The sequence below is a fragment of the Lonchura striata genome, chromosome 30 (assembly GCF_046129695.1).
Source record: "Lonchura striata isolate bLonStr1 chromosome 30, bLonStr1.mat, whole genome shotgun sequence".
NCBI classification, from domain to species: domain Eukaryota; kingdom Metazoa; phylum Chordata; class Aves; order Passeriformes; family Estrildidae; genus Lonchura; species Lonchura striata.
Window position 1 is genome coordinate 3,841,839 of NC_134632.1, and position 135,700 is coordinate 3,977,538.

The 135,700-nt window shown below is 53.6% G+C and overlaps 5 protein-coding genes across 14 annotated transcripts in view; 2 read left to right on the forward strand and 3 right to left on the reverse strand.

The window, feature by feature from the left end:
- The first annotated feature begins 77,037 nt into the window (after positions 1-77,037).
- Positions 77,038-81,430, forward strand: LOC110477148 (triggering receptor expressed on myeloid cells 2). 2 transcript variants are annotated; one of them, XM_077789032.1, is made up of 5 exons: positions 77,038-77,144; positions 77,177-77,244; positions 79,082-79,423; positions 80,487-80,544; positions 80,666-81,430. In XM_077789032.1, exons 1-5 carry the CDS (start codon positions 77,038-77,040, stop codon positions 80,877-80,879), a joined length of 789 nt encoding a protein of 262 aa, XP_077645158.1. In that variant the 3' UTR covers positions 80,880-81,430. The 2 variants fall into 2 exon arrangements, with proteins under 2 accessions (XP_077645158.1, XP_021398291.2); XM_021542616.2 differs by having other exon boundaries at positions 77,099-77,244; positions 80,490-80,544.
- A 2,122-nt stretch (positions 81,431-83,552) lies between these two features.
- NFYA (nuclear transcription factor Y subunit alpha) lies at positions 83,553-98,984 on the reverse strand. 9 transcript variants are annotated; one of them, XM_021542636.2, is made up of 10 exons: positions 98,875-98,984; positions 96,331-96,418; positions 94,199-94,282; positions 92,005-92,151; positions 90,062-90,193; positions 89,285-89,390; positions 88,679-88,845; positions 87,505-87,678; positions 86,919-87,020; positions 83,553-86,163 (listed from the first exon to the last, which is right to left on the reverse strand). In XM_021542636.2, the coding sequence occupies exons 2-10, from the start codon at positions 96,403-96,405 to the stop codon at positions 86,110-86,112; spliced, it is 1,041 nt and encodes a 346-aa protein (XP_021398311.1). In that variant the 5' UTR covers positions 96,406-96,418; positions 98,875-98,984; the 3' UTR covers positions 83,553-86,109. The 9 variants fall into 9 exon arrangements, with proteins under 9 accessions (XP_021398311.1, XP_021398312.1, XP_021398314.1 ...); XM_021542637.2 differs by having other exon boundaries at positions 94,202-94,285; XM_021542639.2 differs by having other exon boundaries at positions 88,679-88,827; positions 94,199-94,285.
- Positions 98,985-99,390: 406 nt separating this feature from the next.
- On the forward strand, positions 99,391-102,556 carry OARD1 (O-acyl-ADP-ribose deacylase 1). Its single transcript, XM_021542646.3, has 6 exons — positions 99,391-99,494; positions 99,784-99,851; positions 100,533-100,677; positions 100,786-100,844; positions 101,546-101,658; positions 101,947-102,556. Exons 1-6 carry the CDS (start codon positions 99,419-99,421, stop codon positions 102,047-102,049), a joined length of 564 nt encoding a protein of 187 aa, XP_021398321.1. The 5' UTR covers positions 99,391-99,418; the 3' UTR covers positions 102,050-102,556.
- A 960-nt stretch (positions 102,557-103,516) lies between these two features.
- On the reverse strand, positions 103,517-120,790 carry APOBEC2 (apolipoprotein B mRNA editing enzyme catalytic subunit 2). The gene is made up of 6 exons (XM_021542645.3): positions 120,732-120,790; positions 119,305-119,514; positions 118,229-118,367; positions 108,184-108,341; positions 104,439-104,986; positions 103,517-104,050 (listed from the first exon to the last, which is right to left on the reverse strand). Exons 2-5 carry the CDS (start codon positions 119,475-119,477, stop codon positions 104,446-104,448), a joined length of 1,011 nt encoding a protein of 336 aa, XP_021398320.2. The 5' UTR covers positions 119,478-119,514; positions 120,732-120,790; the 3' UTR covers positions 103,517-104,050; positions 104,439-104,445.
- Positions 120,791-131,406: 10,616 nt separating this feature from the next.
- BAK1 (BCL2 antagonist/killer 1) overlaps positions 131,407-135,700 on the reverse strand; it is an 8,000-nt gene continuing 3,706 nt past the window's right edge. The window contains exons 2-5 of the mRNA XM_077789033.1: positions 135,028-135,163; positions 134,815-134,958; positions 132,139-132,319; positions 131,407-131,508 (exon numbers count right to left, since the gene is read on the reverse strand). Coding sequence (XP_077645159.1) covers positions 131,407-131,508; positions 132,139-132,319; positions 134,815-134,958; positions 135,028-135,163 — 563 coding nt within the window. The remainder of the gene's footprint in view (positions 131,509-132,138; positions 132,320-134,814; positions 134,959-135,027; positions 135,164-135,700) is intronic.

Sequence of the window (135,700 nt, forward strand, 5' to 3'; positions counted from 1 at the left end):
CCCCATGTCATGAAATATTGGAATTAATATAATAACACACCTTAATAATATTATCCCTGGTCGAGTCCATAAAAGTCCCCTCTTGCATTACGGCATTTGAGAGACTATTAAGTTTTAAGGCCACGAGACCTCCGTGAAGGAGAGGAGTCATTTCCATTTTCCCTCTCTTCCGAGGGCACTGGGGTTTATGGGGCAGTCAGGAACTGGGATTGATGAGCCCCGTGGCCACCACGTCCACTGGGAGGGCAGGCCCAGGACAGGGGGTCACTGAGGTCCCAGCGTGTCCCCAGGGACGATGCTCCCAATAAAATGATCTTTTGGAGTGGCTGATGCTGTTTCCTGGCACTTGGCTCTTCCCAAATCCCAAGTTTTCCTGCAGAAAGAGGAATTGAGGGAGAAATGAGGCGGTGACTTTGACATGGAACAGGTGACAGGGCTGAAACTCTCCCGGGCAGCTGAATCCCTGCACATCACAGAAGGAGCGTGGCTGAGGGTGGAAAATCCCTAATTTTGCATCAAAATGGGGACAGAGCCAGCAGCCAGCAGAGCATGGGGACTGTCCTGTGAAATACAGCGCGGCTGTGGATCCTCCTTTTCCTTTCTTGTCACTTGGGAGGAAAAACCCACCAGGACTGAAATGCTGGGAGCTGATCCTTGTGGGGCCAGGAGGAGCTGTGGGTGACAGTGGTGGTGGCACAGAGGTGGTGGTGGCACAGAGGTGGCACCAGTTCACCGAGAGATGGAAATGGAGATTGTGGGCAGGGAGAGAAGGGTGCAGAGCTCACAGCTGAGGGTCTGGGCGCTCCCCTCCTGACTTGTGAGAGCTGCAGGAATCTCAGGGATTGTCCCCAAGGGCTCACAGCCTGAACCTGATGTCACAAGGAGGGGACAGGAGGGGTTTCTGTGAAAAAAGGGAAGTGAGAGGCTCACATGGATGGGAGCAACCCTCAGCGAGCCAAAGCAAGAGGGAAATCCCAGGGAATGAGGACAGGAAAGGGGAATGTAAGAATTCCTTGCCTTTATCAGGAATATTGCCCTGGTTTGGGGCAGCTGGGTCGATTCAGATTCACACATTTCTGCCTCGATGAAGGCAGCAGAATTGTTTGTGATTTACCCTGAGTTCAGAGCTCTAATTCCCCATATTTAAACCCATCCCACCCCAATCCATGCAGGAGCTCAGCACCAGCTCTGGGATCTGAGTGTTCCAGCTCCTCACCTCTCTATTCTATTGCCAAAAAAGGGACTATTTTTTCTTTTTTTTTTTCTTTTTCCAGTCTCTTTTTTTTCCTAAAGCACAATTTCTCAAAGCAAAACCAAACCAATTCCACCCACACCAAATAAAATCCTTCCACTGGCCAAGACAACTTTGGAAATGGAACCACTGCGGGCTCAGAAAACCAGCAGGACAATTAAAAGGCAAAACCCCTTTCCCATTTATTATTATGTAAAATCTCCTGCTCTTTAGGGCAATCTCATGATTATGAAGGGGTCAGGGGAGCTGATTTATGATTAGAGAGCTCTTGGCATTGGCAATATTGTATATGTTTTAATTTTGAACCTTAATAATCCATCCAACGTGCAGCACTTGATCGTGACACTCATTTCTCACGTAGCTTTTTGCCAGGCTCCACACAGCCACCTTCACCTCCTTCCCAAACCTCTTCCCTGTGCCAAAGTCAGACACAACCCAACTTTTCCCTCTGGAATCAACCTCCCAAAAACCCCCAGGGTGGGTCCCTTGTCACCAGCTGAAGTGACAAAGCTTCCTGCTCACACCAAGGGGAGCCTCCCACTCAGAGGAAGGGAAAATCTGGTGCTTTACTGGAATTTTTTTAGGTGAATTCACCCTCTGGAAGGGAGAAAGAATTCCTGGCTTCTTTTCTGAACTCTTCTGTGTAAAGACACCTCGGTTTTGCTCCTTGGTGTGGTTGCAGTTTCTGCTGAGCCACCGCCTTGGTTCATTGTGCCTGACTTGATTTGTGTCCCAGCTTGTGTCCAACGGGGTGAAAAAAGGGGAAATCAGGGCTGGTGGGTGAATTCCAGCCTGGGAATCTTCTCCAGGGAGGCTCCAGGTGCAAATCTGGTTCAGAGGGCTTGTCCCACTCTGATTTCACAACATTCCCACCCAAACCACCCCGAGTTTCCTGCCCAGAAGCACCAAAAATTAATTTCTGCTGAGCCCAACACGTCTTGAGTCACAACCTGTGTCCAGCAGGGTGATGAGTGGGGAAATCAGGGCTGGTGGGTGAATTCTGAGCTGGGGAACCTCCTCAGGGAGATCACAAGGTGTAAATCCACACTGGAGGCAGCTCGGGCTGTGTCCCGCTCTGGTTTCACAGCACTCTGACCCCAGCGCCGTGCCCCGACACCCTCCTTGCCCCCAGGGCTGTGTCCCCTGTCCCTCTGCCATCCCGAGGTGTTTATTGAATTGTTTTCCCTGCTCCTGGTGGCGGCGTTTCCCTGCCATTAAACCCTGCCAGCCGCGCTCTGACTGGGTAATTTAAAGCTATAGTTAAATTATGACTTCTCTGAACCTGTTGTGGCACTGACGCATAACCCTAATTAAATGATCGCATCCATTCCAAAGCCAGTCTTTTCTCCCCTCAAACGTTAATTACAACATAAGAGGCTTTAATGGCTCGCCTCACCTCCAGCTCCTCGAAAGAAAGGTCATGCGATTAATTTTCGTCATTAATCTTTTCCCAATGTGGACATTGTGCTGTCACTGGAGCCTATTAAACCCCCTTTGTCCCCCTCCCCTTCTTCTGCCTTCTCCCCCCTTCGTTTCTCCCCCCACCCCCAAGTGAATGAAAGAACAAAAATATTTAAGCTCCACTTTGGCTCTGGTGCCTTCTCGGGGCTCGGGACGAGCTCGGGACACGTCCCATGTCCCAGTGTTCACCTGAGAGCAGTGGGGACGCTGCTCTGCAGCGCAGGGGATGATTTGGGGGTGGTTGGGATGATTTGGGGGTGGTGGGGACAATTTGAGGGTGGTGGAACCCCTTGAGATCTTCGCAGGGCACTGGGGTGGTGACACGAGGGCACCTCCTTGGTGGTGGGTGTTGCAGAGGCTTTGGTGGGGACAGCTGGATGGAGCCAAAGGTGGGGATGGCTGGAGATGGGGACATGGGACAGCAGGAGGGGTGCAGAGGGCCTGGCCATGCCCAGCCAGGGTGGGCAGAGCTCTGGGAGCAGAGCCCAGACCCTCCCCATGCCCAGCGGAGCTGCAGCCACCACTGCTGGGAGCCCTGTTCCAAAGCTCCTTTTGGCCTTTTTCCTCCTGCTTTCCAAAGGAAATGGGCATTTTCTAACCTCCACAAAACCTCCCTGAGTGCCTTAACCCCCTGAACTCGGGAGCAGCTCTGGCTGCTGCCCGGATTTGGGAGCCGGGCGGGCAGGGGGGCTCGGAGCACACCCACACCCACAGCCACCCACCCTCAGTTAATTCGCTGTATTGTTTCAGCCGAAACCAGGGCCTGAATAATTCCCTTTTATCCAGGCTGACGTAATCGGGGAGCAAGTTGCTGCTGGGTGGGGGCTGGCAGAGCTCTGGCACCGTTTGGAGCAGCAGCTCTGGGCACGGAGCACGCCGGGACCCAGGGATGCTGCCGGCGGTGCCGCGTCCCCAGGCTGGCGGCGCGCCCCAGTTGGAGGGGCTGCGGGCGCTCCTGAAGGGCATGACCCACTTCCCAGCCCTCCCTCCAGCTCGCTGACATCCTTTTCTCGCCGTTCCCAAGGGCAGCGGCTCGTGGGGGGAAAATCCTGGAGTGTTTTAATAAAGAGGAGACAGATGGCAGTCACCTCCTGGCCGGGTAAATACGGGATGGGAACGGGAAAAGAGAGCAGCAGAGATGGGATGAGACTGTTCTGACTGGGTCCTGTCCCTCAAGGCACAGCGAAGTGGCTCCTCAAGGATCTCCCTGGGTTTAGACATTTGAGGATGTGGATCCCCGTCCCTGTCCCTGCAGGTGCTGGCAGCTCCTGGCCCCTCCGGCGGGATTTGGGCTCTTTCCACGCTCCCGTGGCTCATCCCCGACTCTCGCAGGCAAGGAATCCTGGCTGTGTTTCTGCCAGAGGATTTGCTGGCAGCAAGGGCAGGGTGAGGAGCTCGGGATGGGGCTGGAATTCCATCGGAATTTGGGAATTGCAGTGAACACGGGCCGAGCCTGGCTGGGGTGTCTGCAGCGACAGCCACACAAAAAACCTCTCTGCTCTGCAGGAGCCCTCGGGGCCTCTTCCCACGGGCACCAGGGATGTGAAATTCCCAGGAATGGTGGTGGATGGGCAGGAATGGCAATATTCCTTGCCAGGATGGGAGCCCTGTCCCGTGGAAGCCCTGGTGAGTTGGGCCAAGCTGAGCAAAGCGGTGCCTCCCTCGTGGTGGGAGCTAAAATCAGCTCCAGGAGCTGCCAGGGAATCCTTCCCACCCAAACAGGCCTGGAAAAAGCCGATGGACAGAAATGGACAAACGGGCAGAAACCAGGGAAGCATCAGGAATCACGGCCTGGGGCTTTGCTGGTGTCTCTGGGGTGGAATTACAGGAGAAAAGGGGATGGGGCAGCGTGACAGCAGCACCCTGAGCTGGGGGAAACCACTCCAGACCTGCTGGGATCAGCAGACCTGGGCTGATTTCACTCCCTGGGCCCTTCTCACCTTGAATGATGCTAAAAGCACCTGAGAAGAGAACAGCAGCCAAAATATGAATCCTGCAGGAGCTTCAGACACTACAACCCTAATTAATACATCCCTGACTGCCACTTTATTGCTGGAAAATAAACAGCTGATGGATAAAGCCTTCCCAGAGACTCCTGTGCCCTGGAGCACGGGAACGCTGCAGCGAGTGACTGCTCACCACCGTTAAGTTTCAGACCTAGTACAGAATATAATTGGGATATCCTGTAAAGAGGGGAAAAAAGGGATTGGGGATGCATTTCTTGTGCTCCCCACGACCTTTATGCCCCCAAAACGACAGCCTGGGGACTCGTGCCCCGCTGCTGCTGCACAGGCAGGTTTGCCAGGATAAAATCCACATCAGGATTTCTGAGGCCCCAGGTGCCGAGGGAGCACTGGGAGCGCTGGGAGCTGTACTCAGGTCTGGGACTGGCTGTACTGGGAGTACTGGGAGCACTGGGAGCTGTAATTGGGTCTGGGACCCAGCTGTACTGGGAGCACTGGGAGCACTGGGAGCTGTACTCGGGTCTGGGACTGGCTGTACTGGGAGCACTGGGAGCACTGGGAGCTGTACTTAGGTCTGGGACTGGCTGTACTGGGAGCACTGGGAGCACTGGGAGCTGTAATTGGGTCTGGGACCCGGCTGTACTGGGAGCACTGGGAGCACTGGGAGCTGTACTCGGGTCTGGGACCCAGCTTTACTGGGAGCACTGGGAGCACTGGGAGCTGTACTCGGGTCTGGGACCCGGCTGTACTGGGAGCACTGGGAGCACTGGGAGCTGTACTCGGGTCTGGGACCCAGCTTTACTGGGAGCACTGGGAGCTGTACTCAGGTCTGGGACCCGGCTGTACTGGGAGCACTGGGAGCACTGGGAGCTGTAATTGGGTCTGGGACCCGGCTGTACTGGGAGCACTGGGAGCTGTTCTTGGGTCTGGGTCTCTCTGGACATCAAGGAACAGTGATTTGGCTTCATCTTCCTTGATTCATTCTGGTCTCTTCAGCCCAGGATATTCCATCATCCTGCCAGTCTCTGCTTGGGCTCCAAACCTCCCCTGAGGTTTGGGGAGAAAGGCAGCAGGGCCAGTTTAACTTTAAATCTGAGTTTTCTCCCCAGATAACCCCGTGCCCCAGGCGTGGGCAGCGGTGGCAGCGCTGGAGGCACCTCGGGATCAAAGCCAGCGGATCCCGGCTGGCAGAGGATCCTGGCTGGCAGCAGATCCCTGCCAGGGCTCCTGCCAAAACCCCGGGCAACGGAGACAATGGCAAACCCCTCTGGCTTCCCCCGCCGGAGCCGCCCCGGCTCGGACACCCGCCGCTTTTTTTTCTCTTTGTCCCAAGGACATTGGGGACATCACGTCCGCAGTGCTCCGTGTAGCAGGATAATAATAATTAATAACCATTAGCAACAATAAGGATAATACCAGTGCCAGGCCGGACTGACTGTGCAGAAGAGACACTTTTTTTTTTTTTTCTCCCCCTCACTTTAATGAAAACAATGATTTGACTTTGAAGAAAGTGACTTTTTTTTTTAAGTGAAAGCGGAATCGGCTCCCCTGCCCCCCCGCACACTCCTTCTTCGCCCCCTCCCTCCTTTTTTTTTTTTTTTTTTTTTAACTCTCCTTTTTTCTTTTTCTTTTAATACTCTGCGTTCTATCATGCAAATCCCCTTTCAAATTATGAGAGTATTAGAGCCATCAGCGGTAATGTCACCGCCACAAAATGAGAGCAGGGACTTAAGCACCTAACGAACAATGAAATGTGCGAGCCCTGGGACAGGACAATTAAGAACTGGGCTTAGCCAGCCAGGGAAATTTATTGCTATCAAATCCATATTTCTATTTTCCCCCTGAACAGTAACCTATTTGAATATGATTAAAGGGTTTCATTAGAGCTGAGAGAAAGGCCCGTGTCCCGCCGTTCCCTGTGAGCTCACAAACACGCGCGCTTCGGGGAGAGGAGGAGGAGGAGGACGGGGAGCCAGGGGAGGAAGGAAGGGAACGGGACCTGCATGGGATGGGTGGCCAGGGTCACCAATCCAGGACAGGACAGGGCTCTTCCTGCACCACGAGGGAGCTGCAGTGCTGCTGGAGAAGCTGGGGAAGAGGAGCCAGCACCCACCGAGGAGCATCCCGGGGTGCTGTGGGAAACTGGGAATGCAGGGCTTGATCCTGGTGTGCCTTCCTGCCTCACCCGCACACAGGACCTGTCTGAACAGGGAGGGGAAGAGGCCAAGGTTCGGCACTGAGGAACACCTGAACTCCAAAAAGGTTTCCCAGGTGTTCCCTGTCGCTCAGCTCGTGTCCCGGACGAGCCCCCGTCCCCACAATCACACGAGCTCTGCGGTCCCAACCTGCTTTTACCCAGAGCCCACCACCGGTCTCCCACCATTTCTGAGCTCTCACATCCCCAGCATTCCCTATTTTGGTGGTGAGAGGGATCTCAGCCTCTTCTCCGCTGTTTATTTACTTGCTATTCCCACCCCACAGTCCATCCATCACAGGAGCTGAGTCTGTTGCCTTCAGGGGAAGGCAGGTGACCTGGTTTTGAGGAACAGCACGGCAGCCCGGCCTCGCCCGGCCACTCGGGCCACCGACACGCACAGACACCAACGTGGTGGACGGTCAAATGGTGTTTATTATCTTATCTCATGGGGTTAAATAGTCTAGGGGGACTTTGCTATGTCAAAGGAAGAAGGTAGGGTCTCTAGGGTTAGTAAGGAGTGGATAATTACTGAGTTAGGAGGGGTTACGTGTCTCAGGGGTGATGGATTATATACCAAAGGATGAGGGGGGAAGGGTCTTGCTTTCCGTCGCATCCCAAAATCTTCCGTTCGCCTGTCCCTATCTGCCACACGAGTCCCAGCTCCCGGGTCCCCCACAGAACAGCATTTTCTGGCATTTGCAAGCTCGATTGAGCCGTTCCTTTTCCGCACCTCAGCTCCTGGTCACGCTGCAGAGCCCACGTCACCAGGGCTGGGATGGATGGAGGGAGGCACAGGGAGCGGAGGGGAAGGGCCGCTGCCTTCTGCAGCTTGGCGGGCTTGGGGAAACGGAACACAAAACTTTTGGAGGGGAAGAAAGAAAGGGAGAGAGCGGATCTGCTCCCTGTGAGCGGCTTGAATCAGTCAGCACAGGCGCTCCTTGCCATTGATAATGGGTCCAGAAGGGAATAAGAGCACAGGGATTTGTGACGCTGGTTCCCTGCTGGTGTTTCTGGAGGAGTCTGGGATGCATTTCCCACCTCTCCAGAGCAGGAAAAGCTCATTTCCCACCTTCCCAAGGCAGCGAGGGCACATTTTCCAACGCTCCAAAGCAGTTCATTCCTAAATTCCACCATGGCACCCCAAAATCCTTGGCTGTCTCCTTCCCCCTGCCCTCAGAGTGTCCATTTAACCCATTTGGCAGCCAGGTATTCCATCTGTCGAGGCACCTGCCCTCCCACCATCGCTTCCCAGGGCTTTTTTTGGCGAAACATCAGGGGTTTTGGGGAAAATATAAGGGTTTTGGGGAAAACATCAGGGGTTTTTGGGGAAATGTCAGGGATTTTTGCAGAAACATCAGGTTTTCTGGGGAAACATCAGGGGTTTTTGGGGAAAACATCAGAGGATTTTGGGGAAAACATTAGGGTTTTTTGGGGAAATATCAGGGTTTTTTGCAGAAACATCAGGGTTTTTTGGGGAAACGCCAGGGTTTTTTGGGGAAATGTCAGGGGTTTTGGGAAAACATCTGGGGTTTTTGGAGAAACATCAGGGATTTTTTGGGAAAGCATCAGTATTCCGGGCAGCATTTGGGAACGCCTTTAAGCCCCAATAGAGTCAACGGGACTTAGGGATACACTTAAATGAAACAAGGGCTGGACCACTTGCCCGAGCGGCTAATTACAACAATTAGCGCTTCCCGGTGATTGCAGAGCGCCGGGTTTGAGGTGGCGATGGGTGAAACCCAACCAACCTCACTCTCCCGGGTGCCACCTCGGGGATGCAGCCCAGGGTTCCCAGGATGCAGCCCAGAATTCCCGGGATACAGCACAAAATTCCCGGGATGCAGCCCAGCGTTCCCGGGATGCAGCCCAGGATTCCCGACAGGAACCAGGCGGGTTCTGCCTCCATCCCTCGTTAATTGGAGCTCCCTGACGAGCTGGCCCGGCTGTGGGCAGAGCTGGAGCCCCACAGTGTGGGGACATGCTGGTGGCACCTCCGTGTCCCCATGGCACCTCCGTGTCCCTGCTGGCACCTCCGTGTCCCCTCTGGCACCTCCGTGTCCCTGTTGGCACCTCCGTGTCCCCATGGCACCTCCATGTCCCTGTTGGCACCTCCGTGTCCCCTCTGGCACATCCGTGTCCCCATGGCACCTCCGTGTCCCTGTTGGCACCTCCGTGTCCCCATGGCACCTCCATGTCCCTGTTGGCACCTCCGTGTCCCCCCTGGCACCTCCGTGTCCCCTTGGCACCTCCGTGTCCCCACTGGCACCTCCGTGTCCCCATGGCACCTCCATGTCCCTGTTGGCACCTCCGTGTCCCCTCTGGCACATCCGTGTCCCCTCTGGCACCTCCGTGTCTCTGTTGGCACATCCGTGTCCCCATGGCACCTCCGTGTCCCCATGGCACCTCCGTGTCCCCTCTGGCACATCCGTGTCCCCTTGGCACCTCCATGTCCCCTTGGCACCTCCGTGTCCCCACCAGGTCGCCCCGAGCCGGGGCTGCCTCCCCTGCCCACCCCCACCCCGGCGAGGCATCACAGCTCCTAACGAAACGGAACTGCTGCCAGATGAAATATATTACTATTAAATACTTAATTCTTCTAGTGAGCGGAGAGCAGCCAGTATGAATACGATTATTAAAGAAAATTACTTTGGCTGATCAGATATTTCTGCATACTAATTTCTGACCCTTCTTTCCTCTCTGCTTGCTTCTCATCCCTTAGAGACCAGGACAGATAAAATTCCATCACAAATAGCTGATTACTGGGGCTTGCATTAAAATCAAATTTTTTTTTTTTCCTCCCGGCGCTAATGTCCTTGCCTAAAGTAGAGGCAGCAGCTGTCAAAAAAAAAAAAAAAAAAAGAAAAAAAAAAGAAAAAAAAAGAAAAAAAAGCCTCAAGATTGGTCTAGATCTGAATATCCTGAACTTTGAGGCTTCTGCTGTTATCTGCTGGATCCAAATGCTCTGGAAGCAGCTGGGCTGGAAGGTTTGGAGCGGGAGAAGAGAGGGAGGGATGCCATGGCTCAGGGCAGTGATGGGCAGGAGGCTCTGCCCTGTAACATTTCTGCTCCAGTCCCTGCCCCATTCCTGCCCCAGGCCCTGTCCTGCCCTATTCCTACCCCAGGCCCTGCCCCATTTCTCCCCCAGGCCCTGTTCCTGCCCCATTCCTGCCCCAGGCCCTGTTCCTGTCCCATTGCTTCTCCATCCCTGTCCCTGCTTCAGGTCATGTCCCAGTTCTGCACCAGGTCCCTATTCCTGTCCCATTTCTCCTCCAGCTCCTCTCCCTGCCCCATTCCTGCCCCAGCCCCTGTTCCTGTCCCATTGCTTCTCCTGTCCTTGTCCCTGCCCCATTTCTGCTCCAGACCCTGCCCCATTTCTCCTCCAGGCCCTATTCATGCCCCATTTCTCCTCCTGTCCTTGTCCCTGCCCCATTCCTCCTCCTGTCCTTGTCCCTGCCCCATTTCTGCTCCAGACCCTGCCCCATTTCTCTTCCAGCTCCTCTCCCTGCCCCAGCCCCTATTCATGCCCCATTTCTCCTCCTGTCCTTGTCCCTGCCCCATTTCTCCTCCAGCCCCTGTCCCTGCCCCATTTCTGCTCCAGACCCTGCCCCATTTCTCTTCCAGCTCCTCTCCCTGCCCCAGCCCCTGTCCCTGCCCCGGGACCTCTCTGGGGGCCCTTTCCCAGCAGGATCTCCCACTCTGGTTCCTGGTAAGGAAGGCAGAGTCCAAACTGCTGCTGGGGCAGGTGGATGGGATGGGATGAGCACAATGTGGGGCTCAGAGCCACGGGCTTCACCCCCTTTCAGTCTGAGGGATAAATGTGGGAGTTACACAAACACCCCTTCGAGTCCTGTCATGGAAACATGGAATTGTTTGGGTTGGAAAGGACCTAAAATCTCATCTCGTTCCAAACCATATCATGGGCAATGGCACCTCCCACTAGACCAGAAAATTCCTTCAAGTTCTGCATCGCCCAGGCCACGATCCCCCTGTCACAGAAAGAATCCACTAAAAATAATTCCCTCCTGCCTGATCCCTTCCCCAGCAACGTCACCTCCCCCCCAGCCTGGAAGGCTCCAATTTACCTGCTCTGAAATAAAGACACTTGTGCAGGTGTCAGGGTGCTGAAGCCCTAATTACAGCCTGAGCACGTTCATTCCCAGCTCCAGCAGCGCCCGTCGGATTGGGGGATCCTCTCTGCCCTCTCCCCCTCCTCGGGAAGCTCCTGCAGGAGCAGGAAAGGAGCAAAGAGGGGATTCAAACTCAACTCTGCAACCCTCAGAGCTTGGCTGGGGTTGGGAGGTGAAGGACTGAGTTGGAATTTCAGGTTTGTTCCTGGGGAAACATCCTGGTGCTGGGGAAGGGGAAAGGGGAAAGGGGAAAGGGGAATGGGGAAAGGGGAAAGGGGAAAGGGGAAAGGGGAATTGGGAAAGGGGAATGGGAAATGGGAAAGGGGAAAAGGGAAAGGGGAAAGGGGAAAGGGGAATGGGGAAAGGGGAATGGGAAATGAGAAAAGGGGAAAGGGGAAAGGGGAAAGGGGAAAGGGGAAAGGGGAAAGGGGAAAGGGGAAAGGGGAAAGGGGAAAGGGGAAAGGGGAAAGGGGAAAGGGGAAAGGGGAATGGGAGGAAGGGGAAAAGGGAAGGGGAAAAGGGGAAAGGGGAAAAGGGAAAGAGGAAAGGGGAAAGGGGAAAGGGGAAAGGGGAAAGGGGAAAGGGGAAAGGGGAAACACGAAAGGGGAAACACGAAAGGGGAAAGGCAAATGGGAAAAAGGAAAAATGAAAAGGGAAATGGGGAATGGGGAAAGGGAAATGGGAAAGGCAAAAGGGAAAAGGAAAAAGGAAAAAGGGAAAAGGGGGAAAAGGGAAAAGGGAAAAGGGAGAAGGAAAAAGGGAAATGAAAAGGGAAAAAGGGAAAGGGAAAAGGAAAATGAAAAAGGGAAAAAAGGAAAAGGAGAAAGGCAAAAGGTAGAAGGGAAAAGGGAGAAGGGGAAAAGGAAATGAAAAGGGGAAAAGGGAAAGGGAAAATCCCTTTGCAGTGGTTTTTGTGTCTTTCCCCCAGGCAGGCTCAGGCTGTGCCCGCCGGCCCCAGCCCCGGGCACCATCTGGGAGCCCCCGGTCTGCCAGGCACAGCCGGCCAGCCGGGGCCGTGTGTGCACAAGGACGAGGAATGTTTGTTTTTCCTTATTGACTCTCTCGGAATAAACGCGGGGCAGGCAGGAGAGGGGCTCCGGCGGCAGCTGTTTGCCGAGTGTTTGTGATAAAAACCCTTCTCCATAGGAACAGGTGGCACGGCACCGGCCCCGCGCCTCCAGGGCCGCCGTGGGCAGGCGGAGCAGCAAAATCCCATTTTTACCTGGCTGGGAGAAAGCCGCGGGGCCCCTCGGGGGTGTGGCACAGGTTTGGGGCTGTCACCTGTGTCCCCGGCGGGCAGCGGAGCTGTCCTCCCGTGCTGGCCCCTCCCCGTCCTCGATAACTCACGGCAGCAACACTTGCACAAATCTTTAATTGTTTAGTTTAAAGAATTGTGTTTTGACCGCAAGGGGATTTTGGCTGGAGCTCAAGAACTGATAATGATATTTTGCTGCCAAGACGTCGTCTTGGCTCTGCCTGTGTTAATGTTCACTTACAAGGAGCTCCAATTAACTGCATCAGCTCTCGCCGAGAGTGAGGGGAGGGGAGAAATGGTGTCTTTTGGGGAAGAAAGAGAGAGAGAAAAGGGGAAAGAGAGAGAAAGGAAAAAAAGGGAAGGTGGAAGAGAGAGAAGGGAAAAAAGGGGGGAAAGGGGGAAGAGAGGGAAAGGGGAAAAAAGGGGAAGGGGAAAGAGAGAGAAAGGAAAAAAAGAGGAAAGGGGAAAGAGAGGGAAAGGAAAAAAAAGGGGGAAGAGGGAAAGAGAGAGAAAGGAAAAAAGGGGAAAGGGGAAAGAGAGGGAAAGGAAAAAAAAGGGGGAAAGGGGAAAGAGAGGGAAAGGAAAAAAAAGTGGGAAAGGGGAAAGAGAGAGAAAGGAAAAAAGAGGAAGGGGGAAAGAGAGAGAAAGGAAAAAAGGGGAAGGGGGAAAGAGAGGGAAAGGAAAAAAGGGCAGGAAAAGCCCTCCGAGATCACTGAGTCCAACCCGTGAGCTGTCCTCCTGAGCAGCACTCGGCAGGAGATGATTTCCCAGCTCTGGCCCATCCAGAGCCATCCCCAGCCCAGCTCCCACCCGCTCCCGAGCTGTGCCAACGCTGAGAACGGCCCAGGAGGGCAGAGGGGACGGTGCCGTGTCACCCTCCGGGAGCACCCCCTGAGTCTGGGGGTGTCTGACCAGCTGGGTGCTCACCCACCCTTTCCCAGTCCCATTTTGGGGGGTGACAGGAGCAAGGAGACGAAACTGAGACGTGCTTGGACTGCTCCTGCCAGCCCTGGGCTGGGCTGGTCCCCCGTGGAGCCAGGATGGATCCGCCAGGATGGACACCCACCTCCAGCTTCACCCATTTCTTCCCCAAACCCAACATTAAGGCCCAAATATTTGGGAATCCAGGCTCTGTGTGAGCACAGACGGAGCACTCAAGGTACAGCAGAGCCAGGAGGGTCTGGGAGAGGGTGGGAGAATCCCCACACAGGCTGGAAAATGGGGCAGCTTGGGGCTGTTCCTGTGCCCTGCAGGTGCCAGGAGCTGAACCCCGGTGCAGCAGAGTTTTTGGGAGCGGGAGCTGCAGCCGTGCCCTGCAGCAGCCGCGTCCCCCCGGAGGGCACATTCCGCCTGTCCCGGCCATCCGAGGGGGGATTTCTGCGAGGAGCCGGGGCTGTGCCCCGCGAGGGTCAGATCCTGCCCCCGGCTCACGTTACACAAACCCGAGGACAGGAAGATTTAGGAGTGGAGATGCCACACAGTGCCGGGTGTTGTTTGTGCGCCTTTGAAATCGGAGTGAGCGGAGGGGAGGGAGGGCTGGAGGGAGGGGAAGGGGGGCAGGGGCCGCTCCCCTCCCCGCGGTTCCTCTCTGGCATTGAGGGGAGCTGCCTGCGCTCTCTCTGCCTCTGTTGCTTCAGGTGCAGCTCTGTTTTCTTACATGTTAATTTTTTCCTGTTTTATTATCCCGTCCCCGAGCCGCTACCAGAAACCCCGGGCCGGCTCGGGGAGCGTTTCCTTGGGCCACAGCTGGGACGCATTTGGGCAGGGACAGCTCTGCCACCGCTGCCAGGGGGTGGCTGCTCCCCGGGGGCAGCGCTGGGTGGCCAGACCCTTCCCGGAGGCGATGGGAGATCCCACGGGATGGCCCCAAAGCCTCTCGCAGCTTTTCCTGGCGAGTCCCCTCTGCCCGGGGGAGCCGCGGCAGCACCCCGAGCCCCAGGAGGGGTTTGGGGGCACCGTCCCCCCTCGGGGCTGTGTCCCACCAGCTGCTCTCCGCGGCTTGGGGCAGAGCGGAGGAGTCGGGAGCTGCTCTGTCCCGGCTGTCCCCGCACCCAGCTGGAATGGCTGAGCCACCCTGACACCCCTCTCCTACTCCCTTGGGTGCTCTGCTCTTTTTCCCCTTTGGAAAAAAATTCATCGAGGACAGGAGGAGCATCGGGAGATGAAGGCTGAGTGCTCCAAATGCTCCCCCAGCAGGGAGGTCCCCGTGTGCCCTCCCGGGAAGCAGGAGCACCCCATGCCCAGCAACTCCCCGGGAATGATCTCTCCCTCCCGGAGAGCCCGCGGGGATGCGCTGGCACCTGCAGTGGGGACAAGGCAGGATCAGGGCCATTCCCAGCCCTGGAGCCCGAGGGATCTCGGGTGGAGCCGGGATTCCCACCTGCTCCCAGACACTGCAGGACGCAGCTGCGGGCGGGGACGGAGTGCGAGACATCTTCCCTTTACATTTGAATTTCAATAAAATCGCTTTATTTTGTGTTTTATTGCAGTGCTGGGACAATAAAAGCCTCCTTTAGCCCCAGGGAGCATTTCCCTGCAGGAGGTTTCCCGATTGGAACTGGGCAGGAGGTGGGCTACTGCTCCGTCCCAAACCTGTTCCATCCCAAACCTGTTCCATCCCAAACCTGCTCCGTCCCAAACCTGTTCCATCCCAAACCTGCTCCATCCCAAACCTGCTCCATCCCAAACCTGCTCCATCCCAAACCTGCTCCATCCCTGCTCCATCCCAAACCTGCTCCATCCCAAACCTGCTCCATCCCAAACCTGCTCCGTCCCAAACCTGCTCTATCCCAAACCTGCTCCATCCCTCCTCCATCCCAAACCTGCTCCGTCCCAAACCTGCTCCATCCCAAACCTGCTCCGTCCCAAACCTGTTCCATGCCAAACCTGCTCCATCCCAAACCTGCTCCATCCCATCCCTGCCCCATCCCAAACCTGCTCAATCCCAATCCCAAACCTGCTCCATCCCAATCCCAAACCTGCTCCATCCCAAACCTGTTCCATCCCAAACCTGCCCCGTCCCAAACCTGCCCCGTCCCAAACCTGCCCCACAGGGAGCTCTCCTTGATGTACACCCAGGTGTGAGGGCTGCTGCAAGCCCTGAAATGCAATTTTTATTCCAATAAAGCACAAGGATAAAGCTCCTGCAGGTGAGGGCTGGGTGTTCCCTGCCCCTCGCAGCCCCAAATCCTCCCTTCAGCATTTCAGACCCCGAGTCACATCCAGCCCCAGCCCAGGGACTGACTCAAAAAATGAGGAAAAGTTTTTTAAGTATAAGAGTTTTGAAATGTTAAGGTTTCTAAAGTACAGTTTTTAAAGTTTTTACAGTTTTTAAAGTGCAATTTTTAGTTTCTGTGAGGTTTTTCTTTTTTGTCTCTGCTCCCTTTCCAAATGCAAAACTTCTGGGTGCATTTTTCAAGCCTCTCCTCTTTATTTCCACGGAAGATTCTCTCCTTTCCCAGTCAATAAAGACACCCAGGACACAGATTAGCATTTGGCCCTCTGCTCGTCTGCTGGATTAATTTCCACTAAATTATAAGTAAAGAATGATTGATTATTGTGATGATTAGGAATTTATCCTCATAAAACACCTTTCATCTGCAGAGGCACGGCAGGATCTCGGAGCCAGAGGTGCAAGGGGGGAGTTCTGTGTTGGTTTGAATCCCAAAGAATTGGAATTGTTGGTTTGATTCCCTGATCCTGCTCCAAACAGGACAGAGAACTCCATGGTGGGACTGACATGGAGGCAGGAATGAGGTCCCACAGTCAAAACCGAGTGTTTAAATTTGTTTTGATGATGTGAAGGTGTAAAAAGCCCCAGCTGGATGCTGCTTAGAGCTCCAGGCAGAGATTCCTCCTCTGCCCCGTCCACCCTGGGAGCCCAGCAGGGAATCGGGGTGGGGTTAAATCCAGGAGTGGGGATACAGGAGAAATTCCTGCTGGTTTGGGGCTGGACGGCTCGGGAAGAGGCACAGAGCAGATGGATGGGTCAGTTCCCACTGCAGCCTCCTGACCTGACCACGGACACCCTGCTCAGGCAATTTTGTGTTTCCAGCAGCTCAAACACCCAGCCCAGCGCAGGGAAAAGGGGCTTTTGTGAGGGGCTTTTGTCAGGGGCTCCCACAGGACCCAGGCTCCTTTTTTGGGAACCCCTCAGGCAGGACGGGCTGGGCTGAGGCTCCTCAGGGAAGCTCTGCTCCTTCCCTTCTTCCGTGGGAAGGAGCCCAGATGTGGAGAGCCCTGAGGGGTGGTGGACAGCCCTGATGGATCCTGGAACATTTCAATTCCTCCTCAGCATCTCTGCCGCCCACCTGGGCTCTGGCACAGCAGGGCTGGGGGGAGATCCCAGCTTCTCCTCCTGGCACAGGGGGTGGCTGGGGGGAGATCCCAGCTTCTCCTGGCCAGGCTGGTGGATTCATTCCCTGAGCAGAAAGGACTGCTGGGGGGAGATCCCAGCTTCTCAAGGCTGGTGGATTCATTCCCTGGGCACAGAGGGTGGCTGGGATATCCCAGCTTCTCCTCCTGGCCAGGCTGATGGATTCATTCCCTGGGCAGAGAGGCTGGGGGGAGATCCCAGCTTCTCCTCTTGGCCAGGCTGATGGATTCATTCCCTGGGCACAGAGGCTGGGGGGACATCCCAGCTTCTCCTGGCCAGGCTGGTGGATTCATTCCCTGAGGAGAAAGGAGTGCTGGGGGGATATCTCAGTTTCTCCTCTTCTCAAGGCTGGTGGATTCATTCCCTGGGCACAGAGGATGGGGGGATATCTCATCTTCTCCTCCTCTCCAGGCTGGTGAATTCACTCCCTGGGCACAGAGGGTGGCTGGGGGGAGATCCCAGCTTCTCCTCCAGGCACAGAGGACTGCTGGGGGGATATCCCAGCTTCTCCTCCAGGCACAGAGGACTGCTGGGGGGATATCCCAGCTTCTCCTCCAGGCACAGAGGACTGCTGGGGTGATATCCCAGCTTCTCCATCTGGCCAGGCTGATGGATTCATTCCCTGGGCAGAGAGGCTGGGGGGATATCCCAGCTTCTCCTCCTGGCACAGGGGGTGGCTGGGGGGATATCCCAGCTTCTCCTCCTCTCCAGGCTGGTGGATTCACTCCCTGGGCGCAGAGCAGGGCCGGGTTCCAGCCTCGCTGTGCCAGCGGCCAGCACGGGCAGATCCCACCCGCGGGGCCACGCAGCCCCCGAGCCGCCCCCGTCCCACGCTGCCCCTTCCCCGGCCTCCGACACTCCTCAAACAACAACTGTCTGCCCGCCCGGCTAATCCCTCACAGGTGACCTCAAGACAGCCGACGCCTCTCGCTTAAACTCGCGCATTCCTCCGTGCCGAGTTAACCCCTCCGTGCCCGGCCCCGGCCCTTCCCCGCGGGGCTGGAGCCGCCCGGAGCATCCCTTCCCAGAGCCGGCGGTCAGAGGTTAAAAGCCTCGTGTATTATTAGAAAGGCAAAGAGAAAAAGGCCCGCGTTCGGCCCTATAAATCTTCCTAACAACCTCGGCACATGTGGGAGCCAGACGATGCCCCGGCTTCTCCCCCCAGCCCCGGCTTCTCTGCGGGACCCCCGGGCTGAGCCCCGTCCCCGAGCACTGGTGGTGCCCGCGGCAGGGCAGGGCTGGTGCCGCTGGCACGGAGGGCAGCAGCCTCTGCCCTGTGCCCCCCCAGTGCTTCTCCAGCGTTCCTGGCACGCCAGCAGCACCCCGGGAGAGTGAGGAACACCCTGTGGGAGTGAGGGGTACCCCAAAGGAGCGAGGGGTACCCCAAAGGAGTGAGGGATACCCCAAAGGAGTGAGGGATACCCTAGAGGTGTAAGGGATACCCCCAAGGAGTGAGGGGTACCCCGGGGGAGTGAGGGGTACCCCAGAGGTGTAAGGGATACCCCGGGGGAGTGAGGGACGCCCTGGGGGAGTGAGGGGTACCCCGGGAGAGTGAGGAACACCCTGGGGGAGTGAGGGGTACCCTGGAGGAGTGAGGGGTACCCCAGGGAAGTGAGGGATACCCCAGAGGAGTGAGGGGTACCCCAGAGGAGTGAGGGGTACCCCAGGGAAGTGAGGGATACCCCAGGGAAGTGAGGGATACCCCCGAGGAGTGAGGGGTACCCCAGAGGACTGAAGGGTATCCCAGGGAAGTGAGGGGTACCCCAGAGGAGTAAGGGGTACCCCAGAGGAGTGAGGATGCTCCCGTCCCTTTGGGCAGCACCAGGGCTCGCCCCGTGCCCCCTCGGGATGTCCCCTGGCACAGTCGCAGCGGCTCCAAGGCTGGGGTGGCGAGGGGGCTCCGAGGGCTGATTGCTGCCAGGGTACCCATGGGGAGGGAGCAGCGCGGCCCCATCCCGGCAATTCCCGGCACCTCTCGCTGCTCCTGTCCCCCGGCGCTGTCTGGGGGAGCAGCACTTTTCCAGCTCTTCGCTCTGCTCTCATTTTATTTCTCTTGAACCCAAGCAAGACCTCGGGAACCGAATTATTCCCGGTGTAAATAACGTGGCACGGGCAGGGAAGGCCGGACCACCGGCTGCCGGATCGATGGGAGTGTTTAATACCTGTGCGAGCTTTGCTGCAGCACGGCAGCAGCTGCGGGAACAAAGGCTCGGCTTTGCTCTTCTTCCCTTTTTTTTTTTTTAAATTTTTTTTTTTCTCCACTAAAATACACATATTTGTTTTGGGAGCGATGCCAAAGTTTCTGGAGATCAAAGTGAAAGCGGTGTCCAGAGATGATGGAGACAATAAAAGGGAAGAAAAGGGTGAGGAGAGGGAGGGAGAGCCGCGGGATGAGCGGGGCGAAAGGGAAGCGCCGGGAACGGGAGCTCCGCAGGCCGGCCCGTGGCTTCTGCTGGCCGGGGGGATGAGGAAGAACGAGGGGAGGCAGAGGGAGAGGAGCAGGGCAGACTCACACCCCGCACTCCATCCCGCTGCGTGCCACCCCCCGCCATCCTCAGGGCATTCCCTGCCTGCTGCCGGACCCCCGGTCCGAGGGGTTCCCCTGTGTCCCCACCCCAGAGGGTGACAAGGAGGGGCCCTGGCTCCACAGCAGAACCCCCCACCCCGGTCCGAGGGGTTCCCCTGATGTCCCCACCCCGGGAGATGACAAGGAGGGGCCCTGGCTCCTGTTTGTACAGCTGAACCTGGGGATGAGGGGCAGAAACAGGAGAGGAACCAAACCTGCAGCCCCAGGGTCTCCAGCTGATGCCAGCCCGGAGATTCCAGAATCATGGAATGGTTTGGGTTAGAAGGGACGTTAAAGCCCATCCAGTGCCACCCCTGGCCATGGGCAGGGACACCTTCCACTGTCCCAGGTTGATCCAAGCCTGGCCTTGGACACTCGTGGGGATTGGGCAGCCACAGCTGCTCGGGGAAAGTCTTTTCAGCCATCCCACCCTCACAGGGAGGAATCCCTTCCCAAAATCCCATCCAGCCCTGCCCTCTGGCAGCGGGAAGCCACTGCCCCTGCCCTGTCACTCCAGGCCTTTGTCCTCTTGCTGCTGCCACATTTGTGTCCCAAACGAAGTGAAGCTTCCAGGGCGGCAAAGCAGAGCAAAACTCCTTCCCCCTTCATGGACATCTTTCTAGGGTGGGGAGAAAAATTGTCCCAAAAATCATCCCAGATGCTGAAGGACACTGGAATGATCCCCAGATGGAGCACCTGGCCCATACCTGAGTTGCATCCATTGCTTCCAGCTGGTATTTGTTTTTTTTTCCTTCCTTCATTCCATCCTCCCTCTTTCCCCCAGACTTCAACAAGCCTGAAACTCTGACCAGCCAGAGTCCTGCAAATCCCATTTCCCAAACTTCTGCATCTGAGCCCAGAGAGGCCGTGGATTTATTCCTATTTTTGAAGCAAAACTTGCTGGAAAACCAGGATGGTTTCCAAGCTACCCTCTCCTCTTCCCACACCCAAACTCCAGATCCAAAAGCCCAACACAGCTGATGGGTTTGGGACTCCAAGGAAGATTTGCAGAGACCTGGGGAGCAGATTGGTCTTTCCTTGAGCTCCTGGGGGCTTGGCTTGGGCTCCTCCATCCCTGCACCAGGAATAATTTGTGCCCAAAGGCTTTGAAGCCCTGCGGAGTAGGGATGAGAGGAGCATCCCTGTCCCAGCTCAGCTCTCCCACCTCAGCTCTGCCTTTAACTCCCTGCTTTAGATGCCCAGGGTGATGCGAGAGCTCTGCCTCACCTGGACATGCTGAGCAGGCTCTTTCTGAGAAGAAAGAGCTGCAAACAAGCCGAGCAGCAGGATTTGTCTGTGAACAAACTGTGAACTGCGACCGAGTTCGCTTTCAACCTCCAAATCCACCTAAAGCGCCGCACGGCCGCTGCACATCGATCGCGCCCGGCAGAAAAAGGGAATATTTGTTTCAAGGGCTCACCAGTCATCCCCAAGACACTGGTTATTTGGTAACTTATTCTGTCAACATCCAGGCCTGGCTCACTCAGCTTGCACGAGGTATTTGCTCTCGGCTCTGCTTCCTCCGGGCTGGTTTTGAGCGCTGCCCGTCCAGCTCTGCTCAAGCTCAGCCAAGCAGGTTTTGGGGTGGGGGCAGAGGTTTGGGCCTGACTGCCTGATGTGAAGGAGGATTTAATCCTGACCATCAGGAAATCACAGCTCCTGCCTCCCCCCCCACCTGAAGGAACGAGCTTAAAAATCCTCAAGAAAACCCAGTGTTTACTTTCTGGGTTTCACATTGCTCCAGTTCATATTTTTGAGCTTTATCTCAGCCACAAGGACAAGAAAATATTTTTTTTATAAAAGAGGAAACAGACGAGATTTTCACATAACCACATGATTCCTGAGGCTTTAAACAGCTCCAGATTTAGGAAAGCTCACCAGAAAAATCCTAAGGTTTGGTAAAACCTTGGGCTGCTTAATTTGGCCTCTCAGTGTGGCCCAGGAGTGCGAGGAGCCCACACGGAGAGCTCTGAGCCCAGGTTTTATCTGAGACACAGGACCTGCTTGCAGCTGGCGCTTTGCCTCTGGCTCGGGTCTTGGAAGGGCTGCAAAAAGCCACTGCAGCAGCCTCTGTGAACACCAGTGAGTCTGGATTTGGGGCGAGCAGCCCATGAAGATTCAGGTGGATTGTCTGCGAGGTTTAGCCGAGCAGACACCCCAGAGAGCAGGTCCCCAGCAGGTCAGGGCAGCCTTGCCCAGGTGAGATATTCCCCTGCAGCTGGGAAATTCTCCTGCAGCTGGGAAATTCTCCTGCAGATGGGAGCATCTCCTGGCCTTTCCCAGGCTGAGCCTCCCTCCCTGACCACTCCTGAGCACCGTGGGCACCGCTCCTCGCCAGCTGCCAGGGCTGGTGCCAAGCCCAGGGGCTGCGTGTGACTCTGCAGCCCATCCCTGCACCAGCAGTGCCAGGGGAGGATGAACCCAAGGGCAAAAGGCTCCTTGCCCCCCGAGCCTGGCGCTGGATCCGTCTCCATCTCGCCGACCGCGAGAGATAAGTGAATCCCCCGCGCTGTCTGACAGGCGGGGAGACATTAATAATTATGTACTATTTAAGGCTGATTGAAAATGAAGAGGTGGAGGTGTTGGGACAGATGTGGCAGTGCCAGATGGATTGTGATTAGATTAGCATCGTTCCATTTGACGGGATCTGAAGCATGTTTTAATCATTTATTGTGAAAGCTGCGCTCCACGCGGGCACGCGGCTCGCTCCCCGTTGCTCCGCTCGCGCCACGCCTGTGACTTCTTTGGATCACCCAGCTCCGAGTTGTCCTGGCGTGAAACGTGTCATGTTTACAGCCGGTATTTCCAGCCCCGAGCCCTCCCTCTGCCTCTCCTCTCCTTGTTTGTACAAAGCCTGCCGTGATTCCCGAGCGGAGCCTGTTCATCCCCGCCAGCGGATAAACAGCGGCTGAGCCGTGAGCCCCTCCATGGCCCGAGCCACGCTCCGGGCTGGTCCCACCCCAGGCGGGCAGGAAATGCTCGAAGCAGCACTGGAGATGCTCCTGGAGCAGTTTTGGTGCCCCTCTGCTGCCTCCAATTCCAGCAGATTCCGAGCGAACCCACCCCGCTCCATCCCAGTGGGATTCCGGGAGGATCCCGTGCTGCTGGGAGTGGTTTGTCTGCACCAAATGCACCCAAAAATGCCTCTCCAGGCCGTGCCACAGGACAAGGAGCCACCAGCTCCTTGACAGAGCAATGCAGCGGTCCAGGAGGACAAGGGAAAAATGACATAAAATTCCAGTTTCCACTTGAGATCCCTGGAGCAATAACAGAGGCAGAAAAGGATTACCTGGGTAACTGGAAAGTAGCTCGAGACCCTCACTGGCAGTGTCATGCAATTTTAATTATCATAAGTGGTCCAGATCTCCATGGATGGAAAAAGTTATTATTGTTATTATTCCCTCCAAACGTGAGAGGTTTCAGTTAAACACACATCCGTGGCTATTAATCACGCCACGTTTTCGATGGAGCCAAAGTAATTAGCCAAGAGTTAGACTGCAGGGATCACCTTAAAATAAAGAATAACGCATGGATTTATTCTTCTTTTCGAAGCAGAAACAGCCCACGGGCCAACACTTGCTGGAAAACCAGGACGGATCCAGACCAAGCTGCCCTCTCCCCTCCCAACACCCAAACTCCAGATCCAACCGGGGATGGGTTTGGGACTCCAGGGGAGACCTGGGGACCAGATGGGTCTTTCCTTGAGCTCCTCCACCTCCCTGAGGCTTGGCTGGGGCTCCTCCATCCCTGCACCAGGAATAAAACCGGGCCTCCTGTAGCCCTTCAGAGAATCAGAGAAATCTGGAGCAGTTTGGGTTGGAGGGACTTTAAGGCTCATCCAGTTCCACCCCTCCATGGGTGGGGACACCTTCCGTTGTCCCAGGGTGTTCCAGCCTGGCCTTGGACACTCCCAGGGATCCAGGGGCAGCCACAGCTTCTCTGGGCACCCTGTGCCAGGGCCTGCCCACCCTGACAGGGAGGAATCCCTTCCCCAAATCCCATCTTTCCCCACCCCTGGCACTTGGAATCCATTCCCCTTTGCCCTGGCGCTCCATCCCTTGGAAACCTCTCTCCATCTCCTCCCTTTGTCCATTTTACTGTTCTCTGCATGCCAGGCTTGAGGTGTTCAGGGGCTAGAAACCTTTGTGATCCCAAAATCCATCCTCCCTGTATCCTGGGAGGGGTTTTTGGGTGGACGCTGCTGATCCCAACGCCCAAGGAGCAGCGGAGGTGGTTGGATGCCGGTGGGAGCGAGAGGCGGCGGGTCCCTGCGCCGCTGGGGAAGCAGGGCCAGATGAAAGGCAGACGAGCTGTGAGCTGTTATTATTCTGTCTAATAGAGTTTAAAATGCGAGCCCTCCTTTCTGGAGAGCGCAGCACAATCAAAACCACATTTCTGCTCCATGTGGGCACTTTTCCTGCGCTGACTTGTTTTCAAAACAGATGTGAATTCTTCGCGAGGGCTCCCGCCCCTCTCCTTAAAGAGGAGAAAATGTCATCTCTGCTGATGTGGGCAAACCCAAAAGGCCCATAGCAACTCAAAAATGCCATTTCCAAGTAGGTCACGGGCTTGTGCGGCCCAGTGTCCTACCCCAAACCTCAGCTGCTCCCACAAGTTTCCAAAATGGGCACAAAGAGGTCTCATAAGGAGGGAGAATGGGACAATTCATCCAGCGATGGCCCCAGCTCAGCCTGCTGCTGGTGCATGCCCCGAGGCACACTCAGAGCTTGTTATTATCTCTAATGCAACTTCAGAAGTATTGGGCTTTTTGGTGATGCTTTCTAGACTTCTTAACCCTGACCTCAAAACCTCAAAGTCTCTAGAAACTGCAAATAACTGGGATTCCTTGCAGATCTACCTGTCACTTTCCAGAGTCTGGAGAGCACCAATCCTGCCCTGGAACGCTCGGGTTTGGCTAAGGAGGCTCCCAGGAGGGTGTGGGGCCTGAATCCTGCTTTGGGACACCTCATGGATGGCTGCAAAGCACCACTGGAGCACCCTGGGCCAGCCCCGAGGGGTTTCTGTGCACAGAGGTGCTGGAATTGGGCGGGTGAGAAGCTGGGGGGATCCAGCTGGGATTGCTCAGAGTTTTTCCTCCACCCTGGGAGCTCCAGGTGCTCCCTGTGAGGCAGCCAAAACCTCGCTCACACCATCTCCAGAGAGCCTGAGGGGCTTCCATGAGGAAATGCTGAGTTCCCCTCTTAGGCACCCTCCCTCCTCCCAGCCTGGCTGGTCCAGGAGAGGTGAGGGCTGGGACTGGGGCAGCCCAAGGGCTCAGCAGCTCAGAGTCAGCAGGAGATGCTGAGCCCCAGGAGAAAGATCCCGCAGAGAGCTGGGACAACAGGGATGGAAAACACAGGAATGGACGGGACGGGAAAGGCCTGGCTGGGGCAGCTCTCAGCGGCTGCACCTGGCATGGCTGGGCTGCTCCTGTCTCCATTCCTGTCCCTGCTCCTGTCCCCCTTCTGTCCCTTCTGTCCCTTCTTCTGTCCCCACTCCTGTCCCATTTCTGTCCCTTCTTCTGTCCTGCTCCTGTCCCCTCTCCTGTCCCCTCTCCTGTCCCACTCCTGTCCCTCCTGTCCCCTCTCCTGTCCCCATTCCTGTCCCTCCTGTCCCCTCTCCTGTCCCTCTCCTGTCCCTGTTCCTGTCCCACTCCTGTCCCTGTTCCTGTCCCACTCCTGTCCCTGTTCCTGTCCCCTCTCCTGTCCCCTCTCCTGTCCCCGTTCCTGTCCCCGTTCCTGTCCCATTCCTGTCCCCGTTCCTGTCCCATTCCTGTCCCACTCCTGTCCCACTCCTGTCCCATTCCTGTCCCCGTTCCTGTCCCATTCCTGTCCCCGTTCCTGTCCCATTCCTGTCCCACTCCTGTCCCATTCCTGTCCCACTCCTGTCCCATTCCTGTCCCTCTCCTGTCCCTCTCCTGTCCCACTCCTGTCCCGTTCCTGTCCCTCTTTGTCCCTCCCCGGTGCTCCAGGCCCAGCTCTTGCTGGCGCCCGGCCCAGCCGCCGGCCCCGGCTCCCAGCGCCGCACTCCTGTTTACAGAAATGGGAATTTGCATGATGAAAATAACCTGGGACGGATTTTGATTTTTACTGCCCTTGGCAGAAGGCTCGGAAAAAACCGGTGCATAGTCAATTACTGGAATTTTTAAACACAAATAATATTTTATGTGATCAGCAGGCTGGCCGGGGGCCTGGGCACCGCGCTCCAACGGCAACCCTGAAAGGAACAAGCCATCAATTGTGCTCCTGCACAGGAGCCCGTGGGCAGGTGCAGCCTGTGTTGACCTTAGCACACGCAGCCCTGGGCCGGCTTAACCCGTGAGGGATGGGCTGGGTTTTGGGAGGCTCAGGCTTGGCTTTAGCTGGGAATTTCTCCTCTCCCTCCGTTTCTCGCCGGACACGGAGAGCGGGACAAGGACGCGCGAGGCTCTGACGTTCCTCCCTGGTGTGGAGCCCATTCCTCCGCTGGGCCCATCCCTGTGGAAATTCCCGAAGCTGGCGCCGGCAGGGAAGGGGTTAAGCCAAGCAGGGGCCCCTCGCTGTTCCCCCCAATCCCCCCCAATCCTGGCAGGCTCCCCAAACCAACAGCGCTGGGACCTCGTTCCCAGAAACGCTCGAGCCGGGCAGGCGCGTTCCGGGAAGGGCCCGCGCGAGCCAGCGGAGCCCGAGCGCGGTGCGGGAACCTCCCGGCAGCCACGGCCCCTCCGGGACGTGTCCCCGGCATCACGGAATCACGGGAATTGCACCCCGAGCTCTCGGAATCACGGGAATTGCACCCCGAGCTCTCGGGCCCAGAGCTGTGCTTATCCATGGGGTCGCTTCCACGGATCCCGTCCCCGCAGAGGGAGAGCCACCGGGATGGCGCAGGGAGGCAGAGTGATGTTAATTCATTAATTTGTCACAAATAGGTTTTATGTGAAAGCACTGGGCAGTGAAAGGGCTTTAAATTTCCAGGATTGCTGCCAGTTTCCTCCTTCTCCGCACAGTCCCCTTGGCAGAGGCTGGGCTGTGGGGTGAATTCAGCGTTCCTGCTTCCTGCAGCTCCAGGGTGGAACTGCCCCAGGGCAGAGCCTGTGCCAGATCCGCTGGCAGGGGGGCAAAGCCTTGGCACAGCCCCCACTGCTGCCTTCAAACAGCTCCAGACAGCGAGGATGAGGAGGAGAAGTGCCTGCTCTGCTCTGAAATAGGCTGGAAGGGGGAAAAAAAAAAGGGAAAAAAAAAAAAAAAAAGTGCTGTTGTTGTTGTTCCAGAGCCAAGGGGAAGAAAAATTCCTTCCCAGTTTAAGGATCTCTAACACCTGGGTAGGGTTTCACTCCTCTCAGCTGCCTGCTGCAGGCTTTGAGAGCTACTTCCTAATAACTCCGGGCTGCATCCAAAGCTCACTAAGTCAGCCGGATTCTTTCCATCCATCCAAGGCTGATCAGACTTTCTTGGATGATTGGGAATCATTTGACACCCCGAGTGTGCCCAGGGGAGCGCGAGGCTGTTTTCAAGTGGCTCCTTGAATGACTTTTTCATGTGCGCTGAGCTGGGGCACGCATTGGCTGCAGGGAAGCTCCCGCTGCGTTTCCATGAGCCTCTCCCAGCTGGAGGCTCCCACGCAGCTCCTGCCCGGCCTGCTGCAATTCCTGCCAGCTCCCTGCCCTCTGCCAGCAGCGCAGGAGGAAGAGGAGGAGGAGGAGGAAGCTCTCTGCGGGCCAGGCCAGCTGCGCACGTGCCCCTCTGTCCAGCCCACTGTCCTGCACTTGGTGGCGGTGGCTGAGGCTGGCACGGGGGTGGCTCTGCAGCACGGGGACAGGTGACACAGCTGGATGCTCCCCCTGAGCCCGTGCCACCCCTGAGCTCTCTGCAGCTTCCTCCACCCACCCACGCCCACCCCATCTGTGTGCTGGGGGTTCCTTGGATGGGATCCCTCGTGCAGGAGCCGGGGCAGCGCTGCAGGAAGGGCTGTGTGACCCCTCCCCGGCCTGGCTGAAACTGCTCCTCGCTGTCCCTCACCCAGATTGTTCAGCCTGGCTGCTCCGAGCTGCTGAGCAGATGCTGTGCTGCCCCCAGCCAGGGCTGCATCTCATTAGGGGAAGAAATGAACCCTTTCAGCGGTGGTCACAAGCTGGAAAAGCTTTGGGATCTGTCCAGAGCCTGGCGGTGGTCAGCGAGGGCTGGCTCTCCACCCATCAAAGAGCTTTGGCTCCCAGGACTGCAGCACAAGGAAGGCTTTGAGGGGGAACAGCTGGGAGGGAAGAGGCTGGGACAGGTCACAGACGGGCCTTGGCCACCCCAAAAGCGAGGGGGCTCCATCCTCTGCAGTGCCCCAGCCCTGCTGGAGCATCCCTGGCACAAGGGAGGTGACAAAAAGTTGTGTTGGCAGGACACTTAAATCCACTTAAGTGCCCTCAGTACCTTGGCCGTGCCAGGGGTTGGGTCCTGGGCACCGAACCCTGGGGGATTTGTCACCTGCTTGGCATCCTGGGGACATCTGTCCGTGCTGTGTGTGGCACCGGGACTGTCACCGCACCCTGCAGCGCTGTGCCCTGCTGCCCATGGAGCCCTGCCAGAGCAGGCAGCGAGGTGCCACCTCTGCGGGCACCCTGCCACCCGTGTGAGCCCCCACGGCAGCAGGGAGAGCCCCCGCAGCTCCCAAACCCGCCGTGGGGTTAAGTAAATATCTGCCTGCCAGCTGAGGAAATGAGTCAAGAAACATCGCGGGGAGAAGAAACGCAGATCCCCGGAGAGACAAACGCCATGCCCAGCCTGTCCTCAGCGTCCCCCCCGGCTCCTCGGCCTCGCAGGGACACGCAGAAGGGAACGAACGCCAGGAATCCGCAAAATGCCAGGAATCCGCAGCTGGGAGTTCCCTCTGTGCCCACCTGAGCCCATCCCCTGCTCCATCCTCCGCGCCCGGCTGCCAGGAGGGGACGGCGGGGACGTGTCGGGGCACCAGGAGTTCCCCGCTTCACCCGGGGAAATCCCGCAGCTGCCAGAAGGTGCCCGGGTGATGCCAACACCCCCGAGCCCCCCGGCAGCCCGAGGGGAGGCTCCGAGCCCCGCTGGAACGGCATCCAGAGGCAGCGGCTCGGGAAAAAAACCAGCGGGCTGAGAGCGAAACAAAACCGGCAATCACGCCTGATGGGAGAGGAATTGGATTCTGGCTTCCCCTCCGGTCCCCCCCTCCTCCCCCGGCCCGCCGAGTGCAGCTGGCTTCGTTTGGCTAATTGGCTCCGTCAATCAAGTGTCACTCAGGGGCTCCCGCTGCTCCTGCCCGGCCGAGGGGAGCTGAAATCCCGGGTTTGGGGGAGCTGAAATCCCGGGTTTGGGGGAGCTGAAATCCCGGGTTTGGGGGAGTTGAAATCCCGGGCCTGCGGGAGCTGAAATCCCGGGTTTGAGGGAGCTGAAATCCCGGGTTTGAGGGAGCTGAAATCCCGGGTTTGGGGGAGCTGAAATCCCGGGTTTGGGGGAGCTGAAATCCCGGGTTTGAGGGAGCTGAAATCCCGGGCTTGGGGGAGCTGAAATCCCGGGTTTGGGAGAGCTGAAATCCCGGGTCTGGGGGAGCTGAAATCCCGGGTTTGGGAGAGCTGAAATCCCGGGTTTGGGGGAGCTGAAATCCCGGGTTCGGGGGAGCTGAAATCCCGGGTTTGGGAGAGCTGAAATCCCGGGTTTGGGGGAGCTGAAATCCCGGGTTTCAGGGAGCTGAAATCCCGGGTTTGAGGGAGCTGAAATCCCGGGCTTGGGGGAGCTGAAATCCCGGGTTTGGGAGAGCTGAAATCCCGGGTTTGGGGGAGCTGCGAGACCCCACGAGGTGTGGGGTGAGTGCAGCTGGGGCTGGTCTCCACCGCTGCTCTGCTGCTGGACCCCAGGGAATTTGGTGCCTCAGTTTCCCTGCAGGGATGGAGGTGACCAGAGGGACCTCAGGGAGGAAAGCACGGGAGTCCAGGCCTGGAAATGCCATGTTTGTCCAACCACGGGTATTCCAGGCTCATTCTTTGTCCCACGGCAACAGGCACTTGGAAATTAGGGACCAGACAAGAAGGAAAGCGCCCGTTTCTCCCGTGGCTGAGCGAACAAAGGGTTAACCCGAGGCAGCCTTTGGGGAGGAGATGGCAGAGGCCCTTTTGTGTCACAGGAAGGAAGAGGTTAAGCCGGAGGTGCCACCTGGGAGGCAGAGCCAGGTCTGAGGATGCTTTGCCAGCCCCTCCGCCGTGGCAAGAGCTTTTCCTTCCCGTGCCCAGCTCCTCTCCGCGCTGCGCCCACCACCCCGGGCACCAAGCGCGCAAAAAGGGAAGGAAAAACAGAAAGAAAGGAAGAAAGGAGGGATTCGGGAGCTGCCGGCTCGGGGCTGCGGCAGCAGAGCCGGGAGGGGACAGATGCTGCTGCTCTGTTTGCCCGAAAACAAAGGAGCAGAAGATTACCCTTGGATTCCCAGTTTGTTTACGGAGAGATCAAACCCGCTGCAATTTCCTTGTCTGCCTTTCAAGTGGCAAAAGCCTCGGGCTGAGGGGATGCAGCCCCTCACTGCCAGGTGGGCACCTGCCTGGGCATCCTGGCACTGCCTCTGGCCACCGCCAGGACCGATGCCGTGAGCTGGGCACCGCTTTTTGTTGGCGCTTCCTTTCTGCCCCTTCTCCAGGGGGGGAAACTGAGGCACGGAGGGATTTGACACGTAAATCCCGAGCAGTGCGTGGGGGGGAGCTGCTGAATGGGGGGTTCACTTCTTGATGCTGGGAATTGAGGATAGGCTGAGGCTGCTGTGAGGGAGGTGCGGTGGAAACACCACATTCAGGGGTCCAAACCCGCCCCAAATTCCTGAATCGTGCAAACCACAAACCCCAGCCAAACTCACTTGGTTACGAAGGAGTTAAAAGCTCTGGGCCCAGCAGTTTTCAGCCTGTGGGTTCTTTCCTCCCCCCTCCCTCCCCTGTTTTACAAAAACCCCACATTATCAAAAACCTGCCTGGAATCCTCTCAGCCAGTGACACAGAAAATTCACATTGCGGAGGCTGCCAGGGCGACAACAAACAGCACCAGTAAATACAGCTGCGGGAGCTGCCCTGCCCCGGGCACCGCCACCGCGGCTCCGGGGGACGCTCCGCGTTCTCGTCCTGCCCCTGCCACCCCTCGGGCACCGCGCCTCCCGGCCGTGCCCCCTGGAGGAGCTCAGCTCGCTGGCTGCCTGCTTTTTGCAGCGCCTCACCCCCTGCGCCTCTCCTTCATCCCTCTGCTTCCTCCTCTCCTCCATCCCTCTGCTTCCTCCTCTCCTCCATCCCTCTGCTTCCTCCTCCATCCCTCTGCTTCCTCCTCCATCCCTCTGCTTCCTCCTCCATCCCTCTGCTTCCTCCTCTCCTCCATCCCTCTGGTTCCTCCTCTCCTCCATCCCTCTGCTTCCTCCTCTCCTCCATCCCTCTGCTTCCTCCTCTCCTCCATCCCTCTGCTTCTTCCTCTCCTCCATCCCTCTGCTTCCTCCTCTCCTCCATCCCTCTGCTTCCTCCTCTCCTCCATCCCTCTGCTTCCTCCTCCATCCCTCTGCTTCCTCCTCTCCTCCATCCCTCTGCTTCCTCCTCCCTCCCTCTGCTTCCTCCTCTCCTCCATCCCTCTGCTTCCTCCTCTCCTCCATCCCTCTGCTTCCTCCTCCATCCCTCTGCTTCCTCCTCTCCAGGGTTGTTTTCCTCTCCTCGCCCTCCCTCGGGCATCCCCCGGCAGCTCCTCTGTTGGAACTCAAAATGTCCCTCAGACATTTTTAGAGGTTCCAGGCCTTGGTCAGAAGCATTTGAGACCCTGGCAGGCAGCTGCAAACAGCTGGGATTTTGAGTTTGAGCTATAGAATGAGTTAATAACTTTAAAGGTGAAACAAGCAGTCACAAAGGGTTAGATAGGATAGTAAAAGTAGTTACAAAACAGAGGGGAAATTTTTTTAGTACTGTACAGGGGAGTTTTAACACTTGTACAGGGGAGGTTTTTACTTTGTACATGGGGGTCAGAAGTTCTAAGATGGAGGAAAGTGGGCTGATCCTGTCGTTCCTCCTTCTTCTTCCTTGCCTCTGTGTTTTTAGTGATGCTGGCACTTATAAATTGGTTTAGAGTAGAAAAGCACTTTGTAACATAGGTAGTAGGTATTGGGGGAAAACTATAAACATGTAATATGTAATATATCATATAAAAGATAGTAACAGCCCTGGGTGGAGGGAGAAGAAGAAGACACAGACAGAGAGGATGTCAGGGTGTGTGTGAGCCTCTGCCTGGGCCTCTGACCAAGCAGCCACAGCCCGAGAAGAAAATCTTTTCGATAACTCACAATAAACTGCCTTGAGACCGAACAGCAAGAAGCTGCAGAATTTTTCTTTAGAAGCACAAGTTAGAAGAGAGACTTTAGCACCACACGAGACCCCAGACCAAGCCCGGGGTTCTCACACTCCTCAGGGATTTTGCCCCCTGGGATGGGCACGGAGCGGCTCCTTGGTGAGGATGTACTCACAGGGAAACTCTGTGAGGCTGCATCTCCCCCGTCCTCTTCCTCTTCCTCATTTCTCCTCCTCTTCCTCCACCTCTTCACGCACCTGCCGGGCTCACACCAGCAAAGGTACGGAGGCCTCCCAGCAGGAATGCCGAAGGATTTTTTTTTCCAGGATCACTTTTTTTCCACATCATCTGCAGAGCTGGTGTTTATTTGAAGTCTGTGGCCGGGTGGAATTTGTATCCAAGCAGTTCCTGTCCTTAATCACTGCTTTTTTTTTTTTTTTTTTTCACCTCTTCTGCTTTCTTTCCTGCCCTCCCATCCCGTTTCCAAAGTTGATTTTGTCCTCGGGGTCACTGAGACAGCAGCAGGAGGGATCACGGTGGGACTGGGAGCAAAGTGACCCTGGGGAGAGGGAAGAGCAGGGACAGGGACTCCGGAGGAGGGAGGGTCCCCGGCAGGTCCCAGCTGGGATCCTGCTGCTCCCCAGCCCAGAAGATTGTTGGGATGGAGAGGTTGCCTTAGTGGTCTTTTCCACGGGAATGATCCTCATTCCACTTAAAATCAGCGCCACAAAATCCACCTTGAAATCCAAAACAATGAACAGAGGTGGGCAGTTATGGAAAAGATGGGAATTCTTCCTCTTGGCTTAAGAGGAGGGCATGGAGCGAGCCTGGACACCCCAGGAACAACCAACCACGTGTACGGGGTGATTTTACACCAAACCACCGAGTTATCCCACAGGGAATCCCAAAGGAGGATCCCAACAGGGAGCACAGCACAATTCCCAGTGACTGAGGGGCTCTGAACCACCTCCACCACAGCAGCCCCTGGAGAATCCAGAACAGCTCCTGGAAAATCCAGGACAGCCCCTGGAGAATCCAGGACAGCTCCTGAAAAATACAGAACCACTCCTGGAAAATCCAGGACAGCTCATGGAAAATCCAGAACCGCTCCCGAAAAATCCAGAACCACTCCTGGAGAATCCAGAACAGCTCCTGGAAAATCCAGAACAGCTCCTGAAAAATCCAGGATGGCTCCTGAAAAATCCAGGACAGCCCCTGGAGAATCCAGAACAGCTACTGGAAAAATCCAGAACAGCTCCTGAAAAATACAGAACAGCTTCTGGAGAATCCAGGACAGCTCATGGAAAATCCAGGACAACTCCTGGAAAATCCAGAACAGCTCCCATAAAATCCAGAACAGCTCCTGGAAAATCCAGAACAGCTCCTGGAAAATCCAGGACAGCCCCTCCAAGCCGCACGCTCTCCACCAGGACGCCTCAGGTGCCACCAAGGGCGCAGCGGGGAGGTGGCAGGGCAGGGACACAGGGCATGGAATCTCCCACCTCCCACCTCGGGCTCCTGGCACGGCACATCCGCCTCCCAGAGCATCAAAGCAGGGAAAAGAAATGAAGATGGAGAGGATGCAGACACCCGGCCGCCGGAGGGGTTTGGGAGGTGAGATTTATGAGGCTCTGTCTTGCAGAAGCTTCCAGGGATGGGGGAAAAAAAAAAAAAAAAAAGGAAAGAGGGGAAAAAACTCCTCCTTCAGGTCCTGGAAATTGGAAATTCATCTTGCTTGGAGAGCAGAGATCTGCTCCTGCCACGCTGCGCTCGGGAGGGTCTCCTCTCCCAGGATGTGGCACAGAGCTTGGGAAGGGGCTGCTCCGAGTGCCTCAGTGCCGTGTTCCGGGCACAGGAGAGGATTTTGGAGATCTCCCACTCTGCTGCCTTGGGCGCTGCTGCTGCCGTGCCAGGCAGGGGGGATGGCCTGAGGGGGACAGTCCTGAGAGGGGACCTGCTGAATGCCCTGTGTGCCCTGAGTGCCCTGTGCCCTGAATGTGCCCTGAGCACCCTGTGCCCTGTTCCCTGTGTGCCCTGAGTGTCCTGTGCCCTGAGCACCCTGTGCCCTGTGCCCTGAGCGCCCAGTGCCCTGAGCACCCTGTGCCCTGAGTGCCCTGTGCTCTGTGTGCCCTGAGCACCCTGTGCCCTGAATGTGCCCTGAGCACCCTGTGCCCTGTTCCCTGTGTGCCCTGAGTGTCCTGTGCCCTGAGCACCCTGTGCCCTGTTCCCTGAGCACCCTGTGCCCTGAATGTGCCCTGAGCACCCTGTGCCCTGAATGTGCCCTGAGCACCCTGTGCCCTGTGCCCTGAGCACCCTGTGCCCTGTTCCCTGAGCACCCTGTGCCCTGAGCACTCTGTGCCCTGAGCACCCTGTGCCCTGTGCCCTGAGCACCCTGTGCCCTGAGCACTCTGTGCCCTGAATGTGCCCTGAGCACCCTGTGCCCTGTGCCCTGGGTGCCCTGTGCCCTGCAATCCAGCCTGGCAGCTGAGGGCAGGAAGGGAGGAAGGCCACGGATGAGTGGGAGGTGAGGGCAGGGCTGTGGCCTGGCTCTCCCTGCTCGTTCCCTGGGAGTCCCAAACCATTCCCTGGGAGTCCCAAACCATTCCCTGGGAATCCCAAATCAATCCCTGGCAGTGCCAGCTCTCCCTTCTCACTCCCTGTGCATCCCACATCCCCCTGATCATTCCTTGTGAGTCCCAACTCCTTCCCTGTGAGTTCCAGCTCATTCCCTGGGTGTCCCAACCCATTCCCTGGGCATTCCAGCTCTCCCTGCTCATTCCCTGGGAGTCCCAGCATTCCCTGTTAATTCCTTGTGAATTCCAACTCATTCCCTGGGAGTCCCAAATCAGTCCCTGTTAATTCCTTGTGAATCTCAACCCATTCCCTGTGAGTTCCAGCATTCCCAGCTCATTCCCTGTGAGTCTCAGCTCTCCCTGCTCACTCCCTGGTTATTCCAGCCCTCTCTGTTCATTCCCTGGGAGTCCCAACCCATTCCCTGGGCATTCCAGCTCTCCCTGCTCATTCCCAACCCATTCCCTGGGTGTCCCAGCCCATTCCCTGGGTGTCCCAGCTCTCCCTGCTCATTCCCAGCCCATTCCCTGGGTGTCCCAGCTCTCCCTGATCATTCCCCAGCTCACCAAGGGCTGAGCAGAGTGGAAGGAAGAAAGAGCAAAGCCCGGAAAACTCCTTCCCCATCATATTTACTGAACTGCTCTGAGTTATGACTGGAGGCCAAGATCTGGCTTCAGGCGATTGCCTAAATCATTTAGGAGCTGACAAGGCAGGGAGGGGGGAAAATGTTCTTGTAATTCTTCAGTCTGAGGTACATTAAGGAGCCATAAGCCATGTCGAGAGCTTGAATTACATTAGAGAGATTATCCTGTTACAGTTCATAATCCTGGATAATATAGCATCCCGCAGCACACCTGCCAAGGATAAATCTCACCCCGTAATGGGGCAGCCGTGACCCTGGCGCTCCCAGAGCCCTCCTGGCACGGAGCAGCAGCACCAGGCAGACGGATGGAGTCAGCAGGGACAGCAGGGAGCAATAACAGCCTGGCAGAGGGGGCTGCAGCCAGGGAAATTCATGGTTCTGCCTCTGCTGGGATGCTCCGGGGCCGTGCTGCAGGTGTGGGATGGGAGGGATCCGTGGGGATCCTGAGGTCTCCACCGGGGTCTGAGCTCCACCGAGGGGCTTCCCCCCATGCCAAAGCCCAGGGAACAAGGAGAGGAAGCTGGTAGGCAGCAGGATATTCCCCCCCCTCAAAAAAAAAAGGGATTTCTGGCACAGAAAAATGTGCCAGAAAATTTCCAGGGACACAAGTGAAAGGTGGTTACGAGGGGATGGGAAGGGACAGGGCTGAGTCCCAGAGGGATCAGGCAGAAAAGCAGCCCTTGGGGCAGGGCACCACAAGGAGTTCGGCTGGCCCAGCCCCTCTGGAAAAGGGGATCTACGGGTGGGATCTGCAGCCTGGGCACTCCAGAGGTGCTGGGCTCTGGCAGGGCCCTGCCTCCGAGCCTTTCACCTGTGAAAGTGGAGCTGTGCCAGGGGCTGCTGCTCCAAAGGGCACCCGGGGGGCACCCAGGGAGCACCCAGGGAGCACCCAGGGGGCACCCAGAGGGCACCCAGGGGGCATTGGGGCACCCAGGAGGCACCCAGAGGGCACCCAGGGGGCACCCAGGGGCACCCAGGGGGCTGCAGGTCCATGAGGTGTCAAGCACTGGGGCCTCCAGCCCTGCTGCCTTTCTCCAGCATGGATCACACCCCTTCCCATGGAACCCAGACCCCATCCTCCCCTCTCCGTGCCATAATCCTGCTGGAACCTTTTAGAGGAGCCTTTTCTAGGAACCCCAGCAAGTTCCAGGTCTCCTCTCCTGCTCCCTGTTTGGTCCCAGTCACCTCCCAGCCCAGTCCCACCATCCTGGGGGAACAAACCCCCATTGTTTCCCCTCTCCCGTCCTCCTCCAGTGCCAGCTCCTCCTGCACCCTGGAGTCCATAAATCCTGGCATTCCCTGGATGTGAAGTGACCACGCAAACATGACCGGGCAGCTCCTGCCTCTCTGCCAGGGAGCCTCTCCCACTCCCAGCCCTCATTCCCCTGCACTGGGGGCTGCAGCTGCTCCATTTCACTCTTCCAACACATCCCAGGGGAAATTCCCAGGTAAATCCCACCTGCCCTCCATCCCCAGAGCCCAAAACCTGCCCCAGCCCCAGCTCCAGGGTCTGCCCAGGGTAAGGAAGGAGCCTCTGCAGGGGTTTGGGGTTTTCCTTAAGGAATGAGCCCCTCTGTCCCAAAGAAAGATAAGGAATGAACCCCTCTATCCCGCAGGGATTTGGGGTGCTCCCTAAGGAATGAACCTCTTTATCTCTCAGGGATTTGGGGTGTTCCCTAAGGAATGAACCCCTCTATCCCGCAGGGATTTGGGGTGTTCCCTAAGGAATGAACCCCTCTATCCCGCAGGGATTTGGGGTGCTCCCTAAGGAATGAACCTCTTTATCTCTCAGGGATTTGGGGTGTTCCCTAAGGAATGAACCCCTCTATCCCGCAGGGATTTGGGGTGCTCCCTAAGGAATGAACCTCTTTATCTCTCAGGGATTTGGGGTGTTCCCTAAGGAATGAACCCCTCTATACCTCAGGGATTTGGGGTGTTCCCTAAGGAATGAACCACTCTATCCCGCAGGGATTTGGGGTGCTCCCTAAGGAATGAACCCCTCTATCCCACAGGGATTTGGGGTGTTCCCTAAGGAATGAACCTCTTTATCTCTCAGGGATTTGGGGTGTTCCCTAAGGAATGAACCCCTCTATACCTCAGGGATTTGGGGTGTTCCCTAAGGAATGAACCACTCTATCCCGCAGGGATTTGGGGTGCTCCCTAAGGAATGAACCCTTCTGTCCAAAGAAAGATAAAGAATTAACCCCTTTATCCCTCAGGGATTTGGGGTGTTCCCTAAGGAATGAACCCCTCTATACCTCAGGGATTTGGGGTGCTCCCTAAGGAATGAACCCCTCTATCCCGCAGGGATTTGGGGTCTCCCCATTCCCTCAGGGATTTGCTGTCTCCAGCGTGGCCCTGCCAACACTTGACAGAGCCTCTTCTCCGGGCCTTGTGTGTTTTGTTGAAGTGCTCTGAGATAAAGCCCTTTTATCCCGATAAGAGCCGCGTTGCCCTGGTTTCTTCCTCTGGCCTGAAGGCCATTCTTCTCCTCCCTCTTGTTTTTGACCTCAGGTTCAAGAGTGCCAGACCTCCCTGGTTTAGGGCAGACCTTGGCGGCCGCTGTGGGAAAAGGCAGGGCAGGGCTTGGAGAAGGCTCCAAAGGCTCAGGGAGCAGCTCCCAAAGCACTCAGGAAAGCAGGAAGGAGAGGAACCCCAGAGCGGAGCACTTCTTCAAACCTCTCCTGCTCTCCCTTTTGTCTCCCTTTGCTCCCTCCATCCTTTCTCAGCCCTTTCTCCCTCTTTCCCCTCCTTTCCTCCTTTTTCTCACCCTTGTTTTGCTTTCCTCGCCTTCCCTCCTTTCTCCCTCTCCCCCTTCCCCTGCGGCTTTGCCAACTGCCAGCAGATGACATCTCCTTTCATGTTTGGGGCTGAGCGAGGCTCTGAATGTTCGTTTGATTCCGTTAAGATAATAGCTGGTTCACTGTCAGACGCAGACTGATCAGTTAAAACCTTAATCACTGCCTGTCTACTCACATGGCACTTATTTTTTAAGAGATTAATCCCCTAAGCACTGCACCGGCATACATTGAGGCTCAAAGAAAAGGGTGGGTTTTTATTATTATTTGATGCGTTTACTGTTTCTTTCTGGGTTTTTTTTTCTTTTTTGGCTCTTTTTGGAAAAGATGCCTCCTCCCCACCCTGCCACCTCTTTGGAGCTGATGCTCCACAGACACCTGAGCTTATCCCCCCTCTCTGTCGTGTCCCTCACAGCGGGCACAGCCGGGAGGGGAGGAGGGAGGCGATGGGAGGAGGTGGGAGATGGAGCTGCCTTTGGGAGCTGAGATCTGCAGGATGCCCCGGTGGGCTCAGGATTAAGCCTGGCTGGGCTCTCAGGAGAGCTGGGCTCCATCCGTGCCAGCCAGGCCTCCCTTCCCTTCCCGAGCCAGGCAGCAGCTCTGGATAAACATCACAGCTCGGGGCAGAGGCCCCAGCACACCAAATCTGAAGGTCTGTGTCCACCTCAGACAGGGATTTAGGCAAAGCTGCTTTAAAACACCTCGGCTTAGCACCTTCCTGCAGGAAAGCAGCACCTCTGCGGGCAGGCTGAGCCGGCCCCAGCCATGGGACGTCACCCCGGGTGTCACCGTGGGTGCCACCACAGCCACGGGGCGACCACGGCCCGAAACTGCTGCTTGGTTTTCACTTCACTTCCAGCACCAGCCGCTCCCCACTGGGATAACAGCAAGCTGGAATCTCCTCCCCAGCCAGGATTTTCATCAATGGAGAGCACCACACCACCCCAGCCCCTGCAGCTGGGGGGGGACATGGGACAGCGGGGTGGGGACACGGAGCTGTGCCATGGGGCTGCAGCAATGAGCGGCTCTCGGGCAGCATTTGGTATTCCCAAACTTCCAAGGATCCCACAGAGGAGGCTGCCATCCTCACCCCCGCCTCCAAAGGGAGGGGAAAAGCTCCTTTGCCTCAGGTGAGGGCACCTCCTGCAGGTGAGGGCAGAGCTCTTTTCCCAAATCATGCCCGGCAGGAGGAGCTTTGAGGTGCCATTCCCAGCAGAACCATCCCAGGGTTCTGTGATGCTCCTTCCCTCCTGCTGCGAGGCCCCGGGGCTGGCCTGGGGAGCTGGGGGTGTTTGTTACACTGCTCCCAGCTCCAGAGACATCTGAGTGCTGAAGGGTTGTGAAACTTTTCCTTCATCTTTGACTTGTGATCAAAGAAGGAAGAACAGTCACATTCCCGGGCTCGGGGCTTGTGAGGAAACTTCCAGAAAAGCCAGGGTTTTATCACCTCCTGGTTAACACTTCAGACTCCAGCTGCTTGTGATGGCTGTGAGAAATGAGAGATTCCTGCATCCCACCCACCATCCCACCAGTTCCTGTATCCATCCCACTAATCCCTGCATCCTGCATCCATCCCACTAACCCCTGCATCCATCCCACTAACCCCTGCATCCTGCATCCATCCCACCAATCCCTGCATCCTGCATCCATCCACTAATCCCTGCATCCATCCCACTAATCCCTGCATCCTGCATCCATCCCACTAACCCCTGCATCCTGCATCCATCCCACCAACCCCTGCATCCATCCCACCAACCCCTGCATCCTGCATCCATCCCACCAATTCCTGCATCCTGCATCCATCCCACCAATTCCTGCATCCTGCATCCATTCCACCAATCCCTGCATCCTGCATCCATCCCACCAATCCCTGCATCCTTCATCCCACAACATTCCCGAGTGCCCAGGCCCTGGATCTCCTCTCCCTGAGGCCATGGCTCTATTTCAGTGATGTCCAGCACACCTGAGGAGGTCAGGCCCAGCTCAGGGGGCGCTGGGGTGTGCCAGGCACGTTCTTCTCTCTCTCTGAGGATTTTTTCATAGAGGAGCACAGAGGAAAGAAAGAGAAAACAATTTCTATTTCTGCTCCTTGTTTTCTTACGTGGAATGTGTTTGGGGAATTGTTTCCCTGGGGTGATGCTTGGTTGGGTTCTGGTGAGGATTGTTGGAGCCTGGTGGCCAATCCAACCCACCTGGGGCTGGATTCTCAGAGAGGTCACGAGTTGTGAGTTCGAGATGGTAGTTAGAAAAAGTAGTATGCAGTTTTAGTGTCTCCTTTAAATAGCATATTAATGTATTATGGTATAGTTATAACAAAGAAATCCTTCAGCTTTCTGAGCTGGAGTCAGACATCAGCATTTCTGCCCACCGGGTTCACCTGCATTTCCAATATTGGGGTCTCACTGTGCCCCCCCCAGCAGCTCAGCCAGGGGCTGTTGTGCTCTCCCTGCAAACTTCTCCCCCTGGCACAAATCAGCTGCCAGAGAGGCGCTGCCAGCAGCTCCTCTGGGAGCACAGTTGGGGTTTTGCAGCCCCAACCCGTGCTGGACACCTGGACAGAGCCCTCACTTCCCTGTCCTGCTCCTGACCCCACAGCTGACCCCACAGAAGAGGAGGAATTGCTGGCAGCGAGCAGGACTCGGGATCTGGTAAGGGAAAATCGGGAGAGTGTGAAAGGGGTTTTGTCAGCTGCTCTTGGAGTTTCCCATTGAAAGTGAAAATGGAGTGAGAGAACAGGCCCTGAGTGTATTTTGGCAATTTTTTGGTGAAGTAAAACAAAGTTGTCAGAAAGATCTGAACTTCTATGGAGAAGCAGAGTTCACCTGCAGGCCTCACTCTGCTCATTCCCCGAGTGATTCCCGAGGAGTTGGAAAAAAAACAAAGAAAACAAAACCACGGAAATTGAAATAAATGATCCCCAGAATCAGGGGGATGGAATTTTAAGAGAGCTCACAGAGAAAAGGGACGCAGAATTCCTCGCTGCAAAGGGATAAAGCAATTTGGAACTAATGGAGATTAGGAAGAACCTCTCCCAAAGGACTGGTTATCCCATAAATTAATGGAATCAATGGTGTCACAGCCACAGGGTCCTGAGTCATTGCCTTAAGTGCTACGAGGGCACGAGCACCCTGTCCTGGAGCAGCTGGGGCTGGGCACTCCTGGAGATTGCACAGGGACAGATGGATCCTGTTATCCCATTGCTCCAGAAATCCAGGTACACCTTCCTCACAGATCTCTGCTTTTTTAATATTAAACCTCGCCATTTTAGTCAGCTTTTATGACACCAAGCAAACAATTACCCAATGGATTTGTTGTTATTTATTATTGGAGCTCTGGCTGTGCTTATTGCTCCACAGCAGCAGCTTTGCAGTGAGGGTTGATAATAAATAATAGCCGGGAATTAACAGTAATTCCTTAATTACGGATGTGATCTCCATTCCAGGCCTGAGCTGAGGAGCTCCCGTGTGCTGAAGGAAATTGCTGCCAAACTTCCCAGGGGTATGGAAGTGTTTGACTCCCCCTGGAAATGCCAACAGCTCCAAGGTTTCAGCCTCAGAGCCCAAACCTGGCGTGGATTTGGGAATTCAGCAGCATTTCCCCAGGGTTTCACCCCGGGATCCTTCCTCCTCTATCCCAGGACCTCGAAAGCATTTAAAAGCCTTGAAAATAAAACTGATGAGGAGAAGGGGTTGTTGTTGCTTCTCAAAGGGGCCCCAAGACAAAGGGACACGAGGGAACCTCACAAGACCCCGTTAAATCTTGCTGGAAGCGCTGAAATCCCCGTGCCTGCCCCTCACTCCCATCCCAGTGACCTCCAGGAGCATCCCTGCTCTCTCAGCAAATGGAAAAGGGGCAGGCTGGGCCAGACTGACCAGCAGAGCTTCCTGCATGGATTTCCCACAGATTGCTGGGGCTGCACAATGGAAACCCAAATCCAAACCCCAGCGGGAAATACACGGCACCTCATCTCCCGCTTGTGCCGCCTTTCCAAAAGCTCTTTTCCCTCCTAGGGGATAAATCCTTCAGGCCAAATCCTCTGCTGGGAAGCAGAGAAGGAGCAGCAAACCCCCTGACCCTGCCCGGAGTCAACAAGTGGTCAAGCAGAGGTCAAGGGGCCGAAACGGGGCCAAAAAGGGCATTTTTTTGCCGGGCCCATCTGGTGGCAAGCAGCCAGGCAGCACCCCAAAGGTGCAGCAGGGCTCCGGCTCCAGAACTGGGCTGTTCCTTCCCCCAGACAGTAGCAATTATCATAATCAAGCAGTTGACTCCAATTACGCCTTCCTCTCCTCGCAGCCAGGGGATGGACGCAGCCCAGGGAAAGTTCGCGGCCGCGTCGCCTTTGCGTATCTTAATCTAAAATGACAGGGTGTGACACGGGGGGCCGGTGACCCTGCCAGCCTTCAGCTGTTCGTGTGGCAACAATTTCCAGCCCCAAATTACTCCCAGGCAGGGCTTGATTGGAGGTTCAAGGCGGCAGGAGAGAGAAGCCATTTAGGGGACTGAAACATTCTTCACAGCCCTATTTAAATACAATTTACATTCCAGGCTCTGCTGTTGGTGCATTGTTAATTGCACCTTGTACCTCAGTTTATTTTGTAGTTGAAGGGGGTTTTGCTTTGCTGTTGTTTTTCAAAGGCCTCCTTTGCCTGCTTTTTTCTCTTTTCCTAAGGGGCTGTTCTCAGAATACAGTTCCAGTTCCTGGAAGGGAAAATAGATTAGTGGATTTAAAGGCCAGAAGGGACAAACAGATCATCTCGGTGACCTCCTGCAGAAGACAGGCCAGGACATTTTGCTCAGTAATTCCTTTGTCTCCCGTTTGTCCAGACTTAACGCAATCCCCTGCAGTGACCAGCACACCCCTTCCAGAAAGGCCGGAGCCACGGAATCGCGGGAATCTCCAGCTCCTGGGGCAGCTCTTCCAGTGCAGCATCACCTGGAGCAGTCACAGCACAGCCCTGGGCTGCAGGGACAGCGGGGACATCAAGCCTGGCTCGATGGTGGCATCTCAGAGCTTGGGATGAAGTCAGGTCCCTGCTGTGCTTGGTGCTGGAGAGAGGGGACAGAGCCAGCCAGGAATGTCACCAGCACCAAGGGACAGGGCAGGCAAGACAAAGCCAGTTGTGGGGGCCAAGAAAATCCTCGATTTCCAACATTTCTTTAGCAGTGCTGTGTGTGTTGCCTCACCTGAGGATTAATTCAAGTATGGACAGAAAATCCTACACAGCTGAATCCTGGGGGTGCAGACATCTCTCTCTTCTCAGAACTGACCAAAGGCTGAATTCTAACTTGGTCCTAACAAAGCAAAAAGTCTTCCAAAATCCCTTTTCCTCAGCCATGCAGAAAGGGTGACTGGAGAGATGGAAAATGGATTTTGAACTTCCCAATGTGGGTGGAATTTCAAACCCCAACTCTGCTTGCAAAAAAACCCAAAGCATCTGTTGGGGAGCAGAGGGGTGCAACGCTGTAGAACTTCCCACTCCTCTTTTTCCAACTTGTTCTGCTCTTGGGTTGGAAAAGCCAAAGTCTCTCCAAGCATTCGGGATCATTTCTGACTGTGGGATTCCCACCAGGCTAAAAGCCAACTTTGGATCCTGGCAGCTGGAGCTGGGATCTAGGAATCCTTGCTTTAGGAATGCCCTGAGAGGTTCAAATGTAGTTTGGCAAGTGGCATTGTTCAGTCTGGAGAAGAGAAGCTTCAGAGTGAGCTGATTGTGGCCTTCCAGCGCCTGAGGGAGCCAACAGGAAAGATGGAGAGGGAATATTCAAACGGGCCTGGAGGGAGAGGACACAGGGAATGGCTTCAGACTGTCAGAGGGCAGGGTTAGATGGGATATTGGGAAGGAATCCTTCCCTGCGAGGGTGAGGAGGCCCTGGCACAGAGCAGCTGTGGCTGCCTTGGATCCCTGGGAGTGTCCAAGGCTGAGTTGGATGAGGCTTGGAGAAACCTGGGCTAGTGGAAGGTGTCCCCATGGCAGGGGCACGGAATGAGATGAACTTTAAGGTCTCTCCCAACCCAAACCATTCTGTGATTCTCTGAGTGCCACCAGGAGGACGGCAGAAACCTTTCCTCCTGAAACTGCAGCCCCCCAGGCCAGGTCTGATCCTGCCCCAGGGACACCCCGGAGCACTGCCAGGCCCGAGCTATTTTGGCATTCTTTTCTTTGAGCCCCATCTGCTGGAGTCCCACGATTTCATGACACATTTGATCTTCCCCTCATTTGCTCCTGTTTCAAAAGCCCCCTCTGAGCCTTTGCAGCCAAGGGCAGAAGCCATCAACTCCAAGAAACGAAGTAAAAGGATCCAACTGAGGAATTTCAGGACAGCCCCATGATTCCACAGCTTCTGGGCGCCAGTGGCTGGGAATCCCTGGTGCTGCTGAAAGGAACCTCCCGGGCCTGGTTCTCATTTCCATGGATTCCCATGGATTCCCTGCTCTGGCCACGCCGGGAGCTGCTGCGACATGAAAAGGTGTGGGTGTAAATGACAGCTAAGCTCACTTGACCCCAGCCAGCCTCCTCCTAATTTACTCCAGCTCTGGGGAGGTCTGACTCAGACACCAGCTCGGCAAAACTTGACGGAGAGACAGACAAATGTACTCCCCAACCTGCTGCTGCTCCAGAGGCCTTGGAGCCAATTATCCCAGTGATCTCACTCCTCCCTTCCTTCTCCTCTCTCCCCCTTTTCCCATCACGTGCCCGCTCCTAGCACACGCACGTCCTCCTGCGAGGGGGGGAAAAAATGGAAAAAAAGCAGCGCCGTGGAGGAATGTGGAGGGTTTGGGAGCCCCCTGAGAGCAGGTAGATCCATCTGAGCAGCGCCTGCCTCCTCCGAGGCGGGAGGAGATCGGTTTACATAAGTGCTTTGCCATATGAAGGAATAATTCAGCGGTATTAATAGAGGTTAAAGTTTCCCAGGAATCCCAAACAGGCCCCGCAGACACAGGTGGGTTCTTTCACTGGCAGGGATGGGAGGAGTGACACAGCTCCAGTGGGGCTCTGCCCTGGGCTGGGGGTGCCCACGGGGTGTGGAAGTGACACCAGAACCTCCCTGTGGCTGCTGGGGGACAGGGATGGCCGGCGGGGTGCTGGGTGTTCACAGAATCGTGGGGTGGGTTGGCTGGAAGGAGCTGGATCATCCTATTCCATACCCTGCCATCTCCCACTGTCCCAGGCTGCTCCGAGCTTGGTCCAGCCTGGCCTTGGACACTTCCAGGGATCCAGGGGCAGCCACAGCTGCTCTGGGCAATGCCAGGGCCTCACCACCCTCACAGGGAGGAATTTCTTCCCTGGATCTGATCCAAACCCGCTCTCCTTCTTATCTGGGAGAGAGGAGCCGAGTTCCCGGTCAAACCTGGGGTCAGGAGGGGATCTGTGTAGGACACTGGAGCAGACCCAGGCAGGGACACAAGGGGATGAGGCTCGTGCTGAGTCCCACTGAATCCCAGAACTTCTGAGAAATCCCAGAACTTCTGGAAAAGCTCCTCAAGGCGTCCAGCACCAGCTGTGCCCCATCCCTACTTTGTCACCAGCCCAGGGCACTGAGTGTGGCATCCAGTCCTTCCTTGCACACCTCCAGGGATGGGAACTCCAAACCTCCCTGGGCAGCCCCTGCCACAACCTGACCACCCTTTTTATTCCCACGAGGAAACTGTTGTGAGTTTATCCCAGGTGGAGCCCATCCCTGAGGAGATCAGCCAGGTGTGGAGTGGGATTGTGCCGGTGCCACACTGGGAAATTCCATGTTTTCTGAGCTTTTCCTGAGCTCAGGTGCCACAGACCAACCTGGAACCTCCTCCTGCTCCGGCACAAACCCCAGCTGGTGATGCAGCTCCTGCAGAGGTGGCTCCATGCCGACTAAGAGGATAAACCAGCATGGAGCACAGAGAGGGGGGTGCAAGAAGAGCCTGGCGAGCCCAAATCCCCCTTAGTTTGGATTAGGATCCCGGATAATGTTGCTGATTCTCCAACACGGAGCTTTTCACAGCCCAGCGAGTTTTACACCACCCCAAAAATAATCATCTCTCAGATCCCCAGTGACTATGGAGCTTTCACCCTCTAAACACACACAGGGCCAAGCTCCAGCCCACCCTACCTGGGCTGTGCTGCCTTGCACGGATTTGGGATTTGGCCCAGAGTCTTGGGATCACAGCCCTGCCCGGAACATGTGGCGGCTGCTGTGCCCCAAAAGGGACTAACAAAGAAATAAGAATATTTGTTAATTTTTTTTTTCCACTGCAAAGCAGTTAAACCTCCTAAGACACTTTTTCCAGACATCTAAATCCTTTAAAAATATTCTCTAGACTCCATAAAACTTACATTTTCCCTGGGTTCTCCTGTGAGTTATTAAAAAGCTGAAGTCCCTACCTTAAGAGCTTAGAGCTTGGTCATGAGCAGAGAGCCAACAACGAGGAGTGGCACCTCCTTGTGCTTTCAGAGACTTGGTGGGGAAGAGCAGAGGATGCCGAGAACAGCCCAGCCTGGGGATTTTTGGGGTATCCAGGCTGAGGCAGAGGGAGGGATGAGTGTTTGGGATCACTGATGGGCACAGCAACGTTTGAGGTTGTTGGAAAATTGTTACCACACCCTCAGCGTTTGCTCTTTTCTCAACAAACGCTTGGCAAAAGTTGGATTTTAATCACATTTGGTTTGGTTTCTACCAAAATCAAGTTTTGTTCTTGGGAGCTCTTGATATGCAGGGGAGAAGAAAGTTTCTGGATGATGTTGTCTGTCTGTCCATCCATCCATCCATCATCCATCCATCCATCCATCCATCCATCCATCCCCAGACTGCTGTAGACATCCCCCCAGACAGGACAAAGGGAATGACTGAAAAAGCTGAAAGAGGGAAAATTTAAATATGTGGATGTCCCTGTGAGGGTGGGCTGGCCCTGGCACAGAATTCCCAGAGAAGCCGTGGCTGCCCCATCCCTGGAAGTGCCCAAGGCCAGGCTGGAAGGGGCGTGCAGCAACCTGGGACAGTGGAATATTTTAGGAGGTGGGACTGGGAGAACATTCGGGCCTCTTCAAACCCAAACCCTCCTGTGATTCCATCGCAGCTCAGCTCGGAGGGGCTGCAGACGGAGCCAGCGCGGGGTGGATTTTTCCATCACCGCTTTCCCAGATCTGTGCTCCAACAAGGCTGGAATCAAAGGGATCTAAAACCCTCCCCGCTTGCCTTGAACATCAGTTTGTCTGGGCCGTGAACTCCGCGCCAGCAGCTCCCGCAAAGTGCTCAGCTCTCACTTTTCCCCCTTTTTTCCCCTTTTTTCAAAGCTTTCCCCTCTCCCTCCCTGCTCTTTCCCGCAGCCTCCCAGAAGCACCGGCGTGTTTTTAACCCAGGCATGAAACAATCCCAGAGCCGCAGATTGTGATGTTTCAGATAACATACGGAGAATGTAAATCCTGTCAGCAAGTGCAACAGCCGTAAAAGGCTAAAATGGATTCCTGCGGATTAGAAATAAAGCACAGAAAGGGCCCTGTTCTTTCACTTTCCTCATCCCACAACCTCCTCCACCCCCCTCTCCTCACTCCCCTTAAAAAAAAAAAAAAAAATCTCCTGGAAATACAAGGGGCGGGTTTTTATATATATTTTTATTATTATTTTTTTTTCTTTTTTTTTTTTTTCATCAACTTAAAAGAAAAATAAAATACATTCCAGGAAAAGGGCTGCTGCTAAGAAAACTCAAACCAGAAAACGCTTAAAGATGTTTTAATGACTTAAACACAGGGCCGGGATTGTGCCTAAAAGTTTCCACATTTAAAAATGAAAAAAAAAAAAAAAAAAAAAGGAGAGAAAAAACAACAAGAGAGAAAGAAAGAAAGAAAGAAAGAAAAAAAGGGGAGGAAAATTCAATATGCAACATCCCTCAGAACAAGTGCTGCTGGATTTCTTGCCGGATTTCTCTCCCAAACCATCGGATTTAAAGCCGGGGGTTGTTAAACGAGCAAAGTTTAACCAAAAAAAAAAAAAAAAAAAAAAAAAAAAAAGCTCCTAAAAATAATGAAGGCCACGTGAGCGGGTCCGAGAGGCTGTTAACAAGCAGCTGACAAGTTTCTGCGGGAGGAATTAGCCCCTCATTTAGCAGGAGATTAGCAGAAATCTTCCTCCTCATTACCGGGCGAGCCGCGCTCGCCGCGCCGGGGCCGCCCCGGCAGCCCCGGACCGAGCGGGGCTCAGGGGCGCCTTCAAAGAGCCCGAGGGGTCCCCGCTGAAGCCGGGCCGTGTCATTTGTCCCGACTGGGTTGTGGAGGGCCCCGGGAGCTGATCCGGCCTGAAGGGCTCGATCCGAGCCCCGGAGGGCACAGCCGGACCCGCGCCCGGTCACGGGCAGCGCCGGGGAGGATGCTCCGCGGGGATGTGCGAGAGCCCGGGGCTCCCACGGGAGAGGAAAAGTGTGATCAGAGAGCCCCGGGAGGGAGAGAAAACCTGCTGAAACAGTCCTGAGAGGGAGAGAAAACCTGGTGAAACAGCCCTGAGTGGGAGAGAAAACCTGGTGAAACAGTCCCAAGAGGGAGAGAGAAAACCTGGTGAAACAGCCCCGAGTGGGAGAGAAAACCTGGTGAAACAGTCCTGAGTGGGAGAGAGAAAACCTGGTGAAACAGTCCCAAGAGGGAGAGAGAAAACCTGGTGAAACAGCCCTGAGTGGAAGAGAGAAAACCTGGTGAAACAGCCCTGAGTGGAAGAGAAAAAACCTGGTGAAACAGTCCCAAGAGGGAGAGAGAAAACCTGGTGAAACAGTCCTGAGTGGGAGAGAGAAAACCTGGTGAAACAGTCCTGAGTGGAAGAGAGAAAACCTGGTGAAACAGCCCCAAAAGGGAGAGTGGAACCTGGCTCAAAGGACCCCAAAAGGGAGAGACAAAACCTGCTGAAACAGCCCCGAGTGGAAGAGAAAAAACCTGCTAAAACAGCCCCAAAAGGGACAGACAAACCCATCTCAAACAACCCTGAGCCATCCACGGGCAGGTCCATCATCCCAGGGACACAGCCTTGGCACAGCTCTGTCCCAGGGAGCAACACCTGGAGTGTCCTGGGCAGAATGAAACCCCAAATCCTTTGACAAAAAATCAAACACAAGCTTTGCCTGTGGATGTGCCCCGTTACACACAGAGGTACCCAGAGGCAGAGCTGCTCCCAAAACCCCCCAGTGCCTGGGAATGTGGGATAGGGAAGTTTGCAGTTGCTCCAAAGCAAAAGCATCACCTGGGTGGAACCCAAAAAGGTCCCCATGTCCTGTCTGGAGCCAAATGTCCCACCCTGCTCCCACCACAGCAGCCCTGAAATGAAATTTGGTGAACCCAAGGCTCTTCCACAGCTTTGTGAGGAGGAAAGTCCTCTCCTTCAAGGATCCTTGGTGAAAATAAACCCAATAAACCCCCTGTGTGGGACAGGGGATCCACCAAACCACTGCTCTCCACCCCTTTGCATAAGCAGGAAGGACCTGCTGAATCTCCAACCCAAAACAACTCAGCAGCTGCTCTGCCACCTTCTCCCCTTCTTCATCCAAAAACCTAATTTCTCTTTCCCACTCTCTGCTGGGGAGGGCTGGGTGGTTCTTGGGGTATTATTATTATTATTATTATTATTATTATTATTATTATTAAGAACCTGCAATTGTGCTTCAATCCAAAAGAGTAGGAGGCCGTAGTCAGACTTCCCAGACCACAAAGGCGCACGGCTCTGTGGCTTTTCCAGCCAGAGTTTCCATTGTATTCTTCCCAGATGAACTTTTAAAATGTGTGTGTTATGTGTCAGTGTGTGTGCAAACGTGCATGGTTTTACCTCTCTTAAAAATAATAAAAAAAGACTTGAAAAACAAAAGAGTGAGCAAGTGAGGCTTTCAGGAGGTTAATCACTGACCTGCTGCCAAGTTGGATATGTGCATGGAAGGGGGGAGTCAAGGGTTTTAATCCCAGTTTTTGATAAATAGAAGACATTCTAGTCATAATAAAACGTGTTTTACACTTGAGGGGAGGAATAAGGGGGAGAAAAAAGGAAAGTTTTGGCCAGGCACTGCGAGCTCCTGAGCCCAAACAATGAGGTTCAGAAACATAACTGTAACGCATTAGTAAATTGACAATGAAATTGCAGTTACTTCACTGGCTCTTTATTAAATAAACACAGCCCGAAAGGGACCTGTCTGCCCCGGAGGTATTTGCGGAGGGTTCACGTTACAAACCCAGCACCGGCTCCCCCCCAGAGCAAACACATTCCAGCCGGACCCCGCCAGGTGGGGCCGGCCTGGCTTTTCCCCCCCATCATTTTGTCATTTTTTCCCTTTCGTGGAGAACCCCCGGCTTTTACAGCCTCGGGAAGTTTCCCCCCAGCCGGGCTCCCCTCGGGGCTGGGTGGGAGCAGCGGGTGTGGGAGCACTGGTGGAACCCCCTCCCACACACCTGCTCCTGCACCTTCAGGAGGCTCTGAGTGTCCTTCCCACCCCACCTCCAGCTCCCGGTGGCAGTTCTGCTCTTCCCAACCCTTCCCGCTGGATCCCAACAGCAAAAATTCCCCCCACGCCATTCAACCAGCCACCACGGAGCCCCTTTGCAGCTACAGCCCCAAGCAGTGGCCACCAGCGCTTCCCCCTCAGCAGCTGCACAGAAGGGGCTTCCAACAACACCTCCACCCTGTCCTGCTCCGGATTGATCTCATCAACATTCCTGATGCTTGGCCAAAGCTTCACCCACGGCCCCCCGAGGCCGTGGCCACGAGTGGAACCCCGATCCCCCATCAGGAACCTTTGGAGAACCAGCTGGAGCTCCCAGGCGAGGTGAAGCCGCCTTACAACCCCTTCACCTGCAGCTCTGCCCGGCTCCTCCAGCCAAAATCCCAGCCCCAATCCAGGGGGGGAAGCTGGGGTAATCCATCCCCACACACACACACGCCGGAGACAAAAGGAACGTCGGCGTGTTCAGCACCTTGCGAGGCCTTGAACGGCTGCCAAGGGCCTTTGGAGAGGGGCCAGGCAGTCCATGAGATGTGAGGGATCGGGATTCTCGGCAGCCCATGGGGTCTGGAGCGGGCTGTGCTACTGTTGGAGCCTGGTCACGACACGCTCCCCCTTGTTCCGAGTTGTACCTCCTGTGGAGGCAGCTTTTCCCCGGCAGGGATTCTATCCCTGTCTGCCAGGAGCAGGGAAAAGCCTCTGCTCCTCTTTCCTACAGCACCACAGCTCAAAGAAGCGGTGGGTTAAGTGTTTTCCTGCTCTGCTGTCATCGAGGCCTTTGTGGGAAAACATCTGACTCCCACAAAGGTAAAACACAGAGATGGGAGGAATCCCGTGGAGCAGAGAATTTACCTGTCACTAATTCCATCCAACTAGTCTCCATCTGGACTTCAAATTTCCCCAGCTCGAGGCTCATATTTCCAAACCTTCATGCAGACGTCTGAGGTGGTGGGAAACCACACCAAAATTCCCTTTTTTTTTTTTTTTTTTTTGGTGGGGGTAATTTCTTCAACATCTTCTCCACAAACCTGAGTCTTGGAACAAGGGCGAGGGCATCCCGCTCCCACTGAGGAGCCCCCAGGCCTTCCTGCAGGGAGCAGCCAGAGCCAAAGGGATGAAGAGGAAGCAGAGACACAAGCACTGATGGGAATTTCAGTAATTTCACTGATGGGAGATGAAACTGGCGTGTTTGGTTGGAATCTGTGTGTGTGGAAATCAGGAGGTGAAAGCTCAGGGCAGTAACGCGATGTGGCTTTACACAGCTCTGTGTCAAAGACAGGGCTGGGGATGCTGTGCACCTAAACATGGATGTGGGGAGCACTGGAGGGTGATTGTCTGGGCTCCTCTCTTTGTCCCATCCCCTCAGGTGTCCAACTGCTTTAAAATCCATCAGGATCAAGCTCGCACCAAGTGTTTCCTTCGCCGTCCCGTTTTTCCACGTGAGCAAACGGTGGTTTTGGCGCACCGAGCCTTTGGAAGGGCTTTGCGAGGGGGGAGGCAGCAAATTCTCAGGGATTTCGGGATCCTACAGCAATTCTCAGGGATTTTGGGATCCTACAACAAGGCTGGATGTCTCTCCCGAGGAGTCAATGCTCGGGCTCCACCAGGGAGTGCCTGGAGCGTGGAGGGTGGGATGGGCAGGGCGTGAGCCCAGCTGCTCCAGGGGATTCCATCCGGCCCCGAGGCTGAACATGGAACCACAGACACGGCCCCTTCCCTGCCAAAAGCAGCTTTAATTTGGTGAGTGAGTGCAAAGGAGAGCTTTCCATGGAGTTCTTTCATCCCTGGTGGAGTTTCAGACTTTTTTTTTTTTTTTTCTCCCAACTTGGTGCAGCCTCCAAGTTTCCCTGTGAAAATTCCACGTGGGGATGGTTTTGTCTGTGAGCCCCCTCTTTAAAGGGGTTCTGACCTTTTCCTACCTGGGACAGGGGTGAGTTTCCTAATCCCACTTTAAGAAACATCCACTGTGGATTTGCCCTTCGTGGGCGAGGCACGAGGGAGAGAGACTGAGAGACAAAATTTACAGGGAGTTAAACTCATTCAATTTCCCCATCCAGGTGGTTCTAAGCATCATCTCTCCTCACGGTGGAAATCAAATCCCCTTGATTTCAGAATGCTCCCACCTTCCCCTGCCCCATTTTCCAAGCTTTCCTTTGCCAGCTGGGAAAGAGGGCTCCAAGCCACCCTGCAATGAAACCTTACCCTGCCTCTTTTTCCAGCCTGTCTGACAGAACAAGTCAGCTGTGGGCCTCAGCACCAACTTTAAACAACCCCCCCATCCAGCAGGTCAGGCCATTTTAGCATCTGTACCTTTTATTTGTAGCAGACTGTTAATAATTAAGTGATGCCTTTCATACAGACATTTACAATAATTTAACCTTGCCCTTGCTGTGTAATTTATTCTTAGCAGAAGCCAATAAAAATAAAGGCCCCATATTTCGTCCCCCTCGCTCATTCTCTGTCCATATATATAAATATATACACGCACATACAGCCAGGAGAGTGTAATAGGTTTCACATATTGTTCCATAGGTATCATTAGGGTGCCAGAGCCAAGTGTCTCAGTTCATATGACTCTTTATAGGTGCCTTATAATCCACATAAAATTGAGTTTATGTTTCCTTTCCATCTGCTGATTCTAAAACAAGATGAGGAAGGGTTTTCTCGCTCTTTTTCTCTGTTTTTTTTTTCCCTCCTTCACTCCAGCCCTCACTGCATCAAACTCAAGATTTAAAGAGGAACCAACAATCTCCAAACTGGGCATCCTTTATTACCCATCTTTGGTGATGCCTTATCTCTGACCATGATAAGCATTAAAGGCTCCAGAAAAAAGGTTGGAGCAAAGACAAATATCAAACCTCCTGCCCAGGAAGGAAAATCCTTCCCAAGTTTGCCATGGAGTCATTTTTCCTTTTTCTAAATCCACATAACAGAACCTGGCAGGTAGATGGAATAGGAGCAAGGGAAGGGACTAAAACCCGAGATTTATTTCTTCTCAAAAGAAAAAAACCAAAAAAACCCAAAACCAAAAAAAAAAAAAAAAAAAAAAAAACACCAACCAAAAGGGGAGGAAAAATAAGCACAGGACAGGGAAAAAAAAAATGAGCCAGAGCTCAAAGTATTGGCTGCACTTCCACAGCAAGTCCTAAAGAGGCTACGCAGAGAAACAAAAGAAAAATATTTTCCCCTAAAGAAACATTTGTAAAAACACATTTATTAAAGCCCCAAAAATTCCATAACACTTCAGAGCCCCGGTGCTCTGCAGAGAGCTGGGCTGAGCACGGCGCCTGCCCCGCAGGGCCTCCCAGTCTGCCCAGTCCAACCCGCCCAGGGCCACCAGCACAGCCCAGCTTGGCCTGATCCTTGTGGAACAGGGCCTGGAACCTCAGCTGGGCTTTTCCCCTGATTTTCCCAAAAATCCCCTTTAACCTCCTTCCCGTGGTCTAACCTGCCCTTAAATCCTCTGCTTTAGTTATTCCAGCTTTTTAAGGGGAGCCATGCCACGGGACAGGCTGGATGGGGCTTGGAACAGGCTGGGATAGTGGAAGGTGTCCCTGTCCATGGAGGGGTGGAATGAGTTGGGATTTAAGGTCCCTTCCAACCCAAACCAGGTTGGGATTCCGTGTTGGAGAGGCCTGGAACCTCTGTGGCCCAGAGGGGACCTGTTTCCCCTGGTAACGCTGCAAAAATGTCCCATTCCATCCCAACCACAACTCTTTTTTTTCCCCCCTCTGGATCCTCTGGAGCTGCAGCTCCATGAAATCCCCCTCACGTTGCTCCTGTGGCTGTTTTCCAGCAGGAGGACAGGGAAGGACAACCCGGACCCTGGTCCCTGTCAGGGCCAGCTCACATCTGCTGCGTGGTCCCCGTGAGGTGATGGAAAACTTTCCCCGGCATCAGGTGTGAGCGTGAGCTGCTCCAGTCCCACCCCGAGCAAGTGTTATAAACACACAGGCACAATCTAAATATTTATGGCACGTGAAATCTCCCGTCTGCTGTTGCTCAGCGCCGGGGAGGGAGGGGGAGTTAAGAGGTGATTATTGTGAGGGGCCTGGAAACCCAAAATCGAGCTGAGCCCAGTGCCCTGGAATGGTCACTGCCCCGGATCCAGGTGTCAGCTCAGCTCCCTGACCAGGATCTGAGGGGTTTGGGCTGAGCCTGGCTTCCATGGGGAAACAGCAGATGGAAAACACGGCCTTGGCTCCGTGGGCTCCTTTTCCTCTCTAGCACCTCCGGAGAGAGCGGCTGCTCCAGCTCGTAAAACCTTCCCGGGGCTGGGAAGGAGGAGCAGAGCACGCCGGGCAATTATTTCCCTGGCCTGGAGAAAAATTATGATAGAATTTGTTTTCTTATTCGTGCTATTTTTGCTCGGATCTCTGGGGGTTTTGTTAAAGGTTGAAATAAAATTTTCAAAAAAAAAAAAACCCCAATGAAAACACGAGACAACAGAAGGAGAGAGGCAGGCTGGGGAGTTCCATGTGTTGCTGGAACAATTGCCCATTGATCCAGCCTGGAAAGTGCTGAGTATCTGGAGGTGATAGGACTGTCTTGGCAGCAAGAAGCGGAGCTGCTTTAGGAAAAATGCTCCACTTTGCAAAGTTTGGGGAGCTGGTATTGCCCAAAAAGGCCACACCAACACAAATCCTGCTCTCTGGGCCCACACCAACAGAGAGCTGCCAAGGTGAACGGTGCCCACAGCAGGTCCTTGCTCCCCTCCTGGAGCTGCTGCTCCCACGGCCACGGTGATTCCCATAGGAGGGGTGGCACCACATGGAGCAGTGGGATTTCAGCTCCTGGTGGCTTTGGCTCCTGGCTGGCACAACCCACGAGAGCAGCACGCGGGCATCCGTGCACTGCTCTGCCCTGCAGGGAGCGTGGGCAGCTGAACCCCCAAAGCCAGTTTAGCTTGGTGATGGAGCACAAGGTTGTGATGCTTTTCCTGAGTGAGTCCCAGGGCCAAATTATAAAAATCCAGGCGATTTCAGCTCCAGCTGGGAATTATGCAGAGTTTCACCTGGATTTGTGTAGGTGATGGGAGCACAGGCTAGAGACAGGACCAGCAGGACACGCGTGGGTCCCTCTGGGGTGAGGTCTACCAATCAAGACCTCGTTTCTCCAAAACACTGCTTCATTTTTCCACTCTGCAAAGCCACTTTCAACTTCAGGGAAGCCCTCCAGGGGATGCCAAAGGAGAGGCAACTTCCACATCCCCCGAAATTGGGAGCAGGGCATGGATGGCTCCGGAGAGACTGCAGAGGCCCCAGGCCAGCACAGCCAGGGCACGCCGGGCTTGGCACACCTGGGACACGCCAGGGTTGGCACACCTGGGGCACGTTTGTTAGAGTTGGGTAGTGGGAGGAAGAATACTTTGCAATGTTTTCATTTTGATCTTTGTGTGGTTTTTTTTTTTCCTTTCTTTTTTCTTTTATAGTAGTAGCTTAATAAAGTTTTTTTCCTGTTATTAAGCTTAGGCCTGCTTTGCTCTGTTCTCAATTGCATTTCACAGCATTCAATTGAGAGATTGCATTTTCATAGGGGCACTGGCATTGTGCCAGTGTCAAACCATGACATTTTGGCACATCTGGGTCACGCTGGGCTTGGCACACCTGGGTCACGCCGGGCTTGGCACACCTGGGTCACGCCGTGCTTGGCACACCTGGGTCACGCTGGGCTTGGCACACCTGGGTCACGCCGGGCTTGGCACACCTGGGACATGCTGGGCTTGGCACACCTGGGGCACACCGAGTTTGGCACACCTGTGGCATGCTGGGCTTGGCACACCTGGGGCACGCCGGGCTTGGCACACCTGGCTGGTTTTGGCAGCCCAGTTTTTTACACCCACGCCCAGAGCGGCGCCAGCCCCGTGCCATGGCCACGGCAGACCTGGCTCTGCCGGGTGTCCCCAGCACAGCCCCACTGAGGAATTCTGCTCCCAGGAGGCTGGGAGGGTTTTCCACAGCGGGAAAAAAAGGAGCTTGCCCTTGGGAAAGGTGCTGGGTTTGTGTTTTGAACAGGCAAATTTGGAAATCACCTCACACGGCCTAACACACATTCACCCCTGGGACTCAGATTCTCTGGGGCCATCAGGGACACAAGGGGCAGCTTTGGAATTCTTCCCCATTTCCCTGATCTTTTATTTCAACCTCTCCTATACCTCAACAAAGCACATTCCTCCAGGAACCACAGCCCAGCCAAAGGTAAAGCTACTGTGGACGTCCAGAAGCCTCCAGGCTACACCACGTCTGAGCTCAAGCCTCCAAAAAAGCCAAAACCCTCCAGCTCAAGCTAATAGATACATCTGCCAACAGCTTCTTTTAATTTTTTGGAACCACTCTCTAGATGACTTCATTGCCAAGAAAAAGAAGAGATATTTATGATAGCAACTGGAAAGCCTTGAAATTCCAAGTCAGAGCCTCAGTGGTGTAAACTGAGGCTGCTGCAGCGAGTCAGGGGGCTGCTGCCAATTCACACAGGTTGAAGTGGCTCTCTGCTCTTATCTCCTGGCTCCCCAGCACGCAGGGACAATTAAAGGCAGCTCAGGCAGGCACTCCATGAATATCTGCCACTCTCTGCTCTGAAGTCATCCCCTTGGAGAAGAAAGAGGAGGGCGAAAATGCAGGAGTGAAAGCAGACGTTTGCTCCCACCTTGAACCCGGAGCTACGGCTTCAGCAGGAAAACCAAAGCTGGAGGGACACAGAACACCTGCTGAGAGTGTCCAGGAATTTCCTTGAACGTTTGGTTCTATAAACCAGGGGGAAATAAGTGGTTTTAGTCTGAAAGAGGCTCAAGCAGGTTTAGTTTGGGGGTATTAAAAGCAGAGAGAGGTTTCAGAAGCAAAGGGGCAGGAGGGAGCTCTGGAGACACAGAAGCCCTGAGCAGCTGCCTGGGTTTCTGGAACATTCAGCAGGTGCTGATGTGCAGCTCAGCGAATCCTGAAATTTCCCGTCCTGAAAAATGTTCTTTCCATCAAAACCACCTTTCCCGAGGTGGTTTGGTCCCGAATCAGGGCCTGGTGTGACACGGGGTGGGTGGGGTCGGTCTGTCACTCACCCGGCTGTGTGTCAGGAGACATCGCTGTGGTTCATCAGGGGTTAAAAATGGACTTTGTTCTTAGGCTTTGGAATTAAAAAAAAAACAACATAACTTGGTCAACAGAAAAAGAAAATACAAGCTCAGGTGCGCACCAAACACACACCAGACTTAACCTGGGAGTAATTTACTCACGGTAACTGCTCCCTTTGTCTTAAACTTCACGGCGGTGAAGTGATGGAGACTCCTGCAGGACCCTACAGAGCATTTTAAAAATTATTTTTAAAAAATTAATTTTTTAATGTCTTAAAAAGCCCCATAAACCAGCGGTGAGCTCCTGTCACCCTGGGAGTTTGGACCAGGAGCGAACCCTTTGTTAGATCTGAATTCAAGCTCAGGATGGAATTTTATGGCCACGACATCACCCAGGCCTGAAAAGGGAGTTTATAAAGGAAAATCTGAATTATAAGGCCATGAATGGCAGCACTTCAATCACCCCAGTAAAGCCACCAGTCCCTCCCAGCAAAAGGTGCTGGAGCCACTGGGCAGGTGGAAGGATCCTCGTTGGCTTCAGAGGTCTTGGGATCAGGCCCAGATTTTCTACAGATTTCCAATTTCCACTATTTTATATCCTTTCTATCCTTATTCTGCCAGATATTTTAAAAGATGCTGAATGTCTGCCATTTCCTAATCTCAAATTCCAAATTTTGCCTGGGTGTAGCTGTTGTGCCAACTGGTGCTGGGTGAGCTCCTCGAAGAGGCTCTTCCTTGAATTTGGGATGGGATTTTCCTGTGATTTTGGTGACACCTTAATTCCTTTAAAGCACTCATCCCCTTTTGTTCCAGCCCACACTGACACTGCAGTGTGGGGATTTTAATTGCGGAGATTAAAAAAAAAAAAACAAAATCTTTCCAGTTATTTGGGGTTTCATTTTCATTTTCTCGGGAAGAAAAGACAGGAAAAAATAAAAAAAAGAGAAAATGGAAGTTTGAAGATGTTTGGGTTTTGGGAGAAAATATGTTTTTGGCATTGAAATGAGGAAAAGCAGCAGGGTTAGGGAAAAAACCTGAACTGAGCCCTGAAAATTTACCTTCCTTTAATTATCCAGGTGACATTTCAGACATTTAGTCTGACTTTTTTTTTTTTTTACATCTGCATATTGAAAACACCCTTTTAAAAACACTTTCAAAAAAAAAAAACCCAGCTGCTCCTGAACACTTATTTAGCGAAAAGTAAATCTTATAAAAATTCAATTGCAAAGTAGTTAAGGTATTTGAATATTTTATATATATATATTTTTTTTTTTTTTTTTTTTTAAAGGAAAGAAGAATCCCAAGAAAGAAAGTATTTGATGGCTAATAATCTCATTTCAATATAATAGGACCTTTCTTTTGCAAAGAGCAAGACAGGTTAAAAGATATAATTATGACTTTGCAAACTCTCCCAAGTGCTACGAGATCATCTGACAGTTCTGATCCCGGGCTCAGCTCTCAGAGGGGAAAAGTCTTTGTCTAGTTCCAGAGTTAAAGAGACAGGATCCCTATTCCACCCTCTGCCTACATTGCAATTTAACTGTCAAAAAAATCCAAGCTGCAAAATTGTCTTATTCCAACACAGCGCAAGGAAAGAGAGAGAGGTTTGAGACTGACCTGTCAAACGCGCCCTCTTTAAAAATGTATAATATATTTTAAACATTTTTTTTCCAGAGGTACTTAAAGGTTAAAGATGTGCCAAAGAAGGAGGATGGATTTTTTTTTTTCCTCCCCCTTTTTGCTAAAGCTTTTTAAAACAATTAAAACCAAAAAAAAAAAAAAAAGAAAAGGGAGAAAAAAATTTCGAAATTAGGGATCATCAGTGTAAAAAATCCCCTGAAGATCAAAAGGAACACATTAGAATCACATTAATTCTGATTTAGAAAAAAAAAAAAAAAGAAAGAAAGAAAAAAAGAGAATAAATCCCCTCTTTCAATGGGAAGAGAAACTTGGAGGACATTGAAATGGTGTTTCCATTGTCAGGATGTGCAGGAAGGTGGAGCAGAGTGCCAGGGCAGAGCTCTGCTGACACTCCAGGATATTCCTGCTCTTTTTAAAGCTTGGCTTTTCTCGGGTTTCGAAACAGGCGAAGAAGGGGAGGAAAATACTTTTCCCAAGTAACCAAACAAAAGGAGCCATTTCCACAGGGAGGTTTCCAAGGAGCCGCAAACAAACAATTCCCAGTGGGTTTGTTTGTTTTTTTTTTTGGCCAAATATAGATGGCAAACGGGCAGCTGGACATGGGCAGAGGCTGGTCCGGGTGCCACCACCCGGGCACGTGGCTGTGTCCCCACACACGCCTGTCCCTGCACAGGGACACAGGAGCAAAGCCTGGCAGCTGCAGGAATGCCAGGCTGGCATCTGGGAGCAGAGGGTTTGGGCGTTTGTGGCATCACACGATGGGTTGGGTTGGGGGGACATGAAATTCCTTAAAAGTCGTTTTATCCCATGGCAGGGATGCTTCCACCATGCCAGGGTGCTCCCAGCCCTGTCCAGCCTGGCCTTGGGCACTCCCAGGGATCCCGGGGCAGCCGCAGCTTCCATGGACAACCTGTGCCAGGTTGAAAAAAATCCCATTTTTCATCCTGCTGCAAGGCAGGAGCGAGACCCCCACAGATCCCGAGTCGGTTCCCAGGGGATTGCAATTCCCCACCTGACAGAAAACCAGTGGGAGCGTGTTCATGCCCATTATCCACATCCATCAGCAAACTGGGAATTGGGACTGGGATCTCTGAGCCCAGCAGAGGATTTGGAGTCATCTGCTGCTTTCCAAGGAGCCAGGTGGGTTTTCCTCCCTCCTCAACTGGGATCTGCTCCTTGCCAGCCATGCCTTGATGGGTGGGTGCACAGCCAGGGGTGGGTGACAGATTGGTGGCTTTGGGACAAAAAGGCTTGTGAAATAACATCCTGCCCTGTCCCGCCTGGGATTTCAGGTCATTCCCATAATGGTTCCTCTCCCAGGCCCCAAACCCACCAGGAAAAATGGGAATCTCCTCCAGGCTCTGAGCTGATCCTTCCAACCAAAGGCTGCGGGGAAGGGACCTGTGTGAAAGGCACAAGCTAAAACCTATTTAGGACTGAGAGCCAAAGGACAAAACCTGGGGGATTTTCCCAAATTATTGAAGATCAAATAGTCCCAATCCAGGAGCATCTGCAGACTTGCATCACCTGCACAGGGGCTGCACAGCTGGGCTGATGTTTCAGGCTTTAAAGTGCTTGGAAACAGCCCCTGATTTCCTTGGATTTATGCAAACACCGAGGCCGTGGGCACACCCAGTAAATGCACCCTGAATGGTATCAGCACAATCCGAGATAACCTGGCACCAGCCTGATAAGGGGCAGGAAAATCAACCCACCCCTGTGCCAAATTCCTGCCTTTCCAGCCCTCCTCATCCTGTGTTTCCAGGTGGGTGGGGAAATGCAGGAGTTTTGCAGCAGCACTGAACATCAGGCATGGGAACTTGGAACAGGGGGAACTTGTGTGCTTATCTCCAATATTTAATAGATATCAACCTCTGGTGAGCTGGGGGTGGCCAAGCTGGAAAATAAACCTACAAAACCCCAGGGATGGGGCCCTCCTTAAAGCATCCTGGCAAATGGATTTGCCCCTCACACCCGCAGGGTGACTGGGATTTTGGGATTGCTCACTGAGGAGGAAAGCCAAACTGGACTCCTGCCCCAGGAATGCTGCCAGATTCCTGCTCCGAGAGGAATGATAAACCTTTGGGATGTTGCTTCTCTGACTGTGCAGAATCAGGGGTGAGGCTGGGCTCAGAGCTCCTCATGAAATGGCTCCAGTCCCTCTTCCCTTCCATCCAGAGGGATCTTCCCTGAGGAGCGGGCCCCGAGCCCAGCGTGAGACCGAGCCCTTTGTTAGATCTGAATTCAAGCTCAGGATGGAATTTTATGGCCACGACATCACCCAGGCCTGAAAAGGGAGTTTATAAAGGAAAATCTGAATTTTAAGGCCATGAATGGCAGCACTTCAATCACCCCAGTAAAGCCACCAAAAGGTGCTGGGTGGGTCCTGATGGGCCATCCCAAGGCAGAACCCTCCCAGGAGCTGCTCCTTTCATGGATCTCTTCCCAAGAAGACAACAAAGCCTTTCCCATCCTTTCCATCCCAAATTCTCCTGGCTTTGCCTCAGCCTTTCCAGGGGCGAGGTGGTGATGGGGATTCCCTGGTGTGACCAGGAGCAGGATCTGGGTCTCCTTGGAGAAATCCTTGTGCCAAAGCCGAATTCCTTGTGGGAAGCTGTCAGCATTCTGCCCATAGATAAACCCAAACTCATCTGCTTTGTACAGCTTCCCCTTAATCCAGCTCATTTTCCAGCTCATCTTGCCTTGGTTGGGGTGAGTTTGGAAGGTTTTGTCCTTCTCTGCCAGGGACTGTGACAGCACCAAGAGGCCTGCAGGTGTTGGAAGGGAATTCCAGCAGTGAAAATCATGGATGCAGCTCCAAGGAGACAGGGAGGGTGGGGAGTGAGACTCTGAGAGTGTCCCCCAGTGTGTGACAGCATGTGACAAAAGGGACACAGCGATTCCAGGAACACCCACCCAAAGGGGAAAGGGAATCAGCCGGAGAAACCCCAAAAAATCACAGAAAAACCCAATTCATGTGTGGATTTATCCTGTTAAAATGGCTGATCCAACCCATGGGTACCACCAGCAGCTTTTCCAGGGAATTCTGCAGGGGGTGGTGGTGGCAGTGCCAGCCTGTCCTCGGTGTCCCCAGCACTGAGCAGAGCTGCCCCGGGCTGGGCCGGGCTCTGGCACCGTCCCTGTCCCAGCCCGGCCCCCCTCGCTGCTCAGCTCTGCTTTGGCTTGATTGATTTTGTAATTGCTCCTTTAATTGAACAGCTACAGCAACACTACCAGGGAAAGGTTCCAGGGCTGGCGAGGGAGGCGGGAGGGTGTGGGGGTGGAAGGGGAATTGGAGCTGGGGAAGGAGCAAAATGGGTTTTTCCCTGTTTCTCAAGATGGAAACAGAGGGAAGAGGCAGGGGATGAGCTCCCTTCAGCAGGAACCGAGGAGGAGGAGAGCTGAAAACAATAAATTACAGCAGGAGAAGAAGAAAAATGGGAAGTGGGTTGAAAAGTGTGGCAGGGCCAGAGGGTCCCGGGGACTGCTCAGCCTCCAGCTGACATCGGCTCCTGAGGGCTGGGAGTGCCGGGATGAGGAAAAAAGGAAAGGGGAGAAGCTGGGAGCAGGGAAGGAGCAGGGCAAGGTGGGGAAAGATCTCAGCAAAAGGTGCAGGAGCAACATGGGCAGGAAGGGAAAGGCATCCCTGTGTCAGAGGAGCTGCAGAGAGAGGAGCGGGGAAGGAGAACAGGTGAGCTCAGCGAGGGGCTTGTGACAAGGACCAGGACAATGGGAAAAGGGACAGAGGGCAGGGTCACACGGGACATTGGGAAGGAATAGTTCCCTGGGAAGGTGGCACGGAATTCCCAGAGAAGCTGTGGCTGCCCTATCCATGGAGGTGTCCCAGGCCAGGGTTTGGAGCAGCCTGGGATGGCGGGAGGTGGCACTGGGTGATCTGGAAGGTCCCCCCAGCCCAATTCCACGATTCCAGGATTCCATGATGTGAACCCCCGGGTGTGCCCAGCTGCCAGCCCCTGGCTGGGGCGAGTGTGAGCCAGGAGCTGGCTGGGAGAGTCAGGAGAAGGACAGGAGAATCCAGACGGGGTCAGGGGGGAAGGTGCACGCAGAGGCCACCGAGCAGCTCCGAAGCAGCTCAGGTTTCAGGAGAGCCAGGGGGACAGGAGGTGGGCTCTGCATTCCCTGGCAGGCAGCACAAGGCAGGTTTAAAGAATATCCTTCCATTTAGGAATTTGTTTATTATTCTTAGCTCAGCAGCTCAGACAGGCAGGCCGGCAGCGCCGCATCCACGCTGGCTCCCCAGGAAGGCAGGCAAGGGAGGGGCAGGAAGGCAGATTTCCAGACTGGGGGCAAAGGGATTTGTGCCCTGCTGGGCAGAGGAAGGGGCCAAAAGGCTTTGCCAACTATTTAGGAGAAGTGTGGAAGAGACTCAGCTTTGGGATGTCACGGGTGGGGTCCAGCAGGATCAGAGCTGAGCTGAGTCCCAAAACCCAGCAGCACCTTTGGGGTGGCTGCTCCTCTGACACTTCAGACCTTGAGATTTTAATCTGAAATTCCTCAGAGCCTGGGGCAGAGACTAAGAAGAGTTTTCTAGGGAGGAGGGAGAAGTGATCTCTCTCCTGGTAAAATCCACTCGTTTGTGGTCATAGAAATCCCCTCACCTGGCAGGTGTGTCCATCCTGGGGGGCCAGGGCACATCTCCCAGCTCTGCATTTTGAATTTCTGGACCAAGAACACAGCAGCCCGGGCCAGGCTGGACATTTCTGCTCGTGAGGGTGCTGAGGCCCTGGCACAGGATGCTGTGGCTGCCTCATCTCTGCAAGTGTCCCAGGCCAGGCTGGAGCAGCCTGGCATGGTGGGAGGTGTCCCTGCCCATGGCACAGGGTGGAAGAGGAAAAAATCTGTGTTTTTCAGCCCAAATCTTCCAATACCCCTGAGCCCAGGGTACAGATTTGGGTGCTGGACACCCACCCTGGTGTGAGCAGCACGGGCCAGCGAGGGAAGGGCAGCCTGCCCTCCCCAGGGCCCTGCTCACACTCCCGGGAGCGAGGGTGAGGAAGGTCAGGCAGGATGAATCAAGGAGGGAAGGGGAGTGGGAGCCTGTGGATGCCGGCGGTGGGAGGTGAGGGGGAGGAATGGCTGATGAGACCGGGAATGCCACACGTGGGGGAGCGGAAAATCCCAGGAATGGAAGCAGGGGAACGGTGGCAGCCGGAACAGGAGGCAGGAAAGGTCCCTCATCCTGGCCACAAGCAGAGCTGGGTGTTAACTCCCGGGATTATCCTGCCCCAGAGGCAGGAGGGCTCCACACCCTGACAGGAAACCCTGCGCTGGAAACTCCGTGCAGAATTTCTCACTCCTGGGAGGAATTTGTTCCACATCCCTGGGACACTCCTGGGAGCAGAGCTCCCACCTGGCCACCCCAGAGACAGCAGAGAGCTGCCTGCCATCCTCTGCCATCCTCTGCCATCTCCTGCCATCCTCTGCCATCCTCTGCCATCCCCTGCCATCCTCTGCCATCCTCTGCCATCTCCTGCCATCCCCTGCCATCCTCTGCCATCCCCTGCCATCCCCTGCCATCTCCTGCCATCCCCTGCCATCCTCTGCCATCCTCTGCCATCCTCTGCCATCTCCTGCCATCCTCTGCCATCCTCTGCCATCCCCTGCCATCCTCTGCCATCCTCTGCCATCCTCTGCCATCCTCTGCCATCCTCTGCCATCCTCTGCCATCCTCTGCCATCCTCTGCCATCCTCTGCCATCCCCTGCCATCTCCTGCCATCCTCTGCCATCCCCTGCCATCCTCTGCCATCCTCTGCCATCCTCTGCCATCCTCTGCCATCCTCTGCCATCCCCTGCCATCCTCTGCCATCCCCTGCCATCCTCTGCCATCCTCTGCCATCCTCTGCCATCCTCTGCCATCCTCTGCCATCCCCTGCCATCCTCTGCCATCCCCTGCCATCCCCTGCCATCCTCTGCCATCCTCTGCCATCTCCTGCCATCCCCTGCCATCCCCTGCCAGCCTTTCACCACCTCCCCTGCCACCTCTCCCCTCTCTCCTCCCTTTTGCTCCCATTCCCCACTTCCCTTTCCTCCCTTTCTTTTCCCCTTGCCGTGGCTCTGCTGTCTCCAGGCCTCCCGAGCTCATCTCACCTGTGCCCCACCAGCACTCGTGGCTCGGGCCGAGCCTCCAAAAGCCTTTTAGTGGTCATTCCTCCCCCAGCACTCTCTGGCCAGAGCCTCCCTCTCTCCTGCTCCCTTCCCCCTCCTCCTCCTCTCCCTCCCATAATATTTTCCATATGAAGAAGCCTTCCCGAAGCTGCACGCTGCCCTCTTGGCGAGTCTCGGGCGGGTTAGAGGAGACCCTGGGAGCCTTTAATCCTCTCTCTCTCGCTTGCTTTCATCCTCAGCCGCAGCTGGACGCCCCATTGATGTGGAACAGACCAAACCCCCTCACTAAGCTGCTGCTGTGGGGCCTCTCCTCCTCCGGAGCCGTGGCAGGGTCCGGCGGGTCTGGCAGCCCCTCCCCACCCAGCCTGGGGGTCCCAGCTTCCCCCTGCCCCGCTCCCCTCTCCCTCAGCCATCCTTGACCTCTTTATCCTGAGAGTCCCCCCGCCCCGTTCTCCCTCATCCCAGGATTTCCTCTCCCAGGATTTTTTGGGATCGGTTCCTCTGCGGGGTGAGGCTGGGGGGCTGCTGCTGAGGATGCAGCTGGTGGGCGCTGCCAGGGAGGGCCTGGTGGGACCCCGAGAGACCCCCGGACTCAGCAGCTGAGCAGTCAGTGGTGGGTCTGCAGTCGGCTCAGAGTTTTGGGAAGGAGCGTTTTTAAAGCCCGCCGCAGGTGAGGCAAGAATATGTTTGAGTGGTGGAATGGTTTGGGTTGGAAGGGATGTGAAATATCACCCAGTGCCACCCCCTGCCGTGGCAGGTGGACCTCCCACCACCCCAGGGTGCTCCCAGCCTGGAGCTGCCTGTGAGGGTGCACAGAATTCCCAGAGAAGATGTGGCTGCCCCATCCCTGGGAGTGTCCAAGGCCAGGCTGGACAGGGTGGGGAACCTCACCACAGGCTGGGGGGACAGGAGGGTGACAAAACAAATGCCACCAGCCAGGCAAGAGCAGCAGCAGCCTTTGGCACCAGGACAGGCTGGCCTCGGGCGCTCCGGGGATCCAGGGGCAGCCACGGCTGCTCTGGTGTCCACAGGAATTTCCATCCTCCTCCTCCTCCTCCTCGCCAAACTCCCAGCGTGGAGAAGCCAGGCTCGGCGGGGACAAATTGGGGACAAGTTTGGGGACCCGCCTGCAGCGAGCAGGTGACGGGGACAGTCCCTGTGCCACTTGTCCTCAGGTGATACACAGGAATGGGGCAAAGCCACGCGAGTGTCACACAGTGACACGGTGACACGGTGACACTGACACTGTGACACAGTGACGCTGTGACAGGGGCTGTGGCTCCCCTGGATCATTGTGGGTGTCCCAGGCCAGCCTGGATGGGGCTTGGAGCCACCCGGGCTGTGGGAGAGGTCCCTGTCCTGGCAGGGTGGCACTGGGGGGTGTCCCAGGGGTGGCACTGGAGGCTCTCAGGGTGTCACTGGGGTCTCTCAGGGTGTCACTGAGTGGTTTCAGGGCTGTCACTGGAATGTCTCAGGGCTCTCACCAAGCTGTCTCAGCGCTCTCACCGGGCTGTTTTAGGGGTGTCACCGGGGGCTCTCAGGGTGTCACCGGGCTGTTTTAGGGCTGTGACTGGGGGGTGTCTCAGGGTGTCACTGGGGGCTCTCAGGGGTGTCACTGGGATGTCCCAGGGGTGTCACTGGGCTGTCTCGGGGCTCTCACCGGGCTGTTTTAGGGGTGTCACCGGGGGCTCTCAGGGTGTCACCGGGCTGTTTTAGGGCTGTGACTGGGGGGTGTCTCAGGGTGTCACTGGAGGCTCTCAGGGTGTCACGGGGCTGTTTTAGGGCTCTCACGGGGCTGTCTCGGGGGTGTCACCGGGCTGTTTTAGGGGTGTCACCGGGCTGTCTCTGGGTTCTCACCGGGATGTTTTAGGGCTCTCACGGGGCTGTCTCGGGGGTCTCTCGGGGCTGTCTCAGGGCTCTCACCGGGCTGTCTCAGGGCTCTCATCGGGATGTTTTAGGGGTGTCACCGGGCTGTCTCGGGGGTCTCACCGGGCTCTCGGTGCCGTCCCCGGGACTCGCGGGGTCCCCGGGCTCATTCTTGAGCCTCCCCCGCCCTCTGGCGGCCGCGCTCCGCCACTGCAGCTCCAAAAACCCCCAAAAACCACAAGAAACCCCAAAAAAACCCAAAAAACCCCAAACCCCGATATTTTCAGAGAAGTCTAACCCAGAGAAGCTTCTGTGGGTGTGACAGCAACCAGAGTCAATCGACTGCAACCAGCGGCAGTTCCAGGATCTCCTGGAAGGCAGCAGAAAGGGGATGGCTCCATCCTTGAGCTCCAAAGGAACTTCGGAGAATCAAACCAGTCAGGGAAGAGGTGGGTTAATAACAGAGTTCGGAGAAAGGGGGGAAAAAATGATCCGAGTCGTCAGGAACTTAGCTGAGGAGGGAAAATTGAAATATTTGGGATGCAACCATCTGGAGTCGGTCTGGAGTGGAAGGACTGAGGGGAAGGATCTGATCTCTGAGGTCACAGGGGACACAAAGACATTAAATTGGAGCAAGGCATCAAAGAGCAGGGACAGGCAGAGCTGGCAGGAGTGTTCAGATGGGGCTGGTGCAGCACTGGAACAGGAAAATGCTGCAACCTCAAGTGCTTAAAGACATCTTTAGAAATGCCATGGACAGGCCTGACGCTGCTGTGTCACTGGGCTGGATGAAGTGACCTCCTGAGATGACATTCATCTTCTTCCCTGTGATTCTATAATTAAAATCACATCGATCCTCGGCCAGAGATGCAGCAAAAGGCCCAACTTCATTACATTCCTGCCACTCCAAGATTCCAGGCCCTGCATGGGCATCTCCTCACGACCTGTCCTGCCCCACAGAGCCTCTCCCCTCGGCCAGGACCTCCCATGGATGCAGCAAACACCGTGGGAAGGGCAGGGGACCAGCTCTCGGCTCCGTTTGGAGGCAACCAGTTGCAGCAAGTGAACTAATTGCAGCCTCCTGGGATTTGTTCACCCGAGCCCCAGCGCGTTCCCCCTTCTCGTTACCGAGCATCAAGTGCCTGATGAGAGAGGGATTTGGGGACAAGACAATGCAGAGATAGCTAGCACAAAATGATTAGCCAGAACGTATTGTTAATAAGCTGCTTATTCATCTAATTGGAAATTCTTTGCAGCCGGGGTGTCAGCGGAGCCTGCGTGTGCTGCTCTGCTGGAGCGGGGCAGGTCCCGGCCCAGGGGATGCTGCAGCTCCCTGCTGCCTTCAAGGGCAGGGAAGGACACAGGGAGGCAGAAAGGCTCAGCCAAGCCCTGCTGGTGAGGGACACGATCCCCGGTGTGGAAGCAGGAGGTGTCAGGGAGCAGAGCAAAGCAGAGGCCTCCTCCAGCATCCTTGGAGCACCCAGAGAGAGAAAAGCCAGGGAAGCTTGGGCTGGAGGCAGATAAGAGCTGACACTGCTCCTGCTTCCCAGAGCAGCTGTTTGGGACAGAACCAGGTGTGGAAGGTCATGAGGGAGCCCCCAGAGCTGGGATGTGGCTGTGGATGCACACAGCAGCTCCAGGACGGAGCTGCCGTGGCTTTGCCAGGAGCTCTGGCTTCCTGTGGGTTTGCAGAATTCCTCAGAGAGGCTGAGGGGAAGGAGGGGAAGAAGCCATTCCCCATTCCCTCTGCTCGCCCTGGCTCAGCCCAGGCCTGCAGAGCTCCTGGCTGCAGAATCACCTGCAGGGAATCTGTGTGCCACAAAAATCTGGAGCACTTCTCTCTTACCAGCCAGGGAGGAAGAGGAGCCAGGTGGTTGGACCTCAGCACAGGCTGGGGGGACAGGAGGGTGACAATGCAAATGCCACCAGGCAGGCGAGAGCAGCAGCAGCCTTGGAACCCGGGGCTGGCTGTGCTCTGGGCTCAGCCACTTCCCCAAAAGCACCCTGAGATTACCGGCATTTGAATTTTGTAACAAAATATGGGGAGGTGTTTCCGCTCGAGGCGAGAACTTGGCACTTCCCCGTCCCCTAGCTGTGTCACTGCCAGGCAGGAGAGGTCCAAGGGCACCCACAGTGGCACAGGACACGCCGGGCAGCCCCGGTGATGCCCCTTCCCTGGGCCTGAGCATGGCCGTGGAGCTGAGAGCCCTGTTCCTGCTGGTGCTCTGCTTCCCAGGTAGGAGAAGGGCTCGGCACATCCCTGGGGACAGGGACAGCCTTCCCCATGCCCTGCTGCCCCGGGAGCTCCGAAACACCAGCCAGGCTGCCAGCTGGGCACTGCTGCAGGGCTGGGAGGGGAGGGCAGCCCCAGTTCCCTGAGCTCCTGCAGGTGAATTGCCAGGTCCAGTTCCCTGACTTTTCCAGGTTCCAGTTCCCTGACTTGTCCAGGTTCCAGTTCCCTGACTTTTCCAGGTTCCAGTTCCCTTCCTCCTCCAGGTGAATTGCCAGGCTCCAGTTCCCTGACTTTTCCAGGTGAATTTCCAGGTTCCAGTTCCCTGACTTTTCCAGGTTTCAGTTCCCTTCCTCCTCCAGGTGAATTTCCAGGCTCCAGTTCCCTGACTTTTCCAGTTTTCAGTTCCCTTCTTCCTGCAGGTGAATTTCCAGGTTCCAGTTCCCTGACTTTTCCAGTTTTCAGTTCCCTTCTTCCTGCAGGTGAATTTCCAGGTTCCAGTTCCCTGACTTTTCCAGGTTCCAGTTCCCTTCCTTCTCCAGGTGAATTTTCAGTTCCCTAACTTTTCCAGGCTCCAGTTCCCTGACTTTTCCAGGTGAATTTCCAGGCTCCAGTTCCCTGACTTTTCCAGGTCCCCATTCTCCTGCAGGGGACAAGGGGACAGCTGCAGGCACCGTGCCACGCATGGCTTGGGGGCGCAGCGCCTCGAGCACCCTGTGCTTCTCTGTGAGCTTTAACCCACAGCCCCAAAATCTCAACGCTGCCCTTCCCAATTCCAAGCAGGTGAACTCAGCGTGGGGAAGGGATTTTGGGTTTTGGAGTTCTTCCAGCCACCGGTGTCCCAGCAGGGGGAAGGCAGAGTTTCCCTGTGTGCCCCGAGGGGCTGTGGGCAGTCCTGCACCTCCAGAAAGGGCAGCTGGGCATGGGAATTATTGTAAATGCAGGTGAGCCCAAGGGGAAGAAATCACAATGTCTTGACTCAATTCAGAAGGCGGAATTATTTCTTTATTATAACTTCGCTAAAATGCATTCATATGCTATATAAAATGAGGATACAAAACTACACACTGCTTTCTCTATCTCCAACTCTAACACAACTCGTGACCCTTTCTGAGAGCCCAGCCCCAGGTGGGTTGGGTTGGATTGGATTGGATTAGATTGGATTGGATTGGATTGGATTGGATTGGATTGGTCACCAGGCTCAAACAATCCTCACCAGAATCCAACCCAGCCATCACCCCAGGTAAACAATTCTCCCAACACATTCCACATGGGAAAAACAAGGAGCAGAAATAGAAATTGTTTTCTCTTTCATTTCTCTCTGTGCACCCCTACGAATAAATCCTGAGAGGGAGAGAGAGAAATGTGCTGCCACAGGGCAGGGCTGCCCAGGGAGGAGGTGCAGTCCTGTCCTGGAGGTGCTCAGACAGAGTGGATGTGGCACTGGGTGCCGTGGTCTGGGTGGCAGGGTGGGCTCAGCGCATGGCTTGGGCTCGGTGATCTCAAGGGTCTTTCCCAGCTTTGTTGGTTCTGTGGTTCTGTGATCAGCTCCCCTCAGCACATCTGATCCCTCCAGGTGTCCAAGGCCAAACCCCAGAAGTCCAGAGGCGACGGGAAGGGGACACCCTTTACGTGCTGTGTCCCTACGAAGTGTGGACTACGAACCACCAGGCAAAATTTTGGTGCCTCCTGAGATACGGAGAATGCGAAGAAATCCTGCGCACATACTATGAATTCAGCATGCAATCCAAGGATAGGAGGATTGAAATAAAGGATAACACCACCAGCAGGACCGTGTCTATCACCATGACTGACCTCAAGGTAGAGGACTCGGACACGTATTTCTGTACTGCTTACAACAGCTACAAACGTGAATATCCACAGCTAAGGACGATCTCACTCAGTGTTTTCAGGGGTGAGTACCTGTACCCCACCCAAAGCCAAACCTTGTCAGGAAGCAACATCCTTCCTTCCCCTGCTCTACCCCGCTGTAGGCTGTGGGCAGCCCTGCACCTTCAGAAAGGGCAGCTGGGCATGGGAATTATTGTAAATGCAGGTGAGCCCAAGAGGAAGAAATCACAACGTCTTGACTCAATTCAGAAGGCGGAATTATTTCTTTATTATAACTATGCTAAAATGCATTCATATGCTATATAAAAGGAGGATACAAAACTACACACTGCTTTCTCTATCTCCAACTCTAACACAACTCGTGACCCTCTCAGAGAGCCCAGCCCCAGGCCGAGCAGCTTCCCCTGGTGCCCCCAGCCCCTCCCCAGCCTCGCCCCTGCTTTCCCTCGCACACAGGGGGAGAAGGAGCCCCACAGACCTGCCTGGTCCTGCTGGCTCCCCGCTCCCTGCCCCAAGGGAGGGCACGGTGTGTCCGGGTGCCCAGCGCTGACCGGGCAGTGCCCACCGTGGTGTTTCACAGAGCTGCTCAGGTGGGAGCTGGACACGCTGGCAGTGCAGTGCCCGGCGGGGCACGGCATGGTGTGGTGCCGAGGAGGGCAGACGGGCTGCACGGCCCCGCTGGGCAGACAAACAGCTTTGAAAGAGAGCGAGACGAAATCCCTGCGAGACAGAGCATCAGTGAAGTATAACCCTCAAAGGGCTCTCGTGGTCACCATGAGGAACCTGCAGGTCTGGGACTCTGGTGTGTACTGGTGTGCCCTGGGCCCTGAGCGCAGCCGCAAGATGGAGGTGGTGCTCTCTGTGTTCAGGAGTGAGTACTGCCCTGTTCTCCCCGTCCAAGGGTTCCAAGAGTGAGCTCCCACTGCCCTCTCAGTGCCCAAAGTGAGCCCTTCCCTCCTGGCAGCCGGCTGTGGACGTGGGCAGGTCTCAGCCCAGGTGACCCCGTCCCTGCAGCACAGTGCCAGCTGACCCTGGCACCTTGCAGCCAAAGCTCACACAGGCCACTCGTGCTCTGTCTGCTCCCACCACCTCTGTCTGCTCCCCACCCCAGGGGAGGCTCCTGTGAGTCCCACAGATGGGGATGCTCATCCCAAGTGCTTCCCGCAGGGCCAGACCGGCGGCTCCAGCGCTGGTTCCCACTGGGTGCTGCTGGGACCCTCCCTCATGCCTTTTGCTCTGACCCCACAGCCACCAACCCCTCCAGACCCTATGGGCTGAGTGTGCCCCACTGAGGGAACCAGAGGAGGGGGACAGGACCCCCAGATGGATTCCCCTCTGCGTGGGGAATCTGGGTGCAGCCCCCTTGTGCTCAGGGCAGGGGGGTGTGCAGGGGGGTGCGTGGAGGTGGGTGCAGCTGCAGGTATGGCAGTTTTGGGGAGGGGGTGCCGCTGTGGGACCCCATTGGGGGTCTCAGCACACGTCCTGGGCGTCTTGCAGGGACTCAGCAGCACGCAGCCAAGGAGTCAGGCAGCATCTCCGTCCAGTGTCGCTACAGCATCGCAGACTACAGGGCTGTCAGCAAAGCCTGGTGCAAAACGAAGCAGGGCGAGGTGTGCGACGTGCTGGCCAGCACCAGGCCGGCGTCCCCAGTAGGGACCAGCACGGCTCGGGGAGGTGTCAGGATCCGGGATGACACCCAGCAGGGCGTTGTCACCGTCACCATGGAGCAGCTGCAGGTGCAGGACTCGGGCGTGTACTGGTGCGCGCTCCAGGACGGCTCCGGGCTGCTCCGCATGGAGGAGGTCACGCTCAGCGTTGCCAAGGGTGGGTGTGGAGCTGGCAGGACACATCTGCAGATTCCAGACTCCCTGCCCTGCTCTCTCCTGTGCTGCCCAGCCTGCCCCACTCTCCACCTTGCCTGTTTTTGCCTGCCCAAACCCTGCAGCTTTGGATCTCCTCGTGGCCTCCACCCTGTGGAGCAGCAGACAGAGTTGGGAGCTGATCCACATCGGTGCTGTGCTGCTCCTCCTTAGCCTGGGAGCAGCTTCAGCTGTCCTGAGTGGGGTTTCTGTCACTCAGTGTTTGATATCAGCTCTTCAGAGTGACTTTTGAGCCCCTTTAGAGCATTCATCCTTTGGCTTTCAAACACCTTCCATTGGGTTGTCAAGGGAACAGCTTTAGACTGGGATTTTACAGTTCTGTCACTTGTGGGTTCTGTTTCAGACGATGTTTGAATGGAAAGGGAAGGCACTGAGGTGGTGGTGATGGCAGAGCAGCACCAGGCTGCAGCCTGGCTCTGGCAGCACTGAGAACAAGCAGTGCAGACGCTGAGAGGGGACGTTGGGATGCTCTGGACAAACTCACGGGATCAGAGCCCTGGGAAGAGCAGGGGCAGAGGTGTCACTGCTGAACGCAGAGCAGCCCCACAGTGACCGTTCCTCTCCTCGTGTCTGTGCTTGCAGCGTTGCCTCCAGGAGGTTTTCCAGACTCTGAAAGCCAAAGTGAAGAAATTCTGTTGGGTGACAGGTAAGGGCTGAGAATCTCTGAGCACACACCAGTTACTCCTGTCGTACACCTGGGGCAGGCAGGCTCTGGGCACTCTGGCTCCTGCCTGGAGGAATTGGATGTGACAGGATCCTCACCAAAGGTGGCCTCTCCTCCTCCAGCTCCTGCCCTAACCCGAATTCCAAAGGAAGAAGCAGATTGGTAAAATCCTGTCACAGCCTTCTGCAGGAGCCTCTCTGCTTCTTTATCCTTCTCTCTTTGGGCTCTGCGCTTCACTTGAACCCCCAGATTCTGATCCTCAGCCTCGACTTTGCACCCTCCTGTCTGAGTATTTAACAGTGGGACAGTCCTTGGCTGCTGTTATTCCATTTACCAGTTAGATGTAAAGGATTTTCCTCCCTTTGTACATCTGCTGCCATCAGTGCCTCAGCAGCACCTAAGAGCAGAATCATCCCTGCTCCAGAGAGCCTGGAATTGTGCTTGGAGCTTTGAACAGTGGCTCGTTTCTAAAGCCTGGAGAATGGTTTAGGAAAAGCTCAGAAGATATAGTCAAGTAGAAAAATCAAGAATCAGGAGCCAGGGAAGGTCTCCAGTGCCTTTTACTCCCTTCTGGATCAGCAGGGACTCATAGACAGAGGATCCTGCAGGATCTGCTGGAGATCTTGCAGGAGAGCCAGACCCTCCTTCCAGGTGCTTGAACTGAGCACATAAAACCCGTCCCTGTGCCTCTTTTGGTCCCTGTTGGACCATCCCACCCTGGTGACTGCCTTCCTCTGCTCCAGCTGCAGTGGGAACACCTTCCTCATCCTGTCCGTGGTGCTGCTCCTGCTGCTCCTGCTGGCGCTCCTCACCTCCGTAGCCCTGGGTGTCAGGTACTCCAGGCTCCTGCTGGCAACAGGTACGTGGGGCTGGCACTGGCCAGGCAGGGCCCAGGTCAGCCTGGGAGGCCTCAAGGCAGGCTCACCCCTGCCTGCCCTCAGAATAATTCGAACCCAGGTTCCTCCAGAGCCTGCAAACACCTCCGAGGAGGAGTAAAGGGAGCAAAGTGGTCCCCAGCCCCAGGGCAGAGGCACATCCCAGCACTGGGCAATCCCCCAGCCCTCCCAGACCTCCTCAGCAGAGCTTCCCGTGGATTTCTCCACATCTAAACCCTCTGATTTTGCCTCATTCCAAAGGTAACAGAGAAGCAGAGGACACCAGTGACAGACCAGAGGGCACAGCACAGGTAAGGAAAATGAAACATTTCCCACAGGGTGCAAAACCCCTGGCCGACAGTTCTGGGAGGAGCTGTCAGACCCACCTGGTGGGGAGCTTGGAGCTCAGTTTGGTTATAAACAGGAGGGAAATGGAATTTAATGGCAGCAGAGAGAGGAATATCCCTAGCTGGAGAGAGAGGGGGGTAATTAATGCAAGGAAATTCCAGTAGGAACAAGCCCAGTGGAGCAAATTCTAGTAACCCCTGAGAGGGGACTCAAGGAGTAACAAGCAGGGTCAGAGCATGAGGCTCCAGCTGTATCCAGGAGAGGTGGTGAAGAAAAGAGTTCTCTGTCCCTTCACCTCTGTCACAACCAGAGGTAAAATCTGACACAACTTCTCCTTTCCTTGTCGGAAAATCTCCTTCTCCTGGCAGCGGTGTGGCCTGGCACTGAGAACTCGTGTGCTTTCCCTTCCTTTTCCCAGCCTGGCAGCACCGGGAGGAGGGAACGTTCTCGGGATGACAGCCGAGGGCCAGCACACATCAACGTGGAGGGGCAATCCCACTCCAGCCTCGAGGAGCCTCTTTACTGCAACGTGAAAGCGAGCCAGGCTCCCGGGAGCTGCCAGCACCTGGAATACGCCGTCATCGCCTTCAGCCAGCCCCCACGGACCAGCAGGGAGTGAGGCACAGAACCCCCAGCAGGGCAGAAATGGGGGGAAAGGACCTGGAGCGGGGTGGCAATGAGGAGTAGGAGGCGCGTGGATGCACAAGATGAGTTTTGCTGCCTCTGTTGCGTGTGTGTGGTGGTGCCTGAGCATTTTCAGCTCTCCCTCGTGTTTTGGGGCGGGCAGAGGTTTGGCCACGCTTGTGGCACGTTGCCTCGGGTCAGGCAGAGCTGGGGGGGAATCAGGATCTCTTGTACATCTGCTTTTCCAATTCCATTAAAGTGCAGTCTTGGCGAGGCAGGAGTGGAGGCCTGGCCTTGTGAGAAGGAGCAGCGTGGGCAGGGCTGGGTGGGATATCCCAGCTGTGTCCCTGCCCCGATCCCAAGAATTCAGCTCCTGTGGCCAAGCAGACTCATTCCAGCGCTGCAGGGATCGAGCTCAAACCTTGCTGTGGCTGGGCTCATTTTTCATGGAATGGGCTGAGGATGGACGTGCTGGATTCTAAGAATAAGCAGAACCAGCTCCTGCACTTCCCTGTCTCTGCTGGAAACGCTCCAGATGACACATTTTATTTAGCAGTCATGTGGGGAGCAACATGAGATGGCTTTTTGGGGCTCACTTCCATTTCTCCAGGAGCTCTGGCTCCTGATTTCCCTGCCCCAAGCCCTGCTGGAGGTGACAGACCAAAGGAGCCTGAACCAGCCCTCATTCCCAGGCCAGTCACATCCACCAGGCTCCTCTTGACAGGGCTGCAGCAGGGAGGCTGATGGATAATTTTTGAGATTTTCAGAGTTGACCTGGCAGAAAGAAAAAGAAAATGGTTCTGGAAATGGTTCATTCAGCCCAACAATTTGCTCTTCATGCAGTTGCACTGGGTCAAGCTGTGGAAGAGTAATAGCAAAAAACAGTGGAGTGGAAGAGAGGCATTTTTGGGGAGAATCTTGAAGAGAGTCCGTATTTGTGCTCACTGGAACGAGAAGGAACAAAAGCTGCAGTCAGTCACCTGACAAAGAATTTCTGGTCACTGTGAGGGACCATTTTCTCAACCACTAACTCAAGGAAAGGCACATTTAGGAATGGCCAGGCCTGCAGGTTTAGCACCACACCAGTTTCAAAACCAGGGTCTATTTGTACTTTCCTGGAAGACCTCCAAGTAAATAAATCACCTCAAAAATTAAAAACCAGCAGCCCACCCCCGTGAGTTTTCTGATATTCTGGGGGGTCCGTGGCTGCATCCCTGAGCCCTCCAGCACGGTGGCATTGGCTGGCACAAAATCAGCATCCCCAGCAGAGATCCTGTGCCTTTGTGCCAGGTACAGAACACAGGTGGGTGCTTGGCTTGTTTAACACACCCACAGCTTCTCCCAGAGCAGACAATGCTCCATGCACAGGCTCTTCCTCCTCCTGAAAACCCAGGGGATGATGTCCTTGTCCTCCTTCTCCCCCAGGATGCTGCCAGAGCTCCCAGGAGAGCTTCCCTTTCAGCTTCCCCGAAATTCCCCCCAAGCACAGCTCCTGTAAATCATTTATCACATTTATCACCACCGTGCTTGGAGGGCCAGCACAAGGGGATGGCTTCCACAGGGATGTTGGGAAGGAATTATTCCCTGTGAGCGTGGGCAGACCCTGGCATAGAATTCCCAGAGCGGCTGTGGCTGCCTCTGAATCCCTGGAAGTGCCCAAGGCCAGGCTGGACAGGCACCTGGGACAGTGGAAGGTGTCCCTGCTGTGGCAGGGATGGAGCTGGATGAGCTTTAAGGTCCCTCCAACCCAAACCATTCCATGATTCCATGAAATCCTGCTCCAGTGGGAGCAGACACCCAGCCTGTGGCTTCAGGCCACGGCGTGCTGCTCCCTCCCAGGCTGCCGGAGCTGTGGCTGGGACCGGGCACTGCTGATGCCTGAATTTGGAGCCCACAAGAGCAATGCCCGTCCCTGGAGAATTGCTCAATGTGCAGGATAAAAAAGATGCCAAGTTCCTGTGCTCCTTCCTTCCGGCACAGCGAGGAGGGGGAGAGGAGCTGCCCATGGGCAGAGCCGGCGTTGCTCCTCTCCAGCTCCTCTCCAGCTCCTCTCCAGCTCCTCTCCAGCTCCTCTCCCTTTCTCTGCTCGGCCCCATGGAGAAGCTCCTGCACCTCACCTTGGTCTTCCTGTCAGGTAAGAACCACACGTGGTTTTGGGGTCAGGTAAAGGGGGAAGGATTGGGGCAAAGCTTTGTCTTGGTCTGAAGGCGCCATCCTCAGAGTTTTCCCTTTATTTAGCAAAGGAGCACCCATCAAAGGGTGATCCCAGATTTCCTCACAGGGATCCTTTTGAGTCAGAACAGGAAACACTGATGAGAGAAGTCCGGTGTGCAATGTGAAATTGCAAAATCCCGGGTTGTTTGCATTAGCAAATGGGATTTACATCGATGCAAATGATCGCAGGTGGGGCTCGGGGAGGGAAATAAAACCCAGAGAAGGGCTCAGCTCTGCAACCCCTGAGAGCTGGGTTTTCCAGCTTGGAGAGGAATGTCCATGTGAAATGAGGTACAGGGCCCAGGGGGGCTCCCTGCAGCTCTTTGGGGATCCCAGATCCTCACAGCAGTGCCGGGAAAGGCAACAGCCTCGGGCTGGGGGAGCACAGGAACCTGTCCCAAAAATTGGGATGAGTTTGGGAAAAGTTCACTGTACTTTGACCAGCGGCACCCAAGAAGAGAGGAGGAGCACCAGTAGTGACCTGCCAGCAAAATTGGTTGGGAAGAGAATAACACAACATTTCCCAAAGGGATGTGAGGAATCTTTCAGTGATTCTGTTTGAGAGATGTTTGGCAGTGCTGTGGGAATTCCGGGACCGAAGGGGCAGAGCTGGAGGAGGGAAGGGGGAATAGGAGAAGCAGTTAAAGACTTTTGGAGGGATTGAGCAGGACTGGACTGGATATTCCATGAGATAAACCCTGACTGGAACAACCAAGGGGAGCAACACATCAGGATAAAGGCCTGTGGGTGTTGGATTGCAGAGCACAGACCCATTTTAGGTCTTCTTCAAGTCAAGCTGAAAGAACTTCATAATTTTTAGTTTACAATTCACTTTGAATTGTTGGAATTATTGTAAGAAGTGTTATTAAAAGGCTCAGCCAGTACAAAGTCCTCACAAGAGCCTATTTTTAAATTTACCTCTGTTTCATCATTACTTACGGTCTCACAGAAGCATTTGCCTGTGACTTTTTTTCACTAGAAATAGAGATTTCCACAAATACCACACTGCACTTCTCTCTGGAAGTATTAATAGCTCAGACTGTCTTCTCTGCCTGTCACAAAGAGGAATGGAAATTAGAAATGAGGAACCAAGACAATAAAAAAAAAAAAAAAGTCAAGCAAAGACCAGTTGTCAACACAGTTAAAATTAGTGAGATATTAAAAGATGGGGTGAAAAAGAATTAAACTGGATTTGAACACTGAGAGTGGGACTCAGAAGGAACCAGTGAGCCGGGCACTGGTTTGGAGGTGTCACTGGGACAAATTCCAGAATATCTGAGCCAAATCTGGGTACAGCTGATGGGGGAAGCGGACAGGTGACACCCTACAGGTGACACTTCTACAGGTGATAACCCCACAGGTGACACCCTACAGGTGACACTTCTACAGGTGATAACCCCACAGGTGACACCCTACAGGTGACACTTCTACAGGTGATAACCCCACAGGTGACACCCTAGAGGTGATAACCCCACAGGTGACACCCTACAGGTGACACTTCTACAGGTCATAACCCCACAGGTGACACCCTACAGGTGATAACCCCACAGTTGACACCCTACAGGTGACACTTCTACAGGTGATAACCCCACAGGTGACACCCTAGAGGTGATAACCCCACAGGTGACACCCTACAGGTGACAGCCCTACGGGTGACATCTCCAGAGGATGACAGTGCCGTTCAGCATCTCCACAATGAGGGACAGACCTGGGAGAGGCTTGGCTCACCCCCACCCCTGTCCCTCCGTCCCTCGTAGCGTCCTGTGCCGCGGAGAACGTCACCGTGGTGGCCGCCATGGAGGGGGACACCGTTTCTGTCAACTGCTCCTACGACCCGCGGCAGTGGTGGCGGGAGAAGAGCTGGTGCAGGCAGCTGGACCAGAGCCGGTGCCAGCGGGTGCTGAGCGCCCCGCCCGCATGGCTGCCCTTCCCCAGGGCCAGGAGAGGCAGCACCTCCCTCAGGGACAACGCCCGCGCCGGGCTCCTGACCGTCACCATGGGCCACCTCCGCAAGGAGGACGCGGGGCTCTACCAGTGCACAACGGAGTTCCTGGGAGACACCAAGAGCCTGAGGAAGGTGCGGGTGGAAGTGCTGGCAGGTACGTCCCAGGGCTGCGGGTTTGGCGGGTTCCTGCTGGAATTTCATGGGTTCCTACTGGGATTTCACATGGTCCTATTGGAATTTCATAGGTTCCTCTTGGAATTTCACATGTTGCTACTGGAATTTCACATGGTCCTATTGGAATTTCACATGTTGCTACTGGAATTTCACATGGTCCTATTGGAATTTCACATGGTCCTATTGGAATTTCACATGGTCCTATTGGAATTTCACATGGTCATATTGGAATTTCATAGGTTCCTCTTGGAATTTCATGGGTTCCTACTGGAATTTCATGGGTTCCTACTGGAATTTCACATGGTCCTATTGGAATTTCACATGGTCCTATTGGAATTTCATAGGTTCCTCTTGGAATTTCACGGGTTCCTACTGGAATTTCACATGTCCCTACTGGAATTTTATGTGTCCCTACTGGAATTTTATGTGTCCCTACTGGAATGTCACATGGTCCTACTGGAATTTTATAGGTTCCTACTGGAATTTCATGGGTTCCTACTGGAATTTTATAGGTTCCTACTGGAATTTCATAGGTTCCTACTGGAATTTCATAGGTTCTTACTGGAATTTCACATGGTCCTATTGGAATTTCATAGGTTCCTCTTGGAATTTCACATGTTCCTATTGGAATTTCACGGGTTCCTACTAGAATTTCACATGGTCCTACTGGAATTTCATGGGTTCCTATTGGAATTTCATGGGTTCCTATTGGAATTTCACATGGTCCTATTGGAATTTCATGGGTTGCTACTCGAATTTCATGTGTTCCTACTGGAATTTCATGGGCTTCTACTGGAATTTCATGGGTGTCTGCAGCTTCCCAGGGCCCACTTGAGTCAATATCTACTTTTGTCTCGCTCTAAGGAGGTTCTGTGTTTCACTGCCTCTCTTTATTCCTGACTTACAGCAGCATGACCTCACTGTTAGAGGGTATCTGTCACGTCACCTCCTTATTGCTCCCAGTGCCCCGTCTCACCAGGGTTACCTGCCCAGCTGAACATCACCCAAAACACCTGCAGACTAAACTGTTGTGCTTCCATCAGCAGCTGAGCTGGTCACCCACGTGCCAGAGGAGCCCAGAGCTGTGCAGAGCATCTCCAGGTGAGCCCAAAACTCTTCGTGCTGAGATCGCACACCTTCCTAGGACTAAGGCAGCATTACAAGAGATTTTTTTTCAAGGTTGGACCATCCCCTTCATGGTTGCGTTTCTGCCTCCCCTCAGGTCCTCTCCTGATGTGGATTTCACTGTTTTCTACATCCTGGCTGGATTCCTGGTGGCCAAGTGCACGGTGGCCGTGCTGGTCTGTGCTGTTGCCCACAGCAGGAAGAACAGGGAGCGGGGGCAGAACCCAGGTCCAGGTGAGCAGCAGGTGCTCCCTCTCCCTGCTGACCTTGGACATGGTGGAGTTGGCCTCTCCTGGGAGAGCTCTGTGTGAGCCAAGCCAAAGGGAATCCATGGAAAAGGCAAATCAGGGCTTTGCCATCTGCCCTAAGGAAAGGATCACTACTAAGCACAGGTCTGGAAGAGCCTGTCACTCTGGAGAGGAACGTCCCCATCTTCTTCATCACCACTTCCCTCGGTACCTCATCCCCGGGCAGTTATTCCAGACTTCATTCCCAGGACCATCCCATCAGTTTGAATGGACACCCATCAACTTCCTGTCACCTCAGGTGACACATTCTGTCTTTCCAAGGCGAGGAAGAGCAGCTCCCAAAAGCTGATTGGAGAAAATCCTCGTGGAAAGGAGCTGCAGGACACACCAGGAAAGGGATGTGGTCTCCTTGCGTCTCCGAGCCAGCTTCTCCTCTCTGAAGGGACTTTGTGGACACAGGAGCTGTCTCTCTGTTGTTCTCCCCGTGTTTTCTCTCCCATGTGGTTGCTCCTTCCTCCCCACCGAGCTGCGCTCAGCTCTCCCAGGCCCCAAACCCATGGGCACTCACGTTTCTTTATCCCTGCAAAACTGAATAAAATCCATCTGGTTCTCTGGCCTGGTGTGGATTCCTGCAGGACGCCAGGTCACAGTGGTGTCCCAGATCAGAGGTGATGCTTGGAAAATCCTGGAGTGTTTAAACACCCAGGAGCACTCAGAGCCAGCAGGACAGGCTGGAACATCCAGAGCCAGCTCTGTGCAGGGACAGCAGCTCAGAGCCCAACCCCTCATTGCCCACAGAATCAAGGACTGAAATTTGCTTATTTTAATTCCACTTTTCTGTTCTCATTTTTAGAGTAGTACTGTGTTTTGTCCAGAAATTTAAATTCATGGGGGGACATCTGGCAACCTTTGTCCTTCTGAAGCCTTTCCTTCCCACCACTGTGAGGTTCTCAGTCTTAAATCAGCAACTTTTGGGGAAGAAAATCTGTGTTTGCTGCTCTCTCCTGGTGTAGACAGTGACTTGCTGTATGACTGAGAGGAATTTGCCATCTAAAGTAAAAATATCTCCAAGGAAATAAAAATAAATGAATCAATAACTTACTGATTGCCATCAAAAACAAAGAATGTCATTTGTAGGATTGTGTTAATCAAAACCAAATGGGTTTGGGGCAGAAGTACTTCTGGGGTTGGTTCTGTCCTTCCCCTGTTCCCTCTGTGCTGACGTTGGCTCTGCTCCTGTGGTGGGTGACCTGGACACTCCATGGGGTTGTTTTTTCCTGTCTTCCCTCACCCCGATGAATCACAGCTTGAGGCTCAGCAGAACTTTTGGGGCTGTTTGCAAAAAAAAAAAAAAAGGAAAAAAAGGAAAAAAAGGAACTCCCTCTCCATCATGCCAACAGGAAACTCCAGCCCTGTGTTTGGGGCAAAATGCTGTCCCAAATTCAAGGTAACCCTGATCAAAGTCGCATTTACCACGCATCCCCTCTGCTCTCCCCCAGTTTCATGAGACAAGGAGGAAATATTTGCAGCCGTAGATGAACCAAGGCTGATCTTCAGAAAGCCAAAACCACTTCAAACCACCCAGCTCGGTTAGTAGCCAGCTGCTGAGGGTGGTGATGGGCTGAAGGAAAAGAAAGCTGGGTGCACATTTCCCTGGAAAATAACTGCACTTTTCTGACAGCACAGCAAACCCAGAGGAAAGCTGTGGTGCATTTTCTTTTCCAAATGACTCTATTTTTAAATAGCAGAGAGTTATAAACCCAAATAAAGGAAACTGCTTGTGTCTGCAGCAGCTGATACAGCACCACAGCCAGGCCAAGTGAGCTGCTTCCTCTGGACTTAAATATTCACAAAAAAACCTATGAATTACTTCCCATTCTGGTAAGATTCAGCAAAGTGGTAAAAAATCTGCTTTATTTTAAAACTATGAGATTTTTCCTGGGCTTCAGAAAGATAAGTAATGCGTTTGACATGTTCTAATAAACAAGGGGTTCTTGGAAAATATTTATCTACCTTATAGTGTAAACTGTCATCAGCTTGAACTCCTGGGGTGGAATTTACACTCCAAATGATTCATTTTACAAAGAAATAATTCTGTATTTCCCTGTTTGTTGTTTATTAACACGCAGCTGTCCTCCAGGATAAATCTACTTGATTTTATTACAAATTACACCCCTGTTGATCCACCTACAGAATCCTGTTATTGTGGTGACATGAGCAAATATCCCTCAGGGATTATGGATAAATCCCCAAATTCAACTGACCGAGATTTTCCTCTTAATTCTGCAAGCTGCTGACTGAGGGTGCAGACAGGACACAAAATTGAGTTTAATTTTTGGATCTCAAGCTTGCAGGAAGACTCCAGCCTGGATGCTGGGTGGCAGGGGAGGGAAGGAAGGTGGAAATCCATCCATGGATTGGATCAACTCTGCTCTCTGAGTGATTATCCTGATCTGAAGGTGAGGGTGAGAGGGAAAAGTAAATTCTGTTGCCTGCTTTGATGTGGCAACACAATACCAGGGTTTTTTACCAGCGTATCTGAGATTATTTAATTGTTCTACTGCAAATTCTCTGGAAAAAAAAAAAATTTAAAAAAAAAAAAATATATATATAGCTAGAAAATTACATAATAGCCAAAGAAAGTGGCCTGTGGCCCTGAGCTTCCAGCCACCCCAAAGCCCCCCCTGCCCTCCCCACACCCCATCACAAAATTCCCACCACAGAGCAAAAGCTGTGTCAGTTTATAAATTTTATTAGCTGGAGAGTGTACACAGTACTTACAATTGCATCTATTAAAGACCAAAATACACTTGAAAAAATGCATCATATAAAAAAAATTAAAAACTTTGAACTATGTACAAACTTTGCCTGACATTACGTTTAAGCTCAGGACCCTCCCACGCCCCTTCACAAAAGAAAAGTTTATTTTTCTCCCTCTTTTTTTAACATGCAGGGCCTTAAAGCCATTTAGCATCACTTGAGGACCATTTTTATCCAAATCCTGATCTTTACACTCCTACAAATCTGGGTTTTGATGGGTTTGATGCTTCACTGCTCCAGGTCAATCAAACACATTTCTTCCCAAACCTCTTCTTTCATCCTCACTCACTCTTAACTCACTCCTAAAGTGAAGTTTTTGCTCAAGTGTAGCCAATCTACAAAGAATTCCAATTTAATTACTAGGGAGGTTTGAATTGGACATGTCTCCAATTTTAATAGATTTCCCTGGAAAAGAAAGCAGATATTTTTGGTACCGTGGTGCTGACTGCTGGCTCCAACCTCACCAAATAAACACAACTTTCAGCAGTGATACACAGAACACAAAACAAATAAAAAAATGATAGGAGCTCTCTGGCTTTCACATCACTATTTAAAATATTAATAAGACTTCCTAGAACACAAATCCATTATTTCTTCACACACAACCTACAACAGCAGATCAGAGAACCTAGATATGAAAGGATATTGGGAAAAATTTACAAAGTAATTACTTGTTTAAAAAAAAAAAAAAAAAAATCTATGTCAGAGCAATAATTTTGCTTCTTGAACTTCCAGCTCTCAAAAAGGTGTTTCAGGACAGATTTACCATCAACTGAAGAGCAAAAACAAGGAACTCACAAAGAGGATCCAACATTTCTCCTCCCTCTGATACTCTCAGGTTGAGTATTTTTCTTTCATCCAAAGGAAACAGCATTTTCCAGGCTCTGTTTCCTTCCTGCTGATTTATCCTCCACTTTGTCTTTAGCTTCCAATAAATGGGAAAAGATGGGAGGGAGGAAATACAATTTCCAAACTGCATTTCCTTGTCACTTTAAATCATTTAACCCAGCCTCACCCATCCCTGGCAGCATTTCCTCAAAAATTCCTCATTCTTCAGCTCCACCTGGCCAGGTTCACGTCCACCACGCAACGTTCCCACCCCCAAATTTCACTGCTGTGATCCAGCCTGAACTACAGGACACAAAACCTGGAAATTCTGGGACTCCAGCAGGCAGATGATCCCCAGAGCAGCTGTGCAACTCAAGGTGAGAGGGGACAGGAGTGCCGTGGTGAGAAATCACCTGTTAAATGTTTTTAACTACTGCTCCCATCACCAAAATTCAAATTATAATAGAGCAAGCTTAGAATCTAAATTAAAACTGTGTTCTGTGGAGATGCTCAGCCCAAAGCCAGGTGTAGGTAATGGAAAAATCCTATTTTTTAATAATCTAAGTATTGCTCCTTCACTAAGTGCCACTTTTGTTTTGTTTTTAAGAGCTTAATTTATAAAGTGTGGAAGGTTCATCAGTATCTGCTGAGTCCTTCAGGTACCTGGGACTGAGCTGCCCCAGCTGCTGCTGTCCTGAATCATCCCTCACTCTGGAATTATAGAAATGATTTAGGCATCAGAAACTCCAGCCCAACCATGGCCAAGTGCCACCCCTGTGACACTGAGGGTTCCACTGTGACACTGAGGGTCTCTTGGAGGAACCATGGACTTCACTGGCAGGTGAAAAAGATTTAAAAAAAAAAAAAAAAAAGAAAATTCTTTGGAAGAGACTCATTGAAAAGTTTCAATCCTTTCTATACTCGCATCCAGTTTTCTTCCAAAGCAACAAATACTGGCAATGAACATCCAAACCCACCCAGAAACTGATTTACTGACCCAATCCCCCCCACATCTCCCTCTCCCACCCCTCTCGCAACAGAGACACAACACATCAAGTCCTGCAGTAATCTTGACTATTTCTAGCATTGATTGGATGGCTGAACCTGTCCCAGAGAAGAGCTTCTTCACACATGTACAAGGAGGAATTGAAAAGAATCCCCTTCAGTTTCTGCCAGGGTCACAGGTGCAACAGCAGGGCCCAGCTCAGGGAAAACCAAGTCCAAAGGGGTGAGGAGTGGATGGAATAACAAATCTCTGCTGGGCAAACCCAGCCCTGTGGGTTTGCCAGCACTGAAACCCATCCAGTGCTGGCTGGAGGAGCTGGAATCTGTCCCTGGACAGGGCTGAGCTGCACCAGCCACAGGGATTGAGGTGGGAAGATGAAGGAAAGCCAAAGACGGGCGCTCAGACTCCGAATTCCCTGTGCTGGATCAGGAGAGGGCACCACGGAAGCCTGAAAGGTTCTGTTTGCAGAGTTGAAACCTCAAGCACGTCCTCAACACGTGGTGCTTGCTCTGTGGAAAAGGACAGGCTGTGACATGGAGATTGTCCCACTCCAGGACTCACTGGACACTCTGGGCAGGCAGGACAGGCTGGCAGGAGGGACGGGAATTCCCTTCAGGTGTTTTTTCCTGGAAGCTGGGGTTAGGAGACCCTGATCATCTGTGTCATTGCTTCTTCGTTGCTTTGAGTTGGATCCTGCAGACACAAAAGGGTGGAAATTCCATGTTTTTCCATGAAGCAGAGAGAACCACACGGAACCATCAGCAGGACACACTCCTGCATTTCCCTTGATCTCCAAAACTGTCCTATTTTTCCTGGGTTTTACAGGCCAGGGACACAAAAATCCTAATACCTCCCAGGAATTTGTTGTTTCTGGTATTTAGGAATGATTTTAGTTCAAAATAAGAAACACTCCCTAAAGGCATAGGACTGTTCTAAAGTACTGAGCAACCACAGAATCTGTTAATTCCACTCCATTATGTCCCTTCCTTTGAAAAATGCCTTGCACCTTTTATGCACATCAAGATGCAGCTAAGAATCAGATATTCCCATTTTTTAATTTTGCATCAGATGTAAAGTTAGGAGTCTCTACCTTTAATTCATTCCTGAAAGAAAACCCCTGTACCCAAAAGGGGTACAGCCCAGAAAAGCTGTTTTTACACACACAGAATGTTTGTGTGCATTTATCCTAAGAACTACAAAGTGAACACATTTCTATCCACATTAATTTAATTCCCTTGCTCTCCACAAGCAGCAACAGGAGGTTTTATTCCCAATGCTTGGAATAAATCTAAAGGCAGGGAAGGCCAAGGAGCAGCAGATGAAAAATTCAGAGGCAGGGAGGGACGAGGGTCAGCAGCCAAGCCCAAAAACCCAAACAAAGCAGCACAGACACCTCTGTGTGTGCATCCTGAAGGCTGGAAGGGGGATTTGCCCCAAACCCCACTCACCTGCATGTGAGGGCTGTCCTTTTCCTTGGGGGAGAAGAAGCGACCCCCCTCTCCCCGTTTCCTGGCCATGGCGTGCCGGTGCCGGGACTCGTGCAGGTATTTCTGCAGTGAGGGAAGGGGCAGCTGAGGGAGCAGCCACTGTTTTCCCAGGGGAAATTCCCAGTCCCCATCCATCCCCACAGATTCCCAGTCACTGCTTTCCCAGGGGAAATTCCCAGTCCCCATCCATCCCTACAGATTCCCAGTCACTGCTTTCCCAGGGGAAATTCCCAGTCCCCATCCATCCCTACAGATTCCCAGTCACTGCATTCCCAGAGGAAATTCCCGGTTCCCATCCATCCCCTGCCCCACAGACACTGTGCTCACAGTCAGTGCATGCTCACACAGCTCCAGGCACTCCCAAAAACACCCAAAAGCAGAATTATCCTCAAGGGACTTAAAAAAATTTACTCTGATGTAGCTCATCAACAACAACAAAAACATTGTTGAGGAACACCAAGATTCTAATCCTCATTTTGCAGCCCAGGTGGGATTCTGTGCCTTTGACACAGAGCAACCCCGTGTTAGATCTGAGTTTTCCTCTCACCCTTCTCTCTTTGGGGATTTTTCCCTCTGCCTCCAGCTTGGCCCGTGCCTGCCTCCTCTTCAGGATGCGGTGGTACTGCTTGGCATTGACGTAGAGGGGCTCCTCCTCCAGCATCTCTGCTCCAGGCAAAGGGATCCTCTGGATGGCTGGGACTGAGCCAGCCCCAGGCACCATCTGTGCACACAGGGTGGGTTAGTCCTTGCAGCTCAGAGCACAAAATTAACATTTTTTTGAACACAAAAATGTCATTAAAAACCCCAGCATTGAAACAGAAAGTGGGTTTTGCTCAGCTAACGCAGCTGCTTAAATGAAAAGGAGCAATGAAGCTGTTCTCAAACTGCAAAACCAGTCTAAACAAATCAGTCCTGCTGGGTTTTCCTGATAAAAGTAACAGTTCAATACAATTCCTCGACTGTGTTGCTGCTTCTTGGACAATTAAACAAACAGGACATGGCTGTTTAACCCTTTCTTTTGGGTTATCTCTCATTTCAATTATTTCATTTCAGAGCACCTCTGAGCCAACACTGCAGAGCTGCTGACATCTAGTGGGGACCAGCAACATTCAAGAGACTCACACCACAAAGAAACAGGAGCTGGCAGGAAAAACCTCTATACATGAAGGAAACAAATCCTCAGGGACCCTCAAGAAAAGTGACTCAACCTATTTAAACCTTTGCTCATCAGCTGACAGCTCAGTTTGGATTTCTGTATTTCTGAGAAAGTCCAGAGCAAAGATCACAGCAGGATCCAGGCCTTTGAAGCTGAAAATTTGTATTTTTTAAACATTAAACTAATGGAACTTACAGAGAGGACTGACCATGGTATCTCAATCTCAGACAAGAGTTTATTAGAGAACCAAGGAATCACAGAATGGTTTGGGGTGGAAGGGACCTTAAGGATCACCCAATTCCTTCTGCCATGGGCAGGGACACCTTCCACTGTCCCAGGCTGCTCCAGCCTGGGATGGAGAAGCCACAGCTTCTCTGGGGTCCCTATGCCAGGGCCTCCCCACCCTGCAGGGAGAAATTCCTTCCCAATATCCCACCCAACCCTGCCCTTGACTTAAAGCCATCCCCACTATCCTACCCCTACCCCTGTGCAAATCCTGCTAGGTTTGAGTACAAACACCTCAGAGCCCAGCCTCCAGAGGCAGCAGTGGGAATTTTACACCTACCATGACCATTCCCCCTGAATTGACCACGTTCCCAGCCACTGGCAGTGTCACTGTCACCGTCCCCTGGCCACTGCTGGTGGTGTTGGTGTTGGCTCCTGTTTGGACAATCTGGGCTCCAGCCAGGCTGGCTGCAGGAATGGTGATCATGCCTGTAACAGGGACTGTAACTTTAAGGAAGTAGAACACAAAAGGAAAGGAAAAAACAAAAAGAAAAAAACAAGAAGAAAAAAAAAAAGAGAGAGAGAGAGAAAAAAAAAGAAACAAAAACATGCACACAAAAAGAAGGGAACAGCATTAGTCCCACTTCTGTGTTTTACTCATTCATCCTTCCAAAGCATGCAGAGAGTCAAGAAAGTGCTGAAGTGAGGGATTAAATTCCATCAGAATTCCTGGTTTTTGCATTTGTAACCTCACTGTGAGTAACCAAGTACTCTTGAGATGGAAAAGCAAAATTAAGGGGTTTTATTCTACCAGCCCTTGCCAGAGACAAGGAGGTTTTCTGTTTCTGGGGAAAGAACCCCGGAGTGAATTCCTGCAGAGCACACAACACCTCAATAAATAAAAAGCCTCTTAAGGAGGTGCCCTGGCTCCTCCCAGCCCTCCTACCTTGCTGCAGGATGGTGCCATCAGCATTCACAGGCTGGTACACGATGGTCTGGCCCTCAGCAGCCTGGGCAACCTGCTGGCCTTGCACTGCTATCTGCTGCTGGGTCTGAACAAAACAAAGAGCACCAAAATGTTACAAATTGCCTCTTTTTTCCCAGTGTTTACAATTCCTGAATGAACACATGGTGCTTGAGGTGTTCCAGGTGTCTATTTCTGCTGCCTCATTAGCAGCAGTAAGAAACAGGCTGGAGCATAGAGCAAATACCTGGAGATCAAACACCTGAAGCACATGTAAGATGCATTTTTCAACAGTTCAATAATGAAAAACCCAAATTCTAGGTTTCCTGTCTCACTATGAAGATGTGAAAGGAAGAACTGTTCTGCTCCAAAATTTAATTTTAGCCCTAACCAAAAGCATCAGCAGAATCCCCAGGTGTGACTGCACACAATGGCCCAAGTATGGAATTAGCAATGCTTCATGTTTTCAAAATTCAACAAAGAGACAAAAACAACCACGAACCAATAAAATACAGAAACACGATGGAGAAAAACATGCAATCTAATTTTTCTGCCCCAGAGTCATGTATGAAACACTACAAAAACATGACACTTATTCTCAATTTCTCCTCAATATTAAGAATTCCTTTTTTTTTTTTTCTCCTTTGTGGTTTTTTTGTTTTGGTTTTATTTTTTTTTTACTTAACCACATCTTAGATCATTTGCCAAGTTTCTCTTCCTGCTCCTCTGCAGAAAAGCCTTTCATGCTGGTGCAGTTACCTGTGTCTGGCCAGCAGTAACTGCAGTCTGGGGCTGCTGTATAATGATCTGCTGGGTCTGGCCCTGCTGCCCCTGTACCTGCACAGCCTGCCCACCTTGAATCTGAATCTGACCTGGCTGGACCAACTGAATCTGTGGAAGAAAGAGTCAGAAAGGAACATTAACTATGCCCCCCTCCTCGGCCTCAGCATGACCAAGTCATCTCTGAGGGTGATTTAGTTACACAGAAAAAGGAAGCAGGGAGTCTTCTCTTTTTCCAGTTGAGAATGAGGAGTTTTAGTGGGTTGCTCCCTGTGACACAGCCACGCAGGGCAGAGGGAGCAGCGTGCTGTGTCACTCTGCTCCAGCAGTTCTGCACTGCTTACACAAGAAATCAATTATTCACATCCACTGGGAACAAACAGTCAGGTGGAAAAGGAGGACTAAGATTTAAGACATCTGTGGGGTGTTAATTATCCAGCACTCAGAAGTACTTCTGGGATATAAAAAGTTGTCCTCAGCTTTGCAGAGTTTTTCCACCACTGTGGAACATTCTTGGATTAAAAAAGAAGAGCTGGAATACGGTTTGAAGTTTGTGTTTAAAAACACAGTTACGGATTTTCCTCCACCAACCAGACTGAGAAGAACCTCATACAAGTTACAGTGGTTTTCAACAAAGGAAATATTAAATAAACCTCTCAAAACACCAAGACATCATTTGCCTTCCTGGACTGTGCTGGGTTCCTAAATCCCATCCTAAATCATCAGTACACTTTCATTATGCCATGGTTATAGTTCTTCCCTTCCCTTTTCAGGAACACTTCGAACACTCTTTCTATCTTTTAAACAGGTAATTACTTCCAAAAAAATCCATTTTCTACACCTCCTTCACTATTGCCTTCTGTGCAACAAGGATGTTTAAATCCCCCTTCAGCCATCACGTATTAGAGGGCTTTAAGCACAAATTACTTGCAAGAAGCTTTTAAAAATAATTAATTTTTTTAAATCCTCCTTCTGAACCATAAATTGAACAGGCACCAGATCCCAACTGCATTGCAAGGGCCACATAAAATATCCCAACAAACAAAAATCCTGCTCTGTGGGAAGATATCTCTGCCTATGGCAGGGGGGTGCAACTGGATGAGCTTAAAGATCTCACTGAACCCAAATCAATGAGAAACCCCAAACCAACCCAGCTGTTTTAGCATTGAACTTATAAGGTCTGCACCAGGCCATAAAACATAAAAAGGACTTCCACTCATCCCCAGCGTGGCAGAGGCACAGAGCAGCAGCTCAGTGTGGTTTTGGGGTGCTGAGCAGAGCCCTGTGTGGCAGTGTGCCCAGTGCCCCAGGGTTGTTGGGGAAGATGAAACAAGAAACCCTTATAAATAGGATTGCCTGGCTAAAGATTTAGGAAATACAGAGATTGAGATGGTAACGAGTTGTGAGATACCAAACCTTAGTTACTGAACAACTAGAAAACAATAGTACAGCCAGGATGAGGACAATCCCCCTTCTGGTTGGACAATGCCCTTACCTACAGGTAGGTCCAAGGGTCAGATGGACTGTTGGATCTCACCCCAATGTGTGGCTCATCCCACACCTGTAACCTCCCCTGAAGCATCAGGAGTCTGTGACCCCACTGGCCTAAATCTTGTTCCAGCCCACCTTGAACCCCCTGACAAGGAGTCCCTGAGGAGCCGGACGCTCTCTTGGAACTTCTGTTCTCTTGGAAGTGCCCCTCTCCTGAACATCCTCTTGGGATCCTCTCTTATCTCCCTCTGCCCCTTGCCTCTCCCTTCCTCCACGCCCTGGGACCTGCCACGGGTCTCATCTGGTGACTCCAAGCAGGGCCTTCCACCCTCTCTAATAAACCAGATATTCCAAGAGCAGCTTCAGAGATCTCTGCTCTCCATCCACCCAAACCGTCCTGGAGCCCAGCGTCCCTGCACCGGGTGTCTCACCTGCTGCAGCCCCTGCGTGCCGGACACGGGCACCTGCATGATGGTCTGGCCCTGGCCCCCGGGCACGGCCTGCACCATGATGGGCTGGCCCGTGGAGGTGATGAGCTGCCCCCCGCTCACCTGCACCATCAGCGGCTGCCCCTGCACCTGCAACAACAAGGCAACAATGAAAACCCCGCCAGAGCGGCCCCAGAGCTCAGCCCTGGCCGTGTGGGGGCAGAGGAACTGGGGAACAGGCACTGAGCTGCTTCAAAGCAGCTCTGGGTTCCAGCATGTGCCATGGATTTAGTGAGTTATCTGCTTCTCCTGCAGTCTAGGTGTTATAAAGCATGAAAACCACATTTTCCAGCCACTACCTTCATGCACAGCCCAAGAGCAAAGTGGGATAAAAAACATTATTCATCTCACAATTACTGATTTTTAGTTGAGGTTCCTATTGAGAGAACTCTGTTCTGACAGGGAGGTTCTGAGGTGGCTTCAGCTCCCTCCAATTTCATGCCTACAACATTCCCATTTCCAAACTGACAGGGAGCATGGGATGTGCTGGGAGAAACTCTCCATGGTTATCGAGGGAAATTCTAACTGGAGCAACACGAAATGGAGTTCAGGGAAGAAAAGTCAAAGTGGATGAGCAGCAGCCACTTCTGGGCCCAAAAAGGCTTAAACTGGATATATAAATATAAAGTGTGAGGGTGGGGAGCCCTGGCACAGGCTGCTCAGAGAAGCTGTTGGCTGCCCCTGGATCCCTGGAAGAGTCCAAGGCCAGGCTGGACAGGGCTTGGAGCAGCCTGGGACAGGGGAACGTGTTGGGGTTGGAACTGGGTGAGCTTTAAGGTCCCTTCCCACCCAAACCAGTCTGGGATTCTGAGGTAACTTTGGCCTGAGAATCTCTGGACTCTTGGACCTGGTATTTCTCTGGTCACTGGGAAAAAGGCCCATGGAAAATAAAACAAGGGGAAAACCTCTCTGTTTGAACTCTCTCACCTGCCAAGTCCCCAGATTCCCAAAACACATCTTGAAAAATACTCTACCTCCACAGCTTAAATGCAAAATGAGTCTCATGAACTCGGGGATCACAAAATCTGATTTGTTTAGGAACAAAAACATCACAATGTGGTAAAGTCACCCAGTTCCTGTGTTTCACACCCAGGGGGTGAGGAGCCAAATCCTGCCCTGGGAATTGGAGTTTCCAGGTCCCCACTGTGTCCCTCAGCCTGTCCATGTCCCATCCAAAGCCCTCAGCCCCTGGGCTGGGTCACACAGGGAGGAGCATGCTCAGGTCAGCACAGAGAAGCACAGGCAGCAGCACAATATCCAAGAAGCAGAAAGGAAAACAAGACATTCCAGGATTTTTGTTAATAAATCACAGCAAGGCAAAATAGAAAAAAAAAAAAAAATGGTGAGGAGAACATAACAACAACCAGAGGCCCCAGTGAGCCCAGCAATCCAAGTCAGGCAGCATCTGAGATTTGAACTCTGAACATAAAAAATGCTGTGTTAATTCTGCAGCTGGCAGGGCCAGTCCAGCCCCTTGGAGCCACCCTGCCCCAAAGAACTACAAACCAAACCAGAACACTGAGTGCAAAACTGCCACGGCTGCCCAGGGTCTGTCAACTGCTCTACAAAGGGCTCCTGGAAAGCTCCTGGGTGAGTTAAGGAAGTGGAGGCTGCAAGATAGAAAATACTTCACACTGAAACCAATTTCTTTCCAAACTGGGATGTGCTGCTGTTTGGATCCACATGGCTCCTGGGTTTCCCTGTGCTGTTCATAGGTAAAGAAGAAATTGGATTTCTCAGTGCCAATCTTGTGCCCAGGTGCCTTTTCAGTCCCAGCTGAGGTTCCACTGTCCAAGCTCGGGCTCTGGCACCACCTCTGTCTGCCTCAAGCAGTGAAGGCAGAGCTCTCCTCAGGGAAGAGCTCAAAACCCTAATTTCCTTGGAATTACAGGAAATCTTTGGGGTTTATCCCTACTGTTACTTCCTCATTTTGGTGTTTATCACTTTAAAGTCACACTGAACCACAATTCCCTTCCAGAATTCCTGGCATGCACCTGGGAACAGCTCCAATGCCAGCAGAGATTCCTGCTCCACATCCCCCTGCTCCTCCTGGAAACCCTGGGAAAACACAGCATTAGATATGTGGTGCTGGGGAGGGTCATGCAGTGCTCAGAAACACAATCAGAGAGGTCACCACTACCTGGAGGGTCTGGACTTGCTGGCCTGAGGCCGATGCCACCTGGGCCTCAGTCTGCAGCTGGACAGCTGTGACACCTCCCTGCTGCTGGGAACAGGAACAGGGAGAGCTTGAAACATGGAAATGCACAACACACTGCTGGGACAGGGGGTGGGGTTCATACACACTGCTCCAGCAACACCAGGAATGGGAATTTTAGCAAACCTAAGGGTGGAGTTCCCTGGAACTGCACGTGGCACTGCCAGGCTTCAATATTCCAACTCAGAGGGAACAGGACATTTTGGAGGATTTCAAGTTGTTTCAGGGTTTTAGTTCTGAAGTTTCAGGCTTCAATATTCCAACTCAGAGGGAACAGGACAGGTCATTTTGGAGGATTTCAAGCTCAGTTTCAGGGTTTTAGTTTTGAAGTTTCAGGCTTCAATATTCTAACTCACAGGGATAAGGACTAGACATTTTGCAGGATTTTAAACTCAGTTTCAGGGTTTTAGTTTTGAAGTTTCAGGCTTCAATAGTCTAACTCAAAGGGAACAGGACAGGTCATTTTGGAGGATTTCAAGCTCAGTTTCAGGGTTTCAGTCTGCTCACTGCCCAGGTTTGGCACTGTGAAGGGTTCCAGATTTTGGGCACACTGGTTTTTCCCAACAAAGCCCTTCCTGCAGCACAGTCTGAGCTCATCTCTGCCACCCCTGTGTCGGTGTTTGCCCACCAGGGACCCTGAGGGACAGTCTGGAGAGGCTGCAGGAGCAGCCAGAGCTAAAAGCCTTTTCTATCTTTAGCCTCTTTGCTCAGAGTCCCAAAATACTCCCAGGAACTGTGTTAGCATGGGGAGATGAAGGACAGCTCCCTCCCAAGTGCTGCAACAGCCTGGTTAAACAACTTATTTTAGCAAAGTGTTTCACATCAGACACAGGCTTCAAGTTGTGCTCAAAATGAAAGCCAAGAGTTAGTTTTATCTCCTTTTCACCTAGAAAATATCAATAAACCAACAACGTCTTTGGTTATCTGCTGTAAACAGGTATTTGGAATAATCCTTAATATAAAATGTTTTAATCTCAAGTGCAATCTTGTTCTGGCTGAAAAAGTCAACTGCAGCTAAAACCAGCGGGAGAATTTGGTCACTCCTGAGGCCAAAGCAAAGCAGATCTCCCTGAAAACATCATCAGTGGCTCAGCCCTTTGTGTGGCAAACCACCAAACCCCCTCAAACTAGAGCAGAAGATGCAACAAAAATTCAGCAGCAGCCGAAAACACATCCCCAAATCTGGATATGGAAATCAGTAAGACCTCTAAACTCAGCCCTGATATTTTACACATTGAAACATGAACTTCTTTGTGGGATGGATGAGTTCATCCTAAGCTACATGGCCAGTCAAATTCCTGTTCTGTGTCTTTGTTTTGCTCTATCTGTTGTTCTGAAACAAAGAATCTCTATAAATGTTCATTTGATAAAACTGGAAGAAACCTCCATGGGCTTGAACAAAATCTATTTCAACTTTGGGAGAATTTCTCTTGTGGACAATTAATTTGTTTCTGTTAATATTCTGTTTCCTCCGTTTTCAGAGATGTGTTAATATATTTTTATATGTCTTTATATTTTACTTTCCCCATGTCAATACCATTTTGCAAACTCCCTGCTACATTGAAATTTGGTAACATGTACACCTGCATTTTCATTTTAATTTTATATAAAGTTTTATATATTTATATACAATTTTATACATTTAATTTCATTTTTTAAAATATAGTAAGTATATTCTAAAAACCATGTTTACTCTTCCAGGCAGGCGCCATCAGTGCCCAGGTAACAGAAATCAACAGGTAGCCAGAAGGATCAGGATTGTGCTGCTGAAACCAATTCTTTCCAAACTGGGATGTGTTGCTGTTTGGATCCACATGGCTCCTGGGTTTCCCTGTGCTTTTGTTCACAGGTGAAGAAAAAATTGGATCCCTCAGTGCCAATCTTGTCCCTTTTCAATCCCAGCTGAGAAGGTCCCACTGTCCAAGCTCAGGCTCTGGCACCACCTCTCCTCAGGGAAGACCTCAGAACCCTCACTTCCTTGGAATTACAGGAAATCTTTGGGGTTTATCCCCACTGTGGGGTGCACAGGGCTCCCCCATTCCCCCATGCCATACCTGCTGCTGGATCTGCCCCGCCTGCACCACGATCTGCTCCGTGGAGCTGCTGCTGTTGGCTGTGTACTGCTCCATGGTGCCTCAGGCCCTGCAAGACAGCAAAAATCAGGGGAGCTGCTGCCCCCAGGCCTGGCCATCCCCACTGTCCCCCAGCAGCTCCAAGCCAAGCCAAGCCAAGCAGGAGCTGCCCCAGGGCAGGGCTCTCCCAGAGCTGCTCCATCTCAGTGATAAACAGAGGTGGCATTTCAGGCCCATCCAAGCTGAGTGAGCAGCAAAACCAGCTCAATTCTGGCCCAATTTCGTGGACTCTACCAGCTCTGTGAGTCTGCACATCCTGGGCTGCAGCCAGGTGCCCACACAGGGGAGTGTCACTGCTGGAAAACCTCAGGAAATGCAACATTTAGGTGTGAAATTGAACTGCACTTCAAGAATTCAGCAGAGCTGTGAAGACTTCTCTCCTCATTTTTCTTCCCTCTCCTCCTACTCTCATGGAATGGTCATTAAGGATCATCCAGTGCCACCCCCAGGTTGATCTAACCTGGCCTTGGACACTTCCAGGGATCCAGGGGCAGCCACAGTTCCTAACCCAGGGCCTCCCCATCCTCACAGGGAGGAATTTCTTCTCTAAAGAAGTATTTCTATACTCAAATACAACCTTCATGTATTTTGGGAAGCACCAGCAGATTTCCCAGCACCTCCATCCTCTCACTCCTTGGCCCTTTCCCTGGACACATCAACCCCACTGTGCTGAAATAAAAACAACTTTTCCTGCCACTACTTCTCTCCTCACTGGCCCTACAACAGCAGAATTCCTGCTTTAGTGAGGTGTTTGATTTATGCCATGACTGAACAAGTTCCTGCTGCACTGCTGAAAGAAAACACAGCCTGGAACTTTAATTTTCCAAGTCTAAAGCAACAAAACCTCTGGCTGCTTCAATTTTTCAAGGAATGCTGGCAGGATTAAGTCACAGACTCTCTGTACCCGTTGCTGTGGTTACTGCTGCTGTTTGAGTTCCATCCTTTGCCCATTTCCTGAGACTTTTTCACAGCCAGAATAAAAGAAGATAAATACTCTTTCTGAAAACGCTGCTGCTAGATTCTCATTTCAATTTCACAGTGGGTACTTCATTTCTGCCTTAAATTAAAATTTTTAAGTAAAATATTTAACAACTCTGTAATCCCAACACTCTGCAGCAGCAACCTAAAGATATGGACAAGGTTCTGCCAGTGCTGGATCCTCACCATCCAAGGGATTATCTCATCCCCTTCGTTAAACACGGAGTAGCCAAATTAAATATTAAAGATCAGGGATGAATCAATGGCAGAGGATGACAGCTCTTCCCTCAGTGAGCTCATGGGCAGCTCCTCCTCACTGGGAATGCTCTGGGAATCAGGGAGTGTTCCAGTCCCAGCAGTGGATATTTATATAGACACCATATATATATAAAAATAAATATATATATATATATTTAGGGATATATATAATATATAGAAAGAGATATATAGATAGATATATAGATATATATTTGCTGAGTTGTATAGGACTTATTAGGATCATCAAACTCCTGGCCCGGCACAGGATAACTCCAAAAATACACACAAATATTTATACATATACATATATAACACACATAATTTATATTTATACAAATATAGCTGCACCAGGAACAACTTCCTCAACACCCAACCCACACCAAGACCAAACCAGTGCCGCCAACAGCCCGAGAGCTCCGCGGCATCACTCGGAGCGTGTCCAGAGCTGCGGACCGGGCAGAGCCGCACGCCCACAGCCCCGGAGCGGGATTTAACACGGGGGCGGGCTGGGCACCACACGCGGAGCTGCCGGTGGGAGCCAGCGGTGAGCCGGGGGTCATCCCGGTGTGCTCGAACCCGCGGCTCCCCCAAGGGCCGGCCCTGCCACCGGAGCACCGCGTGCCGCCACACATCTGGGACCGGACGGGGTAGCCCGGACCGGCGGGGAGGCTCCCGGGGAGGGCGGAGCCCCGCCGGGGGAACCGGCCCGGCCCCGCTGCGGCGCTCGGCCCCGCGCCCCCGCCAGCCACGGTGTTCCCGGCCCCGGTTCCCCCCTCAGCCCCCGAGCGGCCGCGACCCCGCTCGGCCCGGCTCGGCCCCGGTTCCCCCCTCAGCCCCTGAGTGGCCGCAGCCCCGCTCGGCCCCGCTCGGCCCCGGTTCTCCCCTCAGCCCCTGAGTGGCCGCAGCCCCGCTCGGCCCCGCTCGGCCCCGGTTCCCCCCTCAGCCCCTGAGTGGCCGCGGCCCCGCTCGGCCCGGCCCGGCCCCGGTTCCCCCCTCAGCCCCTGAGTGGCCGCAGCCCCGCTCGGCCCGGCCCGGCCCCGGTTCCCCCCTCAGCCCCTGAGTGGCCGCGGCCCCGCTCGGCCCGGCCCGGCCCCGGTTCCCCCCTCAGCCCCTGAGTGGCCGCGGCCCCGCTCGGCCCGGCCCGGCCCCGGTTCCCCCCTCAGCCCCTGAGTGGCCGCGGCCCCGCCAATCCCGGCGCGCGGGGGCTCCATATTGGCCGCTCGCGCTCACCGTGCCGCGCTGCCCGGTCCGCGCCCCGCGCTGATTGGCTCCGCCGCGCGGCCCCCAAGTCCAATCAGCGCCCGCACTCGCCCGCCGCGCAAAATGGCGCCCAACCGCGGACAAAGGGGGAGAGGGGGGCGGGGGCGGGGCCACCCAACCGCGCGCCTCGCCCTGCCCGGCGCTGCTGCGCCTGCGTGGGGGCCGCGGGGAGCATGCGCGGGGCGGGTCCCGCCCCTAAGCCCCGCCCCCTGTGCGGAATGTTCTGGGCCGGGACCATGGAGGGGGTTCCGCCCACCCGCGCGCGCGGAGCGGCCGCCATGTTGTGTGGGGCGGGGCCGCCGTGTCGTGTGGGGCATGGCCGCCATGTTGTGTGCGGCATTACCGCCGTGTTCTGTGAGGCGATACCGCCGTGTGGGCATCCGCCATTTCGCCCGCGAGGCGGAGCCGCCGAGGCTGAGGCGGTACCGCCAATGCCGCCCCGAGGCGGAGCCGCCGTGCCGGCGGAGGCGGCGCGGCCGTGGGGCGGAGCCGCCCCTGCGGCTCGGCCGGAGCGATGTGGGCGGCGCTGGGCAGGCTCGGCGTGGCGCAGGCCGTGGGCCCGGCCCGGTTGATCGCTGTGCGCCCCGCGGGTGCGGCGGCCGAGTGGCCCTGAGGGATGGGAGGGGAAGGAGGAGGAGGAGGAGGGTGGTAATGGTGATGAGGAGGAGGGCGGCAGCCTGGGGGTGCTCATGCTGCGGTGACCCGCGGCCGCGGCCTCCTCCCGGGCCGGACCTGTAGGCGCAGCAGGACTGGGGATGTTCAGGGGTGTCATGGTTGTCCCGCTGTCAAAGATCAGTTAGGCTCAGCCTTGCCCCCTCTAACACACTCTTACTGCCTAGCTTGAGGTTCCTAATAATTGTTTTTCTCTCATCTTTCCAGCCGCAGGAGTCTTCTCCATACCCCACGTTACCATGGCCACCCACTTCTCCAAGGATCAGGAGGAGAGAGTGCGTAGGAAATGGGTTACATGGGATTATTATTGTCTGTTCAAAGAGGCCATCCCCTCATTATAGTCTTGACAGCACGGCACTGGCTGCATCCTGCAGCTTTTGAGAGCAAAAGTGGCTGCCAGTGCTGAATTCAATGTGCTTTTTGTGTGTAATGTCAGTGGGGTAGATGCTGTGCAGCAGCACAGAGCTCACCTGCCTGCCTGAGCACCTTGAGACTGGTGCTGCTGGAGGGGTTTCACTAATCCAGCTGTGCTCCCCATCACATAATTACCCTTTTAAGCTTTGATTTTGTAAGATTACCTGCTGAGCTGGCACCGTGATGCTTATAAATGGTCTTGTTGAGAAGGTGTAGTGGGTTTGTAATTCTGTCTATGGGGTTTGCAATCCTCTGTTGTGGGTTTGCAATCCTCTGTAGTGGGTTTGTAATTCTCTATATTGGGTTTGTTATTCTCTGAGTTGGAGTTGTAATGCTGTGAATTTGGTTTGTAGTTCTGCCTGTGGGGTTTGCAATTCCACACGTGGGGTTTGCAAGTCCCTCCTTTGGGTTTGTAGCCCGTGCCAGCTCAAACACTTCCACCCTGCACAGCAAACTCAAACCCTGCCCCTCTTGCTGCCCAGCCCCTGCTCAGCAGAGCCCTGTGTGCCCTCTGAGGAGGTTTTGCTGCCCCTGCCCTGCAGATCAGGTGTGTGAAGGGGGACCTGTTCTCGTGCCCGGGCACGGACGCCCTGGCCCACTGCATCAGCGAGGATTGCCGCATGGGCGCCGGCATCGCCGTGCTCTTCAAGAAGAAGTTTGGAGGCGTCCAGGAGCTCCTGGATCAAAGTGAGTGGGGCCTGAAGGAGCTCCTGATTTCCAGCAGGGAGAGTGTTGGAGCTGCTTGGGGTTATGGAGTGTGGCTGTTCTAAAAAAACCTTGATTTTTGTGCTTTAGAGAAGAAGACAGGGGAGGTGGCGGTTCTGCAGAGGGATGAGCGCTACATTTACTACCTGGTAAGTGCTGGGCTGGCACTGGGACACCTCCCTGGAGTTAAAGTGTGTCACATATCAGGGATTGATAGCTGTGGGGGTTTTGGTTGTGTTCATGGGATCAGGGAATCACAGAATGGTTGGGATGGGAAGGGGTCTTAAATCTCATCCTGAGCTGGGGCACCTTCCCTTATCCCAGGGTGCTCCAAGCCCTGTCCAGCCTGGCCTTGTTCACCTCAGGGATGAGACAGCCACAACTGCTCTGGGCAGCCTGTGCCAGGGCGTCGCCACCCTCACAGGGAACAATTCCTTCCTAATATCCCATCTAACCCTGCCCACTGGCAATGTGAAGCCATTCCTGTTGTCCTGTCACTCCAGACCCTTGAAAATAAATAGTCTGTGTCTTGTTGGCTCCCTTGGGGCACTGGAAGGGAGTTTCTGGAATGTTCCTCTCTCTAAGAGATGTGTCCTTAACCATTGCCTGTGAGGAGCAGCCAAGCTGTTGTGTGCATCTGCATTTCAACTTTACATGGACAGAACTGGCTGCTAAATTTGGGTGGTTTAAGCTGTGAAATGTTCCTTGCTCAGGTCCTTCCACAGAAGCAACTCTGGGTGTGGAGTTTTGGGGTATCAGGGAACGTGTGTTTTGTGCCAGCATTTTTAACACACAGAAGTTTGCAGGGGTCATGCCCAAGGCCCAGCTGAGCTTTTCTGTTTTTCTGTAGATTACAAAGCAGAAGGTTTCTCACAAGCCCACGTATGAGAGCATGCAGAAGAGCTTGGAAGCCATGAAAGCTCACTGCCTGAACAACGGAGTCACCGACATCTCCATGCCCAGGTGAGGGGCTCAGGAGCTGGATGCCAATGCTTAGGTGTTTAATTTCTATAAGGATGTCTGAGGGATGATCCCCTGCTGTGAAATAAGAATTCAAGCATCCACCTCTATCCAGCTCCTCTGTTCAAAAATCTAATTTGCATTTCCCTGTGCATTTATTTCCTTGTTCTCCCCACGTCCTGTGGGTTTATGGGGAGCTGTGGCTTGGCCACCTCAAACTGCAGCTGCTGCCAGGGCTGGTTGGGCACAGCACAAGGCCCAACAAAGCTCTTCTGGTGCTTTATCTTCCAGGATTGGATGTGGACTGGACGGCCTGCAGTGGGAAAAGGTGTCAGCCATCCTTGAGGAGGTGTTTGAGAACACTGACATCAAGATCACAGTTTACAGCCTGTGAGCAGAACGAAGATCCCCACTTCCCCCAATTTTGGCATCAGAACCTGTGAACTGACAAGGCGGGGGGACCTGTGTGTGGAGCACGTTCTGCATTCGTGTGTCACTCACTCGTGTGACAGTGACAGGGGCTTCCAGCAGCAACAAGCTCCAGAGAAGTTCATTTGGGCTGTTAATTAGCAGGAGGCAGCGGCGCTGTGAAAACCCTGGGGAGCTCCCAGCGTGTCCCTGCAGCCACCAGGTGTCACTGGGGCTCCGCGCAGCCAACGGAGCCGCTGCTCGTGGGTTTGTTTCTCTTTGGCTTGGTGCTGATGAGCTGCCCCGGGCAGCGCTGGCACCTCTGCTTTGTTCTCTTTGCGATGCCCTGCCTGGCACCGGGGTCACTCACCTGTTCTCACAGCTGGAACGGTTTCATTTCTCCCTTCCGGTCACAAATTTGGTTTGCTGAGATGGTGCTCACTCAGGATCATGCTGGGATGTGAAATAAAGAGTGCCCTGCTGTTGCATTGTACCTGTGGCTGTTCTGGGGACAGGCTGGGATTGCTGGAGGGGGGTCAATACACCTGGCGGGTGTGTTTTATTCAGCAGCTCTATAATTTACAGTCTGCAGAGCTCTGTTTGGTGAGGATCCAAACAGGCTGATGTGCTCTAAAAACTCACAGGATGGACCTGAAGGTGGGATTTTCACATTTCTTTCTTTGTTGCATTTGTAGTTCAGGTGTTACACAAAGGTTGGTGTTTGTCACCCAAAACAAAAGCAAATCAGTACCACCCCTGCTTCCTGAGATCCGTGGAAAACTCCTGACTTGGAAGAGTTTGTTCCAGAACTGAGGAACTGCCACAGATTTTCCCTTCATGTTTGGTTTCTAAACCCTCCCACAATAACAAATCTTTTGGATTTCTGTCATTCTCAATGCCCAGAAAAGTGCCAGGTGTGTTGAAGAAATATAAAAATGGAACACAAGAGTGGGGAATTTTGTAACATGACAGGGTTCCCAGTTGGATTCCTTGGGAAGGACTGGGTTACTCAATTCTGTGGGGCTTTTTGCTGCTGCAAATCCCATTTGTCTTTAAGATCTCCCTATCCTTACTCTCCTTGTTCCTTGCCCATATTTTGTAGACCTGTTTGGTGGGGAATTGCTGTAGCTGGGAAAAACCACAAAGAGGAATTTGGAGCAGTGAGCTGATCCAGAACAGGCACTGAGGCTGCTCATGGATTCAGTCTTTCCCCTGATTTGTGTCTGGGTTTTTCTGGTTCCTTACTCATGGCATCCCCGTGAGCTTTGTTTTACATGGAAACTAATCCTGCTCTCCAACACTTGTGTGTACTCTGGAAATTTTTTTGGCATTTAGTTCTCCCTTCCCAGCTACAAAATATTCCCTGTGTGGCTGTCCCGGGATGTCCTTGAACTCAGACTTGTCAGGTTCAATTTAGGACTTCTTGCAAGTAGAGAAGAAGGAATAAACAGTGTTTTGACTTTTGCAGTGGCTTCCCATTTTATTTCACTCTGCTTTTCCCAGGTTTATATCCCAGACAACATTGTTTGATATCAAATTCTTGGGCTCCATCATGATTTGGAAGAGAGCTGTTGGCCCTGAATTAAATCACAGCTCTGACTATTGAGGAGAACAGAGGGAGAAATCTTTTTCACCTTAAATCCCTTTCTTTTCCCCTTTCTAATGCATTTATCTAACCAGCAGCTTTGTTCTAAGGTCTCTTCCCATGAAATATTCCCAGAATATGATCCCACAGCCTGCCTGTGGATCACTACCATCCCTTTCACCACAGCATGGGTTTGGTTGGGACAGGGAGGGGGAGGAACAAAAAACACCCAAAAAAATCCCAAACACCAGAGGTCTGTTGTGTGTGTGTGTGTGTTTGGAGTCCCACAGGGCCTTGTCTCCCAGAGGCTGGTTCTCCATCCTGCTGGAATCAAAGCTTTGGGAAGCAGGACTGTCCCACGGGTCCGGGTCTGTCACATCTCTTCATGGATCCTTTCTGATCCTGGGGAGGGAAAAAGAGACGTCCCAGAGACTCAGAGGTGACTGAAAAGGAAGAGGGAATTCTGCAACCACTGGGATTTCCTTTACTGGTGTTTTTTAGACTTTGGGGTGTGAGTTAAATCCCCTTCAATCTCCATTCCTCTCCCCGTTGTCCTGAACATCATCCCTGTGGGGAACAGGGAGGTGTTCTGGTGGCCCTGGAACCTTTTTATTCTTTATTCCTGGAGGAGAAGACAGAAAAGCACTAAATCCCTTAGGAATGTGCTGTGGGGGAACCCCTGGAAGAGGAAACCCACTGCCTGGGATTATTAGCAATATTCAGCTGGCAGTAAGAGAAATTGGAACCCAAATTAAAGAGAGGGGAGTTAATGAGTGACCCCCTCGCTCACCTGAGCCTCAGTGCAAGATCTCCGCCAGCTTCTCCTCGTAGTACTGGAAGTTCTCCTGAATATCCTCCCAGGGCACGAAGGACTTGGCCTCCTCCCCTTCCTCCTGCTCCACAAAGTTCTTCCAGACATACTCAAAGTCTTGAGGCTTCATAATCCTCAGCTTGCAGCCGGCCTCCTTCATGCTCCTGAGGGCCGCCTGCATCTCGGGCTCTTCCCACATGAAGAGCCTGCCCACCATGATGGTGAGGCGCAGCCCCTTGTTCTTGCGCAGGGCCTCGCAGATCCTCTGGGCGCAGGTGACGCAGGGGCTGGAGGACACGTACCAGGTGACGTCGTGGCGGGCGCCCGCCTGGCACGTGGGCAGGATGGTGTTGAAGAAAGCCATCTCGGCGTGCGCGGCCGCGTGCTCGTCCTCCAGGTAGCCCCGGCTGGTCGCCGGCTCCTTGCCCTGCGTCTCCACCACGTAGCACAGGAAGGTTTTGTTCCTGCCCGAGCTGTACTCCACGTTCCTGAACTGGAATTTGAAGAAGATGGCTGGCAGGCGTTCCCTGGGGGAGCAGAGCAGAGCGGAGAGGAGGCTCAGAGGCAGATTTAGCTAACGGTCACACTTTTGGGTCACTCCTACCATGACCCAGATCCTGTGGACAAATCACTTGATTTCTGTGTTCCAAGGTTTAGGTTGTAAAATATCCAGGATCAAATCCAACTTTGCTGTGAAAATGTGGATTTCCTGCTTGAGTCCCTACTGATAAACTTCACCTACTCTTTTAATTGATTGTCCACATCTTCCCTTTTGTGACTCCAAGATCACCTCGTCGTGGAACATCTCATGGAGATGGGAAGGGAAAGGGATGGGAAAGTGGGGAAAAAACACACGTGGTTCCAAGAATAGCACATTTCCTCTTGGTATCCTGAATAATGGGTGCTTCTTTGGCTAAAAATTCTTTAATGAATCATTTTTTTGAAGGGCAGACGTGAGACACCCATTCCAGAGCGATGTCTGCAATGAGTGGTTTCACAGTAACATCAGGTTTTTAAATACATCGGAGGCACAGGGAATTTCATCCCTGATTTAACTCTGACAGCAAAGGGCTCACAGCAGTGACGAGGTTGGCTCTGGGTTTTCATGGAACAGCTGAAGCAGCAGCAGCCTGCTCCAGGATGGATTGACTCAGGCTGGGTTGACTGGGAGCTGCAATTAGCCAGCCCTTCCTGATGGATTTGATTGCTTATCTCGGCGTGTGCCTGGGCTTAGCTGGGATGTTCACCTCCATTCTGCTCCCAGCACTTTGGAATCTGCATTAGTTCCATTTATAACATTCCAATAAGGAATAGAAACAACACTCAGAGCCCATTCCAATGCCTGGCAGCTCTTGCTGTGAAGAAATTCCTCCTGATGTTCTCCCCTGGCACAATTTGAGGCCATTTCCCCTCACCCTGTTGTCTGGGAGAAGAGGCTGATCCCCACCTGGCTCCAACCTCCTGTCAGGGGGTTGTGGAGAGTGAAAATGTTTATGGAAATAATTTAAAAACTGTTCAAAGGCATTGGATTCCTTCATATTCTCAATATAAACCCCTGCTCTGACACCAGGTTGGGGTGGCACAGCTCACCTGAGGATAGGAACGGTCAATATTGAAATCTCCCCTGTAAAAAGCATCATTAAATGACATTTTTTAGGGATTTCTAAATGCTCCAACCTAATTTATCAGGTTTCCCTGGGTAGCAAAGTGATATATCATATTGAGACAAAAAAAAAAAATTGAATTTTGAGACAGAATCTTCAATCTGGGATTGAAGTTGCTGAAATCAGGTGGGCTGGAGGAAAGAGCAGCTACCCAGTGCGACCCTGGCACTGTCACACAGGAGAGAAGGAAAACATCTAATGAGGAAATAAAAATGTGCATTATCTAAAAGGCTGACAAGGAATTATTCCTCATTTACACCTGGGGAAAGCGGAAATAAATGTGGCAGGAAATGCTCCCGGAATGGGATTACAGGCTGTGTTCAGCCAAAAAAAAAAAAAAAAAGGATAATATTCTTAAAAAGAGTATTTGGCTTGCCAGTGTTTCCTGGAAGCCAGACTCCTCCTGGAGCTGTAAGCAGCAGAGTGAGAATTTGGCTGGGAGTCCTGAGATGCCCCTAATCCAAGGGCTGAAGATGAAATGCAACGTTAATTGGGTTTAAGTGCTTCCTCCCTGGCTGCACTTGTGTTTCCTCATCACTCCCATAACTGCCTTGCCTGCCTGGGAATTTGTAAATCATTGGAAAACCCTCGTGGGGATCCCAGGTCAAGGCCTGGCCTGATCTCCTGGTGTCCTCCTTCAAATGGAACTAAAACATCCCTGGCCTTTCCGGACCTCTCTGGGGGTCCTTTAGGATTTCTGCTTCACTTCCTCACTCTCCCCTTTGCAGGGTGGAAAATCCTGTCGAATCCTGGAGCACCCGTGGCATTCCAAGAAAGGATTTCATTGCAGGATGGTGCTAAGGAAGTTTTCCAGCCATGCTTAGCCCAGGGCCTTGGGCTGAGCAGGGAGGCTTGGACATCCTGCTCAGTCCCTCAGCATTTCCAACTGAGCCCTCCAAGGCTAGAAAACCCAATTTCCTCATTAAAATTCATTTTAGGACATGTCTTAAGTGTTCAGGACTTGGCCCAGTGGTTTATATCCACAATTTTGGGTGCCTTAGCTCCATTCCTAGCAGAGCGATGTTCTTTCCTCAAAAGCCACTGCTAATCATTTATTTCTATGATTCTGTGGGACAGAGACCACCCCAAGAAGGGATTTTTTTTCACAGCAGTCACATTTTGAGAAGAGAATGGAGATTTTTCCTCCCCTGAGCAGGAATGGAACCCAGTTTTGTGGCAGGGGTGCTGTCCTGCCTCACTCCTCCTGGTCAGAGCAGGCAGCCAAATTTCACCTGCAGAGCCCATGGCACAGGCAGAAGGATTCCAGGGGATGTTTTGGAGGCCTGAGCTTTACTTTTAAGGGGCTGGAAAAAATCCAGGGGTCGATTTATTTGCTGGGACACTCCTTTGGTGACTGATAAGGGAAATATGAGGGGAGAAGGACTCATCCTGCTGCTCCTCCAGGGAGCATTTGGAGGGAGCAGACACTCAGGGCTTTTCCTACTTGCAGCTGTCAATTATGGCTGAGAGTTCAGCTCCCACCAGTGATATCTTGCTTTTCCAAAGGCCAGGCTCCCTGCTGCCCTGCTGCCTTCAAAACTGCCTCTTGTTTTGGAGCCTTTCTGCAAGTTGGGCTTTTTGGTTTCTTTATGAAAGTCAGGTTCCAGCTGTGGCTGTGGAGCTGTCGAAAATGTGAACCTTTAGGTCTCTTGAAAAATCTGTCCCTCAGGCCCATCAAGCCAATCAGCCATAGCAGGGGTATTTTTCCTGATCCACAGGTGGAGAAACTCTCAGACGAGAGCCATTGATCACAGCAAGAAATCAATACCCAGCTCTCATCAAAGCCAACACCTCCATCCCCATCCCATCAGCGGGGCTGGGAGGCAACCAGCACTGCAGAAACAGTTCCTATAAAACAAGTGCACTTCTGTGCCTGCCTGCTGGGAGTCCATCCTCTAAAAGTCAGCAAAACTTAGAACAAAACCCCACAACAAATCCAAACCATTTCAGACTCCTCAGAAACGCACTGTCAGGAGATGCTGCTTGTGTCGCCCGACCTAAAAGCTGGGACAGAGCTCACTGAACTCCCCCAGTTTCACATTTAAATCCCAATCTCTTACCCTGTCACAATCTCAAAGGGTGGCAGGTCCTCCCTCTTCACCTTCTTCTTCTTCCCCTCGCCCTCCTCGGCGTTGTCGGGTTCCCCGTTCTGGGCGTTGCTGGGCTCCTCCTGCTTCTCTGCCATCTTCCCCAGGGCACTGGGACCGAGCTGTGGCCACTGGGAGAGAGAAAGAGAAAATTCTGAGAGCTCTGGGAGCCGAGGGAGGAGGGAAAACAGAGCTGGGAGTTCCTGCCCCAGGCACAGCTGTCAGGAACTAAATATGGAACAAAGCGGCGGCGGCGGCAGGGGCTGGACAGGGTTGGGTGACCCAGGGCTCTCCGGTGTCACCTCCTTCCCCTGCTCTCTCCAGCTCCTTTCAGCAGCCCCTTTTGCTCCCCTTTGAATTTCAAACCAAGTGACAACTTCTCAGTGGGCGGGATGAGCCCATCATTTTCCCTGATGGAAAATCCTGGGAGCTCCAGCGTGTATTTATCCTGTGGGGTGATGGATGGCTGGCACGGGGCACTCCCTGCTCTCACAGCCTCTCCCTCCTCTGCCAGTGGATTCCACGGCTGACCTTGAAGGACCAGCTCAGCCTGGCCTGGCTCAGGCAAGAGGAGAAGGGGTCATGGCTGTTTTGCTGGGAAATCTCTGGTTTTGGTGGGTTTGGCTTCCTGGATCACCTGGAGCATCCTGTGGTTCCTCCCACCCTGCTCGAGCAGGACTCCGAGGGGGAAATCTCCTCATTGGAGCTGTAAATCCCAACCAGAACCTTCTCCCAGATGTTTGAAAGTGCAGCTGGAATTCCCAGTGGGCAGCAGTGCTGCTTCTCCCATTGTTCTGCATTTTCCTCCCCGTTGCCTGAGTGTTCCAGAAGTTCCCAGTGCACTGGGATAGATCTGGGCTGGAGGGGTTGTTCCCTCTCTTTTTTGTTCCCCTCAGGGTTATATGAAACTATCCCAGCGTCTCATTAATTTCAATCATTTTCAGTTTGTATCAATCCTGCCTGAGCTGAGTTTAATTAAAAACCTGGGTGAGGTTTTCCCAGGGACCAATCCTGGCCATGCCATGGGGCAAAGGAAGTGGGAAAAGTGTGGCTGTGCAGGATTTTGGAATCAAAGCACACTGGAAACCAATGTGGGCTCTGCACTTAGCTCAGAACCCACCAGCAGCAAACTTTGAGTAAATATGGAATATTCACCTGTATTTGATGGAGTATTCAGTCAGTATTAGCGGGAAAACCTGCTCTTAGTTTGAGGAGGAGAAGAGGAATTCCATAAAAATCACATTAGTGGGAATATCTGCTTTGGAGCCAAGTCAGCCTTTGTGATCCTGTTAAATTCAGCTCTTCAGAGCCTTGGGAGGAGGCTGCACCATCACAAAGTGAAATAAATCCACACCATCAGCCAGGTCATTTATTATCAGAGAAAATTAATAACAAATTATCACAGATAATTAATCCTGGCTGCTCTTCCCAGCCCCCTTGTCATCACCCTGCCTTTGCTGGGCTGGAAATCCTTTGGAGCTTTTCCCCAGTGCCACCCTGGATGCAGGTTTTGGGGACAGAGCACCCCTTTGATGAGTTGTTGTTTAGGTGGTGTTGTTTAGGTGACAGAGCTGGTGACAGCCCAACCGAGGATTTGACAAATTTCAAGACATCCTATCCATGGAACATAGATCTTCCACGGCGCAGGATTTTATTTATTTTTAAGCCTAAAATACTTTCCTGCAGGGCAGGGGCAGTGTTTTGCCTCCTGTGTGGTGACAACGCTCAAATTCCACCTCCCCTTTCCAATTGCTGTCACCTCTGACATTTCAGGGGCTGCTTTTAGGGTGGGAATCCTCTCCCAATGACTGACAGCTCATTTCCTCCTAATCCTGATATTTTCAAGCAGCATCTCAGCCCCTCTCCAATCCCTCTGACCCACTCTGCTTTATTTTTGGAAGCTCTTCATGGCTGGGGTCCCAGTTTTGCTGCAGCTTTAGCCTGGCCCCTCCGAGGGCTGAGCTCTAATCTAATCTGGGGAATGTGGCACCGAGGCTCCCCCTCTCCCCAGCCCTTCCCAGCTGCTCCCCAGCTCCTTCTAGGGCAGTGCTTGGAGCAGCCACGATCCTCCCCCCACTGCAGCCAAAAATATAAAAGGGCACCACGGAGCTGCTGCATTGGAGCCGGGGTGGGTGAGGGCTCTGCTGGCTGCTTGTGACCCCAAATGTGTCCCCAGGGGCTCAGGAGGGGCCACCCAGCAGCACGCAGGGAACCCCAAATTGTGCACCTGCCAGCCAGAGTTCGTGTTGAGGTTCCTCTCCACCTGTCCCTGTCCCCACCGATTTCATATTTTATCCACCTGCCTCGGAATTTGTTCATGAAATCCCAGGATCACTGAGGTTGGAAAATCCCTGTGGGATCATCGAGTCCAGGCTGTGCCCGAGCCACCCTGAGCTCTCCGTGCCACCTCCAGGGATGGGCACTCCAAACCCCCCTGGCAGCCCCTTCCAACCCTTCCCATGAGGAAATTCCTGCTGGTGTCCAACCCGAGCCTCCCCAGCACAGCCTGAGGCCGTTCCCTCTCCTCCTGTCCCTGTTCCCTGGGATGAGATCCCAAATCCCCCTGGCTGTGCCAGAAATTCCCCCTGAGCCTCCTTTGCTCCAGGCTGAGCCCCTTCCCAGCTCCCTCAGGATTCTCCAAACCCTTCCCAGCTCCTTCAGGATTCTCCCTCAGGACTCTGCAAACCCTTCCCAGCTCCCTCAGGGCTCTCCAAACCCTTCCCAGCTCCCTCAGGACTCTCCAAACCCTTCCCAGCTCCCTCAGGACTCTGCAAACCCTTCCCAGCTCCCTCAGGATTCTCCAAACCCTTCCCAGCTCCCTCAGGACTCTCCAAACCCTTCCCAGCTCCCTCAGGATTCTCCCTCAGGATTCTCCCTCAGGATTCTCCCTCAGGGCTCTCCAGGCCCTCCCCGGCTCCTAGGGGACAGCCTGTGCTGGGAGAAGCTTCCAGGCTCTGCTGGAATTTTGGATATTGAGGGTCCTGCGTCCATCCAAGTCCAGAGCAGCTTCTTCAGCAGCTTCAGAGGCACCTCGGAGCGCTCCCATGGCTTTTATCCCTCCAGGGATCTCTGCAGCCCCGTGTCCCCTCAGGTCGCTGCCGTCCCTCTCCTTGCAGCAGCAATTCCCGGAGTTAACCTGGCTGCTCCCTTTCCCCATCACCCACACCTGCCTGCCACAGGCTGTGCCAAAAAAAATAAAAAAAAAATAAAAAAAAAAGCTTTGATGGCATTTTGGGGCCGGAGGAACATTTTGGGATAGATGGGAGAGTGAAATAGGAGCCAGGCCGGGTGAGTCACGGCTCAGCCGTGCTCTCCATGCCGAGGGGACAGCTGGTGGCACTAACAAATGTCTCCCTGGAGACATTGTCTGGCAGCCAGCCCCCTGCTGCTTTTTGCAGCTGTAACTACGGGACAAATAAATAAATAAACACCGACAGCTTCTCTTCCTCCCTTCCTCCCTTCCTCCCTTCCTCCCTTCCTCCCTTCCTCCCTTCCTTTGGGGTTCTCACCTGACCTTCTCCTCCTGCCTCAGGACCAAAAAGGTTTCAAGGAGGGTTGGAAACCCACGGGGTTGACCTGGGCAGTGCCCAAATCCTGCTGGAAGATGCTCCAGCTGTGCTGAGCCCAGGTGAGAGATGCCCTCACCTGGGCACTGCCCCACCCTCCCATCCAGAGCCTCCCTGGCTCCCCATTCCCAGCCTGGCACACGAGGAGCCTTGGCAGGCGCTGCTGCCTCCCCAATTAATTAAATCCCAACGGGGAGTTAATGACAGCTCCCTGCAGCTCCTGCTGCGGCCTCCTGCGAGCAGCTGTGGTGGGAAGAGAGCTCCGAGCGCAGGAATTTGTGTCCTGCAGTGGCAGGGCACGGCAGAGCAGCTGTGTCACCTGCACGGAGGTGACAAAGCCTGGCTGGCACCTCGGTGGGTGCTTTGAGACAGCTCCAGGCAGCAGCAAAGCAGGGAGCAGCAAAGCAGGGAGCAGCAAAGCAGGAGGCAGCAAAGCAGGCAGCAGCAAAGCAGGGAGCAGCAAAGCAGGCAGCAGCAAAGCAGGGAGCTGGGACAGCTGCGGGGAGAGGGAAAAGGAAGTGGGGAGGAAAAGGAAAGGGGAGAGGAAAAAGGAAGAAAGGGGAAAGGAAAAAGGAAGAGAAAAGGGAAAAGAAAGGGGACAGGAAAAAGAAAGGAGAGAGGAAAAAGGAAGAAAGGGGACAGGAAAAAGAAAGAGAAAAGGGAAAAGAAAGGGGACAGGAAAAAGGAAGAAAGGGGAAAGGAAAAAGAAAGAAAGGGGAAAGGAAAAAGAAATTGGAAAGGAAAAAGGAAGAAAGGGGACAGGAAAAAGGAAGAGAAAAGGGAAAAGAAAGGGGACAGGAAAAAGAAAGGGGAAAGGAAAAAGGAAGAAAGGGGAAAGGAAAAAGAAAGAAATTGGAAAGGAAAAAGAAATTGGAAAGGAAAAAGAAATTGGAAAGGAAAAAGGAAGAAATGGGAAAGAAAAAAGGAAGGGGAAAGAAAACAGAAAAGAAGGGGAAAGGAAAAAGGAAGAAAGGGGGAAGGAAAGGAAAGGAAAGGAAAGGAAAGGAAAGGAAAGGAAAGGAAAGGAAAGGAAAGGAAAGGAAAGGAAAGGAAAGGAAAGGAAAGGAAAGGAAAGGAAAGGAAAGGAAAGGAAAGGAAAGGAAAGGAAAGGAAAGGAAAGGAAAGGAAAGGAAAGGAAAGGAAAGGAAAGGAAAGGAAAGGAAAGGAAAGGAAAAGGAAAGGGAAAGGAAAGATTATTTTCTCATTCCAAAGGAAAATCTGGGGTTGGGGCTGGACAAACATGAGCTTGGACAGGGCTTGAACCAGCCTGGGACAGTGGGAGGTGTCCCTGGGATGATCCTTGAGTTCCCATCCATCCCAAACCATTCCAGAATTCCAGGATTCTGTGAAACCAAGGCTGGTTTGGGGCTGTGCTGCAGTCTGGGCAAGAAACCCTCCAGATGACTTTGAAATGTCATTAAAGTTATTTTTATGCAAGGGGGTTCAGTGTATCTGTTTAAACAGCAAATACACCAAATGATGCTTTAAATATTAATACAGGAGGGTGTCTCACTGAATTTAATTTTCCCAATTGATTTCAAGTTGCTCTGGATAGTACAGGGAGGAATATTTGCTATTTTTGCTGCCTGTGAGCTTTTCTTTGTAGGAGGCAAAGAAAAGCTCCTTCTGTACTTACAGGTGGGCTGGGAGGAGGAGAAACTGGAAGGAAAACAAGAGCAAGGCAGCCAGTCCCAGCACCTGGGAAAATGGGCACACATGATAAAAAAAATCTATTAATCTTAATTTCAGATTCTCCATTGCCTGCAGAAAAAAGTGGGAAGAGGAAATAGACCCAATTTATGAAAGCTGATCAAATATGCATTCATCTATTTAATTGGAAATGTTATTAAAGAGTTGCAGGTATGAGCCAGATCTGGAGCCATCAATTAAAATGAGATTTAAATAATTCTCTTCTCTTTCCAAAAGGAGATAAAGGCTCCTGGAATCCCTCCTGCCCTCTCTGCATGGCCCTGCTCATCCCTGTTCCCTGAGGAGAGGATGGGCAGAGCCAAAATCCACTCAAATTCCCCCAAATCCAACGTGCAGCCAGACCCCACCTTCATTTGAGGGAGGAATAATTTACATTTGTCCTTTGGTGCAGTGGTATCACAGAAAAAAAGCCCTGAAGTGTTATGGGATTTTTTCCCAGCAGTTTTTGATGTCACCAGTGCTGCTGGCAGGGCTTTGTGGGGCTGCTCCTGCTCCAGAGCCTTTTCCTGCAGCTTTTCCTGCAGCTTTTCCTGCAGCTTTTCCTCAGGACACGCAGCCCTGGGCTGGCAGCAGCCCTGGGGAAAGAAATCCCAAGCCAGGGAGGGGGAAAAAGAATGGATCCAAATGAGAGAATCCCCAGATTTTCCATGGGACTACAAATTCCGGCTGCTCCTGGGGTTTGTGGTTCTGTGGTGCTGGGTCCAGAAACATTCAGCATCTCCCAAAATCCAGCTGGATCCATCTCCCAAAATCCAGCTGGATCCGGGAACGTTCAGCATCTCCCAAAATCCAGCTGGATCCGGGAACGTTCAGTGTCCCCCAAAATCCAGCTGGATCCATCTCCCAAAATCCAGCTGGATCCAGGAACGTTCATCATCTCCCAAAGTCCAGCTGGATCCAGGAACGTTCAGCGTCTCCCAAAATCCAGCTGGACCCAGGAACGTTCAGCATCTCCCAAAATCCAGCTGGATCCATCTCCCAAAGTCCAGCTGGACCCAGGAACGTTCAGTGTCCCCCAAAATCCAGCTGGATCCATCTCCCAAAATCCAGCTGGATCCAGGAACGTTCATCATCTCCCAAAGTCCAGCTGGATCCAGGAACGTTCAGCGTCTCCCAAAATCCAGCTGGACCCAGGAACGTTCAGCATCTCCCAAAATCCAGCTGGATCCATCTCCCAAAATCCAGCTGGACCCAGGAACGTTCAGTGTCTCCCAAAATCCAGCTGGATCCATCTCCCAAAATCCAGCTGGATCCAGGAATATTCAGTGTCTCCCAAAATCCAGCTGGATCCGGGAACGTTCAGCATCTCCCAAAGTCCAGCTGGACCCAGGAACGTTCATCATCTCCCAAAATCCAGCTGGATCCAGGAACGTTCAGCGTCTCCCAAAATCCAGCTGGATCCAGGAACGTTCAGCGTCTCCCAAAATCCAGCTGGATCCATCTCCCAAAATCCAGCTGGACCCAGGAACGTTCAGTGTCTCCCAAAATCCAGCTGGATCCATCTCCCAAAATCCAGCTGGGTGGGAGCTGGGGGTCCCGGGGGCAGGAATTGTCCTGCTCTCCTCGGAGCTGGGCTGGTGGCACGGAGGTTTCCCCACGGGGATGTCCCCAGGGGTGTCCCCAAGGAGGGATCTGGGCACCTTTGGAGTTCCAAACCCACCCAGGCCATGCGCTCCCAACCACGAATCCACCTCTGGAGCCTTCCCAAATCCCTTCCCTTGGTGCCTGGAGCTTTTGGGAGCCTCACCCCAAACCAGCCCGGCCAGAATAACTCGGATTTATTGATTTATTATCCAAAAAACCACAACAATGGCTTGTTTTATTCAAAGCAAATACAATTTATGGTACAGCCCCAGCTGAGCCCCCCCACCCTCCCTGGGGTACCCCCCACCCCCAATTACAGCCCCAGTCACAACCCAATTAATTACAGCCCAAATTACAGGGCCAGGGAGAAGATCCACGTGGCCCTTCTCTTTGCATTTAGTGCTTTTAGCAATTAAAAATGATATTAATTCTGTCTGGAGACAGCAGAGCTCAGCTTTCCAGGGGAAAGCTAGGGCACACAGGAACACGAAGCAATAGCACAACGAGCAAAAAAAGATGGAGAAATGTCTTTTTAATCATCAAATATTTTCTTAAAAAATCAAGTCATTAAAAAAAAACCAAGTTCTTTAAAAAAACAAGTGATTTCATTTAAAAATAAAATAATTTCTTTTAAAAAACCAAGTAATATCTTTAAAAAATAAATATATATGATTTTAAAAATCAAATAATTTCTTTTAAAAATCAAGTAATTTATTTTAAAAATCAAATAATTTTTTTAAAAAAACAAGTAATAGCTTAAAAAAAACCCAATATATATTATTTTTAAAATTAAGTAATTTCCTTTAAAAAACAAGTAATTTCTTTTAAAAATATCCATTTATTAAAAAAAAAAAAAAAAAGAAAAAAACTCACAAAATAAAAAACCAAATCAAGTAAGTTCTTAAAAACTGGGTGTGCAGAGGTGAGGCCATTTTGGCTTGGTCCCAGCAGAGGAGATGGGATTTGCCTCGTGTTTGCCCAAGCTCTGCTCTCGGGGGACCGTGCCAGTGGTGAGGGGTTCCCAGCCTGGATTATTCCAGATGCTTTGACTGCTGGAATTTGACCTGGCGCCATGAAATTCAGATTTGGAGCCACCAAACCTGCTGGAGAAAACGCTACGACGGAAGGAACGGTGCAAACATCTCACCGCGGAGCTGCGAGGAGGAGGAGGAGGAGGAGGATGGAAATCCCAAAAAATGAACGCCCGGAATTGTTACGCCTGGGTGCGCTGGGGGACAGTTCAGCCGCACAAAAATGGGATTTTTTTTTTTTTATTCGCTTTTTCCCGACTTGTGCTCGGGGTTGTCCTTCCAGACGCGGATGCTGAGGCAGGTGGCCAGGGCCAGCCAGCCCAGGTAGGGCAGCAGCAGCAGCGCTGCCAGCCGGTTGATGCGGTACCAGGAGCACAGCGTGCCCAGGGCCAGCCCGTCCAGGCACAGCACGTCGATCACGGCCTGGGGACACGGGGACACGGCTCGGACACGGCTCGGACACGGCTCGGACACGGCTCGGACACGGCCAAAACAGCCCGGGATGGGGGAGCTGGGCTGGGGATTGAGGAGCTGGGGCAGGGATTTGGGAGCTGGGGCTGGGATGGGGGAATTGGGGCTGGAAGGGACGGGGGAGCTGGGGTGGGGATGGGAGAACTGGGGAAGGGATGGGGGAATTGGGGCTGGGATGGGGGAACTGGGGAAGGGATGGGGGAATTGGGGCTGGGATGGGGGAACTGGGGCTGGGATGGGGGAACTGGGGCTGGGATGGGGGAATTGGGGCTGGAAGGGATGGGGGAATTGGGGTTGGGATGGGGGAACTGGGACAGGGATGGGGGAATTGGGGCTGGGATGGGGGAAATGGGGCTGGGATGGGGGAAATGGGGCTGGGTGGGGGAACAGGGGCTGGGATGGGGGAAATGGGGCTGGGATGGGGGAACTGGGGAAGGGATGGGGGAACTGGGGCTGGGATGGGGGAATTGGGGCTGGGATGGGGGAAATGGGGCTGGGATGGAGGAAATGGGGCTGGGATGGGGGAAATGGGGCTGGGATGGGGGAAATGGGGCTGGGATGGAGGAAATGGGGCTGGGATGGGGGAAATGGGGCTGGGATGGGGGAATTGGGGCTGGGATGGGGGAGCTGGGGCTGGGATGGGGGAATTGGGGCTGGGATGGGGGAAATGGGGCTGGGATGGGGGAACTGGGGCTGGGATGGGGGAATTGGGGCTGGGATGGGGGAATTGGGGCTGGGATGGGGGAAATGGGGCTGGGATGGGGGAAATGGGGCTGGGATGGGGGAACTGGGGCTGGGATGGGGGAATTGGGGCTGGGATGGGGGAATTGGGGCTGGGATGGGGGAAATGGGGCTGGGATGGGGGAACTGGGACAGGGATGGGGGAATTGGGGCTGGGATGGGGGAATTGGGGCTGGGATGGGGGAACTGGGGCTGGGATGGGGGCTCGCACTGGAGTGACCCCAATTGGAGAGACCTCAACTGGAGTGACCACAACTGGAGTGACCCCAACCCCCCTTGAGTGACCCCTACCCCACTGGAGAGACCCCAACCCCCTGGATGCTGTCCCTGGGCTCTGATCACACCCGAGTGTGTCACACCATGAATAATTAATGCGCTTTTCTCTGCTCACGATGGAATCCTGCAGATGAACCCCCTGCCCGTGGCCAACCTGACACAACCTGCTCGTGCTGGTGGCCACTGAACAAACCCCCCAACTCTCCTTTCACCCCCTGGGTGACAAAATCCAGGTGGGAACACGAATCCCCAGCTGTGCCCCTGTCCCCTCGGGCCGTGGCACCTGGGGCAGAGCCCGCTGGCCCAGCCCGGGTGTGGCAGTGCCCGGCCGCGCCCTGGCTGTGCCCGATAAGCCCCGGGGAGCTGCTCCCCGCAGGGACACCACGGAGCTGCTGTCACTCAGGGTGTGACCCCACAAAGGGCTTTATCTCCCAGCCCGGACCCTTAACTGGGGGGTGCAGCCCTGGCCCTATCCCCGATCCCCCACCCCGGTATCGGAGCGGGGCGAGGCTGCAGGGGGCTGATACCCGTGTCCATGGGCAGCGGCGGCTGCAGCTGGGCTAAACCCCCTTGCCCAGCCCCACAACTGCCCTCAGCACACCCCAAAGCGCCCCCAAACCAGCAGGGAAGCCCCATTACCATGTTCAGGTTGCGGGCACCGAAGAACAAGGGTGGCCATGCCCAGTTGAGCAGCAGCTGAGCCCCGTAGAGCCCCAGGGGGACGATGGCCTTGCTGCTGCAGCCCCCCAGGTCGCTCCACACCAGGTAGGAGGCGTAGCTGTGGGGAGGGACACCCGTCGGTGCCCGCTGCCACCCCGGGCACCGACAGAGTCCCTCCTGCACCAGCGGTGTCCCCAGCAGAGGTTGGCACCCAGCAGGAGCCGCGCCGGGCACCGAGCTGCTGGCTGGGAGCGGGGAGCAGCTCTGGGCAGGGTTAGGCTGGAGGTCAGGGAATGTTCTTCCCTCAGGGATGGGCACGGCCCCGAGGCTGCCACAGCTCCCCAGGGATGCCCAGGGTGGCATTTTGGGATGCCCAGGGTGGGATTTTGGGATCCCAGGGATGCCCAGGGTGGCATTTTGGGATGTCCAGGGTGGGATTTTAGGATGCCAGAGATCACCAGGGTGGGATTTTGGGATTCTAGGGATGCCCAGGGGGAAATTTTGAGATTTCAGGGATGCCCAGAGTGGGATTTTAGGATCCTCAGGGTGGGATTTTGGGATCTCAGGGATTCCCAGAGTGGGATTTTGGGATCCCCAGGGTGGGATTTTAGGATTCCAGGGATGCCCAGGGTGGCATTTTGGGATCTCGAGGTTGCCCAGTGTGGCATTTTGGGATCCCAGGGATGCCCAGGGGGAAATTTTGGGATCCCAGGGATGCCCATGTTGGGATTTTGGGATCTCAGGGATGCCCATGGTGGCATTTTGGGATCCCAGGGATGCCCAGGCTGTCATTTCGGGGTGTCTGTGCAGGGCCAGGAGCTGCACTGGATGACCCCCTTGCAGCTCAGGCTATTCCATTATTCCATTCCACCATTCCTTGTCCCTCACTCCTCCCAAACCTCCCCGGTCCCACCAAAGTGGCTCCTGGCCCTGCCCAGTGCCACCCCCCAGGCTGTGCCATGCCAGGCTCACCCCTGGCGGGGCCAGGAGCCCCCAGAGCCGGGCAGAGCCTGGCAGGGCAGTGCCAGGCGGGCAGGACGGGAGGCAGCACTCACCCCATGCCCGTGTACAGCATGGTCCAGGCCACGGGGAACGCTCTGCGCGACGGGCACCACGAAGGCTTTTTCAGCTTCTCGTACCACGCTGGGATTTCCTTCCTGTTCAGGAACCAGCCAAGGAATCCTCCGACGTGGGGCAGGACGGTGAAGCCCACGGTGTAAGCCCACATCCTCCCTCGGGGGCTTGGGGTCGCTTTTGTCCCTGCTCTAAGTTAAAAGCAAAAATCACAGCATCGCTTTTTTAAAGCACGTTTTCCTCCTTGCTTCCATCCTCTAATCCCGTGTTCCACTTCAGCCCCTAAGGCAGACGGAGAGGATTGCATGTGTTCAGCCCTCTCTGAAACGGGGATCATTCCTGTCTAGGATGTTTTCCCCACCCTTTGACAGCTCCCTGCAATATTCTGGTGAGCTGGGAGGGTGGTCAGGGCTGTCCCCATCCCTGCTCCCGGGGCTGGCAGGCTCCGAGGTGCCTCCTGGAGCTGCTCCCCCATCCCTGCTGCCCTGAGGATGAAAACCCAAACCCCATCCAGACTTGATTTTTCAACGTGGATTTCTATTGTAATTTCGATTTTAAAAGAGGTCTATGACAGAAAAGTCCTTCCAGCAGCTTGAAGTGCTCCAGGAACCCACAGCAGAGAAAACTCTCACCTTGGCACAGGGGGAGGGTCTGAATTTGTTCACGGACTTCCTTTTGTATAAAACCAAAGGAAAATTCCTTTAATAATAAAAACGTTCCTGCACAATGCAGAGTAACAGCAGGACTCATCCCGAATTCTGTGTCTGTCCTGCATCTTTCCCTGCAGAGCTCCAAACCTGCCGCTCTTCCATCCTCCCCAAATTCCCTCCGGATCCACGCCAGGAATGAAACCCTCATTAGCATTCCTCGGGAATGGCTCGCAGGAGTTCTGAGCTGCCAGCACGGGCACAAAACGCGCCTGGCAAGGTTTGGGATCCAGGAATTCAGGGAAATTCCCCGGGCCAGGGAAATATCCCGGAGCCCTGCCCAGGGAAACCGGGAATAGCGGCTGGGACTGAGCTCCGCAGGCTCCGCTTGGGATTTCGGCTCGCAATTAACAAATTAACACTCTGCTGCACGCTCCGCTAATTGTCATTATTGTCACCGCACCGCGACGTGGCTGGGAGTGCCAAATTCCCACCTGCCAAGGAACAAACACCCCTCACCCAACAATTCTTCACCTGACAATTCATGGCGCTCTCAGAGCACCCAGGGAAGCAGGAAACGGCTGAAAATGAGATAAATTCAGTTCTGCTTTAAATGTGACCCAGCCCTGCCGAGTTCTCAGGAACGGAATATGGGGAAATATCGGATTTTTCCCAATTCCTTTGGGGCTGCAGAGGTGGAGGAGGGTTGGAAACCTTCTTCTGCCTCTCAGCTGCCGCCCCTGGAGCTGCCTGAGCCTTACCTGGGTCGGTGCCTCGCTGCAGGTGGCGAGGGCAGGGCTGGGACATCCAGGAGTGGCTGTCCCCGAGTGTCACAGCTGGCAGCTGGGTTGGACCCAAATAGCCCCAGACTGGGCGGTGCCGAGGGGCTGCATCAGATTAAACCCGGAGCTCCTGCTGGGGACAGACACCGGGAGTTTGGGGCGGTGGAGCTTGGAAACAACACTGGGAATTTGGGGCGGTGGAGCCCCAGGATAATCACTGGGAATTTGGGGTGGTGGAGCTTGGGGACAACACTTGGGAGTTTGGGATGGTGGAGCTTGGGGACAACCACTGGGAGTTTGGGGCGGTGGAGCTTGGAAACAACACTGGGAATTTGGGGTGGTGGAGCTTGGGGACAACCACTGGGAATTTGGGGCGGTGGAGCTTGGGGGCAACCACTGGGAATTTGGGGCGGTGGAGCCCCAGGATAATCACTGGGAATTTGGGGTGGTGGAGCTTGGGGACAACCACTGGGAATTTGGGGCGGTGGAGCCCCAGGATAATCACTGGGAATTTGGGGTGGTGGAGCTTGGGGACAGACACCGGGAGTTTGGGGCGGTGGAGCCCCAGGATAATCACTGGGATTTCAGGATGGTGGAGTCTGGGGACAACCACTGGGAATTTGGGTTTTTGGAGCTTGGGGAAAGTCACTGGGAATTTGGGGTGCTGGGGCTTGGGGACAACCACTGGGAGTTTGGGATGGTGGAGTCTGGGGGCAATCGCTGGGATTTTGGGATGGTGGAACCCAAGGGACAATCATTGGGAATTTGGGATATTGGAGCCTGGAATTTGGGGTGCTGGAGCCTGGGGACAATCATTGGGAATTTGGGTTTTTGGAGCTTGGGGACAATCATTGGGAATTTGGGATATTTGAGCCTGGAGTTTGGGGTGCTGGAGCCCTGGGACAATCACTAGGAATTTGGGGTGGTGGAACCTGGGGACAACCACTGGGAATTTGGGGTGCTGGAGCTTCACCGTCACATTCAGGGGGTGTCCCTGCCTGGCACACTCACGGGGTGTCCCTGCCACACTCCTGGCCTGTCCCACCCTCCTCCAGACACTCATTAACACCCCATTAATTAACCGGGTGCTTCCCGGGGCCGCCTGTTCGGTCCTTTGGCCGAAATTTCCCCGGCAGGTAAAACGAAGCTGTTGCAGGGGTGTGTGAAATGGCAGAGGGAAAAGCCAGAAATCCATTTCCATTAGGGAGCTGTCTGGCAAAATGAAGCACTAATTCCCAGCAGTTCTGGGTCATTACCTGGATTTCATGGAGTCAGGAGCAGGGCTGGCTCCTCTTGTACTGAGCTCCCGAGGAAATGATTTTTTTTTTTTTCACGGGAGGAGAAAGAAAGGGGGGTGAAAAAACCACTGTAAAAAGGCAGATTTTCAGCCCTGCTGTGGGTTGGCCCAATGGAATTCCCACTTCCAGTGACAGCTCGTTAATCACGCCCCAGCCACCTGCACCTTCTCCCAGAGCCTGTTGCTATTTGTGCCTGGAAATTTGTGTCATGGAAGCATGCAGCTCCTAAAAGAGCCCGAATGGTTTCCATCGCTGTCAGCCCCCGCCGCCTCCAGCACCTCTGGCAAAAAGCCAGGCAAAATTTGACCATTTTCAGCTGGAGATTTTTCTCCCCCACTTGGGCACCGGCCCGATCCCACAGCTGGCAGGAGAGTGGCCAGGCTGGTTTGGGATGGAGCGTGCTGGAGGATGGAGAAGCCGAGGGTCAGATCCTGAGGATCTGGGAGTGTGTGACGCTGGGAATGCTGCTGGTGATGGGGGAACAGAAAAATGAGAGCAGGGAAAACAGAACAGAGGGAGTTCCAGGCCTAAAAGTTGTGTCTTTGCTGAGCTTTAGGGCAAAGAACAGGATCAGGCCCAGGGAATGGTTTGGGTGGGAAGGGACCTTAAGGATCACCCAGTGCCAGCCCTGCCATGGCTCCCACTGGCCCACGCTGCTCCAGCTGGCCTTGGGCACTTCCAGGGATCCAGGGGCACCACAGCTGCTCTGGGAATTCTCACCTCCCTCTCAGGGAACAATCCCTTCCTGAGTCACTCCCATGGAGAGCTGAGGGGCGCAGAAAAATGGGCTGAGATTTGTCCCAGGTAGCTCCCAGCAGGTTCCCATTCCCTCCTGGGCACCAGGGAGCTGCCTGGCCTGGAGCCTCTCTCCCGGTGGTTATTGGGTGGGGATGAAGCCAAAATTTGGGAGGAGATGGCGAGAGGGAGGCAGGAAGGGCAGGATCAGGTTTGGGAAGTTTTGGGGGCTGAGCCAGCCTGGAATTTCCTGTGGCAGGACTCCGTGCACAGCCACCATGAGAGATGTGTGCTGTGTCCTCCTGCCGTGATGGGAACAGCCCTGGGAATGCTCTGGGAATGTTTTCTCCAGCATAGCCCTGCCTTTCCCATGCCCCCTTTTCCATCCCTCATTTTCCATCCCTCATTTTCCATCCCTCCTTTCCCATCCCCCCTTTCCCATCCCTCCTTTCCATCCCTCATTTTCCATCCCTCCTTTCCATACCCCCTTTCCATCTCTCCCCATCCTCCCTTTCCATCCAAAAAAAAAAAACCCCAAAACCCCCAAAAAACAACAAAAAACCCACCAAAAAATTAAAAACCCACCAGAATAAACTACCAAAAAAAACCAAAAATCCCAAATCAACCCCCCCAAAAAAGTATGGTGGTAAAAAAAAAAGCTTTGGTTTGTATTTTTAATTTTTTTTTTTTTGTTTGTTTCCTCCACAGCCCTGAGTTTCTCCCCTTCCCACAGATTTACACCTCGATATTCCAGTTTTGGGTGATTTCTCTGGAATCCAGGCCGAGCTGAGGCTGCTCTGCAGTGGAACCGAGTCCATCCCAGGGCTGGGGAAGAGCAGGATCAGGTTTGGGAAGAGCCTTGAAGGAGCAGGATCAGGTTTGGGGTGAGATTTTGGTGGCACCAGCAGTGCTGGAGCCAGAGGAGTTCCTGTGGCACAAATCCATGCCCAGACACCCCAAGGGATGTGAGTGATGCCCTCAGTGCCCCTCGTGCCCTGGGCACATCCTGGAGCAGGGAACAGCCCTGGGAATGCTCTGGGAAGGTTTCCTCCAGCACAACCCTGAGTTTCTCCCCTTCCCCCAGATTTACACCTGGATATTCCAGTTTTGGGTGATTTCTCTGGAATCCAGGCCGAGCTGAGGCTGCCCTGCAGTGGAACCGAGTCCCTCCCAGGGCTGGGACACTCCGGATTTGGGATTTGGGCTGTGCTGCATCCCTGCAGGTGTGCGACACGCAGGGTTACACAACCCCTGTTTGTTTTCCTCCTCTCTTAGCAACCCCCGCACGTCTCCCCGGAGGTGCCGGCTCCCTGCAAGATTAATTGCTCAACTAGAAAGTCCCTGTTAACCTGAATATATTATTGAAAAGCAGCATATTTCAATCCGCCCTCGATTTGAAAATAGAGATGCCGGGTCAGCCGCTGGCATAAATCCGCAGAGCCGGCGGAGCTCCCCTGATTTACAGCGGCAATAAAAGCCCGGGCAGGGATGGGGACGCGCCCGGCTGCCACCAAGGACGTGCCAGGGGACCCTGTGGCCATCCTGCGACCTGCCAGCCCCGACACTGCGGCATTTCCTTGTGCTGTACTGAAATAAAAATTAAAAATCAAACCAAAGCTTTTCTTTTTTACCGCCATACTTTTTTTTGGTTTTTTTTGTGGTTTAGTTTGGTTGGTTTTTAAAAATTTTTGGTGGGTTTTTTGTTGTTGTTTTTTGGGGGTTTTGGGTTTTTGGGGTTTTTTTTTGGATGGAAAGGGAGGATGGGGAGAGATGGAAAGGGGGGATTGAAAATGGGATGGAAAAGGGGGAGATGAAAAGGGGGATGGAAAATGGGATGGAAAATGAGGGATGGAAAATGAGGGATGGAAAAGGGGAGATGGAAAATGAGGGATGGAAAAGGGGGAGATGGAAAAGGGGGGGTGGAAAAGGGGGGGTGGAAAAGGGGGGTGGAAAAGGGGAGATGGAAAAGGAGGGATGGAAAAGGAGGGATGGAAAATGAGGGATGGAAAAGGAGGGATGGAAAAGGGGAGATGGAAAAGGGGGGGTGGAAAAGGGGAAATGGAAAAGGGGAAATGGAAAAGGGGAAATGGAAAAGGGGAAATGGAAAAGGGGAAATGGAAAGGGAGGGATGGAGAATGAGGGATGGAAAAGGGGGATGGAAAAGGGGGATGGAAAAGGAGGGATGGAGAATGAGGGATGGAAAAGGGGGATGGAAAATGAGGGATGGAAAAGGAGGGATGGAGAATGAGGGATGGAAAGGGGGATGGAAAGGGGGTTGGAGCTGTCTGGAAGGGACAGGAGGGGACAGGAGGGGACAGGAGGGGACAGGAGGGGACAGAAAGTGGCTGGAGGGAGCTGGAGGGGCCGGCAGGAGCTGCCTCCGGTGATAACGCCGCGCCGGGACTCGCCCTTATCTGCCCGCAGGAGCGAATTCCAGCGGCCCCGGCTCTTTTTATGTCACTTTTATTTTTGTTAGAGGTGAGAACGATGCTGTTCTTACCTCTGTCACCAATCACCGATGTTTGCACCCCGCGTAGTCCTACTACAATGCACCTTTTGCAGTTCTAATTCTCTAAAATATCTGGTCTTTTTGCCAAGCCACCCTTTCAAACTTATTAAGGCTTATTTTTAACTTATTTTTTAAAACTTATTTTTAGTTCAATCTGCCTCTCAACAACGTCATCTCTATTCCATGGCCTTCCTCAGTCCCTTTCACTTTGTGCCCTGGAAATTACCTAGGAAATCCTTTATTCCCACAAAATTTGGGGGTTTTGGAGTTTGGAAATCTTTATTCCCACAAAACTTGGGGGTTTTAGTGCATGGAAATCTTTATTCCCACAAAACTTGGGTGTTTTGGAGTATGGAAATCTTTATTCACACAAAACCTTGGGTTTTGGAGTATGGAAACCTTTATTCCCACAAAACTTGGGTGTTTTGGAGTATGGAAATCTTTATTCTCACAAAAACTGAGGGATTTTAAGTTTGGAAATCTTTATTCCCACAAAACTTGGGAGTTTTGGAATATGAAAATCTTTATTCCCACAAAAACTGGGGGATTTGGTGGTTTAAGAGTGTTATTGCCACAAAACTCTGGTATTTTGGAGTTTGAAAAAGCTTCCTTCTCATGAAATTTGGGTGTTTTAGGGTTTGAAAGAACTTTATTCCCACAAAACTTGAGGGTTTTGGAGTATGGAAGCTTTTATTCCCACAAAACTCGGGGGTTTTGGGGTGTGACCCAGTTTTGGGGACACTTGACCGAAATTCCAGCTCCAGATCTACCCTGGCACCAGATCCTGGGTTCTGCTTTGGGCTCGATCCCAAATCTGAATGGCCAAAGGCAAACACTGCACTGATGGTGTGGCCTTAATTATTTTTTTTTTTTTGGTATTTAATTAGGAGCGGGATCTGGGTTTGGGGCAGGGCACAAAGTGGATTAGGGGAGCAGCTGCCTCTTTAATTTGGGCCATTTCTCCTCCCTTTAAATTCACCCTTTGCTCTCCCAGGGGCAGCTCTGGGAATCCTTGGGGGAGATCCCAAAGTGGCAGAGCTGGGGGAGGTTCTTTATAACCCCCAGGGCCTGGGAGGGGGGAAATATCCAAAAAAACTCTTTGGATTCTGCTCCTGGCGGGTTCTGTGGAAAGCCTGAGCCCCCCCTGCTCCTCCTGCAGAATTTTTGCAGAGCCTCCCTCTCTCTCTGCTCCCAGCACATTCCCAGGGATTAATTCTGCAGGAACAGGGCTCAGCTCCGGCTGCTCCCGACCATCCTGGCAGGAATCCTGTCCCACCCCCCCTGGCATCCCGAAACCCAAGCCAGGGACCCCTGGGGCGCTGGCACTGCCCTGGGCATGGGGACAGGGGGGACAGCTGGGCTGGGGACAGCAGAGCCACCCCCTGGGGCAGCCCCCAGATCCTGCTGGAACTCAAAACGTCCCTCAGACATTTTTGGATGTTCCAGGCCCTGGTCAGAAGCATTTGAGACCCTGGCACAGCTGGAAACAGCTGTGATTTTGGGTTTGAGCCATGGAATGAGTTACCAACCTTGCAGGAAGAACAAGAAGTGACAAAAGTTTAGATATTAGAGTAGAAGTAGTCACAAAGTAGAGGGAAGAATTTTTGAGTGCTGTACAGGGGGTTTTGGTTTTGTACATGGGGGTCAGAGGGTTTAAGATGGATTTGGGATTTGGGCCTGCCCTGTCCTCCCTCTTTCTCCTTCCTCACCTCCATGTTCTTGGTGATGTTGGCACTCACGGGTTGGTTTAGAGTCGAAAAGCACCATCATCCATCCCAATTTCCCCTTTTCCAACCCCAAAATCTTCCATCCCAATTTCCCCTTTTCCACCCCCAAAATCTTCCATCCCAATTTCCTAAAGGAGCCCTGGGATCCTGAAATTAAGGCAGCAGCTGAGGCTGCAGAGCTCGTGGAGTGAACAAAGCTCCTGGAAGCTTCTGGAAGCAAACCCTGCACGCAGCCAGGTGAGTTTGCACTCACTGTACCATTTTTATTTTGACACAGATACATATTTTTATATATTATATCATTTAAAAACAGATTATTTGTATAAAAAACAAACGGGTCGGGTTTGTTTTTTGGTTTGGTTTGGTTTGTTTTTTGCAGGTCAAAGCCACCCCACCGTGTCCCACAGTGCAAAGGTGACCTGCAGGTCGCTCCTCCCCGCTCGCCCACGGAGGAGCTGAGCATCTCCCGTCTTCTCCCCGTGGAAAAACAGCTTGGTGTCCTTGTCCCACCCTCCCAGAGCCACCAAAAAATGTCCCTTCGTGCCCTGGGGGCCAGCAGCAAGTGTCCCTTTGTGCCCTGGGGGCCAGAAGGGCAGGGGAGGAGCAGAGGTGGCAGTGCCAGCATGGGTCAGGAGGGGACATTCACCGAGCCCTGGGCCAGGGGTGGCTGGGTGGCCGGGGGTGGCCGGGGGTGGCCGGGGGTGGCCGGGGGTGGCCGGGGGTGGCTCGGGATGCAGCGCTGGCTCTGACCCCCAGGAGCTGGGACAGACCCTGCATCCAGCAGGGAGAGGGTGGGATCCAAACCCGCCCTCAAATCGGCTCAATCCGGGTAAAAACCAGGCTCAAAAGGTGTAAAAAGAGGCTCAGGAGGAGGAAAAATCGACTCGAGAGGAGGAAATGAAACTCCTTTGGGATCTCACCCCTTTTCCATGCACTACCCTAACCTCTGGGATGAATTCCTCCTGGATAAATTCTCCTGGAGGAATCCTCCTGTATTAATCCTGGATAATTCCTCCTGGGTGAATTCCTCCTGGATAAATTCTCCTGGAGGAATCCTCCTGGGTGAATTCCTCCTGGATTAATCCTCCTGGATAAATTCTCCTGGATTAATCCAGGATGATTCCTCGTGGATGAATCCTCCTGGAAGAATCCTTCTGGATTAATCCTCCTGGATAAATTCTCCTGGATTAATCCTGGATAATTCCTCCTGGATGAATCTCCCTAGATGAATCCCCCTGGGTGAATCCTTCTGGATTAATCCTCCTGGATCATTCCTCCTGGATGAATTCCCCTGGATAATTCCTCCTGGATAATTCATCCTGGGTGAATTCCTCCTGGATTAATCCTCCTGGATGAATTCCTCCTGGATTAATCCTGGATGATTCCTCATGGATGAATCCTCCTGGAAGAATCCTCCTGGATAATTCCTCCTGGGTGAATTCCTCCTGGATTAATCCTCCTGGATAATTCCCCTGGATAATTTCTCCTGGATAATTCCTCCTGGATAATTCCTCCTGGGTGAATTCCTCCTGCCAGCCCAGGAGAATTTCCCCGTCTCTGGGTCCTGCATTCCCCTCCTGGGCAGCACCAGAAATCCCTCCAGGTGCCTTTTCCCTTCCCTGCTTTGGGCTGGCAGGGGCAGCGGGGCTGTGGCCACGCGGGGCTGGGGCACAGCCCCAGTCCAGCACTGCCACAGCCCCAATTCAAGCTTTTTTCCACCCAAGAAACTTGGGACAGCTGAGAGCAGAGGGAGGAGAGGCACTGAAATCCTGAGAGGCTCCTCCCTCTGCAAATCCCCTGAGAAAAACGGATAAAAATGGAATTTTTCCTTTGTACAGCACCTATTGAAGAGTTCTCCCCTCTGTCCTGGACCTCACAGAGGCTCAATCCTTTCCCATAAATCTGAAAAACATCCTTTATGGCCTCACAGCTGCAAGGGGAACCTTTAGCTGGGAAATGAAAATGAACGAGCAGCAAAAGCTCTCCCTGATCTGCTGAGGTTCCAGGAGTGCGTCTGAAGTAGTGAATTAAAGCTGATGCACTGATTTTTTTTTTCCTTTTTTTCTTTTTTTCCCCAAGTCCTGCTGGACACAACCCAAGCAGAGAACCGACGGTGATTTGTCGATCAAGGGGCTGAAAAAAAAGGGAAATAAGCAGCGGTGGCTCGTACCCATCGTGGCCAAAAGGCTCCATCTGGTGGCGTTTGCACCCAAAAAGCAGCTGGGGAGGCGAGGGGGAGCCTGAACCGTGCTGGTTAAACTGGTCCAGAGCAGAGCCAGGGCTTCAAACTCCACTTTAAACTCGAGCTTAAACTCCTCCCGAGCTGGGAGAAGAGGGGGCACGATGGGAACGGGAATTTTGGGTGGAGAAACGAACCTGCAAGGGGACAAAGCAGCCAGGGGGGCTCAGGTGAGCCAGGAGGGGCCACAAAACCTGAATTGTGGCCACAAATCCTGAATTGTGGCCACAAATCCTGAATTATGGCCACAAAACCTGAGTTGTGCCCACGAAACCTGAGTTATGGCCACAAAACCTGGTCTGTGGCCACAAAACCTGAATTGTGGCCTCAAAACCTGAATTTTGGCCATAAAACCTGAATTGTGGCCACAAGACCTGGGCTGTGGCCACAAAACCTGAATTGTGGCCACAAAACCTGAATTATGGCCACAAAACCTGAGTTGTGGCCACAAAACCTGAATTGTGGCCACAAAACCTGAGTTATGGCCACAAAACCTGGTCTGTGGCCACAAAACCTGGTCTGTGGCCACAAATCCTGAATTATGGGCACAAAACCTGAGCTGTGGCCAAGTTGTGCTGCCCTGCATGGGGCAAGCACAGCCGAGCAGGAGTGGGAATAATACAGCAAATATTTTAATGCTTTTTCTCTTAGGTACAGCCCAGAGCAATCCCATCAGGGAAAAGGGATCCTGCAGGGACAGCCAGGAGGAAAATGACAAGCTCAGATGTGAAAACAGGCTGAAAAGTTGGTGATTCTGTTAAAAAAGAAGCAGGGACAGGAGAAATGGGAGTTTTAAAAAATCCAGGCTGGTCCTGCTAAGCCTGGGCAGCTGCAGGGGGAGAAAAGGGAGGGAATCTTCACCTGCAGCTTGGGCAGGACAGGGAACAGCCAGCTTGGATTTGCAAAAACCAGGAAGGTTTGGGATGGGAGAGAGGAGCTTGCTCCCCTCCTCACCCTAAAATCACTCAGCAGGACCAGGACAAGCCCCTGCCCAGCGCAGCCTGGTCCTGCACGGAGCTGCCCCAGGGCTGGGCTGCAGCTCCAGTGCCTCCCAGTAAGAGCCAGGGAGCCCAACTGGGGCAGGAGGGGAGCAGGGCCCCTGCCTGTCCCGAAGCCTGCAGCTTTTAGTGATGGGAGAGCTGCTGGTGCCCCCGGGAGCTGCAGGGCTCCAGGCAGGAGGGGCTCCATGGAAAAGGGTGGGGATGTCCATGGGAAGGCTGGGAAAGGCTCAAGAGTTGGGAAAGGATCAAGTGCTGGGAAAGGATCAAGGGCTGGGAAAGGATCAAGGGCTGGGAAAGGATCAAGGGCTGGGAAAGGATCAAGTGCTGGGCTCAGGAGCAGCGGGAGGTGGAGCAGCCCCACTGGGTTTGTCCCTGCTGGGGTTTCCAACAGCTGGAGCAGCCTGGGATCACCCTGGGATCACCCTGGGATCGCCCTGGGATTGCCCTGGGATCACCCTGGAGGAGCTGGGGCTGGGATCACCCTGGGATCACCTTGGGATCACCCTGGGATTGCCCTGGGGTCACCCTGGGATCACCCTGGAGCAGCCAGGGCTGGGATCACCCTGGGATCACCTTGGGGTCACCCTGGGATCACCCTGGGATCACCCTGGGATCAGCCTCAGCCTCAGCTGGAGCTGTCAGCGATGGGGAGGGGGCTCTGCTCCCACCCCAGGGGCGCAGGACACAGGCATTGTCACACGCAGCCACTGTGTGCCACACTGTCATTGTCACACGCAGCCACTGTGTGCCACACTGTCATTGTCACACGCAGCTGCTGGGGCACAGTCACACCCCTCTGCTCCTCCAGAGGAACCGGGGAGGGGGTCAGGGATGTCCCCTCCCAGAGATGGCCCATCCCAGAGACACTCCATCCCAACGTGTCCCCTCCCAGAGATGTCCCCTCCCAGAGATGTCCCCTCCCAGAGATGTCCCCTCCTCAGCAGCTTTTTGAGGCATCAAACCCAACGAAGCAGAGCCCCCCCCTTGTCCCCAGTCCTCTCCTGGGGGTGCAGAGACCCCAGACCCCGCAGCAGGAGGCTCCCAGCTCCAGGCCATGCTCTCTCCTGGGGGTTCCTGGGGTTCCCCCGTGCCGGGGGTGTGGAGCAGAGGAGGGGGTGCCCAGTGCCCCCCGGCCCCGTGCCCCGTCAGGGGTTGAAGAAGCGTCGCAGCACCAGGTAGCCCAGTGCCACCACGGCTGCCACCAGCACGTACTTCATGTAAACATTGTCCAGGGTCTTCACGGCCTCCTGCCAGGGAGGGGACACAGCGGGGTCAGTCCTCGACCCCCAAACCCTGACCCCCAGTCCCTGACTCCCCCAGCTCCCCTGGCCCCCCTAACCCTAAACACTGCCCCTTGCCCCTAAACCCACCCCCTGTCCCCAAACCTGCCCCAAAGCTGCCCCAAACCCGCCCCCAAACCCGCCCCAAACCCACCCCCAAACCCATCCCAAATCTGTCTCAAAGCTGCCCCAAACCCACCTCCAAACCTGCCACAAACATACCCCAAACCCGCCTCAAACTCACCCCCAAAGCTGCCCCCAAACCTGCCCCAAACCCACCCCAAACCTGCCCCAAAGCTGCCCCAAACCCACCTCCAAACCTGCTACAAACGCACCTCTAAACCCACCCCAAACTCACCCCCAAACCTACCCCAAACCTGCCCCAAACTCACCCCCAAACCTGCCCCCAAACCCACCCCCAAACCCACCTCCAAACCTGCCACAAACATACCCCAAACCTGCCCCAAACTCACCCCCAAACCTACCCCAAACCTGCCCCAAACTCACCCCCAAACCTACCCCAAATCTGCCTCCAAACCTGCCCCCACAACTGCCCCAAAGCCAGCCCCAAAGCCACCCCAAAGCCGCCCTGCTCACCCATCCTCCCTGCTGGGCGATCCAGCGGGCGATGCGGTTCTGCAGCATGAAGTCGGCGACGTAGCGGGCGATGCGGCGCAGGAAGCCGCTGACGCCGCGCTGCCACACGTGCATGGCCATGCGGTAGCCAAAGGCCAGCAGGGCGATCACCCGGCCCCAGTTGATGCCACTCTCGAACAGGCTGCAACAAAGGCCAGGAGATTCCCTGAATTCCTGCCCCAAATCCCAGCTCTGAGCTGCCAAGGGAGGGGGAGCTCAAGCAGCGGGGTCGATATTGAGGAAACGGCCCCAGATTGTACCAGGAAAAGCTTAGCTTGGGTATTATGGAGAATTTTTTTTCTCTGGAAGTGTTGCCCAGCCTTGGAGCAGCTGTCTACACCAGGAAATGTTGAGCAGTGGAGTCAAAACTGAGGAAACAGCCCCAAATTGTACCAGGAAAAGCTTAGGTTGGATATGGCAGTAATCTTTTCTCTGGGAGGTTCTGCAGCCCTGCCACAGCTGCCAGAACCCTCCCTGGACAGATGTGGAAGCCACACGACTGTGGCCCTTGGGGACAGGGTTTAGTGGTGGCCTTGGCCGTGGACTCTGAGAGGGCTCTCCCAACCCAACGCGTTCTGTGATTCCGTGGCTGAACCCTGGGGAGGCTCATCCCAGCCACACAGAGATTTTGTGGCTGGAAGAGGCTCCACAATGTGTCACTCGATGCTCTTGCAGGGCTTGGCACCGATTATTTACACCAGGTTTGGAAGGTGCTTTTCCTGCCTTCCAGCAAGAAGGGGAAAAGGCAATAAAAGAATAATAAGAAGAATAAAGTGAAGGCCTCTGGTTCAATCTGCTGCCCTGGGCTGGTGGCCCCTGCCTGTTTGTAGAGGGACTTAGAGCCTGGGAAAGGACACAAAAAGCAGGTGGCATGAGGACAGGGACAGGGGGAAATTCACCCGTGTGTGACAGGGACAGGGGCTATTTCACCTGAGTGTGATGAGGGGAAGGACGAGGTTAATTTATTTTACCTGAATTTGACAAGTGTGACAAGGAGTGGGACAGGGGTTAATTTAATTTACCTGAGTGTGACAAGGGTTAATTTTCCTGAGTGTTACAGGGACAGGGGTTAATTTAATTTACCTGAGTGTGACAAGGGTTAATTTACCTGAGTGTAACAGGGACAGGGGTTAATTTAATTTACCTGAGTGTGACAAGGGTTAATTTACCTGAGTGTGACAGGGACAGGGGTTAATTTAATTTACCTGAGTGTGACAGGGACAGGGGTCAAATTAATTTACCTGAGTGGGACAGGGACAGGGGTTAATTTACCTGCGTGTGCTGCCGCCTCAGCCAGCGCAGCTTCCCAGACAGGGGAGCAGGAAAAGGACAGAAAGGAAGGAGTTAAACACTGGAGCAAAGAAGGAATTAGACAGGAGCAGAGGGCACAGGGACAGGGCTGTCACAGCCAGGGGTGTTTGGAGGAGGGGCAGGAGCGCAGAGACCCGTCCTGCCTGTGCCAGGGGCTGCCTGGCATGGCTGGACATTTCCCTGCAGACAGAACCCCTCGATCCCATCTCGATCCAAGCTTCCCTGGGAAATCCTGGCAGGAGTTTTCCGGGTCTGTGCCCTCACTCCTCACCTGGCACTGTGCTTTGGGTGGCTGTCACCTGCAGGAGGCTCTGTGTGTCACCTGCAGGCTCTGTGTCACCTGGAGGCTCTGTGTGTCACCTGTACCAGGCTCTGTGTGTCACCTGGAGGCTCTGTGTGTCACCTGCAGGCTCTGTGTCACCTGGAGGCTCTGTGTGTCACCTGCAGGAGGCTGTGTGTCACCTGCAGGTCCTGTGTGTCACCTGCAGGCTCTGTGTGTCACCTCCAGGCTCTGTGTGTCGCCTCCAGGCTCTGTGTGTCACCTCCAGGCTCTGTGTGTCGCCTCCAGGCTCTGTGTGTCACCTGCAGGCTCTGTGTGTCACCTGCAGGCTCTGTGTGTCACCTGCAGGAGGCTGTGTGTCGCCTCCAGGCTCTGTGTGTCACCTGCAGGCTCTGTGTGTCACCTCCAGGCTCTGTGTGTCGCCTCCAGGCTCTGTGTGTCACCTCCAGGCTCTGTGTGTCACCTGCAGGCTCTGCCAGCCCGTGGGGCAGCCCCCATACCGATGTGTCCATGAGGACCAGGCTGGGTGGCAGCTCTGAGCCACCTCATCCCGTGTGTGGCCTCCTGCCCATGGCGGGGGTTGCTCTGAGATGACCTTCAGGGTCCCTCCCGGCCCAACCATTCCACGATTCCGTTTTCTCTGTGACCATCCCACCTCCAGATGTGGAGCTGTGGCTGGGGTTGTTCCCTGGCACGTCCCAGCCTGGAGCAGGGCACAGCAGGAGCTGGTTGTGCCCCTGAGGGGGTTGGGACAGGGGTCCCAGGGACATCCCCTGACAGAGCCCAGCCTGTCTGCGTGTCACCTACACACAGCTGGGCAAGGACCGGGAGGGGACAATGACAGGAGCAGTGTGCAGAGGAGGAGCAGCCAGGCAGAAGACACAGGAACCATCCTGGGCAGCTCGCTGGGAGCTCGGCCAGGGCCGGAGAGCGAAATCAAATGGACAGAGCGGGTTTAACCAACAGCACTGAGCACACCCGACCTCCCCTTCCCTTCTCCTCCAGGGAAAACCCCCAGCCCACGCCAGGAGCTCCTGAGGCTTTACCTGGAGGCAATTCTGGTGAAGTGCTCGTAGGCGTTGTCGCGGGTGGGCTGCAGGCTCTCCAGCATGGTGCGGAACTCGGCGTCGTAGCGCTTGTAGATGTCATCGCCGATGATGGCCAGGCGCTGCCCCACCTGGCTCTCGGTGCTGCGGGGCGGGCAGGGCGTCAGGCCGGGCCGGGCAGCGCGGCGGGCGAGGGGCAGGGCACGGGTTTACCTGCACGGGTCCTGCTGGATCTGCTCGATCTCGGGGTCGCGCGGCAGCTCGGCCCCGCGCTCCTCGCGCTCCTGCTGGTAGCGGTAGAAGGCGTAGCTCCGGAACACCTCCTCGGCCTCCTCCGCCACGCGGCCCTCTGCGCGGGCAGGACAGCGCTCAGGGCGGGCACGCCTCTCCCTCCCTTCCCCAAGCTTGGAAGGGGCCATTCCCACAGAGCCTTCTCCAGACACGGCCCCACAGAATCATCCCGGACCCACACATTGGTCCTTGTCTCCACACGACCTTCTCCAGACCACACACGTCCTCACAGAACCTTCTCCAGACTCGCACACGGCCCCACAGAATCATCCCGGACCCACACATTGGTCCTTGTCTCCACACGACCTTCTCCAGACCCACACACATGTCTCTGCACCCACAGAATTATCTCCCGCCCCACACACGTCCTCACAGAACCTTCTCCAGGCTCGCACACGTCCCCACAAAATCATCTCTTTACCTACACATTTGTACTTGTCTCCACACAACCTTCTCCAGACCCACACATATCCCCACACAACCCTCTCCAGACCAAACATGTGCCTCTGCACCCTCACAACCTTCTCCAGACCCACACACGTGTCTCTGCACCCATAGAACCATCTCCAGACCTAAACAAATGTTCCTGTTCCCA

What these genes read in the sequence shown, in the direction of transcription:
- LOC110477148 (XM_077789032.1), top strand. Translation starts at nt 77,038, where the DNA reads ATGTGCAGGATAAAAAAGATGCCAAGTTCCTGTGCTCCTTCCTTCCGG. An exon ending in GCGGGTGGAAGTGCTGGCAG is followed by an intron (nt 79,424 to 80,486) that starts GTACGTCCCAGG and finishes TGCTTCCATCAG; the next exon opens with CAGCTGAGCTGGTCACCCAC. An exon ending in GCTGTGCAGAGCATCTCCAG is followed by an intron (nt 80,545 to 80,665) that starts GTGAGCCCAAAA and finishes GCCTCCCCTCAG; the next exon opens with GTCCTCTCCTGATGTGGATT.
- NFYA (XM_021542635.2), bottom strand. Translation starts at nt 96,405, where the DNA reads ATGGAGCAGTACACAGCCAACAGCAGCAGCTCCACGGAGCAGATCGTG. An exon ending in AAGTCCAGACCCTCCAGGTA is followed by an intron (nt 92,152 to 94,198) that starts GTGGTGACCTCT and finishes TTGTTGTTGCAG; the next exon opens with GTGCAGGGGCAGCCGCTGAT. An exon ending in GCACGCAGGGGCTGCAGCAG is followed by an intron (nt 90,194 to 92,004) that starts GTGAGACACCCG and finishes TTTCTTCCACAG; the next exon opens with ATTCAGTTGGTCCAGCCAGG.
- OARD1 (XM_021542646.3), top strand. Translation starts at nt 99,419, where the DNA reads ATGTGGGCGGCGCTGGGCAGGCTCGGCGTGGCGCAGGCCGTGGGCCCG. An exon ending in AGCGCTACATTTACTACCTG is followed by an intron (nt 100,845 to 101,545) that starts GTAAGTGCTGGG and finishes GTTTTTCTGTAG; the next exon opens with ATTACAAAGCAGAAGGTTTC. An exon ending in ACCGACATCTCCATGCCCAG is followed by an intron (nt 101,659 to 101,946) that starts GTGAGGGGCTCA and finishes TTTATCTTCCAG; the next exon opens with GATTGGATGTGGACTGGACG.
- APOBEC2 (XM_021542645.3), bottom strand. Translation starts at nt 119,477, where the DNA reads ATGTGGGCTTACACCGTGGGCTTCACCGTCCTGCCCCACGTCGGAGGA. An exon ending in ATGCTGTACACGGGCATGGG is followed by an intron (nt 118,368 to 119,304) that starts GTGAGTGCTGCC and finishes CCCTCCCCACAG; the next exon opens with CTACGCCTCCTACCTGGTGT. An exon ending in GTGCCCGCAACCTGAACATG is followed by an intron (nt 108,342 to 118,228) that starts GTAATGGGGCTT and finishes TCTCTCTCCCAG; the next exon opens with TGGCCACAGCTCGGTCCCAG.